Genomic DNA, 144179 nt, shown 5'->3' with positions numbered 1-144179 from the left:
ATCAGTAGTACTTAAGAAGTAAGAGGTAATTATAGGGATAAAATGATAATTTGACCCAGTTGCAACTACAAAAAATTCATGAAGGGTCGTGTTACTAATAATGGGTTATATCCATGGACTAGAAACATATCTACAATGTGAAGAGTGTAGATGTGGGTCTTTAGTGGAGTGATCTATAGTTAATGAATGTTGATTAACATAATTGAAGAGTTTAATTAGTTAATCTTAGATCATTAGAGCTTCTAATTTATAGGTCCATTAGGTCCCCTACTAGCTCACTTAGGATAAAACAAGAAACATTTGTTTTTTTTCAAGAATTTGAAATGTTCAAATTAAATAAGGGAATTAATTGTATAAATTGCAATAAATATAATATACATTAATACATTATAATATAAAGTTAACTTTGAATGAGATTCAAAATTAAACTTTATAATATGGAAAGATATCTATTTGAATAAGATTCAAATATTAATTATGTTGAATGAGATTTAAATATTATTTAATATGAATCAGATTCATATTAAAATTATAGGTTAAAGTTAATATGAATGAGATTTATGTTAAAACTATAGATTATGAGAGAAGACCATATTTGAATATGATTTAAATATAAATTTAATTAAATATGTAATAATTAATTAATTGTTGTTTATTTAATTATATATTAAATTGGATTTAATATTAAATTAAATAAACAATAAGATAGTTCCCCAAGGGAGTTATCTAACGTGTGAGGTCTTCCTCATGTTCAAATCCCTTCCACTCAAAAAAATGATGAGATGAATGGCAGAAGAAACATACGAATTTTGATATTGGAAAGTTCTCACAGAATTTCTCTCAAGAAATTTTTAGACAAAAAAAAAAAAAAAAGTTCTGTGTGAGAAATTTTGTTTTTCCTTCCCTTAATTCTTCTATAATTCTCGGATCCTACCATCCGTTCCTTGCCAGAGAATAGCAGGGAAGACACTAGTGGTAGTGTCTCTTTGGTGTCATGTTCATGAAAGAGTTCGTGCAAAGGAAAACATTGAAGAAGATCTTCAAGGGTAAGCCTTTCTCTATTCTTCTCTGTATTTGATGTATAACTCTAAAAGCATGTTGTCTACTACTTTCTCTACATCTTTTTTTTTGGGATATATGCCTTTAAACCTCGTAGTTAATAAGTTATTTGAAATAATAGTTGATTATTTTATCCATTAAGAAAAGATCCAAGGTTATTTTATGTAACTTATACAGTATGTGGTAGAGATATAGGTAGATCATATTCAAGTACCTAAATGGTCTATAATATATGGATAAGGTTGGGTGCCTTATCCTTATGACATAATGGATACGACCCACTTTGTAAATTTTACTAGAGTTGTAAGTGTTACAAACGATTGAATCCAAATCGTTTATATGCAAACATGCGAATGGGGGTATTCTATATAAAAAATTTGTATAATAATGGACTGCGAAATGATTAATCTATGTTTATAACATTGTTGATAGAAGAGATTAACATTTCATAGGATGACCATAGATAACTTAGCCTCAATCCTGAGTGAGTTATGAACTGTAGTCTATGAGGCCAGTCCTTTGATTTGTATGGGTGAAATTCGCTCGAGTCACCGACTCAATAAGCTTACCATTTTGGGGATTTTTCGGAGTAGGGAGTTGGGAACATAGTTACACAAGATAGAATTCAATCTTTTCCGTCTTTAGGGTAAGTAGATGAATTGCTCCCTTAAGTGATGACTCTGAGTCTTGAACAATGAGACCCCTCCCTCTCATTGGCCTGAGAGAGTTATGTTTATGGTAGGATCATAAACAGGTTGTTCATTAGAGGGTCAACAGGACTTAAGGAGTAAGAGGTAATTACAGGGATAAAATAGTAATTTGACTCAGCTGTAATTACGAGCAGTTCGTGAAGGGTTGACGTACTGATAATTAGTTATATCCATGGACACAGAAATATTCTACAATACAAAGAGTGTAGAAATAGTAAGAAACCATGACGTTTGGTGCCGTTCCCAAAAGACCACTAATCAAAGAAAATTTATAATACCGATTAAACACCTAATACAACAAAGACGTAGAAATAGTGATAAATCCATGTCGATCCATAGGGAGGCGCGATATTTGTTTCTTTAAGCTAATTTTATAGTTTACCAATAAATATGGGGGTTTTGGTGTGCATAAGAAATAAATGAGAATTTAAAAGCAAGAAAGTAAAGATCAAATGAGTAAATGTAATTATGGACAAGAAATTCTAGCCTTGGGAGTAAATTGAGTTTATATGCAATTTTCTATCATTGGATTATTTTGATTTAACTCATATATGATCATGCTTTTCACAACAACATACTTGACTCGACCTAATTAGACTTTACAATGGTGAACAATTAGCTAAGACCGAACCATGCAAGCAACCTGATTAATTATTGAAACCTCAAATGAAGCTCTAGTTAATATAAATGCAATCAGTCCTACAGAATCTGTTAAACTTAGGTTTCTATTGTGTGACTAATTAATTACAAAGCCCAAACTTAATTAACCAAATTTCTTTGAACCTAATCAAACCATGCATTCTAAGATTCAAGATTAGCCTGTGAACCCTAGCATACAAGATTCAATATTTGTTATTTCTTTTAACGATTTAAGCTTTTCATGCAAGAGTGTCATTGAATCTAATTTGATATGGCTACCCCCCCAAAGAATTCATTGGGCTTATGCATTATGACCCAAGTGGCCTAGTAGCTGAATGAGTAAATTTGACATCGTAAATATGTCATTAATATGATTGATGAATATTTATGAGTAAAAGTATCTTAGTCTAATGTAACGTAAGTCTTATTTTCTTTGAAATGTTCAAAAGAAATTAGACTAAAGTTTAAGTCATTTAGGAAAGTCTATTGAGACATTATGATAAGATCATAATGATTATTACAGAAAATTTATTGTAATATGCCTAATTAATAGAAATGAGATTATATCTCAACTTCAAGTATTAGGTACAATTTCGATGAAATTGTACTACAACAGGAGAAATGTGGTCTTGTTAAACTTAGTACGTGTTAAGTACTTTATTAAACATAATCATAATCTTTTGAAAATTACACTGATGCCAGACTCTACTAAGGACATGCAATAGAGATTGCATTTTTGAACATTATTTCCTCTAATAATATTTGAGAAAAAATTTTGGATTATGAAAGTGTTGTAAATCTGGTTTACGACATTTTAGTATTTGGGTAAGATGAGATACGTGTGTCAAAACGAATCCTTAACAAAAACACTTAGTGAAACAATTGTTTGAAAATACATCTAAATGTAGGTAGTCTTTGAGGAGTTATAAATGGCCTTTTGTATAGTCCAAAATAAAACAATGTATTTGTGTGACTAATACTTGTTTTATCAAGAATGTCAAATGAAAGGTCGTGAACCTGTAAAAAGGTTAAGTTGTGTTGAACTAGTTCCAAGTAAAACCACTTAATAGTTGACAAGTGTTGTTAACCATTTATTTTCATTTGAAAGTCAAATTCTAATTCTCAACCATATAAATCTTCATTATAGTGGAAAAATTATGAGATAACTCAACCTTTACAAGGATTTACTTGAAGTCTACATCGTCATATTAGATGACAAGATGAAAACTTATAAACCTCAAAAGTAATGGGAGAGTTATGAGATGAATCAACTTTTGCTATGACCTATTGGAAGTCAAAGTTGCCCTACTGGATGACAGAAATTGAAGAGAGTTGACAAAAGACATTTTGTCAAAGTCATAAAACTTGAGATAAAGTATGTGTACTTAATCTCAATTTGTTTTTGTAGATTTTCTTGATGGGGTTAACCCATAGGATATGAATGGATCTACAAAAGGAGACGTAAAAAGGTGTAGAATTTAAAGATGATCTTCAAAATGAAACTCTTGGCGAATAGTGAGAACCAACGCCGCAACTAGTAAGGAAATTAGGTTGTGAGTCAATTTTCTCATTTTTTACTTTAATAGTCTTTATGCATTATTTGATTCATTGTTGCATATGAGATATATAAAAATAAATTAATTCTTTTATGAAAAGAAGTTCAATGCATCTACACAAATCAAGAAAATTTTTCAAAGATTGAATTTCAAAAGGTTTGTAAAATTGTGATGTTCATTTGAGAAGTGAATTTCACAATTAAGGTCTTTGAGTATAAGGGTTTAATATAATATCATAACCCATGATTTTGAACGATGATAATGTTCTTGTATAGACAAAAAAAGTGGGTATTTATCTTCTTTATATTGATATTTATTCATTATGAATGAAGTAACAATCAGTATGAAAGTTTGTTTAACCAATTTCAAATTGTTGATTTAAAATGATTTTGTATATTAAATGTCCACATAGAGATGTTGAGGACATGATGTTAAGTTTGTCTCATGCATCTTACATTTACAAAGTTGTTGAATGTTTGATGTAATAGCTTCAGATGGAATGATAGTGTATCATTTTAAAGTAAAGTTGATATGTCTAAGAAAAACTTTTCTAAGACATCTCAAGTGTTGAGGGGATATAATTTTTGCATGAGACTTGGTTCTATTTTCATTCGTTTTTTGATGTATTGCAATGGATTCAACAAAACTCTTCTTATAAGGATAGTCTTTTTCTTGATATCTTTGATTAATTTGGTACTTATTCTTATGAACTAATGAAATACCTATGGTTTGCGACATACTGCCTAAACAAGAATTCTTGAACAGCGAACAACCAGAATTAACATTTAATATACAATTGGTTAGTTGTATCAACTAAGTCAATAGTATGACCATAGAGTTTAAAAATAAAAACTTATGAATAATGAGACATTGATGTATAAAGTTTAATATTTGATCTTTATGAGATATACTCTCTTGTAAAGGATTTAGAGCAATCTATGTTTTATCATAAGTGGAGTAAATTGGACTATAAAGGAATATTTTTGCTTGTGAAGTAATAATTTGCATAGTCATGGTATATCCTTAAATAATTGAAAGTTGTTTTAGATATGAAGTAGTCTATCAACTTTATGAGATAGTGTGGTGCAAGGACTAAGTATGAGGATATTTGTAAACACCAAGTTGTAGGAATAAAAACAGAATGAAAGAAACATCATGGTGGTGACCAAATGATATTTGTCGACATAACAGTTTGAATTATATGACAGGATTCTCTATGCTAAAGTGTAAGAGAATCTTCTAGAAGGTCTAAGACTATGAGACATGTCTCTAGTGTGCTAGGGCAAGTGGGAGGGCAGGTTGGGTATAGAGTATGCCCTAGGATACATGCCTTACCGACTTATTTCTTGCCCGTTTTAATGAAAATGGGGAATTTTTGGGATGTATGACCTAAAGCCTCGTAGTTAATTAAGTTATTTGAAATAATGGTTGATTATTTTATCCATTAAGGAAAGATCCAAGGTTATTTTATGTAGTTTGAACAGTATGTGGTAGACATACAGGTGGATCATATTCAAGTAATAGCCTAAATGGTCTCTAGTATATGGATAAGGTTGGGTGCTTTTTCCTAATGGCATTACGGATACAACCCACTTTGTAAATTTCACAAGAGTTTTAAGTGTTACCAATGATTTAATCCAAATCGTTCATGTAGATACATGCGAGTGTGGGTATTCTATACAAAGAGTTTTATAAGACCAAACTGTGAAATGATTAATCTCTCTTATAACACCATTGATTGAAGAGATTAATATACCATAGGTAACTCGACCTCAATCTTGAGCGAGTTATGAACTCATGTCTATGAGGATAGTCCTTTAATTTGTATGGGTGAGAGTGACCCTAGTCGCCAACTCAATAAGCCTATAATTTTGGAGATTTGTCAGAGTAGAAAGCTGAAACATAGCTACACAAGATGAAATTTACTCATTCCCATTTTTAGGGTAAGTAGATGAATTGCTCCTTTAAGTGCTAATTTTGGGTCTTGAACAATAGGTTCCTTCCCTCTCATTGGCCTGAAAGAGTTTTGTTTATGGTAGGACAATAAACAGGTTGTTCATTAGAGGATCAGTGAGACATAAAAAGTAAGAGGTAATTACATGGGTAAAGTAGTAATTTGACTCAACTATAATTATGAGCAGTTTGTAAAGGGTTGACTTATTGATAATTGGTTATATCCATGGACACAAAAATATTCTACAATTTAAAGAGTGAAGGAGTAGGTGAATACAAAACAATAATTAGAGGACGAAAACACAGGGTAAACAAAACCTATTAAGCATACTTTTATAGTGCAATTAGAGAGGAAGGGATGAAGCAATCACATCCAGTGTAGAGGTGTGGGTTTGCACTCAATTTTGGGAAGAGGGAAGGAGATGATTGAGAGAAAAATTCTGTCCCAAAAAACTCTTTTATAAAAACGCAAAGAGCAGAAAGAAACCATGAGAGAGAGAACACTTTCTCTCTCCAAACTTTTTTTTTCTTGTTACATGAGAGAATGAGAGATTAAAGGACGAGGGAGTAATAACTCCCTCTCCTTTATTTAATTAAATTTGAAAGAATTAAATTCAAATTCTAAATTTGAATTTAATATATATATATATATATTAACCACTTTAATATATATTTAAACTATATGTTATATCACGTATAACATATAACCTATAGTTAATATTATATCGCATATAACATAACTATAGTTTATTATCCTCTTAAATAACCTAAGGTATTAATATGAGTCAAATTCATATTAATTTTAACCTATAGTTTTAATATGAATCACATTCATATACATAATAATTGAATCATATTCAAGTTATAACACATCTCAATAAAATATATAAATTTTATATGAATCATATTCATATTATTTTTAACATAAAATTCCTATATGAATAATATTCATATAATTAATATTTGAATCACATTCAAATATTTATTTCTCTCATAAAACTATGTAAATTTAATATAAATCATATTCATATTAAATTTAACATATAGTTTTTATATGAATCAATTCATAGAATTAATATTTGAATCATATTCAAATATTAGTTTCTCTCATAAAATTATATATAATGTATCAACATACATTATATTATATAATGTATCAATATACATTATTTAACCGTATCTCATGCAATTAATTCTCTTTAATTAAATTGAACAATTCAAATTAAACCAAAATTAATTTGATTCCCATAAGTTCTCATTAAGCAAACGAGGGGACTTTATGGACCTATAGATTGAAGCTCTAATGATACGAGATTAATGGATCAAATTAATCAACATTCATTAATTGTCAGTCACTCCACTAAATATCGACAACTGAACTCTTCACACTATAAATATATTTCTATGTCTATTGGATATAACCAATCAACATTACGTTGACCCTTCACAAATTACTTGTAAGTACAGTTGGGTCAAATTATCATTTTACCCTTGTAGTTACATCTAACTCCTTAAGTACCATTGATCCCTCTAATGAACAATTAGTCATAGTCCAACTATGACTGAACCCTTCTCGGGCCGGGGGAGGGTGAGGCGCCTCATTGTTCAACCCTCGGAATCAGCCTTAAGGGAGCAATTTATCTTTTACCTTAACTATAGGGAAGGGGTGAATTCCTTCTTATGTAGCTGTGTTCCCAACTCCTCAATCAAAAAAATCCCCAAAATGGTAGGCTTATTGAGTCGGCGAGTCTGGCCACTCTCACCACACAAATCAAAGGATCACCCTCATAGGCAGGAGTTCACAACTCACTCAGGATTAAAATCAACTCACCCATGGTCATCCTGGTGAAATGTAAGTCTCTTCTAGCAACTGTGTTATAAAGAGAGACTAACATTTAGTGGTCCAGTTTTTATACGAACTCTTTTATATAAGATATCCTCGCTCACATATCTTGACAAGAATGACTAGGATCAGATCATTTGTAGTACTTTACAACAATTGTAATAACTGCAAAGCAGGCCGTATTAGTAGTGTTACCAAGATAAGGCACCTAACCTTATCCATATATTACAGATCATTTTGGTTATCACTTAAACATGATCCACATGTATGTCTCCACACAAATGTTTAAGTTACATCAGATAACTTTGGATCTTAGGTTAATGGATTATTGCACAAGTAATATAAATTTAATCAATCATTGATTCAACTAACATAAAACTACGAGGCTTTAGGGTATACACCCCAACAATCTCCACTTGCACTAAAGTTGGGGAAATATGAGCCGATGAGACATGTATCATAGGACATACACTATACCCTACATGCTCTCCCAGGCAAGCTAGAGACATGTCTCGTAGTCCTAGATAGTTTAGGAGATCCTCTCACACTTTAGCCTAAAGAATCCTTTTATATAATAAAAATAGTTATGTCTATAAGAACCATTTGTTCACCAACGAGATGTACCCATATTCCATATTATTCCTTCCACTAAGTGTTTACATATGGCCTCCAACCTAATCTTTGAATCACATTATCGCATAAAGTGAATAGATTAAGTTATATCTGAAATAGTTTTCAAATATCTCAAGACACACAGGAAAATTATTGCTTCACAAGTAAAATACCGCCTCTTAGTCCAGTAGACACCATCTAGGATAAAACATGAATTTCTTTAAATCCAATATGAAATAATGTAACCCATAAAAGATCAAATCTTAAACAATATACACTGATGTTTTATTATTTGTAAGTTTTAATTTTTAAAAACAATGGCATACCATCGACTTTACCAATTTAACTAACCAAATGTATAATAATTGTTAATGAAGTCTCATGTAAAATTTACATCCCCTCAACATTTGAAGTGTCTTAACCATTCCCTTAGACCTATCAACTTCATTGTAGGACACTACATTACCTATCAACTTCATTGTAGGACACTACTTTGTAAATGTAAGATGCATGAGACAAATTAAACATGTCCTAAACATCTGTATGTGGACTTTTAATATATAAAATCACTTCAAATCAACTACTTGAAATTGGTTAAACAATCAAACTTGTATATTGATTTTTACTTCATTCACAATGAACTACTATCAATATAAAACAGATAAATACTCACTTTTCATTTTCTTGTCTGTACAAGAACATTGTCATCGTTCAAAGTCAGTAGTTATGATACTATATCAAAACCTTTTTCTCAAAGATCCCAAATGTAAAAATTATCACAATTTTACGAACATTTTTGCAATTTAATCTTTGAAAATTCTTTTGACATTGTGTAGATGCATTGAACTTCTTTTCATAAAAGAAACTATTCATTTTTACATATCTCATATGCAATAGTGAATGCACAAAGACTCTGCTATAGAAACCAGGAAGAAAATTGACTCACGATCTATTTTCACCTAACAGTTCTAGTGTGGGTTTTCACCTGATGCCACAAGTCTTACTTTGAAGATTTATATCTCCAAATACTACACTTTCAAGCTTTCTTTTCGTAGACCCATGCATATCCTTTAAAGTTGCTCCCATCAATGAAAATCTACGAAAGGCTAATTAACATTAAGTACAATACTTCATCTCATAATTATGACTTTAATAATGTTTGTCAACTTCTTTCAATACTTGTCATCTATATGACAACTTCAATAGCTTAAGTAGAGTCATTGCATAACTCTCTCAGTACTAAAAGGTTTATAATTTTTCATCTTGTCATCTTATATAACAATGAAGACTTAAAGTAAGCCTTTGCAAAGGTTGAGTTATCTCATAACTCTCTTACTACGATGAAGACTTATCTATTTGAAAATTAGAAATTGATACTCAAATGAAAATGAATGGTGAACAACACTTGTTAACTATCATGTGGTTTTACTTGGAACTATTTCATCAACACAACTCAACCCTTTTACAGGTCCGTCACCTATAAATTTCCAAATCAATTAGTATTTGTCACGCAAACACCTCATTTTACTTTGGAATGTCCAAAAGACTACTTAGGCATCTTTTAAACATTTCTTTCAGTAAGGGTTTGTTTTGACATAAGTGTCTCAACTTACCCAAAACCTGAAATGTCATAAACAAGTTTTATAAATGTAATTTAAAAATAGACAATGTTATGCAAACATGTTGGCAGAAATAACGTTTAAAACAATGCAATCTATATCACATTGCCTTAATAGAATAAGATATTAGTGTAATTTAAAAATATTAGGACTCAGTTAACAAAGAACGTAAAATGTACTAAGTTGAACAAGACCATATTTCTCCTGCTACAGCATAATTTCCCAAAATGTACTGAATGCTCCAAGTTGAGAACTCATCTCATCTTTGTCAATTAGGCTTAGTACATCAAATATCTGATTCTAATTATGATTAGATCATAATGTCACAATACGTTTGCCTAAGTGATTTAAACTTTAATCTAATTTCTTTTGAACGTTTCAAAGAAAATAAGACCCGAGTTGCATTAAAACAAGATAGATTTATTCATAAATACTCGTCAATCATATTAATACATTATTTATGAAACCAGACTTATGCTTTCTAACATAGGATCACTTAGGTCAAAGACAGAAAGTCTTATATTGGTTAGATAACCTTATCTAATAAGGTTTAATAACTCACCTACATGAGAAGCAAGACTTTTGATAGGTAATAATAATTTAACTTTAACCCTTAGAGAATTATCCGAAATTGTTATTTCTAAAAACAAAGTCATGTATCCTTCAGGAGAATAGAATTTGTCTTTATTTCCGGATTCATTAATCCTTACACTCTCACAGTTGAGTAGTAAATGTGTTAAATTTTAACAAACAAAAATGTGTATATTTAATGTTGAACATATTTTCAAAAAAAATTTGAAAACATGTCTAATTACCAAAACTATTCGTATGTTATGAAATATTTTAGTAATTTTCCTTGGAGAAATTGAATGTCTCTCATGGTGATAAAAGCACCATACTCGACATAAATAAACATCATTACATTTTAATGCAGAAAAATACATTTAATTAAAGTTGAACATGTTTTCAAAAACAACTTTTGAAAAACATGTCTTATCACTAACTATCAAACACTATGAAATATTTAGTAATAAAGCTTGGAGAAATGGTATTTTCTCTTAAGGTGATAAAAACACCATATTCAATAAAATTAAAAACATTTTAATGTCTCCCACTACTTTAACTAAGATGAGCATCTTGTTGCCAATTAGTAGAACTATTCTACTTAAATAAGTATTCGCTAAGATTTACAATCTAACTGTAATGAAGAAAAATTCTGATAGTGAATCATTATTCAGTTATCAAGATGTGAATCTGTATTCTCCACCATTAACTTAGTAAATTAGATTTATTTGTTCTCATTTTTCTTCTTTTTGAGACATTTCCAAAATCCCTCGACAATTGACATCAAAACTAATTAGGAAACTTTTTTTTTTTCATTAGCTCTAGTCATTATAATTTTCTTGGAACTCCGATGATACTTAACTTCGTAGGTTATCTAGCTTCCCATGACTCCAACATATAATATGTTTTGTCATGTTTTTATCTAGACACATCATATGTTATGTAGACAATTAGAATAAGATATTGGTGCAAAGTTTATTCATAAACACATCATGAAATGACAACAATTCTTTTGAAAACATTTCCCAAATTAAAAGAAAAAATTACACTGCTATTATGTGTTGATGAAATTTTCAATATAATATATTAATCAAAACCTTTGACTTATATTGGTAATCAAAACTTTTAGAGAAAAAGACACAATTTTGAATTATGCAATATGTTAATAGACTATATGCAATCTATTATCCGTTCTAATTCAGCAAAGAATTTGAATATGAATCCCATTCATATAAATGTAAAATTTCTATTGCTATGATACTCCGGTGAGTCAAAATAAAACCTACCATTGGGCAATCAATCATTTTTTCACTAGATTAAGACATTTTCAACCAAATATTACACTAGAATAACTCTTTATTCCTATAACATCTAGTTATCATATTTTGGTCAAGAAACCATTGAATTACTTAACAATTTCTTGTAAGTGTAACCCTTCATTTTAGATTCTAGAGTTCCGCTAGCTAACCGTAAGGAAAAATTGATTGGAGCAAACACTAAAGCAAACCTATCCATTTCTGGAATTTGAGTAAATTTTCATGCAAACATCATCCCTAGGGAGACACAAGAAAAGGTGTCTCAAAGCCGGAAGAAAAACAAAAATTGCGTTTTCATTATGGTCTTACAGAACGACAATTACTTAAATACGTTCGTATCACCGGAAAAGCCAAAGGATCAACGGGTCAAGTTTTAATACAATTACTTGAAATGCGTTTGGATAACATCCTTTTTCGATTGGATATGGCTTCGACTATTCCTCAAGCCCGACAATTAGTTAATCATAGACATATTTTAGTTAATCGTTCTAGAGCATAAAAGTTTACTGCAAACCAATAAATGAGATCATGGGATGTGTTGATACACTTCCTTCGCCCACTTACTATAAACATTCTCTCCATTCACTTTGGTATTGACTTATGCAAACACCATCTGTAGGAGAACACAAGCAAAGGTGTCTTGAGGCTGAGCATAGATCTCACAGTGTGAACTATTTAGGGAGAAATGTGAAAAGAAAATTGAAATATCATATAAATCATTTTCCTCCCATTAAGTATTTTACAAATGAGAATTCATACCTTAGGTAAATTAGGCTAATAAATTTATCTAAGTGATTTGTTAACTTTGCCCAATGTAACAATTACTTTGGATAGTTTAACAACGTTGATTTATGTTCATTAAACATTTTAATAAACATTAATCACTCATTGCATGCTTTAAACAAATGTATCTAATTCGCCTTCCAGGTTAGTTCCGAGGTAGGGGTATTTCGTTTCCATCAGCTTAAATACTCTAGCCTAGACAAAAGTCCCTTATAGATATATTTGTTACAAATTTAATCTTTTATTTACTCCAATTTAATCCTATTAAAAGAGAATTAAAAGATTAATTCCATTTCTAATCATATTAGAAAAATATTAACATAGGTGTAGGTGATATTAATTTTAAAACATTTAAAATTATTTTTAACCTATGTTTGCATGCAGCTCTTGATTATAGATTTTAATTCTAATTTCATTTAACTTATAACTATAATAAAATTTAATGAAACAACTAAAACCTAACCCATGCATCTAATTACATACATAAAAAATATAACAATTATATTTCTAAGGTAATGTCATGCTTCATACATTTTCATTTTTATTATATAACATAACATTTATATTATCAAATAATGAAAATAAATAAGACACCCATCACATAATATAACATTTATATTATACATAATACAAAATATAACATTTATAATAAAGTATGATGCATGAACATGTTACTATGCATGCAATCATATAATACAACTCTTATATTAAATATGATACATGAACATGCTTAACTTGAAATCATGCAACTATATAATATAACTTTTATATTAAAATGATGCTTGATTTTTTTGTTTATCCTATGGTGGAATTTATATTATATGACATATAAATAGTTAAAATCATATATCATATGTATAATTAAATAAAACAGTAATATTGGTACGAAATTGGCATTATAAACATTAATTAAATTAATATATCACTTATATTAATTTAATTAATGAAAATACAATAAATAATTAAGAAGTACAAATTAACAATTAAAAAAATGGAAAAACTGCAAAGAAACCATTGGGGAGGCTCAAACCATTGGCGCGGACCATCCGAAGTGTCACAACACTTTGATGCTAACGTTGTGATGTTGGCTTTTATGTTGTCACAACGTTGGGCCACTCTGCATGCAGCGTGCAACGTTGCAACACTGTGGCTGAAGCGTTGTGACGTTGTAAGGCAGAAAGTCTGCCATGCTTCGCCCGTTCATCTAATTTGCTCCATTCTTACTCCAAAATTTCACCAAATTGAAGTCGACACTTTATAACAAATGATACAGACAATTATAGACTTGATTACATTAATTTAAATGCCCCAAAACACCTAAAAATTACAACTTTAAACACCTTTAAAGCAGTAAAATCTAGGTTAATTTCAAAACCATCCAATATGCAAAAACCCATACATTCAAAATGCATCATGCACCCACCAAAACTCTGAATTAAAGTTCCAAAAGTTAAAATTTGGGACTCAACCGGTGCTTCACATTTAATATTATATCACATATGAATATTATATCCAATATGTGAATATGATTCATATAGGAACTATATGTTAAAATTAATATGAATATGATTCATATCAAATATATGTTGGGATTGGTGCCTAATTCTCCCTGTGGTCTCGTAATTTGTAAACATTTTGTACATATTGTTATTAATAAAATAAATGTTATTTTATTTGCATTTACTCATATCCAATAAACTAAGATCCGTGGTTATTTCATGTAACTTAAGCATGTATGTGAGACATACAAGTGGATCATGCCTTAAGTAATAACTTAAATGGTCTGTAGTATAAGGATAAAGGAGGGATACCTTATCCTGGTGACACTACGGATACGGCCCACTTTATAGATGTTACAAGTGTTGTAAAGTGCTATAAATGGTCTCATCCTGACCATTAATGTGGAGACATGGGAGCGAAGGCGTCCTATATTTGTATAAGACCGGACCACGAGATGATTAGTCTCTTTATATAACGCCGTTGATTATTGAGCCTTACATTTCACTAAAATGACCATAGGTGACATGATCTTAATCTTGAGTGAGTTGGGAACTCCTACCTATGAGGGCGGTCCTTTGATTAGTATGGATGAGAGTGGCCAAATTGCCAACTCAACAAGCCTACCTTTTTGGGGATTCGTCTAATTGGGGAGCTAGGAACTTAGCTACACAAGACGAAATTCACTTCTTCCTTGAAGCAGGGGTAAGTAGATAAATTGCTCCCTTAAGGGCTGATTCTGGGTCTTGAACATAGTGGCCACACTCTCTCTTTGGAAAAGAGGACTCACTCATAGTAGGACTATGATTTATTGTTCATTGGAGGAATTTGTGGTACTTAAGGAGTTAGATGTAACTATAGGGACAAAATAGTAAATTGGCCCAACTATACTTACGAGCAATTTATGAAGGGTCATCGTACTGTTGATTGGTCAAAAAATATCTGTAGTGCGAAGAGTGCAGTTTTCGGTCTTTAGTGAAGTGACCAACAATTAACGGAGGGTGGATCTCGTGACTAAAGAGTTTAGTCAGTTATTCACGTACCGTTGAAGCTTCAAGCTACAGGTCCATGAGGTCCCCTTGGTAGATAAATGGGTTCAAGTTGAGAATAAGATTTTGGGTTAGTTTGAAGTGTTCAAATTAACAAGAAGAAATTCAATTATATGTGATATAATTGATGTGATGTATTAGATACAAATTGAACCCTATTTCTGAAACCCTATTTCTAAGTTGATGAACATGCTTGCTTGATTGCTAAAATTAATAGAATTAGAGTGCTTAAGATCCAAATTGATTTTGCTTGTTGATTTTCAACACCAACAATTCCCACAAACCTTTTAATTGCCAGAGAATAATAGGGAAGGCTTAGTGGTCGTGTCTTGTTCGAGACCCAAGAAAAGTTGCAGAGATCGTGATTACAGTGAAGATTTGGAAAAGATCGAAGAAGTTGTCCTTAAAGGTATTTACTTCTCTTTGAATTTCTTCATAGTAAAGCATGCTTAATTAAAATATGTTTAAAGTTCTCTATATTTCTCTATAAATTCGAAACACATATTAAAAGCACAAGCATCCATACGCTTCCCCACGAGATTCAATCCCTTTAGTTCTCCTTTATAAAAAGCATGCTTAAGTTTTATGTTTGCCTTCTTAATAACTTCAGCTTCCCAAATCGATTGCACAGTTTCATTCAGCTCAAATTGAGTTGGTTTTGTTGAGCTTCTTCATGCAATCTCATTGCGTAGCATAATGACAACATATAATCAAAGGATTGAGTGGAATTATTTGGTGTAATTGTGCAAAATTGGAAAAACCCACTAATGGGACTTCTTTAATTAAAAATTGAAATTCAATTTCCTTTTTATTTATAAAAATAATTTTATTTTTTTTTAGAAAAATATATTTATTCTAAAATTAATATCTATTAATCCTTATTAATAATATATATATATATAATTAATTCAATAATTATTTTCATATAAAATTATTTCTTAATAATTAATCAAACAATTTAATTAATTATATTAATTTAATATCAAATATTAAATTAATTAAATACCAATTTCTCAATCATGAATCCATATTCGTGTAACTAATATTTAAATGAACTTTAAATATTATCCAGTTCTCCAATTTCGTTTAATTCGATGATTAAACATGCAGTTATATCGTATATAATTACTAATTCTCTTAATTCGAATTTGAACGTTTCAAAGTAAACTCATCACTCAATTCTAAGGTTTAATATGTATGTGAGCTATTAGAGAGACCTAATGGACCTACAGATCATGGGCTCCACAGATTCGAGATTAATTGGATAAACTCCTTAAATCGAATTAAACAACATTCTTTAACTACCGGGTCACTCCACTAAAGCCCAGTAGTTGCACTCCCCTCACCGTAGATATATTTTAGTTCCTTTGATTTAATTATAGTCAATAAGTCAACCATTCACAGGTTGTTCGTAATAACGACTGGGTCAAATCCTGTTTTACCCCCAAGATTACATCTTGCTCCTTAAGTCCCACCGATTCTCTAATGAACAATTGGTTTATGATCCAATCACTAAATCGAGCCCCTCTTGAATCAATGAGAGGGTGAGACCCCAAGTTCAAGACCTAGAATTAGTTCTTAAGAGAACAACCTCTCTGTTATCCCTAAAAACGGGTAGGAGTAAATTTCGTCTTACACCCTATATTCCCAGCTTTCTACCTGGTCTTACCCCTGAAATTCTTGAATGATCTAGAAGTAGTTCTAGACATGTCAAGGCTGATCCCTCTTTGTTGTGATAATAGTGGTGTTACGGCTAATTCTTAAGAGCCCAAAAGCCATAAGCGTGGAAAACATATTGAGTGTAAGTATCACTTGATTCAAGATATTATGCATCGAGGGGACATGATCGTCATACAGATAGCTTCAGCGTACAACGTTGCTAATCCATTTACAAATGCTCTCACAGCTAAGGTGTTTGAGGGTCATCTGGAGAGTCTAGGTCTATGAGACATGCCTCATTTAGTTTAGTACAAGTCAGAGAGGGTGCATATTGTATGCCCTACTTTATTGTTTTTATATACACTATACTTATTTGTTCTTTCTTCTCTACACCCCATTAGCTTTAGAACAAGTAGACGATTGTTGGGGATGATGCCTTAAATCTCGTGGATCTCATAGTTTGTAATTATACTGTACAAATACTTTATTTATTTAATAAAATAAAGAGGTATTTTATTTAACGTTTAGTAGCAATAACCCATACAAACCAATAAACTAAGATTTAGGGTTATCTTCTGTAACTTAAACATATATGTAGAGACATATAGGTGAATCATGTTTAAATGGTAACCTAAACGGTCTGTAGTAAATGGATAAGGTTGGGTACCTTAACTTGGTGAAACTACTAATACAACCCGCTTTATAGTTGTTACAATTGTTATAAAGTGCTATAAATGATCTGATATTGATCACTCATGTGAAGACATGTGGGCGGGATATTTTATACAAAGAGTTTGTATAAGACCGGACCAAGAAATGAATAGTCTCTCTATATAACACCATTGTTAGAAGAGACTTACATTTCACTAGGATGACCATAGGTGACTTGACCTGAATCCTGAGTGAGTTGTGAACTCATGCCTACGAAGGTAGTCCTTTGATTTCGAAAGTGAGATCACCACTGGCTTGAAGAAGAGGGAAAGATCACTTCTGAATGCAGCCTTTCTCTTATATACGATACCAGCAGACGCACGCACCCCTGCCACCCTCGCTGTCAAAACTCTCATCTCCAGTGAGACCAACCACCTCCTTTCCTTCAACTAATTCAAGTGATTCCATCAGTAGGAAAGTTTTCTCACTGAATATTGGATTATATATACTGAAAAAAAAACAATGCTAAATCGAAAGTCTAATATAGATATACAACGAATATTCATCAATTTTGGTCTAGTTGTACTTCCGAGCAATTTGTGAAGGGTCAACACACCGTTGGTTGGTTATATCCAACGGACACAGAAATATATCTATAGTGCGAAGAGTGTAGCTGTCGGTCTTTAATGGAGTGACCGATTATTAATGAAAGTTGATTAATTTAATCAAAGAGTTTGATTAGTTAATCAAGTACTATTGGAGCTTCAATCTATAGGTCCATAAGGTCCCCTTGTTAGCTCAATTGGGATTTATGAGAATCGAATTAATTTGAATTGTTCAAACTAATAAAGGGAATTGATTAATATAATGTATATGATACATTATAATATAAAGTTTTATTTGAGAAAAAAATAATTATTTGAATATAATTCAAATATTAATTAAATTTGATTCATATTAATTAATATAAATTAAGTGAGAAAATATTAGACTATAGGTTATATTAAGATATAACATATAGTTTTAATGTATTATATGTATGTATGTATCTAAACATATATATATATATATATATATATATATTATTTTAATTAATTAAAATTAAGAAATTTGTTTTAATTATTATATAATTTAATTATTTGGGAGAAAGCCCCCCCCCCCCCCCCCCCCAAAAAAAAAAAAAAAAAAAATTCTAATATTAGTTTTATGGAATTGGAAGTGTAAGAAGTATGGAAGATGGATCATCTTCCTCTTACTTATATAAGGACACATTGTGTTGTTGTTGGCGTGAGTTCCTTTTGATGTTCTATTCTCTCAAATTATTTCCTCAAATCCTTTCTCCAAATTAACCTTGAAGTCCACAACTCTCATCAATTATCTACCCCAGGAATAACGAGGTTTTCGTGTAGTGGTGTTCAATTGATTGATGAGATTCTGTGATCAAAGTGTTTGTTGTGTTCGAGAATCGGATAGGAATTGTCAAGAGATTAGTCTTCAAGGGTATATAATCTCTCGATCTCTTGTTCCTCTTTAATTTCTTTATCATGCTTGTTGTTTATGTATATCTTGTTTCCGTCTTTTATATTTTCTGTATGTTCTATAAAAATTAGAATTTGGATATGATTACTTCTGTAATAGGTGTTGGGGTTGATGCCCTAAATCTCGTAGGGTCCTATAGTTTGTAAACTTTGTATGAACAAACTCTTATGTGATTAATAATATATGATATTCTTATTCACTTTGTCTATGAAATATGTGATATTTTAGTTGCATTAACCACAAACAAATAAACTAACATCCAAGGTTATCGTTTTAACTTAAACATGTATGTGGAGACATACAGGTGGATCATATTTAAGTTATAACCTAAATGGTTTGTAGTAGATGGATAAAGTTGGTACCTTATCCTGGTGACACTACAAGTACGATCCACTTTGTAGGTGTTACAATTGTTGTAAAGTGCTACAAATGATATGATCCTAATCATTCATGTATTAGATATGTGAGCAGAAATATTCTATACAAAGGAGTTTGTATAAGACCGGACCACGAAATGTTTAGTCTCATAATGTAACACCATTCATAATAGAGACTTTCATTTCATCAAGATGACCATAGGTAACATGACCTTAATCCTGAGTGAGTTGTGAACTCCTGCCTATGAGGATGGTCTTTTGATTTGTATGGGTGAGAGTGGCCAGATTGCCGACTCAACAAGCCTACCATTTTGGAGATTTTTCTTATTGGAGAGCTGGGAACACAGCTACACAAGATGAAATTCACTCCTTCCCCGAAGTAGAGGTAAGTAGATAGATTTCTCCCTTAAGGGCTGATTCTGGGTCTTGAACAATGTGGCACCACACTCTCTCCTAGCCCGAGAAGGGTTTAGGGAAGGAATCCTTATTTAAGAGAACCAGTGAGAGGAAACAAGACCTTTCCAAGCCCATTGTGAAAGAATAAATACATTAACAAACATAAAAGAACACTAATGTATCTTAAACAAACTTACAACATGCTTTGTTAAACAGATACAAAAAGAATTGAGAGACATACCTTTGAAGAACTCTTTTTATGGAAATCTCTCGTTCTCGTGATCAATCGACTAGCAATATCTCACTCTCATGAACAATCGAACAACAACCTCTCGTTGTTGTCACAATCGTCTAACAATCACGAACTGTCTGATCACGAACAACAACCCCTCGACACTACCATTTGGCAACTTTAGTATTCTCAGAGTGAGAATCTAGGAGGTGTGGGCTCTGTGTGAATTTAGTAGAAGGAAGGAGGAAGAATACGATCGAATTACACGATCAAGTAAGTGGGAGAAAGGTTTTGTCTATCACATAGACTGGGAGTACTTGATCGTTTAGTAAATCTCGCTCTCGTGAGAATCGTCTAGCCGATCATTTAGTCTCTCACTCAATCGTTTACACGATCGGCTAGTAAATCTCACTCGATCGTTTATATTTAGTCATAGTAGGACTATGATCTATTGTTCATTAAAGGGATCAGTGGTACTTAAGGAGTTAGAGGTAACTACAGGGGCAAACGGGTAATTTGGCCTAGTTTTACTTACGAAAAATTTGTGAAGGTTCATTGTACTATTGATTGGTTATATCCAATGGACACAAAAATATATCTGTAGTGCGAAGAGTGCAACTGTCGGTCTTTAGTGGAGCGCCCGATAGTTAACGGATGGTGGATGATGTAATTAAAGAGTTTAATTAATTATTCACGTACCATTGGAGCTTCAAACTACATGTCCATAAGGTCCCCTTGGTAGCTCAAAAAGATTTAGTTGAGAATCAATTTTTGGGTTAATTTGAATTGTTTAAATTAATCAGAGAAAATTTAATTATATATAATATAATTAAATCAATTCAATTATATATGATACAATTGTCATAATGTATTTGATACATTATTATTTAATTGGAGGAAATAAATATTTGAATGAGATTTAAATATATTTTCTATGAATGTGATTCATAGTTGTTAAATTTAACATAAATGTGATTTATATTAAATGCCATAAAATAGAGAAAAGAAACTATAGTTTATATTGTATATGATACAATATTAAAGCTATAAGTTATGTGTTCTATTTGATATAACATATAATTTAATATAAATAAGATATGATAAGTTAGTTATCATATTTATTTATATTAATTTTATTATTTTGTTAGTTATCATATTTATTTATATTAATTTTATTATTTTGGATAATAATTCCTAATTTCTCTTCAACCACTTTAGTAGGTGGTTAATTGGTTTTTTGTGGCATATGGGACGAACCCCTAGGTAGAACATTCAATAGGAGGTACTTGGGGTATAAGATGCTTCACTTAAACCTTTCACGTTTCTCCTAAATAGTCCACACCGTGAGATTTACCCTCGGGCTCAAGGCATCTTTGGCATGTCCCCCTAACGGATGGTGTTTGGGTAGGTCAATATCAAGGTGGATGGAGAGAGTGGTCATAGTAAGTGGGAGCGGGAAGTGTGACAGCATATTCCTCGGTCTCCCACGTTGGATTGAATAAAGTTACTGTGCATCGCCTCGAGCCACCCTGGGAGTGTCCCCCTAAAGGATGGAAGTTTTACGCATTTCTTTATTTGATCTCCTATAAAAGGATAAGGTAACTTAGTCTCTTGTTCTAATCTGTTTCTTCCCTATGGTGGGCTCATTAGGGTGGGACTCTGGCATCGAAAGCGAGGGGTCACACTTACACGGAATTGTTAATCTTTAACAGTTCTGGACCGAAAAATGGTGGTTGTTAGGTTTAGTTCCAAGAGTTGGTTCTGCCTAATGGTTAAGAATGTCTCATCCTAGCGAAGGGGCATCTGATCACCCCACCGGTGATGTTTGTCCTACCTCACTGGGGCATCATTGCAAAACTGAAGTCTTTCACTTAGGGTACTTGAAACTATTTTGCAAAAATAATTGGTTAAATGTGGTTTAGCAAAATCTAATAAAGTTTTGTTCGTATTTTCAGCAACAACCTTTTCAAAAATGGCAACAACCACGTTAGCTTTGCTAAGCGCTGAAAAATTAATTGGCGACTATTTTTCGACATGGAAACACATGATCACGACGATCCTAATCATTGAGGATCTCATGTTCGCCCTTACGGAGGTTTGTCCTCCTATTCCAGCTCCAAATCATGCTCAAAATGTTCGGGAGGCATACGAACGATAGACACAGGAGAATAAGATGGCCCGAGCCTACATCTTGGCAAGTCTTTCTAAAGTCTTGGCCAAGAAACATGAGCCTATGTTCTCAACGCGTGAGATCATGGAGTCCTTGCGGGGGATGTTTGGACAACCGTCTGAACAGCTTATGCATGAGGCTTTTAAATATATATTCAACTCCAAAATGGAAGAAGGCACATCTATTCGTGAATATGTGCTTAACATGATGGTCCACTTCAATGTGGCGGAGTTGAATGGGTCTACCATCGATAAAGGCAGCCAGGTTAGCATAATCCTGCATTCATTGCCGGAGAGCTTCCTGCACTTTGTTAGCATTGTGATTCTTAACAAAGTTAAATGTAACCTTACAAGTCTTCTCAACGAGTTGCATACCTACTAGTCTTTACTGAAAAGTAAGGAGAGGAAGAAGGGTGAGGCAAATGTTGCTTCATCCTCCAAGACGTTCCATAGAGGTTCGACCTCAGGAATGAAGTCTGCACATTCTACTTCTAACTCTACAAAGGGAAAGAAGAAGAAGGGTGGTAAGGGAAAAGGGAAGTCACTTGTTAACCCACCACCTGTCGCCCCAAGGAGGCGCCCACCAGTTGAAAAGGGAAAGTGTTTCCTGTAAGACCCTAACACTAAATCTAAAGTGGGAGGTTAAATAGAGAAGAAAAATCCTAAGTAAGGATATTGGAGCAAAGGGACAAAAACATCAAAATTATCCAAAAAAGGTGACCAAAAGTCTAAATGCCTATGAAGGGCTTAAAACATGTTGGACGCAAGAAGGCATGGAGGATGAAAGCAAGAAAACTTAAAAAATGGCTAAGGGTTGCATACAACCAACTTAAAGGCATACATGAGCCATATGGACACGGGCAGGAAGCATGCGTCGAGTGATCATGCTAGGAGAGCAGCCGTGCGTCGAGGACAAGCGCACAGGCCGTGCGTCAAGCGCACAGCCCATGCATCGATGGTGTATGTCGAGCGCCCTGCCTATGCGTCGAATGGGCAAGCCATCCTATGCGTCGAAGCGCTGTCGAGTCTGCTGAGCAGCCATGCGTCGATGCGCTATGCCAAGCGCACGCCCATGCAGTGAGGGACGCCCATGCGGCGAGACACGCCTATGCGGCCGAAGTGCCTATGCGGTCAAGCGCTCAAACGCCTAGGCAGCGCACCATGTGTCCATGCTTAATAGGCCGAGCAAGCACCACCTAGCAAGCCATCGTCGAGGGTGAGCGGCCATCCTATGCGTTGGTGATGGCCAACTCATGCGTTGGCTAAGTGGGACTTTGATGAAGGAAGGGTGAGTATCTATGCGTTAAGGATAAAGGGTAAGGCTAATTAATGAACTTCAAGGGAGGATGCCAATGGTATACGAGCATAAGTCTTAAACAACTTAAGTAGAGAAATATGTGAAGTATTTAAGTAATTTAGGTGGCAAAAGGAGGATCACATAAAATTCTAGTAGGAGGTGGCTAAAGGAGATTTCATGTAAAAAAGGAGATTTTAGCTGGCAAGCTGAAATGAGAACAACTCAAGGCTAGGCTTGGTAGGCTGAGTGTTGGCAGCTCCAAAGTGAGACAAATGGGAGTTTAGTTGTCACCATGGGGTGAGTTTGAAATGGCTATAAATAGAAGGGCAGGAGGAATTTATTCATACCATCACTTAAATTGATTGGAGATCAAAAGAAACAAAGGTTGCGTTGGTGAAACATTGAGTCAGCCGTTCGCGTACGCCTCGCTCGACGCATCCCGTGCACCAGCCCAGCACAACTGCCTCCCCTGTACGACGCATCACGACCAGCGCACGCCCAACGCAACGCATGCCCAGATGCGTCAGTCCCCTATGCGGCACAGCATGCCCACCCTGCCTATTGCCCAATGCCTAGCTGCCTACCACAGTCCAAATAACCTCTAAAGAGGCTAATTTTGGTATTTTGGCTAAATTGGAGTAGGGTAAGCTGATGTTTTCATTATATAATAGTATTTTGGCTAGTTTGACATTATTTATTGATATAACAAATATTAATTGAGGAATTCTCAGGAAGGTATTCTCAAGGTGATTTTAGTGGAAAAACATGCTAACGGTGAGTGTTTACTTAGTTTTATGCATTAATATATGGATAAATGCATATGTAAGTGCCAAATGCATGCTTATGATGATTATGCTGTTGCCATGATATTGTTTGTGAAATTGCTATGGAAATTGAGATTATACCTAGATTACATAAGTTAGCATGCTTAACAAAAGGTGCTTGGCAGAAAAATATAATCGGCTTCGGTCGGCGGGAAATAATAGTCGATGACGACCGGCGGAAAATATAGTTAAGTACCTAAGCATTACTAGCGGGAAAAGAATTGTCGATGTGCACATTGGCGGGAGAAGTGGGTTATAGAAAGTTTCCATAAAAAGTTGTATGTTATTGATAAATGTGTCCATGATATGAGCATGCCACGTATAGCATGGAACTGAAGGATGATAATTGAATGAATGTACACATGATCATGCATAGATTATATTGGAATTGTGATTATGTGATTGCTTTCCCAAAAATATGTTTTGCAAAGTGATTGTTATTCTAAAAGAACCACTCACTGAACTTAGTAGCTCACACTCTTCCAAATATTTTCTTATATCCCTCCCTCCCTCCCCCCCAGGTAGCAAAGCGGATCGTTTAGGAAGGAGTCTACTAACCACCAACACACCAGGACTTGGTAAATTCTCAGGGCACGGCTCAAATCATGTAATAAAGAATATAGGAAATTGAACTATGTGTATGAAAGTTATATAGAGTGTTGTAAACATGTTGAAGTCTTTAATAGATGGGGGGGGGGGGGGGGGGGGAATGTTGAATTTAAAGATTGTCTTAGAATACTACTAGTGTACCCTCACGCTCCCTTCCAGGTCTTGGGGATTTAAGGCTAGGGAGGGGATGTGACATTTTCACTGCTATCAAGATGGATACTAGAAGAGGAACTGTCCTCGCTATTTAAAAGAAAGGAAGGCAGCCAAGGCTAAGGCCAAGGCAGATAAAGGTAAATATGATTTACTAGTTCTTGAAACTTGTTTAGTGAAGAATGATGATTCTGCCTGGATAATTGATTCGGGCGCCACTAACCATGTTTGTTCTTCTTTTCAAGGGATTAGATCCTGACGACAACTAGAGGATGGTAAGATGACGATGCGAGTAGGCACCGGGCACATCGTCTCAGCTATGGCAGTGGGAGGGCTCCAGTTAGCTTTACATAATATGTTTCTAGTTTTGAATAATGTATATATTAGTCCCGAACTTTAGAGGAACCTCATTTCTGTAAAGTGTTTATTCAATATAAATACATTATTTCTTTTAATGTAGATAAAGCATTTATTCATAAATATGATGTTATTATTTGTACATCAAAACTGGAATTTAATTTATATGTGCTAAGGTCATTAGCCATTAATTCCCTCCATAACACAGAATTGTTTAAAATTGCTGTAACTCAAATAAAACGTCGGCACATTTCTCCAAAAGAAAATGCCCATCTTTGGCATCTACGTTTAGGGCACATCAATCTCAATAGGATTGAGAGATTAATGAAGAATGGACTTCTAAGTGAGTTAGTACATTCTGACCTTTGTGGTCCTATGAATATGCGAGCCCGAGATGGCTATGAGTATTTTATCAGTTTTATAATGATTACTCCAGGTACGGGTATGTTTATCTTATGCAATGGAAGTCTGAATCTTTTGAAAAGTTCAAAGAGTTCAAGGCTGAAGTTGAAAACGCATTGGATAGACAGATTAAAACACTTCGATCGGATCGAGGTGGAGAGTTTTTGGACTTGGCATTCCAGGACTATTTGATAAAACATGGAATAGTTTCCCAACTCTCAGCACTGGGTACACCTTTGCGAAATGGTGTAGCGGAGAGGGGAAATAGGACCTTGTTAGACATGGTTCGTTCGATGATGAGTTACACTTCCTTACGGACTCGTTTTGGGGTTTTGCAGTGGAGACTGCGGTACATATACTCAACTGTGTTCCCTCTAAGAGTGTTTTGAGAACACCTCTAGAGTTGTGGAACAGGCATAAAGCTAGTTTATGTCACTTCCGCATTTGGGGTTACCCTGCACACGTGCTTGAGGCAAATCCCAAGAAATTGGAACCACGGTTGAGGTTATGCCTCTTTGTAGGCTACCCCAAAGGTAAATGAGGGGGTTATTTTTATGATCCAATGGAAAATAGGGTGTTTGTTTCAATGAACGCTACTTTCCTGGAGAAGGATCATATAAGGGAGCACAGTCCACGAAGTAAAGTTGTGTTGCGTGAGCTTTCCAATGAAACTACTAAAACTTCAACAAGAGTTATTGAAGAGCCTGTTACATCAGCAAGAGTTGTTGATGGGAGTTCATCTAGTAGGTCAGTTCCACCTCAAGAGCTGAGGGAACCTCGACGTAGTGGGAGGGTTGCGAACCCGCCCGTTCGCTATCTGGGTTTCACGAAAATCCTTGCTATGGTAGTAGATGGTGACGTTGAGGATCCATATCAGAAGGCAATGGAGGATGTTGATTGGGATGAATGGGTCAAAGCCATGGATCTCGAGATGGATTCGATGTATTTTAACCCAGTCTGAGATCTTGTAGATCAGCCTGATGGGGTAAGACCTATAGGTTATAAATGGATCTATAAGCGCAAACGAGGTGCTGATAGGAAGCTACAGACCTTCAAGACTTGACTTGTGACAAAGGGTTATACCCAGGTAGAGGGAGTCGACTATGAGGAAACTTTCTCGCCTGTTACCATGTTAAAGTCGATCTGCATGTCATACCCCGTCCAAGATCACCTTCTTAGCCTAGAGAAGGGCGTGACTACAGCAGTTATCAACCCTTAGACTGACACTTACTGCCTAAAAACTCTTGCGGAATAACTCTGATACCTAATACAAATTATATGCAACGGGACGGCTGTAGGCCCACAATTTATTAACTTAATATGTTTAGAGTATTTACAACACTAGATTTACAAGTCCTAAAACCCACAAACCCTAGTCTCTATATGAACAATAGCAACATATGTACAATATTAACTGTAACCACCTAGCATACGGTTACAAGTCTTTTGGTCCTTTAGTGGCAAAGCAGATACTTAGCTTTCTTCAGAGGATTTGACCACTACCTGTGGGGGTGAGGGGGAGGGGAGAAACAAAAACATTTGAAAACGGGGTGAGCTTACGCCCAGTAAGTGACCGAGAAAACATAGTAAATTCTCATGCATAATTTCATAAAATAGTTTTATCTGAAATACAAACTTTTGCAGCATAAATATTCCCAAGCATAAATTATATAAAGTTGTTTTAAACATAAAATAGTAAAATCATTTCTCAAATCAAAGTACTGTATAACTGGTAAAATAATCCCAACACCAACTATTAGTCCAGAGAGAACCCTTTTGCTCAATCTCTGACTTTATTCACCTGTGGCCACATTAGTACTACTACTCAGATACCTTCTCCTTGTACTTCAGTATCGAGCTACTAGGATACCTTCTCCAACGTACTTCAGTAACCCGTTGGCTTGGAACCTTCTCAAACGTACTTTAGTACCAATAGATACCTTCTCCTTGTACTTCAGTATCTAGTTGGGTGGATGCCTTCTCCTTGTACTTCGACATCGCATTTTACCAAAACTATTTATAAACAACTTTTCTCTTTAAAGCATGTATAGTATAACACATATACAACATGGCTTTAAATATGGTAACGCATGCTGGATAAAATCAATACATATACATATGTAAATAGTTTTTCAACAATATGCATGCGTTCACAACACAATTCAGATCTTGCTTGGAAACCACTTTATAAAACTAGTAGGCATGAGAATTATTTTTCGCAAACATGCTTTCTGTAAAATATTTGTAATCAAAACAGTTTAAAAGCATTTTAATTCGAAAACATTTTAGCCACTCACCTCGAACTCTTAGAAACTTTTCACTCTAGTAGCTCCTCGGGTCCCTTTTTCACCCTTAGAATCCAGATTTAACTTACAACTTAGATTACTCATAGTTTCTAACCTTATTTGGAAATACTTCCTTCTACAAATGTATTCTAAAATGTCTTATAAATCTTACCCTAAACTTTCAGCTCAGAATTCCATGTGATTTGGCCGGAATATCAAAATCTTCAAGACTGGCTCAGACTGATCCGACAGTCTGGCCCTTCTGCCTTCTTCTCAACCTCCAGCCTAGTTCCTTTGAGCCTTTTCCTCCGGCAGCCCTACTCTGAAAACTAGACTTCCAGAGCTTTCAGATAGATTTTTAATCACTCCAAACCCCCTAGTAGATTGGAAGATCTCCTCATCAAAATTTGACACATTCCTTTGAACCCTCACTGCTCTCTACTTTCTCTACGAAATTTATGATTTTTGTGTGATTTGAAAATGAAATCCCAACTCCCTATTTATAGGAGTTTAAATTGCTCGTGGGATTGACAACACCTACTTGGCTGCATGGTCAAATGTTTAATCCTCCCTTTATCAACGTAAGCCAACTTCACCTTGGTTCAATGTGTTCTTCCCAAATGCATCCAACACAATTTCTTAGGGTTTAAGAATTTCGCTTTATCGGACACCTAAATTTTAATTGACGTTTGCCCTTACGTCTTCAAGCTTTGTTTGTATTAAAATTAGGTTTTTTAAATGCATAATCTACCCCAACGCGTCCAAATACATCGCCCAGAAACTTGCTCGACTGTTCAATGCATAGGCGAGGCGTGGGCATGACGTTCGAATCGGACAAAGCAACGCTAACGCATAGGTGTTCTCGCTCTTTTCACTCTCGGCATTATCGCTCTCTCCACTCTCGCTAGTGTCGCTCTCGCCCACTTTCTCGCTGGTCTCGCTCTCTCCACTCTTGCTCTCTCCCCCTTTCTCGCTGAATCTCGCTCTCTTCACTCTCACTCTCTCCAGCAATCTCGCTGGTCTTGCTCTCTCCAATCTCGCTCTTTCTCTCGCTCTCTCTAGCTTTCTCTTTTTCTCTCCACTCTTGCTCTCTCCAGCTTTCTCGCTAGTCTCGCTCTCTCCAACTTTCTTGCTGGTGTCGGTCTCGATGATCTTGCTCTCAACGATCTCGCTGATCTCACTCTCAACGATCTCGCTCTTAGCTACTGCAAACTTTGTTCGTTTCCGTGCAATTTCTACACGATTGTGCCACTAGTCACTTGCCTTCCAGTGCTCTGTGCACAACACGCATTTCACATAAATTTTCCATACTTAGCCAATTTTTCCCAAATTTCCCAAACTTCATTTCCATATTTTTCTTTTTCAAATCCCCATTCCTTCTTCACCATTCCACACTAACTTTCTCATCAACCTACTTATTATTTAAATTTCATTACAATTTTACCAATTAAAGCTCAACTTAAATTATTCAAGGAAAATCTACTTAACACTTAGAAATTTCCCTCCCCTTAACTTAGGATTTAACTTTCACTTAGTTAATTCCTTTTATCACTTGCTTAAGTAAGGAAAATAGAAATCCGGGTTTCACACTACATCCTCCTATTCATTGCAACTTATTATAATTATGAGATATGGTAAATGGAAGTCAAGACGACCTTTCTTAATAGCAATCTTGAGGAGATTATTTACATGGTACAACCCAAGGGATTCATAGTCCAAGGTCAAGAGCAAAAAGTTTGCAAGCTGAATTGGTCCATTTATGGGCTGAAACAGGCGTCTCAATCTTGGAACATACGGTTTGATACTGCGATCATGTAAACCCCGTACTCCATTTTTCCTACAGAAGTGAGTAACAAGTGTGTTAAGTCAAATTATGAAAGGAGGTAAAGAAAGTAGGCAGATGGAGGAAAAAAATTCTAAGTGTTAGAAATACTTAGTCAAAGGTGAGTTATTTAACAAGTGAAAATTTGGCTAAGTGTAAGGTCAAAAAGGACCCATGCATTAAGTGTTAGGAGACATTAACACATAAGATGAGAAGGCAACCATGCGTTTGTAAGGTTGGACGCATGATTGGCCGGAATATTGGCAAGAGGCATTGCTAAAAGTTGCTCATGTGTTGGGTATGTGTGAGCGAGATCATTGAGAGCGAGATTAGCAAGATCATTGAGAGCGAGATCGTTTACTAAACGATTAAGCTATACGATACGAAGGATCTCGCTAAACAATAGCGCTATACGTTGGACGATAGCATTAAGCGATGGTGCGTTGGCACTACAAGATCGACATCAGCGCTAGACGATGAGCTGCACAACAAGTGCTAGACGATAGACGTTGAATGCTAGACGATAGACATTGGGCACTAGACGATAGGCGCTGGGCGTTAGACGATGGAGTATGCGATGCACGCTAAATTTATATTATGAGGCGAAGGCCTAACATGAGTTATGAAGGAAGGGAAGGAAAAATAAATTAATTAATAAAACTCACTAATGGGAATTGGCCGGAAGCACTAAGTGCTGGATGAGGTGGCAGTTAAACCTTGAACAGGGGAGGCGGAAGGAAGTATAAAAGGGAGAGGAACTTTAGAAGCTTGGTTTTGGAAAATGACTTAAGCAAATTAAGTGAGATCGGTGCCTTCGAAAGCTGGGAGAATCTAGTTTTTGAGGTTGTTTTGCTAGAGAAAGATCTCACACGGAGAATAGCAAAAAGTGAAGAAATTACAGAAGGAGCAGATTCTCGGATTAATCAGGGCCCGAAGTGAAGATTGGAAGCTTCAAGCCAAATTACAAGGAATTTGGGGCTGATAAGGTAAGAAAGTTAACTTAATTCTAAAAAAGTTTGTAGAAGAAAGTTTCTTAAAAAGAGTTCTGGATTTTGAGTTATGAATTTTTGAAGTTGGAACAAAGAATCAGTGCATAAGCAGTCAGCTGCTTGGAAAGATTAAGCAGGCAGCTCACCATAGTGAGCAAGAATGAGTGAGAGATAAGAAAATGAGCGAGAGTGAGCGAGAGATAAGAAAATGAGCGAGAGTGATAGTGAGTAAAAGAAGAGGAGGATCTCGTTAAGGACACAAATCTCACTGGAAAGTTACAAATCTTGTTGAAAAGTTACTAATCTCGCTGGAAGTGGTAAGTCTCGCTGATGAGGATGATCTCGTTGATGATGATCATCTTACTAGTAATGCGGTTTTGTTGGTGAAAGTTTCATTAGTAAGCGAGATATCTGAAGCATTTTACTGAGAATTCTAAGGAATCTAACCGAGGATTATGTCCTTTCAGGTCAAGAAGAGCTAGGAGAGGCATATAAATCGTTTAAGGGCCCGGCTAGCTGTGAGTGACTAATGTTTCTAAATGATAAAGTTTATGCTTTGCAAAGTTATTCTCATGCTAAGTTTTATGTGACTGCAAGCAACTTATTTCTATGATTGAAAGCATGACCAACACATGATGTTTACTAATGTATAAGTTTTCCAAGTTTGTTTTCCATGTCTAACGCATGCCAATGGTTTTTACAAGCTAGTTCAACATGATTAAAGCCAATTTATTTTACAAAGCATGAAGCATGTGTTAGGATTATATCTAAGGTTGAATGAAGCTTGATGTGCTATGTTTTAAATACCTAAGGTTGTCAAAGTATATGCATTGGTATTCCTAAACACATGAAAAAGGATATTGAAGGTAGGGAAGGTATCCTAAAGAGATTTCTATGCTATATTTGAAAACTATTCTTTTTAATGCTCTTCGAGAACTTGATAGTTTAAGTGAGCCGGATACTGAAGGTAAGGAAGGTATCTGGGTAAATGTAACTAAAGTGTTGACGGTACTTAGAAAATTCCATGTGCACGTAGGTAGTTTTGAATGAGAGGCCGAAGTATGGGTCTTTTCGTCGATAACAGACGTTGGGAGCTAGAACGATGTATGCTCGTTCTCAACTAGGGAATAATGATGTTTAATGGTGTTTAAGAGTAGTTATCAATGTTTATGTTTAGAGGAAGTTGCTTGAGATGCCCATCGGTATATTTAAAGAGATCGGCGTAGGGGTCTCTCCTAGCCATAGTTCAGTATGAAGAGATCGAAGTAGAGGTCTCATCTGCCCGTGGCTTGGTATTGGGAATTAGAGCGATGGATGTTCATTCTCAACTAAGATTCAGGTTTCAGATACAATGGTTTTAAAAGTTTTATATACATGTTTGCTCGGCATATTTTAGTTCTAGTATTATATTTCTAAGCATTCAGTTTAAGCATGAGATTTATGTTTTTATTAAGTCACTCACTTGGCTTCTAGCTCATGTTTTCAAATGTTTTCCTTTCAGTTAGCGGTCAGTTTCCAAAAGACTTTTCTGCTGCTACTCTACCACTCAAAGAAATAGGTTGAAGGAAGCGTAATTGAAGACCTGTATTAGTTAGTACACATGTGTCTGTCTAGTGACTAGTATTCTAGATGAGGCTCACTAACTTGTAATATTCATGTGTGAACAATGTTGCGGAACCCTGTAATGTAAATGTGTTAAGTTCTGAGTTAATATGTTCGTATATTGATGATATGTACATATTCAGGGTTTGAGCAAAATTTAATAGGTCAGATAGGCAGTAAGTGCCAGCAAAAGGGTTGGTAACTACTATAGTCACCATTCCATCCAGGTTAAGAGGGTAATCTGGAGCAGGGTGTGACAGATCAAGTCGTATGACTTTGACCAAAACGTTGATGAACCTTGTGTCTACAAGAAGATCATCAACGCTTCAGTAGTGTTCTTAGTGTTGTACGTAGACGATATACTACTCATTGGGAATGATGTAGGTCTATTAACTGCAGCTAAGAATTGGCTAGTGACCCAATTCCAAATGAAAGATTTGGGAGAGGCTCAGTTTGTTCTAGGCATACAGATCTTTCGGGATCGTAAGAACAAAGTGCTAGCACTATCTTAGGCATCGTACATTGACAAGATGTTGCTCAAGTACTCGATGCAGGACTCCAAGAGGGGCCTACTACCATTCAGGCATGGAGTCACTTTGTCTAAGGACATGTGTTCTAAGATGCCTCAAGAGGTTGAGAAGATGAGATGGGTCCCATATGCGTCTGTTGTTGGCAGTTTGATGTATGCGATGCTCTGTACTCGTCCAGACATCTGCTATGCTGTGGGCATAAGGTATCAGTCTAACCCAGGCCAGGGTCACTGGACCGCAGTGAAGAACATCCTCAAGTATCTTCGGAGAACAAGGGACTACATGCTTGTGTATCGTTCTAGGGATTTGATCCTTACTGAATACACGGATTCTGACTTTTAGACTAATAAGGACTCTTACAAGTCCACATCAGGGTCAGTCTTTACTCTTAACGGAGGAGTTGTAGTGTGGCGAAGCACTAAGTAGGGGTGCATCGCCGACTCCACTATGGAGGTGGAGTACGTAGCAGCTTGCGAAGCTACTAAGAAGGTTGTTTGGCTCAGGAAGTTCTTGACAGAACTGGAAGTTGTTCCAGATATGTCAGGTTCATTACCCTCTATTGTGACAATAGTGGGGCAGTCAAGAACTCCAAGGAGCCGAGGAGTCACAAGCGCGGAAAACACATAGAGCAGAAGTATCATCTGATCCGTGAGATAGTGCATCGAGGGGACGTGATCGTCACGAAGATCGTTTTGGAGCACAATGTTGTTGGCCCGTTTACGAAGGCTCTCATGGCTACAATGTTTGAGGGTCACCTTCAGAGCATGGATCTACAGGATCGCCCATGGCTGGATTAAGGCAAGTGGGAGATTCTATTGTACTGGGCTTTTATGCCCTAGTTTATTGTTTTGTACTAGTTTTATGTACACCCCACTTTGCTTTAGGATAAGTGGGATATTGTTGGGGTTGATGCCCTAAAGTCTCGTATCTTGTAGTTTGTAAACAGTTTATACGAATGCTTGTGTTGTATAATATATGATATTTAATTCACATCTTGATTTTGCTCAGTTGTATGTTTTATTTGCTTTACCACAAAGCAATAAACATAAAATCCCTGGTTATCTGTATGTAACTTAAGCTTGTATGTTGTGACATACAAGTGGATCATGTCTTCAATGATAACCAAAATGGTCTGTAGTATATGGATATCGGAGGGAAACCTTATCCTGGTAATGCTACGGATGCGGCCCACTTTGTGGAATGGTCACAAGTGTTGTGACTTGTCACAGATGGTCTGATCCTGATCATTCATGTAGGGGACATGCGAGCGGGGGCGTCATATACAAAATGTTTGTATAAGACCTGACCATGAAGTGTTAATGTTTCGTTACATAACACTGTTCATGACAGAAACTTCACTTCACTAGGATGACCATAGGTAAATGACCTCAATCCTGAGTGAGTTGGGAACTCCTGTCATTGAGGGCGGTCCTTTGATTTGTATGGGTGTGCGTGGCCAGGTCATCGATTCAAACCTACCATTTTGGGGATTCGTCTGATTTGAGAGCTGGGAACTCAGCTACACAAGATGGAATTCACTCTTTCCCCGAAACAGGGGCAAGTAGATAGATAACTCCCTTAAAGGCTGATTCCAGAGCTTGAACGATGTGGCACCACACACCTTCTCTTGGCTCGAGAGGTGTTCACACATAGTTGGACTATGTTGTATTGTTCATTAAAGGATTCAGTGGTACTTAAGAAATGAGATGTAACTACAGGGGAAAACGGTAAATTGGCCCAACTGTACTTACGAGCATCTGTGAAGGGTTATCGTACTCATGATTGGTTATATCCAATGGACACAGAAATATATCTGTGGTAAGAAGAGTTCACCTGTTGGTCTTTAGTGGAATGCCTGACAGTTAACGGATGGTGGATCTCGTAGCTAAAGAGTTTAATCAGCTATTCACGTACCATTGGAGCTTCGAGCCACAGGTCCATTAGGTCCCCTGGGTAGCTTGGATAAAGTCAAGAATCAATGTTTCGGTCAGTTTGAAATGTTCAAATTGGCAAGAGGGAGTTAGATTATATATGATATAATTGGACTGGTTAATTATATATTATATAATTGACTAAATGTATGAGATACATTATTATGGAGGAAATTAGATAAAAATATGATTTATATCAAGTGGAGGAGAAATTACTATAGTAGATATATGATATCAAACTATAGGGTAAGAACATAATATGATTATATTAATTAATTATTAAATTGGTTAGTTATATGATAATTGGCCGAAAACCTCTCTTTAGTCGTGCGTTAGTGGGAGAATCCGAAGTCGGTTATTGTAACCAAAGAATAAAATGAAATTTGTTTCATTTTGCAAAAAGTTCAAAATTTCGCAATTGGTGTGAAAACGTAACGATCGCCTAGTTTGAGAGCCTATATGATAGTTTCTCATCGTCTAAACGATCGCACACCAGCGTCTAAACGATCGCATCACATGCCGCATTTTCTAAACGATTGTCTACCATTTATTAAACGATCGCTTAGTCCTACACGATCGTGTAGCTTCTTCTAAACGATAAGCACACAGCTATACGATGGCTCTTTCTCTCCCACTTGCTTATTGTCTACATGATTTATCTTTTCTCCAACCTCTACCAAATTCACCAAAGACCACACTTTGGATTTTCACTCCGAGAATACCAAGGGCTTCAACTGGTGGTGTTGTCCCCACTGTTCACTTGTTTGTGACTATTTTTGTTGCTGTCGTTCGTGTAGACAATTGTGTTGCTACAGCCGTCTGGTTTGTTGGGTGATAGAGTGCGAGTAGAGGTTCTTCCGCTACTTCTGAGTTCAATGTTTGAAGAGGGTCTTCAACTGGTATGAGAACTCTTTTCCTTGTATTTTAGTGTTCAAAGCATGCCATTAATTAGTGTTAATTTGCATAACTATATGTTGGAATGTATATGTTGTATTTCGATCACGATGAAATCAGAAAGATCCGAACGTGCTTATGGATGCTCTTCATTAAGAGATCCTTCACTAACATCCAAGATTATCATTGTAGCTTAAACATGTATGTGGAAACATACAGGTGATCATGTTTAAGTGATAACCTAAATGGTCTGTAGTAAATGGATAAGGTTGGGTACCTTATCCTGGTGATACTACGAGTATGGCTCGCTTTGTAGGTGTTACAATTATTGTAAAGTGCTACAAATGATCTGATCCTAATCATTCATGTATTAGACATGTGAGCGAGGATATTCTATACAAAAGAGTTTGTATAAGACCGAATCACGAAATATTTAGTCTCATTATAACACCGTTCATAATAGAGACTTTCATTTAATCAAGATGACCATAGGTAACATGACCTTAATCCTGAGTGAGTTGTGAACTCCTGCCTATGAGGGCGGTCCTTTAATTTGTATGGGTGAGAGTGGCCAGGTCACCGACTCAACAAGCCTATCATTTTGGGGATTTGTCTGATTGGGGAGCTGAGAACACAGTTACACAGGTTGGAATTCACTCCTTCCCCGAGGCAGGGGTAAATAGATAAATTGCTCCCTTAAGGGCTGATTATGGGTCTTGAACAATGTGACGCCACACCCTCTCCTAGCCCGAGGGGGGTCTAGTCATAGTAGGACTATGATCTATTGTTCATTAGAGGGATCGATGGTACGTAAAGAGTTAGAGGTAACTACAGGGGCAAATCGATAATTTGGCCTAGCTGTACTTACGAGCAATTTATGAAGGGCCACCATACTATTGATACAAAAACATATCTCTAGTGCGAAGAGTGTAGCTGTCGGTCTTTAATGGAGTGCCCGACAGTTAACGAATGGTGGATAATGTAATTAAAGAGTTTAATTAATTATTCACGTACCATTGGAGCTTCAAACTGCAGGTTCATAAGGCCCCCTTGGTAGCTCAAAAAGATTTAGTTGAGAAACAGTTTTTGGGTTAAATCGAATCGTTCAAATTAATAAGAGAGAATTCAATTATATATAATATAAATAAATTGATTCAATTATATATGATATAATTGTCATAATATATTTGATACATTATTGTTTAATTGGAGGAAATATATATTTGAATGAGATTCAAATATATTTTATATGAATGTGATTCATAGTTGTTAAATTTAATATAAATATGATATTAAATGCTATAAAATAGAGAAAATGAACTGTAGTTTATATTGTATATGATACAATATTAAGACTATATGTTATGTGTTCTATTTTATATAACATATAATTTAATATAAATAAGATATGATAAGTTAGTTATCATATTTATTTAAAATAATTTTATTATTTTAGATAATAATTCCTAATTTCTCTCCAACCACTTTAATGGATGGTTAATTTATTTTTTGTGGCAAATAGGATAAAAGAAAATAGTTTTCTTTTCTTCCTCAAAAGACAACACTACACGACTGGCACTTTTAATATACGACTGAAGAACAAAAGTGTTATGTGTTCTTAATCTTCTTCCTCCTCCAAACTCAAACAAACCCTCCAAACCAAAATAGTAAGAGCCCACCACTCCTAGACTCTCATCTTGCGAATATCGAAGGCTCCCTATAGTAGTGTCTGTTTTGGTTCATGAAGTTTTTGAAGAAAGTTTTCAAGGGTTGTTGTGTTCAATTTCGTGATCATTCAAGGGATGTACAAGGAGAAAGTTCTCGAAAGGTAGTATCTCTTGAACCCTATTTCTTTATAAAAAGCATGTTGTAATTTGTTTATGAATGTATATCTTGTGTGTTTACTGTAAATTTAGTTTTCAATAAAAATGAAATTTGCACAATCCGCTTCTGCTCAAGGATCTCTGTAAAATGAGTTCCTTCAATAGGTACTTGCGTATCCTTTCAAAATACTAAGTGACGTCTATCATTATTTGATAGACAATGATAGACTTTTATCAGTGTCTATCACTGATAGTTACATCATTGATTATTTTTCCTTGAATGAACTCCTATCACTTACACATGGAATTTATTCAAAATTCAATAATCCCAATTTCTTTTGTATAAATGTTGAATGAACTTCTATCAGGTCAATACAAGAACAAATACAAGTAAAAATATGCAATTATCATGATTACATCATTGATTATTTGGAGCAAGTTTATCCTAAAATTGTGATCTTTGCAATTCCAATGACTAGATTTTGATAAACTTTTAGCTTCACCTATAGATAGGATTCTTTGTTTTTTAGGTCTTTCTGCTTGACAATTAACAATAGGAGGCAATACTATAATGTTGTCATCTACAACCCTCCAATCTGAATGAACTCCAATAAGTCGAACAAAACTCTTATATAATAACTACTCAAATACATAATTATAATTATCCATATTAAGCATATGAAGAACAAGTGTATGAGAATATGGAATTTCATTGTAATTCCATACTCAACAACTGCAAGAACCCAAGTGTGCCTTCACCATGCATTATTCATCATCATGCATTACTTTGTATTCAAGGTTGCTGATAAGATCAACCTAATAAATAAAAATAGATAAAGTAATCACTATTAACAAATGTATTAAAGATAGATACTTATATAGTTGCCTATGACTGCCTATATCTGATAAATAGTAATAGACTACTATCAGAGTCTATAAGTAATAAACACTCTTATAGTAGTTTATCACTATGTATCAGAGATACACAATGATAGTGATCTATCAATGTCTATTTTATCACTATGTATCAGAGATACACAGTGATAGTGATCTATCAATGTCTATTTCTGATAGACAATGATAGACTACTATAAGGATTTATCAGTAATAGACACTTATATAAAAGTCTATTAGAGTTTATTAGTGATAGATATTGATAGACTTTTCTATTACTAAAAGACACTGATACTAGTCTATAGTCTCTATCATTCGTCTATCAATTGTGTACATTTAAAAACAAAAACAAAAAAAAGAACAAAGAACTCCTACCAAAAAATTTTTGATTCTTTTGGAGTAAATCTCTTATTGCATCAAACAAGCTTGCAACATGTAAGTTTCTTGTACCCTTTAAAACTGAATTTATGCTTTCTACAGTACTCGTTATCATTATTTCATACCTTTTTCTTCGCGAATATGCATGAGACCACCTCCTAAATCCTATGTTACTGAGATAACCTCGAATATTTGAATAAATTGATTCCATCGATCTCATATTTAACTCAAAGTCATCAAGAGTGTAAGAATTAGAATAACTATAGTAAAAACTTTTAAATCAAATGATTCTTAAATGATAACTTCAAATTTCTCATAACATGCCGAATGCACACACAATATTCAATATTCCCAAATAAACTTAAGATACATTTTGGAATGTTGAAATGCCTGTCAAATACAATTACAAAATCTTCTTGATCCTCTAAACTGTAGGGGTTTGTGCCCTAAATCTCGTGGTCTGTAATGTATAAACAAAATTCATTTATTTAGTAAAATAAGAAGTTATTTTATTTGACCATTAGACTTGTATAACTAAATCCAATGAACTAAGATCCAAAATTTGGATCTTAGTTCATTGGATTGAATTATACAAGTCTAATGGTCAAATAAAATAACATCTTATTTTATGTAGTAGACATATAGGTGCATCATTTTCAAGTAATAACCTAAATGGTATGTAGTATATGGATAAAGTTGGGTGTCTTATCTTGATGATTCTATGGATATAACCCACTTTGTAAATGTTTCAATAGTTGTAAGTGTTACAAATGATTTGAGCCAAATCGTTCATCTGGAGACATGCAAATGGAGGTATTCTACATAAAAAAATTGTATAAGACTGGACCGTAAAATGATTTGTCTCTCTTTATAATACGGTTGATTGAAGAGATTAAAATTTCATAGGATGATCGTAGGTAACTCGACCTCAATCATGAGTGAGTTATGAATTCTTGTCTATGAGGGAAATTCTTTGATTTGTATGGGTGAGAGTGACCCAAGTCACCAATTTAATAAGCCTACCATTTTTTGGATTTGTCCGAGTAGGGAGCTTGAAACATAACTACACCAAATGGAATCCACTCCTTCTCTTATTTAGGGAAGTAGATGAATTGATCCCTTAAGCGTTGACTTCGGGTCTTGAACAATGGGGCATCTCCCTTTCTTTAGCCCGAAAGGGATTTGTTTATGGTAGGACCAAAAACAAGTTATTCATTAGAGGATCAGTAGAACTTAAGGAGTAAGAGGTAATTACTAAAAACGATAATTTAACCTAGCTATAATTACAAGCAGCTTGTGAAGGGTTGACTTATTGGTAATAGTTATTTTCATTGATAAAGAAATATTCTATAGTGCGAAGAGTGCAGTTGTGGGTCTTTAGTGGAGTGATGCACAATTAATGAATGTTGATTAATTAAATTAAAGAGTTTAACTAATTAATCTTAAATTATTAAAGCTTCTAATCTGTAGGTTCATTAGTTCTCATTGCTAACTCACTAAGGATAAAACAAGAATTATTTAGTTTTGGAAGAATTTGAATTGTTTAAATTATAAGGAAATTTTTGTAATTATATATGATACAATTAATATAAATGTATATAGATATATTATATTACAAGTTAATTTTTAACGAAATTCGAAGCAAAACTATATAATATGAAAGAATAATGTATTTGAATAAGATTCAAATATTAAATAATATGATTTGTCAAAAAAATTAAACAATGTGATTTATCAAAATAAATATTAAATAATATGAATGAGATTCATAATAAAACTACATATTCAATTTAATATGAATGAGATCAATATTAAAATTTTATGTTAAATTTAATATGGATGAGATTTATATTAAAACTATAAATTTAATTTAATTTGAACGTGATTCATATTAAAACTTAGCTTATGTAGAATTTGTTCTGCTTTTTGACAGAACACAGAGAACACAATTTCTCATCACTCTCACAAAAGTTGCAGAGAAAAATTTTCTCTGTAAAAGTTCAAATACTCTTCCCTATCTTTCAAAAGAGATTCCCACAAACCTAGTTCTTGTCAGAGAATAGCGGGGAAGATCTTGGTGGTGGTGTCCTATTCATTATTGAAGAGATCTTAGATACAGTGAAGAATCAGAGAAGATTGAAGAGTAGTCTTCAAAGGTTACCTCTTTTCCCTTAAAGTTCTTCATAGTTAAAAGCATGCTTAGTTAGTTTATGTTTAATCTTCTCTATTTTTTTGTATATTTGAAACTCAAATTAAAAGCACAGGCATTCACCATGCTTCTGCATGGAATTTGATTGCTTCATAAACGACTTTATACATTTTTAAAAAACGATTTCTATGATGCAACATTTTCTGAATTTACAATAGTAAACACAAGGGGAAAATTTTGATTGTTACCATCTAGTGTTGACGTTGTCAATAGAGTAATAACAAACTTACACTTTAAATTGATGGACCAATTGTTGGGTTTTATGTCCTAAAAACTCGCAGTTTGTAAAATGAAAAACATTTTCTATAATCAATAAACTTATTATTGATTTTATAAATTGTATACATGAAAGTCTAAATCCAATAAATTAAGACCCATGACTATTATATGAGTACTTGAACTTTATGTGGAGACATAAGAGTGGATCGGTTCGAGTAAATAGTTAAAATGATCTATAATACATGTAAGGTTGGGTACCTTATTCTGGTAACACTATTGGATGCGACCTACTCTATAGTTGTTACAAAGATTTGTAAAGTGCTACATATGTTGTGATCCTAATTCGTACATGTTATGACATGAGGAGTGGGGGCATCCTATGCAATGAGTTTGCATAAGATTGGACCAAGAAATAAGTCACTCTTACTTTATAACGTTGTTTACTGCATAAGACTAACTATTTCACTTAGATAACCTAGGTAACTCGATCTTAATCCTGAGCTAGGTGAAGGTTGGCTCAACAGCACTGATTCAATAAGCCTCCCATTTTAAGGGTAAGACCTAATAGATAGCTGGGGACATAGGATGCAAGATGGAATTCACGCCTACCCGATTTAAGGGATAGGAGAAAGGTTGCACTCTCAAGTACTGAATCCAGATCTTGAACAAGAGGCCATACCCTCTCACTAGGCTGTGGGTGAATCCAGGTCTTGAACAAGGGGCCCCACCCTATCACTCTCAAGTACTTAAGTAAGGCCGTTACTAAATACATGCATGCATGAAACTCAAAACGACACTCGACTGTGGCAAAATAAATGCTAATTAAATAAGGTAAGTTCAAAAGACTTTCATTAAATTCAAATACTAAATCAATAGTACGGTACTCATAAATCATAAAGGATAATAAATAAGCCTGAAAAACGATTCTTAAAAGTAAGTTTTAAACATATAAACTAAAGATTAAGAGAAACATGAAAAGAACTTTAAATCTCAAGATGCGGAAGCGTAAAAACTAGTCCTAGTGGCTCGATCACGAATTTCGTTTGTCCATCATCGGTGCATCTCTACCTTTACCTGAAACAACAACATGAGAAAGAATGAATATAAAATACTCAGTAAGTAACCCCACTACTGAGGTCAAGCTGGGCATCTATGTCCTCTAGATACCCACCTCTTGTGAAACATGTAAACTGCTCTAGTCCTCATGGGACACATATACACATGAAACAAGAAGGAGACTGAGTCCTATCCTACTGTAGTTAAGTATGCCCACTACCTCTGGTGAATCCCGAAGGAGATACAAACTGGTGAATCCCGAAGGAAACACAAACTGGTGAATCCCGAAGGAAACACAAAATCTAATGGGCATCTAACTAATCAGTAAGGACATTTACACAGTCTCAACATCATAATCATTACTGTACGAATCTATGACATACATATAATCCTCAACGTCATGGCTCTACCACATACACATATACCTCAACATCATGGTTCTACAACATACATGTATACCTCAACATCATGGTTCTACAATATACATGTATACCTCAACATCATCAGATCAAATACAACTATATGGAAACACATACCATCTCATACTAGCATTCAAGTGTAGATGCATAATTAAATAATTCAGATCTCGTACCAGAACATACTTTGATCATATCATACTATCAGTCTATCATGCTAACATTCTGCCATAACATACATTTATCGTGCTAGCATACAACTAATCTCTGGCCCGTGGGCAGTTCCAGTAGTAAGATTACTTACCTTGATATTAGGTCGAACCAAAATGCAATTGAATCTTTATGAAATTCTTGAATCCTTAATCAAGCCTAAACATAAACCAAGCTTTAAAATTAATAGTAAAGGCCAAATTCCAAACACCCAAATATTACAAAATATTTCCAGATAACCTTAACTAAGGTGTGGTCCAATTCGAATTCACCTTCCAAACCTCCAATTTTAAGCTCAAATAATTAGCAAACCAAACTCTTCTTCATCTTGAATGAAATTCTTGAATCAACCCCCTAATCATAATTTGAAATTAGGCTTACATGATTAAGCTTGAATCAAATATATACTTCACTACCAATATCTCAAATAAATCCATATGTAGCTTCGTCAAAAAAATCACTTCCAAATGACTTTACCAAAATTTCTCAACAACCAAAACTAATCCACAAGAGAGTAATCAAAGCATAAAACTTACCAAAACTCGCTAAAACAAACTCCAACTTCACTAAACAATACCTCAATACCTTCACAAACTTGAATCCAAAGTTGAAACACAATGGGTATCAATCAATTGATGCCAAAAGTAAATAAGTATTCAAGAATCAACCGAAAACCACCCAAATGGTAGAAATTTTACCCAAATCGACAGATCTAGTGATGGCAAAAGCAAACGACGCTTGAGCAGTGGTGGACGGAGGTCATGAAGAAGAAACTGACGCGGCGGCTAGGGTCTCGGCTAGAGGAAAAATGAATTGAGGGGGGAAGGGGGTGTCATCGAATGCGTGAGGAAGAAAGGGGGAGTGGGGTTTGACTTTTTATAAAAAAGAAACAATAATAATAATAATAAAACAAAAAAAGGAAATAAATATAATTACATTTAATTCTTTCAGTTTTATACTATTAAATTCCTTTCCGTTTCAAAAGAAATTAATTCCTGCCATTAATTTTCATTTTGAATAATTTCACGTCAACAATTAAATTCCCGCACTTACACTTGAAGTCCAAAATTTCAAAAATTCCCTCCAACTAATAACAATTACTGAAATTCCAAATAATAAAGTTACTGAAATTACATTATTACTAAAAAAATGTGTGGGGTGTTATATTCTTCCCTCCTCAAAGAACTTTCATCCTCGAAAGTTCATTCTTGAAAAATTAAATAATTTCCAATTTCCAATTTGAATAATTTCACGCCAACAATTAAATTCCCGCACTTACACTTGAAGTCCAAAATTCCAAAAATGCCCTCCAAGTAATAACAATTACTGAAATTCCAAATAATAAAGTTACTGAAATTACATTATTACTAAAAAAATGTGCGAGGTGTTACATATTTGAAGTAATTAGAGTTGAAATTAAGTTGTAATTGAAGAAACAAGTGAAGGAGACCGAGCTACTGTTCCAGTTTTTCAGCTTTTGATCAAAATTGTTGTTGAGGTTTAGTTGCTAAGCGATCATCTAGTTCTAGGCGTTACACGATGTCAAGAAAAGCTAGACGATCGTATAGCAATGGACGTTAATCGTTGTGATGTTGAACGCTAAGCGATCGTGTACCTATAAGAGCTAGACGATGCGTTGATATGTTATGCGATAGCACTATGAGATTGTTTAGCTTTTTCCTGAGAACTAAACGATGCGTTGGAGGTGTTGTACGATAGCACTACACGATCGTGTAGCTGCGACGCGTGCTAAGCGATGCGATGAAGTGCTAAGCGATAACACTAAACGATCGTTTAGCTACAGCGCTAAGCGATACGATGAAGTGTTATGCGGTAGCGCTAAGCGATCGTCTAGCTTCGATGCTAAGTGATGCGTTCAAGTTCTATGCGATGGAACTAAACGATCGTGTAGCTACAACACTAAACGACGCGATGATGTTCTATGCGATGGAACTAAGCGATTATTTAGCTACGGCAGACACTAAACGATGACATGAAGCGCTAGGCGATGGTGTTAAGCGATCGTGTAGTTCTCCTCGAGAGCTAAGCGATTGCACTATGCGATAGACAGAAGACACTAAGCAATCGTGTACCTTTTCTCAACACAAGGCAATGGTGTTAGATGATTGCCTTTAGTACTACACGATCGCCCTTAGCGAGATTTTGAGTTTGGACCGAGAGCAGCCAGTTCGACCGGTTTTCTCAAGGTCCAATCCAGTTCAGCCTAAAAGGGTTTTGGCTGGTTCGGTTTAGACTCATCCAGTCCGGTTCAAGATGCTTGAGTTCGGTTTGGAGTGGTTCGAGCGGTTCAAAGACAGTTTTGAAAGCAATTTATAATAGTTAGACTTCTGTTTGCTTGTTTATTTCAAAACTAAAACCATATCCGTCTTGTTTAATTATTTATGCATTTGTTGTATGTTATAATTAAATAAATTTTGTATGTGCATATAGTATGCCATTTAGATTTAAAATCCCGCCATAGAAAGCATGTTACATGCATTGAAAGTATGTTATAATCTGTTATAATATATAGTATGCATGTTAGGGTTTCTTGTATTAAATATAAGTGTTATATTAAATATTGAATGCCTTTATGTATGTTATAGATGTTTAGCATGTCTAACGTTTTATAAGTTATTATAAAATTGGGTTAGACATTTAAAAGCCATAAAGAATAGCTACATGCTCACGTAGGTTGACCACCTATTTTAAATAGTTAAAACTTATAAAACTCAGGTTACAAACTCAACCGATATATAATCTTGTCTAAGGCTGGGGTTATTTAAGTTAACGGTTTACGAAACACCTCCTACCTGGGGATTATGGTCTAATTATTGAGCGTTGTAACCAGTTTTACATGAGTGATGTGAGGTAATAAAATGGTTTATCACCTAGACATCGTAGGTTAAAATCTAATTATAAGATTTATACTTAGATAAACCACATAGACTTAGGGTTGTTTTATTAGCCGAAAATAACCTAAGTATAAATCTACCCAATAGAACACTTCAGTGGCAGTTTAATAACTTATATATGATAAAGTTATTAGAACATTTCAGTGGGAGATTAATAACATATACGATACATACTTTTTAGCTCTCACGTCTCTAAGAGTTCATAGTCCGGATTTAAGCGGTACTTCGTGTCACCCTGGGAGTGACCTCCATACGGAAAGTATTTTTTAGCTCAAATCTAGATTGCGGTGAATAAGAGGAAGCCATTCAAATGTAAATAAATTTATTTGATATGAGATTCACATGACGCTTTGTATCACCCTAGGAGTGGCCTCCATATGAAAAGTGTTTTGTATGAGTCAATAACAAGGTAAACGGAGGAAGTAGTTCATAGTAGATGGGTGAAGGAAATGTGTCAACATTGTTATATGGTCTCCTCCATTAGTTTGAACCGTGAGATTCCTATGTTGCGCCTAGTTTGCTTTAGGCGACCTTTGCTAGTCGTTTAACGACCGCTATCCCCTCGGAGGGTCATAACATAGATTCGAAACAACCCAGGCTTCAGTAAAATGAATAGGGTCTTATAATTCCGTCTTGGATATTGTCTTCTATTTCAGAGGCATATTCATACCGTCCTATAAGATCTGAAAATGGTAAGTCACACTTACAAGAATTACTAATTGTTAGTAAAGATCTTGACCGAAAACGATAACTAAACGACTATAGGAATAAGAGTTATTCCGGAGATAGTGTTTGGTCAAAATTGTTTGCTTTAGTGAAGGAGTATCTAACTGCCCCTCGGTAGCACGTATTCTGACTCACTAAAGATCGTTGCAAATAAATTATGGTTATGGGTACATTATTACTTTTTGCTAAAACTTGATTTTGGATTTAGTCACAAGTTGCTAATTAGAATTTGTTTGAATTTTATCAGCATGTCAAATTCTTCTAGAATACTCACTTTCGAATTAAACAGTAAAATCAAATCAACAAACAAATTACTAGCAGTTGATTACACTGAAAGAGTTTTAACAGAGGATTTTCCTCTATCTCCCAATTCATCTAAAATTTTGAATTATATAAATGAAAATGCAAAATTTGAACAATAAGTTAAATATGATTTACTTGTTATCGAAGCATGTTTAGTAGAAAATGATAAAATCTGGATAACTGATCTAGGTGTCACTAATCATGTTTGTACTATCTCACAGGAAACAAATTCCTGGAGACAGTTGACAAAAGGTGAAACAATCTTTAAGGTAGGGACTGAGGAGGCTGTTTCAGCTAAAGCAGTGGGAGATATGAAGTTATTTATAGAAGATAAGTACATTTATTTGAAAAATGTATATTATATTCCTTCTATGAAAAGGAATCTAATATCTATCTCTTGTTTGCTAGAACAAAATTATAAAGTTTAATTCAAAAATGATGAATTGTTCATCAATACAAGAAGTAAACAGATTTGCTCTGTAAAATTAGAAAATAACTTGTATATGTTAAGACCAACTATGGTTAAAGTCGTATTGAACATAAAGATGTTTGAAATTGTTGGGACTCATAAGAAAAGGAAAATTTCTCCAAATATCTGTCTTTGGCACCTGAGACTGGGTTACATAAATCTCAACAGGATTGAGAGATTGGTTAAGGATGGTCATCTAAGTAAGTTAGATGACAGTTCATTACCACCTTGTGAGTCCTGTCTCGAGGGTAAAATGACAAAAAGATATTTTTCTGGAAAAGGTCTTAGAGCCAAGGAACCCCTGGAGCTGATTCACTCAGACATTTGTGGGCCTCTAAATGTTAGAGCGAGAGGAGGAAATCAATATTTCATCAGTTTTATAGATGATTATTATAGGTATGAGCATATTTACCTAATGCACCAAAAGTATGAAACTTTTGAAAAGTTCAAAGAGTATAAGACTGAGGTTGAAAACCAATTAGGTAAAAAAACTAAAATGCTTCGATTGGATCGATGTGGTAAGTATATGAACTTAGAATTCTAGAACCATTTGATAGAACATGGAATTCAATCTCAACTCATAGCCCCTGGCACACCTTAGTAAAACGGTGTGGTAGAGAGGAGAAGCAGAACCTTGTTGGATATGGTTCATTCTATGATGAGTTACGCTTAGTTACCCAATTCTTTCTGGGGACATGCACTTGAAACTGCAGTGTATATTTTGAACATAGTTCCATCGAAAAGAGTTTCTAGAATACCTTACGGACTTTGGAGAGGACGTAAAGGAAACTTATGTCACTTCAGGATTTGAGGTTGTCCAGCACATGTGTTGGCGTAAAATCCTAAAAAGTTGGATAGAAGAAGACTATGCAAAATCCTTCTGGGGACTATGTAAACCCAAAAGAAACAAAGGGTGGTTTCTTTTACGATCCTCGGGAAGATAAGGTATTTGTATCAATAAATGCAACCTTTCTAGAGGAAGACTATGTAAAGAATCATCAACCTCGAAGTAAGCTAGTAATAGTAGAAATGTCTAGAGAAACGACAAATGTATCAATAAAAGTTGTGATAGAGCATATTCTTCAATAAAAGTTGTTGATAAAGCAGGTCCATCAACAAGAGTTGTTGATGAAACTGGGACTTCACATCCTTCTCAAAGGTTAAGAATGCCTCGTCATAGTAGGAGGGTTGTGCAACAGCCTGACCGGTACATGGGTTTAACTGAAGTTCAAGTCATCATACCAGATGATGGTTTTAGAGGATCCATTGTCTTTTAACCAAGCAATGAATGATGTGGATAAAGACCAATGGATTAAAGCCATAGACCTTGAAATAGAATCTATGTATTTCAATTCTATCTGGGATCTTGTAGATCAAACTGAAGGGGTAAAACCCAACAGTTGGAAATGGATCTACAAGAGAAAACGAGACCAAGCTGGTAAGGTATAGACCTACAAAGCTAGACTTGTGGCAAAAGGGTTTACCCAGAGAGAGGGGGGTAGATTATGAAGAAACTTTCTCTCCAGTTTCCATGATAAAGTCAATTAGAATACTCTTGTCCATAGCTATATTTTATGATTATGAAATATGGAAAATTGATGTCAAGACAGCTTTTCTGAATGGATATCTTGAAGAGAGTATCTATATGTCTCAACGAGAAGGGTTTATACAACCGGATCAAGAGAAACAGGTTTTCAAACTTAATCGATCCATTTATAGATTGAAACAAACTTCTAGATCCTGGTATATGAGATTTGACACTGCGATCAAATCTTATGGCTTTGAACAAAATGTTGACGAACCCTGTATATACAAGAAAATCGTTAACAAAACTGTTGCTTTTCTAGTGTTGTATATTGATGATATTCTACTCATTGGGAATAAGGTAGAATATCTAGCTGACGTTAAGAGATGGCTGGCTTCGCAATTCCAAATGAAAGATTTGGGAGAAGCACAGTATGTTTTGGAATCCAGATATTTCGGAATCGTAAGAATAGAACATTAGCATTATCTCAAGCATCTTATATAGACAAGATGTTGTCTAGGTATAAAATGCAAAATTTCAAGAAAGAATTATTACCTTTCAAACATGGAATTCACATGTCTAAGGAACAGATTCCTATGACATCTCAAGGGGTTGAGGAGGTGAATCGAATTCCATATGCATCAGTAGTAGGGAGTTTAATGTATGTAATGTTATGTATTCATCCTGATATATGCCATGTCGTAGGAATAGTTAGCAGATTTCAGTCCAATCTTGGATATGATCATTGGACTACTGTTAAGAATATTCTCAAGTATCTTCGGAGAATGAGAGATTATATGCTCGTGTATGGTGCTAAGAATTTGATCCTTACTGGATACACTGATTCTGACTTTCAGACCGATATTTATTCGAGGAAATCAACTTCGGAGTCAGTATTCACTCTAAATGGAGGAGCAGTTGTGTGCAGAAGCATCAAACATATTTGTATTGTTGACTCTACTATGGAAGCTGAGTATGTAGCTGCAAGTGAAGCAGCAAAAGAAGTAGTATGGCTCAGAAAGTTCCTAATAAATCTGAAAGTAGCACCTGCTTGTCACTCTCTATTGTGACAACAGTGGAGCAGTTGCAAATTCAAAGGAATCACAAAGCCATAAAAGAGGAAATCATACCGAGTGAACATATCATCTCATTAAGGAGATTGTACACAAGGGAGACGTAATTGTCACCCAGATTGCTTCACAAGACAACTTAGTTGATCCATTTACAAAGGCTCTCTCGGCTAAAGTGTTCGAGGGTTACCTAGTAGGACTAGGTCCACGAGTTTTGTATCACTAGGGCAAGTGGGAGAATTTGTACATTTTATTCTCTCCATGTAAACTCAACATTGTATATATTTGTATATATTGATCCACTGGAGTTTTAGTCCAAGTGGGAGTATTGTTGGGTTTTATGTCCTAAAAACTTGCAGTTTGTAAAATGAAAAACATTTTCTATAATCAATCAAATTAGAATTAAGGGAATTAATAACTATATGAGATATAATTACTTGTTTAATTTGAAAATTAAATGGAATAAGAAAATTTGTATTTAAATATGATTTAATATATGAAGTTGGATATGTGTAAAAATTAATTTAATATTTGATTAGTTTTATTTAAAAATTAATTTATGAAATTAATTTTATAAAAATTAAATTTTTCAGTTTTAAAATCAAAATGGATTTTAAAAATCAAGTTTTGATTTTGAGATAAAATTGGAAAATTGGAAAGAAAAAAAAACATGCACAAATGGAATATTGTGATATTCCATTATCCATCTTCTTCATGCTTACACAATATCCATTTCCTCTTCTTCATTAACTCCAAGCATGAGTTGCAACTCATGCAGCTCTCTTCCTTGCATGATGATCTGCAATATATTGAAGAGATTTGAGTGAATTTAAGGCATGCAATCAAGAGAATTTTAGTTGAAAATTCGTGGTGAAGAAAGGGTTCTTCAACAAGATTGTTGCTGTGAGCAATTCTCCATAATCCCTTGATTCAAGCTTGTTTTGAATCTCACAACTCAATCTAAAGCACCAAGAGAATAGTGGGGAAGATCTTGAGGTGGTCTGTAACAAGATTCAGAGAAGATTGTAGCTGGAGATCGAGCTTTAAAGAAGTTCTACAAAGGTATGTCATGAAACTCACGTGTTTCTGCAAAACCATGCTTTATATTTTGTCAAAATTAATAAATTAGAGTGCTTAATGATCCTTGTTGCTTCCGTTATTGCTGATATAATCTTACACCAATAGTCATGGAAATTTTTGTTGAAATGTTCGTTTTTCATCCATTTCTAAAGCAGTGTGCGTACCTGCAACAATACACGAAAACACTTATATCATTGTCAATGGTAACAGATCTATCATTGTCTATCATTGGTAGGTAGATAGTTATAGATTTTTATCATTGTCTACTAGTGATAAACAGTAATAGACAACAATCATTGATAGACAGTGATAGATAGTGAAAAATAACTATCACTGATAATTGTTTATCTGCAATTATCACTGATAATTGTTTATCTGCAATTATCACTGATAATTGTTTATCTACAACAAATGGAGATAGAAATTTAATTTGCTAAGAAAAATACTTCATCGATAATACATGGATTCATTTCCTTCAACTTTTCAAAGAACTGTGGAATCAAGCTATATGACTCAGTTGCATCACCTTTTAATGACCTTGTTATACCAAGCTTTTTGATAACTAATATTAATCCCAAGCTTAGTACGAGCCTTATGCACAATATCTCTAGGAATAGATTGATCAATAGAGATAAATCTAAAATCATCTTTGAAACAATCGCCAATTAGGGATGAAGAAGCTTGCCATGATAACTTTGAGTTGTATTCATTGTCGGAAATGTATTTCCTAAGCATCCACAACTCACGCTCCTTGTACCCAGATACCCTAACATACTATTTACAGGCTTCTTGCAAACATTTGAACTCAAGAGACTTCGAATTTGATCTTGAAGTTCTAAATTGAAAATTCTTCTTCACTGCAACTATGTAAAAACACTTTAACAGTATTTTTTTTCCTTCTGAATACATTTTTTCCTTAAAACTATCACTAAAATTAATATCTCTTATAACTTAATCATTTGAAGATGAAGTAGAAAAAGCTAAACATAACAACCTATCACAACCTCCACTACTAATAGCACTGGAAGATCCTTCTAAAGAATGATGACTAATGTGAGCAACTAAAAGATGTCAAGTACTTGCATCTATAGCCAAAATAAAAAACCAACTTACATCCTTATCTTGTTTTAGTGGGAACACATTGTGAATATTGTTCTTACCAAAATTTAATAATATTAATGACTCTATCAAATCATCCAACTGAATTTATTCAAATACCAAACCAACTAAACTATTGAAGTCCATCATGTGATCCACCAAAACTCTAGCAACTTGATAATTCCCATAACAATTGTAATGGTTCCACTGTCTACCATAAAAAATAACTATAGAAAGATTAACCATGATATCAAATTACTTCAAAAGGCAAACAAATATTGTATAAGAAAACAATAGTAAAAATGTCTATTAGAGATAAACAGAGATAGGAAGTCCACTGTCAACCAGTGATAGACAGTGATAGACTTCTATCGATGTCTATCACTGATAGACAATGATAGAATTTTATCTTTGTCTATCGCTGATAGAAAATTGCAAACATATTTAATCAATCAAAGAAGAACAAGAACAAGCACATTATACAAATACAAACACAAACAAATCTAAAACAGGAAAAAATAAATTGATTGAAGGAAGAAAAAGAAGAAGCATATTATACAAATAAAAACGCAAACCGATACAAATAAAGATAGACATCAATCGAAGTCTTTCACTTTCTATCACAGTCTATCAGCGATAGCCAGTATCACAGTCTATCTGATTTGAATTCCAATTAGCATAAAGTTTAATTCAAATCACTTGAATTCGGATGTCTATCTGTTGAAATAGCAACATTGGAATGTCTACTAGTTGAATTTGAGCTGTTGAATTCGATTAAAGAAGAAGATAGAGAATATCAACTAAAAGAAGAAGAAAAAGGAGATGACGACAACTAAAGAACAAGAATGACTAAAGAGAAGAAGAAAAAGAAAAAGAGATGTTCAATGTTCACAAATGATTAAATTTTGATCCATTGAAGAAGAAAAAGAATAGTTTCCCATCAACAGAAGAAGAAGAAGAAGAAGAAGAAGAAGAAGAAGAAGAAGAAGATTTAGTTTTTTGCTGATCAACAAAGAAGGAATTGGCGAATTCTAAGGAAGAAATCGACCGATGAAAAACATGTATAACTTCAAATAAAACGGGGGTAGTTTGGGAATTCTAAAAAGTTAAAATCCCTTCCAATAATCTAGTTATTTTTTGCTATATTTGTAAATAGCTTTATATTTTTTCTATTTATAAAAATTTTCCAAAACATTAATCTTTCCTTATTGTACAATTTTAATATGAATCTCATTCATATTAAATTATAAAATATTTGAATCACATTCAAGTATATTTATTCTCTTATATTATATAGTTTTAATTTAAATCACATTCGTAATTAACTATATACTAATGTATCCACATACATTATTACTTATATTAATTGTATCTAATACAATAAATATATTTTTCCTTTAAATGACTTGAATACTTCAATTATTCTTTCAATACCTTGATCTTTGTTGATCCATAATGAACTAGCAAGGAGACCTCATGGACCTATAGGTTATAAGCTCTAATTATCCAAAATTAATTAAACAAATTCTTTAATGAGTTAATTTCTGTTGGGTTGTATGTTCTAAAACTCATAATTTGTAATGTTAAACATTTTCAATTATCAATAAAGATGTTATTAACATTTATTCAATTTAACTATTATTGAATAAGTAAATTGCACTTGTAAAGACTAAATCCAATAAACTAAAGATTCATGACTATTATTTGAATACTTGAACTTTATGTGGTGACATAAAGATGGATCAAGTTTGAGTAAATAGCCAAAACGGTCTATAATATATAAATAAGGTTGGGTGTCTTATTCTGGTAACACTATCAGGTGTGGCCCACTCTGTAGCACTCTGCAGTTACAATTTGTTGTAAAGTGCTACAAACGAAGTAATCCTGATTCGTTCATGTAGTGACATGAGGAACGGGGGCGTCCTATGCAATGAGTTTGTATAAGATCGGACCAAGAAATAAGTCACTCTTATTTTATAACGTTGTTTACTATTTAAGACTGACTGTTTCAGATTGATGACCTAGGTAACTTGACCTTAATCCTGAGTTAACTATGAACTCTTGTTTATTCGAGATTATCTTTAGATTTGCATAGGTGAGAGTTGGCTCAACAGCGTCGACTCAATAAGCCTCCAATTTTAAGGGTAAGACCGGGTAGATAGCCGAGGACATAGGGTGCAAGACAGAATTCACACCTACCCGATATAAGGATAGTAGAAAGGTTGTTCTCTTAAGTACTGAATCCAGGTCTTGAACAAGGGGTCTCACTCTCTCATTGGCTCAAGAGGGACTTGATCTAGTGATTGGATCGCAAACCAATTGTTCATTAGATGATCAATGGGACTTAAGGAGCAAGATGTAATTTCGAGGGTAAAACAACATTTGACTCAGCCGATATTACGAACAATTTGTGAAAGGTCGACTTACTAACTATGGTTAAATCAAGTGGACAGAAATATATATACAATAAAGATAGTGCAACTACTAAGCTATAGTGGTGTGTCTCGGTAGTTAACGAATATTGATTAATTCGGTTTAAAGAGTTTAGCCAATTAATCTCAAATCATTGGAACTCATGATCTGTAGGTTCATAAGGTCCCTCTACAAGCTCGTAAAATTACCCTTAGATTAGTAAATTGAATGGTTTTGAAATGATCAAAATCGAAATTAGGGTTTCAATTTGAAGTGATTAAATTTCAAATTAGGGTTTGGATAATTATATTGGATATAATTAAACATTTAATTTTATTGAAATTAAACGTAATTGGCGAGTTTAAAATATTTAAATGATGATTTAAATATTAATTACATGAATAGGATTCATGTATGAAATAGATGTTTTATTAATTTAATATTTTATATTAATTAATTAATTAATTAATTAAAATTGTTTAATTAATTTTTAAATATAAATCATATTTCAATTTATATAAATTCAATTTCATAATTGAATTTTGTGTTATTTAATTTGATTTCATGAAATTAAATTAAAAACATAAAAAATTGAAAATAGCCTAGTTTCTCCACTTTTGAACACCTATCCCACTCAATATTACTTGAAGTGTCAATCAACATTATGGATGAGTGCTTGCATGGATTAGATACATATATACTTCAATTTTGGAATTGAAGAGGATGATGTAGTTGGAATTTCTAAAATTCTGCTCTCTCAAACCCTTTTCTTCCCTTCACCTAATTGACCTTAATTAGAGTTTTCACCACTCAAATCCAAGTTGGAGAATAGTAAAGAATATCTCTTGGTGGCCCATTGTTGATTTGGAGGTCGAATTCTTGGAAGAAGCAAGGATTGAAGAGGTTCATCAAATGTATTGTGTTCTTGAAATCCTCCTCTGATTTTTTTTTTTTTTTTTTGTATGCTTTGAAACTCAAATTAAATGTAATTAGAGTGCTTATTAATTTTGATTGTTTCCGTTGTATGCATGTACATTCCATCAATTTCCATCCATTAACTATGGGTCAAACCACTATAGACCCATAGTTGCATTCTTATGCACTGTAGAACAAGTTATGTTCATTGATATAATCACTACATGTAAGTTGATCCTTCACGAGATGTTCATAATTACAACTAAGTTAAATATCCGTTTTACTCCTATAATTACCTCTATGTCCTTAAATATCACTCATTCTCAAATGAAAATTTTATTTATGGTCCAACCATAAAACTAGTCCCCTCGAGCTAGCGAGGAAGCGGGCACATTATTCAAGTTTCAAAGTCAATCTTAAATTAGAATATTGCAAATATAAGAACATAGACAACAAATATTGCAAAATTAGAACTGAAATTGGAATAAAATCGAAATATGAAATGAGACTTAAAACCAAATTCCTACTTGTTCTCTTTAATCTAACTTGCCTTCTCTTTTTTCATGGGATTTCAAATTGTAACCACCTCAACTTTTGAATGAAATTTGCAAAAGGGTGAGCAGAAAATTGGTGAAACACAATTTTAATTAAAATGACAAGAGTTGACATTGTGTAAGAAACAAGAACTTGGAACTGAGACTTATTTATTATGTCTACTTCTGTGAGATGGATATACAAAAATTAAGGTACAGTTTGATAACTATTTCGTCTTTTGTTTTTAGATTTTGAAAATTAAACCTATTTCTTTCTATTTTTACAATGATTTGCATCTTTCCTAAGTACAATAGTTGAATTCTTAACCAAATTTAAAAAATAAAGTTTTTAAGAACTACTTTTTTTTTTTATTATTTTAATTGTGGACTTATCTAAATTACCATCTTCTTCGAATGTTGATCAGGCAGCTGAATAGTTGAGCGTATTGAACAGTTTCACAAGGAAGTTCATGAAAAAACTAGAAAAAGGTTACGGAAAATACAAGAAAGTTGGTGACTTAGTTATGGTTTAACTGTCTTCTAGCTGGAACTCATGGGAAATTGCATCCTAAGAAGATAGACCTTTATCCTATTCTGGAAAAACATGGGAATAATGCTTATATTGTTGTTCTACCATCTTCATACAAGATTGCTCCCAATTTTAATGTTGTTTTAGGCTTAAAAACTTTTGATTTTACTCTGTTTTTTAGACTTCTCTACTGTCAAAGTTCTTATTTTTAAGTTACTTCAAAGGCTAGGTTGCATCCTTTAAATAGGTGCCCTAGATTGTAAGAGACATTTGTTCTTGTGATAAAATAAGAATTCTCCAAGCATTGAGTTCAAGATCTTGGTTTACATCAAAAAACAATTGCCTAAACTTTTTGTTCTATGTACCCACAATCGAAGCCATCACGATCAGGGCAGAATCGGTAGCCTCGGACGCGAAGAGCAGGCTGGCCGCAAAGAATAGATGACCTACGATCGGAACCGTCACAATCAGGGCAGAATCGGCAGCCTCAGACGCGAAGAACAGGCGTATCGGTCAGATCTGAGCAGGATTGGTACCAGTATGGAGCAAACCGGGCTGTTCCGGGTTGAACTAGGGCAGACCGGCGATGGGCAGACCCGATTTTGTGATTTCCGCTCTGACCCAATGGTATTTGCGCGGCCGATCTTTCCTTCACAGCCCGACCCGATGGTTCTTCCACAGCCCGAGGTTTTGCGCCGGCCAATTCTTCTTCCTTCATAGCCCGACCCGATTATCCTTCCACGTTCAACGGTCGAGGTCTTGAACAGCTCGGGCAACCAGCACCTGTTCCAACCACTTGTAGTTCAACCTGTTACCCAGACGATGTGAGACAATGGTTGGCTTACCTACAACAGTAGATTTCTGATTTGGATACGATGTTCAATATAAATCCTCAACCGGTTTATTCAGAAAATCCGGTAAACTCATTACCTATTGTGCTTAATGTTTCCTACTTATCTGGTTCAATGGGTATTCTGTAGGATTTATCGTAGGGAAAAATTAAATGGCCAAAACTATTTCTCTTGGTCTCAATCAATCCGGATAGCCTTGGAAAGGCGTCACAAGTTTGGATATTTGACAGGGAAAATTCCAAAGTCGGCCCTAGGTGATCCACAAGAACGAATTTGGAAAGGAGAAGATTCGTTGTTACGGTCTGTTTTGGTGAATAGTATGGAACCCCAGATAAGAAGACCACTACTATATGCTGCAACAGCCAAGGATATCTGGAAGGCAGCACAAGATCCATACTCTAAAAGACAGAATGTCTCTCGGCTATATGCACTCCACAAACAGGTCCATGAATGCAAACAAGGGTCCATGGATGTTACTTCTTATTTTAACAAACTATTAATGTTATGACAAGAGATGGACTTGTGTAGAGAGATTGTCTGGAATTGTCCACAGGATGGGGCCCAATATTTGAAGATTGAGGAAGCAGATCGTGTTTATGTGTTTTTGGCTGGATTAAACCTAAAATTTGATGGTGTCCGTAGTTGGATATTGGGCCAGCGCCTGACTCCTTCACTTAGAGAAGTCGGTTCTGAAATACGGCTGGAAGAGGATCAGTCATGTGCCATGAATAATACCATTCTTACTACTGATGCAGCCGCCTTCGTCGCCAAGGCATCCAATACTGATGGTGATAAAAAACCTCCACCTGTTTGTGAACATTGTAAGAATCCTTGGCATACAAAGGACCAATGTTGGAAATTACACGGGAAGTCCCCAAAAAGCAGGCGACGATAGTCTCATGACAAATCTAATACTAGTCGTGCCCTGGTAAGTGACTCGATAGATGAACAAACTCAGAAGCAATCTGCTGGTGACAGTAAACATAACTTGAGTACGGTTGGGGTGAGTGCAATTGCACAATCAGGTAATTTTCCTTCTTTTGGCCTATTAGTATAAATGGTAAAAAACCATGGATTGTGGATTCAGGGGCCAATGATTATCTTACGAGTTCCTCAGAGTTATTTATGTCATATAATCCAAGTGCTGGTAATGAGCATATTCGAATTGTAGATGGGTCTTTTTCCCCTGTTATAGGAAAGGGCAATATCTCTTCGTTTAATGGTTTAATCCTACGTGATACCTTACATGTGCCTAAAATATCTTATAATTTGTTATCTGTCAGTAAAATAACAAGAGATTTGAAATGTAAGACAAATTTCTCACCAAATTCCGTTTTGTTTCAGGATCTGAAATCGGGGATGACGATTGGCACTGCCCGGCACGACAGGGGATTATACTTCCTTTCTGACAAAGCTTTATCTAGGAATGATCACCAAACTGGGTTTATGTCTTTAAATTTCTCTATTTCTGAACGTGATGTTATGTTATGGCATTTTCGCTTAGGACATCCGAATTTTCAATATATGAAGTATTTATTTCCTTATTTATTTCGTAATGCTCGTACTTTTTCTTTTAATTTTGATGTGTGTATTTGTGCCAAGCAACACCGTGTCTCTTTTCGTTCTTAGCCTTACAAACCCTCGAGTCCGTTTCCTCTTGTTAATAATGATGTATGGGGTCACTCACTGGTTACTACTTCCACTGGAAAACGATGGTTTGTCACATTTATAGATGATCAGATTTTCCTTCTTACTGATAAATTTGAAGTGTCCTTTGTTTTCCAACAGTATTACACAACTGTCGAAACTCAATTTAAAACAAAGATTGGGATTTTAAGAAGTGATAATGGGTGAGAATTTTTTAATGCCTTCTTCAAAGAGTTTCTTGTTTCTAAAGGTGTTGTCCACCAGAGCTCATGTGCTTATACTTCGCAACAAAATGGAGTAGCTGAGTGTAAAAATCGGCATCTAGTTGAAGTAGCCCAGTCTCTTATGTTATCCGCCACTCTTCTGTCGTACCTCTGGGGAGATGCAGTTCTCACTGCTACTCACCTCATTAATCGAATGCCCTCTCGTATCCTTAATCTTCATACTCCTTTATAATTGTTTAAAGAGTCCTTTCCAAATACTCGATTGATTTCTGATGTTTCTCTTCGGTTTTTGGTTGTGTTGCTTTTGTTCACTCCTATGGTCCAAACCACACGAAATTTACTCCTTGTGCTCAGAAGTGTGTCTTTTTTGGATATCCACTCCATCAATGTGGATATAAGTGTTATCACCCGTCGTCTCGGAAATACTATGTCTCCAAGGATGTCACCTTTCTCGAGGATCAGTCATTTTTTCCTGTTAGTCATCTTCAGGGGGAGAACATAAATGAAGAGACTCACTGGTCATCTTATGTTATTCCTTTAGAGCCAGTGTCCATTCAAACCTTGTCTAACCCTAGCCTTGAACATGATAGTCTGGTCCTTCCTACCAATCAAGTTCCTTGGAAAACTTACTACAGGAAGAATCTCAGGAAGGAAGCAGCGTCATCTGTTGAACCAGAACTGCCGGCTCTAGTGCAGGAGTCAGACCCGCCATCAGGTCCAAGTACGTATATTCTTAATAATGTTAATATATGTATGGAGACTGATGAAGGCAGGCAAGATAAGGGGGAAGGTAGCAGTAATACTAAAAGAGTGATAGAAGAGGAAACTACAGAGGATGAAATGATTGAAGCTGCAGAGGATGAAATGATCTTTGCTAATGATGATGTGAAAGATACTACTGAAGTTTCTAATACACAGATAATCAATCATGGTGAGAAGCCTGGAGAGGTGAAAGAACGTGATGCATTACTTGATCTTCCTATAGCCTGAGGAAAGGTACTCGTTCATGTACTAAATACTAGTTACATGACATATAGTAATCTGGCATTCGAGTTCAAGGCATTTACTACTAGCTTGGACACTGAGGTGGTTCCAGATAACATAAGTGTTGCAATGAAAAAACCAGAATGGCGGTCTGCTATTATGGAAGAAATAAGAGCTCTGAAAAAGAATAGAACCTGGGAACCGGTGACTTTGCCTGAAAGGCACAAGACAGTTGGATATAAATGGGTGTTTACTATAAAGTACAGGTCAGATGGGACAATTGATCGGTACAAGGCTAAACTCGTTGCAAGAGACTTTACTCAAACCGATGGAGTAGATTATTCTGAAATTTTTTCACCTGTGGCTAAACTTAACATGATCCTAGTGCTTTTTTCAGTTACTGTGAATAAAGATTGGCCTCTACACCAACTTGATGTTAAAAATGCGTTTTTGAATGGAAAACTTGAGGAGGAAGTCTATATGAGTCCCCCTCTCGGGTTCGAGAGTCAATTCAGAAATAAGGTGTGTAGATTGAGGAAGTCACTATACGGATTGAAACAGTCTCCAAGGGCCTGGTTTGACAGGTTCACAACGTTTGTGAAAGCACAGGGGTATGTTCAAGGGTATTTCGACCACACTCTTTTTTATAAAAAGATCAACATCAGGGAAGATAGTTGTTCTTATTGTTTACGTTGATGACATTGTTTTATCTGGGGATGATGATGTAGAGGTCACGAGGCTAAAAACAGAGATGGCCAGAGAGTTTGAAATTAAAGACCTCGGGAAGCTAAGATATTTTCTGGGAATAGAAGTGGCTCGCTCAAAAGAGGGTATATCAGTTTCTCAACGAAAATATACTCTGGACTTGCTAAAAGAAATAGGTATGACTGGGTGTAAACCTGTTGACACACTAGTAGAATACAATGCGAAACTCGGTGATAAGAATAATAGAATTCCTGTTAATAAAGAAAGGTATCAACAGCTAGTTGGGAAGTTGATATATTTGTCTCACATAAGACCAGATATTTCTTATGCAGTAAGTGCTGTGAGTCAGTATATGCAAGCTCCTTGTGAAGATCATATGACAGCAGTTGAACGTATTCTTCGGTATCTGAAAGGAACTCCTGGTAAAGGCCTAATGTTCAAGAAAATCGATAAACGATTTGTTGAAGCTTATACTGATTCTGACTGGGCAGGGTCTATTGTTGATAGAAAATCGATGTCTGGATATTGTACGTTTTTCTGGGAAAATCTAGTCACCTAGAGAAGTAAGAAACAAGGAGTTATTGCTAGAAGTAGTGCTGAGGTTGAGTATCGGGCCATGAGTCTAGGGATTTGTGAAGAAATCTGGTTGAAGAAAGTATTATCAGATCTCCAGCAAGATAATGAGCTTCCAATGAAATTGTTTTGTGATAATAAAGCTGCCATCAGTATTGCAAACAACCCAGTTCAACATGACAGAACTAAACACGTAGAGATAGACCGACACTACATTAAGGAGAGGTTGGACAGTGGAAACATATGCATTCCTTATATTCCTTCAAACAAACAAGTTGCTGATGTACTTACAAAAGGGTTACTGAGACAAAATTTTAATTATTATGTAAGCAAGTTGGGCCTTGTCGATATCTATGCTCCAACTTGAGGGGGAGTGTTGAAAATAGGGTATTAATCTAAGGGCATTTATGTAATTGTGTAGACTCCTACGGTTTCCTACTGTCTATTTATACAGTGTGTCCCTGTGTATTCAGTGTATCAGATTTAAAAGAATAAGAAAAGTCTTTATATCGTGGTTTTTTTCCCTGTACTAGAGTTTCCACGTAATCTTGTTGTTCTTCTCTTCCCTATTCTTTATTTTTTTAACCGGGTTATCAACTTATTTGGGTTGGGTTGGGTTCAAATAAATGAAAATTTTATTGGTGGAGTTGGTTCATGGGTTCACCTAATATAACCTAAATCAATCGGAACTAACCCAAATTTATTATTAACTTAAAAATTTATATTTTTTGTTACTTATAACACAATTTTTTATACATATATTGATTTAAATTTTATTTAATTCTAATATTTTTGAATAATTTATTATTCAACAACTTTTAAAAGTAGTTTCTTTGTACTTTAGTAATAAAATTTCTGCTATATAAATTGAAATTGAATAGTTAATTTTAATTCAATATATGAAAATAATTAAACTATATTTTTACATATTTATGTTTTGTTTCTTTTTAGAACAAAATTTTAAATAAATGACCCGGTTAACCCGAACCAAACCAATCCAAATATTTCATGGTTGGGTTGGGTTGGATTGGGTTCATTTTTTAATAAGGGTTATTTGGGTTGAAATTTACAACCCGAACAATTGGGTTGGGTCTAAAAAGTCTTTCAACCCAATCCATGAACACCTCTATCTGAGCCCGTTAGGGCACCAAACGCGTTATGTTTTCAAAATCACTTCCTAGGTAGGAATTGAGGTTCCTACTCAAATGATTGCCATTTCAAGGAAGAAGTTTGCTAAATAAAAATTTCCTTCTGACCATCCCTTTTGCAACTCAAGCTCGTTAGGACACAAAATGTGTTTCTCAGGAGAGGATTTTTTACAGCTCAAATATCCTAATTAAGTCCAATAATTAGTTGCAAACACCTTCATTTAATTAAAAGTTAAACCAAGATATCTTCTTACGAAAATTTACAACTTAAAAAACGAGTTATTACACGAAAGTTTTTTGTTGGCCAAAATTTATAATTCAACACTATCTTCAACCATAGTTGTTTTCTCCGGAAAACAATTCAACCTGCAGTTTTAACAATTATACAACCACATTCACTCTCTAAAAATACATTACATATACGTACAACACAATTACTCTTATAAACTGTGCTTTATTGATACACGAAAGTTAAAAATACAAAATAATAATAAAGTAATAAATCCAATGATCATAAATTGACACACTATGCACTTCAATTGTAAAGGCCACAAGAACCAATGTATAACTTAGACTAGAATATACTTAATAGATAATCTTAAATTATCGATTGACCCTTTAATTGATGGGTGAACGCAAATTAAGAGTTTGTTTACATTGACTAGAGAAAAAAATACTTAAAAAAGTAACCATTTAAAAAACACTTTAAAAAATGTTTCAAAAGCTATTTTAAGTGGTTGTCAAACACTTCAATTTTTTTTCCGAAATGAGTTATTTTCAAAATTAAACACTTAAAAATTAAATCAAACACATCCTTAATATTATATAGTCTAACAAAAGCCAACAAGTGGAAATCAATATTAATTTGAGAATAAATAACACTATAGGGGTTTGAACACATGACCTCCTAAACCACCTACCCTAATACTATCTTAAATCTCTAATCAACTCAAAAACTTGAACGAATGGATGAAGGAAAATTTAATATTATATTATCTAACAGACAATTTTTAGCAAATCATCTAATACAGATACGATATTAAAATAATTGACATGAAACTAAAAGAAGATACTATGGCATCGAAGTATAAGAAAAAACTAGCATGTTATTGGTACATATATGACTGGAAAATTGAGCTCTACTGTGCATTAAATACAGCATTCGGAACCCACAAGACGGGTAGATACAACAGTTCTCTCTCTCTCTCTCCTTTTTCATTCTAACTTAATTTAAGTTGGTAACAAACAAAACGTCAATCTAAGGAGCTGAGAATGGGGCAGTACATGATTTGTTTGAACTACTCTTACAATGAATATGCAACTTGATTGTAATACACGGCTATACAATCTGTCTTGTACAATTATAAGAAACTTGTTCCCAGTGAGAGGTCATTTAAGTTTGAGAGAATCTGCGAACGAGTTGTCCCGATTTGGTGAGCAATATCAAGCTGCTCCTCCAGTGGTAGCATCTCATAGCTGTCACAAATGGGAATATAATTGAGCCATTCATTAACCACAGAATACAAGCAGGCAGCAACAAAATCAAGTTCAAATTTTCCTCTTCTAGTTCCAAGGTCTTTTGAGTGTCAATTTATTTATTATTAACTATATTGGCATTAGATTACTATTTATCACGTTTATTTCATTCAGATTTCCCATAAATTTTCTACAACTTTAGTGACAATTTATTCATCATTAACTGCATCAACACACCAAATGTCAGGCTTCTCAAACCAAGTCAGGAGTGTGTTTGGGGGAAGTGGAACAGTGAGTTCCAAGGATTTAGGGAAGTGGAATAGTGAGTTCCAATGTAAATTCATGTGGCATGAAAGGTGTCTGTTCGTGATTGAGAAGTCCATATAGGGTTGATCTAAACAAGGTTATCGATAAACAAAAATAAATAAAAATCATGGAAAACATGGTTATTAATCTAAACATAGATGACTACATTTACAACTAACATTACAGAAGAAATAAAAAGTAAAATTCTTCCAATCAAATCCTAGTCCTGTTAGTCTAATGTCTAAAATACTGAGTCAATTGAAAAGGTTTGGGACAAAACTTACTGGCATAGTAATTCACAATCAACAATGCTGTCTGGCCCACGTCGATGAACTTTTCCATTTGATTGGAACTGGCGAAAAGACCTCGGATTTAGACCACCAACATGTGGTACGGCATCACCAAGCTTCTTTTGTAATGACTGCAGTCTACGAAACGTGAGTTCATCAAGAGGTGCAATACAACCAATACTTCCATCAAGGGTGCCAAATAACAAAGCGAAGCGATTGGTCTTGTCAGAAACTGTACTGCTTGCTTTGTCTGAAGTGGTAGACAACATCTGAAGCCGTAGAAACTTCGTCACATGAGCACCCACATGAAATTCTGCTCTTGATAGAAGCTTCTGCCCTTTCCAACTTTCAGTCGACTTTGGTGCATAATAAAATATCTGGTTGCGGCATATATATATTATATAAAACATTCGAATAAACAAACAATTTGACAGACACACACATATATATATCTCATGGATGCCACCATGATAATATTTACTCCAAAATATTATGAGAAATATGTGACTTTATTGGAAAGTTCAGTTTACACAGGAAATAAAGGGAGTGCAAGATTCAAATAAGATACCTGAATATTCTTCTGATCATCAGAAACAGTAAGACTAAGAGTGCTTCCATCAATCAGAAATTCTGTTGCATAGCAGTCTAGAGAACCAAAATCCTTGGCCAACAAGCTAAGTTGAGCCCCCTGTTCTTTCCAACTCAGAAAGTAAATGCTCTTGTGTATATCACCAAGAAGTATGAAATTCTTGACCTGCAGCAGTTCCCGCATTCACACATTAAAAGAGGCTTGAGGTCTAGGAAATGTAAGACTGGGATTTCATCCACGTGGATAGTAAACATTCTCATATTTCTAAATTTATTTCTTCCTCTTTTGCATATCCATCAATTATTTGAGAGAGACAGACTACCAAGAAATACTTCCAATGAGTAAATTCTTGCATGATAGATTAAATTTTCTTGAAAGAGGCAGTATCTGTGAAGACGAGATCCAAAGCTCAGGTCTGTCCATCATAAATTTCTTCCCCATTCAAAAACATACATGGGCCAAAAACAATGCTTGCATAGGTAGAAATAAATTTGACCATCAATAGCAACATTCAAGACCAGTGTTTTTAAAGCTCTCTCAGGTGCACGCCTAGGCTCAAGGGCAGGTCTGGTGCCTCGCCTTTCCAAGGCGAGGCTCACAAAATAAGGCGCACCTTTTGTGAAGCCTCAAGGCTCAAAAGAGTAATAATTAAGGATTTTTCTTCTTTATTAACTAAAAGAATCAAGTTTACTAAGCTTAAATGCAAAATTTCTTGTTTGGGGTTTTTTCTTCCATATTTCCACTTCAACTATGCTTTCTCTTCTTAATATTTTTATATATAGTGTGCCTCACAAAAGAAAGTCCATGCCTTTTTGTGCACCTTGCACCTTAGTACGCCTTGGACATTTAAAAACACTGCTCAAGACATCTGCCTGGATTTAAGATGTAAATATCATATATATAAGTAAGAGATAAATTGCAGCGAAAAAGTAGAACATACAATGTTCAAGCTCACAACATATAAGGGTGGAACGTCATAAAATGCAATGCCATTCAACTCTGCACCAGTCCACTTGTGTAAGATTATTTTCGGACCAGAAGCTATCAATAGATGACCTTGCAGAGAGGCTAAAGCAGATATAGCACCCTTCAATTCTTTTGAATAAACCTCTGAAACCTGGAACAAGACGAGGACCAAAGGTTGAATATCAATGAGCAAACACTGAATATATTTTGAAGTTAGAACTTGCAAGTTTTTATATTAGCAACCTTCAAATTTCTTTTCCTAGATTAACCAACAGAGAACTTAGATTAATAATTATTAGTAAGACATAGGCAAATAATATGATAGAAAGTTTAGAAATAATATACCAAGGTCTGTGAATTATCAGCATCTTTTCCAACAGAAAATAAAAGCACTCTTCCTCTTGCAGCAACATCCTCCCCTTGCACATATGCAGTTCCAACTGCTAAAAGCGTTTCATTCTCTTTTGTGGTTGTGTTCTACAAAAAAAAAAAAAAAAAAAAAAAAAAAAAAAAAAAAAAGTGTACGATGTCATTTTCTTTCTTTATTTTTTTTTAATAAAACCAAAAGACAGATATAGGAGGTTATAGAAACCAACTTATTGATTAAAGCTAAAGGTACTTTACTAATGGAGATTTCATAGCTCCCTACCTCTCCCCTATCTCTCACCCAAATTAATCTTCCCTATATCTCCCGAAAGAATTCACATGTCAACCTTTGTAATTGATCAAGATTCTTGGGCCCAACACAATGGCAAATTAAGTAAACCTCCTGACATTCCTTAGCGTTGGTACAGTTTCATAATTGGAGATCTATTAGAAAGCTACCTCAAGAAGCAAAGAATTGGTGCTTCTTACTTATTATTTTATTGGAATAAGAAACCAAGCTCTCATTGAGAAAAATGAAAGGAATCACAAGGAAACACCAAAAAAACAGCTGAACAAGAGAAACCTAAACCTACAAAAAAGGGTTCCAATCCAAAAAAGTAGTACCAATTGATTACTACAAAAAATCCTCAAAACAAAAAAGGGTGTTAAATCTAATGATATTTTCAAATTTGAGAGGATATAAAGTATATTGGTCTATATTAATCTTTCATATATGCAACTTAGTCCTTATATAAAAGAGAGACCTATTACAATTAAGAAAAGAAAATAACAATACAAAAGGAAAATATTGACAATTAACATATACACATAAGTGTTGCTGAATAATAGGAATTCCAATACTCTATTACAAGACCATTGGTCTTGGTAAAATTATTAGTTTTAACTTGAATTTTCCATTTCACCAACTTGACATGACCATATGCTGGTGATCTTTTTCTGGGTAAGAAATAATTGCATTGATTACTTGAAATATCCAACGAGATACAAAAAGGACCTATTTTTAGGATATTACAAAAGATTTCTCCAATTTGTAACAAGAAAATTCAAACTATGACTTTGTAGGGGCTGTAAGTTTTTACACCAAAGAAAAAAAAAAAAGCATTGTAAATGGCCGCTTCAAGGACTTCGCCAACGGTTTTTTCTTTATTATGGCAAATTCTAGTGTCTCTCATCTCAAATATTCCATCATATTGTCCTGATTAAGCTAGACTACAGATAAGTTTTGTTTGGCTTTGAAAGGATGATCAATAAACAGCATCCCCATCCAAGCAAAGGAGTCTCAAGGGGGGAAAACAAGGCAAACAAATGCAGAGAAACATTCAGCCTAAAATCTCAGTAGCAAAATGGCAATGGAAAAAAATGTGATGCTGCCTCAATGTCTGATTTGCAAAGACAGCACCATGATGGAGATAAATAGAGCAAATGACATTTTTTGGAGTTGATCCATTTCCATTGTGTCAAGATATGAATGCAGAATTTCCCAAATGAGGAACCTCAACCATTTCGGGCAAGTACATTTCCATATCTGTTTGTAAGATGGCCTGATGTGGAACGCTCAATCATAGATTTAACTGTATAATTGCCACTGTTGTCAAGTTTCTATTAGGAAAAGGTGGTATGGACTACCTTTGTCCCACATCGGTTAGAATGGGATGACCAACGTGATACTTAAGTGGCTTAGCTCTCTCACCTCAATAGCTGGCTTTTGGAGAGTAGTTCTCCAAGAAGCTTAAGTACCTAACAATTGTACTACCTTGGTTCCTAACGATACACCAATCCCAGAAAGTTAATGTCCTGACAGCTAGCCCGGCGATCAAAACCCTCTGTCGGTGCTCCTCTCTGAAATGTCGACAATCGACTCTGATATCATTGTTAGTTACTCAAGCACCTTGGAGAACTACACCCCAAAAGTCAGCTATTGAGGTGAGAGAGCCAAGCCACTTGAGTATCACATTGGTCATCCCATTCTAATCAATGTGGGACAAAGGTAGCCCTTACTACCTTGGTTCCTAATAGTTTCCAAGGCCACTGATATGTTTGGTTGGTATATTGTATGCTAGGAATGGTTTGTATGAATGATGCCCATTCATTGATCTCTTCATCTTTAAGATTACTTCTAAAATTCTATCTTCTTTATTCTGTCTCAATAAAAGGCATCACGAGATTTTGTGTTGTGTTCTTCCTAACGATGGTCAAATTTAAACCGGAGGAGGACCCACCTTTGTTTACCAAGAGTCAGCAACAGGGAAAGTGGTCAGATGTTGGTCTTTCGAGCTCTTTACTGGAGCACCCACCGGGGTATAGAGAATAGTGAGAGGGAATGCACATTGTGTAGTGGATGTAGTAGTGAAAGAAGCTGCATTCAATAGAATTAAGATACCTCCTGACGACCGAAAAGCATTCAAAGCATCCCCCTCAATACCTCTAGAGGTCGAAATGGATTTGATGGAAGGTTGTTCAAAGCTGCTGTATTTGGTCTCTTGAAGGATGACAATAGATGGATTGATTTTGGTGATAAGGTTTATTATGGTAGACATTTTTTTCCAAGAGCTCAAGCCACGTACACTCCGTGACATAATGATCATTAAGGGGGTGTTTGGCTCACCAACATGAGTTGAGTTGAGTTGGTATAATATACCAACTCATTGTTTGTCACACCAACTGTAAATGTTGGTGGAGTTGAGTTCATATATTTTACCAACTCACCCCAACTCACTCCAACTCTCCCTTCCTATGTTTTCAATGACTTTACCCATTGGCCACTGTCACACTCTGAGAACTAACTCCAGGCTCCGACAACCACCTTCGATGACAATTCCAACGACCAACTTCGGGCTCCGACAACCACTTCTGATGAAAATTCTGGCGACGAAATCCGGACTCTAACAACCACCTCCGATGACAGCTCCAGCGACCAACTTCGAGCTCTGACAACCTTCGTGCAACCACCTTCGGTGACCAACTCTGATGACCAATTGGCTCCAACAACAAACTCTTATGACCAACTCCAACAACCACCTTCGTAGGATCTAATAACCACCTTTGACTACAAACTCCAATGAAAATCACTTTCGATGATCACCTTTGAGCAAGCAACTTCGACGACCAACTAGGGGCTTCGACAACCACCTTCGACAACAAACTCCGACAACCAACTCTAATACCACCTACATACGACTAACTTCGGGCTCCGACAGTCACCTCCAACTACAATCTCCAGCGAAAATCATCTTTTATGTTCAACTTCGACAACCACTTTCGCCTAACCAACTTTGGGATTCGAAAACCACCTCCGATGACAAACTTCGACAACCAACTCCAATACACTTTCATGCAACCAACTTTAGGCTTCGACAACCAACTTCAATACACCTTCATGCAACCAACTTTAGGCTTTGACAACCACCTTTGACTAAAAACTCCAGCAAAAATCATCTTCGATAATCAACTTTGACAACCACTTCCAACTATTATAAGACTGATGACTGTTAAAGTATGTTGTAGGGTTGTTGATTATATAAAAAATATTATTTTGTCTACATTAAGTGCAATATTTGTACATAAAAATTTATAATTTTTTTTTTATTTAATTGAATTCACTTATCAAATGAGTGTTAAGAATTTTTAGACGAAAAGTATGTAACATATAACAAAAAAACTATACAATGAAAAAAATTTCCTAAAACATTTTCCAGCAAGAATTAATGAAAAAGAGAGGTTTGTTCTCTAATGATCCTCCAAATTTAGAGGAAATTAAAGTGAAATTGTTGAAGAAATGTGGTGATATTTCATTGGTTGTTACGATGATGGGGGAAATTTAATTAAAAAACTCATGATATAGTAAAAATATAGAGTAACAATAGGAAGAAGAAAAAGAAGAAGATAATGAAATTCATGGAGAAAAATTAGCTAGAATCAAAAGTTTTGATTTCTCTTTGGTTTCTCATTTTATTTAAACATATTTCTACAAGAAATGTAATGGGTTAATTGTTTTTCATTGCCCAAAAAGAAAGAAAGAAAGAAAAAAAAAAATTAAAATTAAAAGAAAAAAATTGCAATCCATATTTTATTCAAACAGAGATGGGTAGAATTATTGAATAAAAAAGTATCAAAACAAAAATAGTAATAATAAAAGCATATTATTTAGAGTTCAAAAAACTGCATCAGATACCCAGATATAGGAACTCAACTCTGCATCCAAATACAGACATATGAACTCAAACCAAACAACTCTGCACCCAAAACACAGACATATAAACTCCACAGATATATGAACTCCATAGACATATGAACTCCACACATCCTATCTCAACTCTACGTCCCAAACAACCCCTAAGATGATTGAGACCCCTTCCTAAGCAAGGCCACAGCCTTTTTGTCATAGGAGATTGAGCAAGACAAATTCCTCGTCACAAGCAATCTTCTATCTTGTCGTGAGCTTGTCTGTATTTTTCCGAGCTGGATATTGTCAAGTCACAATACAAACTACAAAGACAGTCTTCAGACCATGGGGCCAAAGCCACTAAATGAGGCATTGGGTTGAAGGAGCATCTGCCCAAAGAGGCTGGAGAGATAAAATCACACCAAAGTGCATGAGTGGGTTCCAACAACATGGATTGAGAGGGAGAGATGTGGGCGCTTTGATTGGGGCTATACAAGAAGTAATCGGTATCAACTTTTGATGGTAAGGGTCGGTGGATGTAAAGTGCTTATTGCCAGAGATGAAAAGGGTTGGTAACTTGGTTTGTGGTTTCAAGTTATCTTTTCTGATGATAACTTAGGGGTGGATGAAGGTGATGGGATGTCTAATGGAGGCAAAGGAAGGTTTACTATTTCATCGATAGGTGGGGCAGATGGTTGTATAGGTTCCAAAAGGACGAAAGGTTTTGTGATGGAGGATGGTGAGGTACATGGGGATGAAATAGGGGAAACCCCATAAGCCAATAGACGATTACAAGAACCATTTCCAATTGGAGACTAAATAAGATAAACTGAAACGATAAAAAGGGTGTGTTTATCCTTACATCAATAAAAAGTTGTAGATAAAATCAGATCCATAAATCTATCAAAATGGGAGTAAGAATCCTTAAAAATACGACCGTTGTGCTCACACCAAAGGGTCCAAAAGAAAGTACGCGTAAGAACCAACCACAACAAACATTGGTACCATAAAAAAGATGACCCACCATAAAGGATGCCAATATATAAAAAATATGGTTAGAGCTTGTCAAGGACCAACCAAAAGCCTCCAAGATAATGTGCCAAAACAAAAGAGTTATCCACAAATAAGCAGAAGATTCCTCATGACACCGACACATAATACACTAACAAGGTGAAAGAGACATATAAGGCATCTTGTGCTGTATCCGATCAGCTGTATTGACTGCACCAAGACTAAGCTCCCAAAAGAAAATGTTTATCCTTTTACGATTAAAAATCTTTCCAAATAATATAATAGAGGTCTTTAGCAAGAGGCGTAGCCACACCAACCATAACATCTAAAAGGGGTTTAAAAGAGAAAGACGATGAGGAATCCAAAGCCCAAGACCAAGAATCGGATATGGGACCCAACCTAATCGATAATAAGATATGTGATAGAGAAGCCCATTCAACAATCTCCAAACCATTGAGATTTTGGCGAAAGTGCAAGTCCCAAGCTTCAATATCAGCCACCCAAGCAATAGCCACAATAAAATCAAGATGAAGTGCAAGACCAAATAATCGAGGAAAAACATTGCAGAGAATACCACAATCTAGCCAAGGAACCTTCCAAAAAGAAGTAGAAGTGACATTACCAACTCGAATCCATGCATGAGAGGCAATGAAATCAATGGTCTAAGAAATAAAACGCAATGGTGATTTAGAAGAGCCACCTCGGATGAAAGTACACACAGGGCCATTATTGAGGATAAGGTGCGCTGCATGGCCATTGACTACTTTATTTCTCAAAAGCTGCTTTTCATGGTACGGTTTCTCAACTTTGCTAAAAGCTCCATTATTTATGCAAAGTGCCTCAATAGACATGTTTTTCTTCGACATTGGCTTTGCCATTTTACCATAAACTCCGACAAGAATACATATGTGGTGATTTCAATCCTCAATGAAGTTTTCTTGCCTACCTCTATTAGACTTCTGCAAGCTTCACCAATGAAGTTGAAGGGTTCCAAACTCCATATATTAAAAGGTAGACCACGTACCTCGATCCATCAACCATAAGAAGGCACAACTTGGTCACTAAAGTACTCACCATGGCTCCACGGTGAGTATTGTAGTTGATAAGAGCCCGCTCTTTGCCAACCTTTGTAAGAACCCGATTTTGGCTTGTTCTTGGTCCTCGCATCTCATAATGGCCTTATTAGGTTGGAATGGTGCAATGGAGCAATCAGATGTTACATTTTATTGCATCGCTTGAAGGATGCCAGTTGTCACGGTCATGCTTGTCCAGGGCATGTTGCCCATGGCCGCATGCCCGATCCAACCCCCTTCTAGCATACTTTCATATCATGTGTTGTAATAGCTTAGTTAGCTTGCTTTCTTTACATTTTCATTGTAAGTGACCACTCGCCCTTTTGCATATGCAAGGGTGCCAGTTGGCTTTTTATTCAGAATGCACTATATGGGGATAAGACTAATCATCACTTCCCCATACTCGGAGTAGTACTCTATAAAGCTGTTGTTGTTGCTTATTGCTTTCTAGCCTACTACAATCTTTCTTTCTTTATTCACACTCACAAAAACTTCTTACGAAAACCTTTTCTCCAAACCCATTTTCTAAAACCGTTTTCCCTAAAACGGGGGTGGAGGTTGCGAGAGGCACTCGGTGTGCCACCGGCAGTCCGTATTCGAGTTGGCTAACTTGTTCGTGAGCAGGAACAAGTGCCGCACAATCGCTAAGGGAAGCTTCCGAAAGAGCGATTGTGACACCAGTCACCATGAAAATTCTTCCTTTCCAAAACAGTAATATTAGTCAAAGGCCTTGAGAGGTTGGACAATACTGAGGTGGCTGGAAACCTGGAACAACATTAAAGGAGGATGGCAGCCTATTAAAAGATCTTTGTTGACTATTTGTTTTTACATCAACCTTTTCCTTGTTGGCTTGTTTTTTTTTTTTTTTTTTTTTGTGAAGAAAAGTTTCCTTGTACGTGGGTTTGTGTCCTCCATAATGCGGATGCCCATAGCTTCAAACTTATAAAAAGCAGTAAGTCCCATTAAGTCTTTCCATCCTTTTCTTTGCTCTCTAGATGGTATCAGAATACAATTTTTTCCCATTATAATAAGCTTGGCAATCTCCACAGAGTAGTCATTTTTTCTTGATATCTTTTCAAGCCACACAAGCTGGTCATCTAGTCTCAACCCTTTGAAGAACCTCTTGTTCAAAGGCATGGTCAGTAGGGGTTTGATACTACCGGTGATCCATCTCAAAGTGCTCCAATGAACTGAAATAAAGAAGGTTTGTCCTTTGTAGATTCAGTGATACACGCTCCAGAACCTCGAGAGTTTGGGTCTATCTTAATCGAAAAGCTTTTCTTCAATGATTACTATTCTAGAAGTATTCATGGTGAGAGATGGCTGGATTTTCAGAGGCCATTTTCAGGATAGGAAGCTCTGGTAAGAAGGCTGGTTGGGAAGGTTGGGATGGGGGAGGGGAACGTGAGAGGAGATTAGGAGAGCCATATGCTGGTGATCTTGAAGAAGAGCTATTAAGTTTATGAGACATGCGTCAACTCTCCAAATGATGATTATCATCCTTGGGTGGGTGATCCATCTTACAGCCACGAGTGATGTTCCAAATTTCCAACCATAGTTACTCTTGCAAGAGAGCAAACATGGGTGTAACTCAGCAGTAATTAACATGCATTCCTTCCCTTGAGGTCAAAATTTCAAATTCTCATAGCATCACATTAGTACTAAAACAAAAGTTATTCTTGCCAGAGTAAACTAAATAGCCTTGGTAGGAATTCTAGCAAAACTTAGATGACATGTGAACTAATAGATCATTTGGAAGAAGAATCATCGTCATTTCATATTCTGAAGCATCCATACATGCATACATGGAACCCTAAATACATTAAAGGACAACATATCAATAAACTTGTGAATGCAAGACACTTACATCCATTCACAATATAATATACACATTATAATAATAATTAAAAAACAGTAGCTGTCCATATTTATGAAAATAATTATGCTAGCTTTTTTACCCATTTATTCCTTATTTATAAATAATAAATAAATAAGGAATGATCAAAGAACCTTATACCTTCAATATATTATATTTAAATAAGAAATATGACTCTTTCTTTTGTCTTCAACTATTAACTCACCATACCCTATCCCTGTTAAAGAGAACTCCAAAAGAAAGAGCTAGAAATTTGTGGAATATAGGATCACCAAGAATGACTAACAAAGAAAAGGAAAGAAAAGCAAAAGAACTGACCAACAGTGTAACAACACGAATGGTAAGGGCATTTTCAGAACTGTGCATAGCAATTGTAGCCCTAGTTTGCCAAGGGCCACCAGATTTTTCTGGTTCCAAAATCCGAATCTCAAACTCTTCCACAGAGTAAGTTTGCTGCAGCTCATCAGCACTCAAGTTATGATTCTCAACGTGACCAACATCTTGATCAACCATTGATGATAGCACTTGATTCAATGGCTTCTGAACCTGCAGAATATATGCCGCATCACTGTTACAGCATAAGTTTGCACTCCAATAGGGAAGAAAAGCATAGATGAATTAAATTAATTCCCACAGATGGCAAGTCATTAACGATCAACGTATTGCGTGGTAAGAGTCAACATTAATAGTAATCAAAAGGAAATTTCTCTACTTTCCCAAATGAAGAGTATATTATTCACTAATAGGAAGAAATCCCCCATAACTGAAAATGAAAAAAAATATATTTATTTATTATTATAATTATTGTTATTGTTTGGAAAGGAACAACATTCCACCTTACAGCGACCATTGTTCATAATTCATGGCTAATAGAAACAGGAATAGGAGAAGGAAGAACATACAAAATAATTTAAGACATAAGCAATCCAAGAATTACTATTTGTATACAATGGCAATGTAATTTGCTTGCTTTTTCATCACTCCGCTCAAGCAGATTTGTACTGTTAGGCATCCTTGCCATTCTCGTCACCTTAATTGTTGGCATGTAGAAAATGGTGGGGATACGAAGTATCTTCACCTATATTTTTTACATTATTTTCTTTTTATAAATTAAAAAAAAAAATTAATCTATAGCATGTTTATACTGAATTCTGTGTAAAAGCAAATACTCATAATAGCTATATCGTCACAATCTAGACTCTTCAGAACTTTCAAATCCCCAGAATTTCAAGAATCTCCAATTATCACAAATTCCTTGTCTCTTTACTCTAAGTAGCATGTTTCATGTAAACAATCGATCTTGGTCGAATATGTACACTAAGACCCCTTACAGCCATAAGTTCCTCAAAGCAAATGTCTCAACCAATTGTTCTTCTTGAGTTTTGTAACACTAATGAACAATCTCATGTCTACTTCCTCATGGATTTAACCTAAAACTGGTCAAAAATTTTTGCCTTGGATGTTTCCTCAAGGATTTAACCAAAAACTCAATAGCTAGAAAAAAATTTTAATCCTTCAAACTACTCTTGATCATCTCTATTTTCTAGCAGTAACAACACCCTTCATATGATTTGCTCTTGGTGTACCTGTGCAAACCAATTATTATTCTCTACGACATGTTTCTTCAAACTTTAATATGAACTAGTTGCAAGAAAAGGGCAAGGACTGGTGGTTGGGAGACGTCTGTGGCAGCCAAAGACAAGGCAGAGGGGAAAGGTCAGAGACGAAATAAAGGACGGAAGTTGATGGGGCGTGGAGGTCGAAGCTGAAAACGAGGAGCAGCAGGGAAGAACAGAAATAGGGTATGGACAGAGAGAGCAATTGCAATGTAGAGAAAACGAAGATTGACGGCTGAGGGATGCAGGAAGATGAACATTTTTTTAAAATTAATGGATGGTTTGCCAGTTCAAAGTCATGAATATGAACAAAAATCAGTTTAATTCTCAGCCGTTGTAAAGAAGAAAGAGAAACGAACCAATAACTATTTTAATGCTAGCACGGGTTCCACTTCCAAAGGCCCAATTGATGTCTCGGCCAACAAGATATTATTTTTTACCATTTAGCTTCAGGAAGAGTATACGCTCACTTTTGTTCTGATAAGGTTTCATCCCATCTTATTTTTGACTTCTAATTGGAGGTCTTGTTCCCATTCAGTCAGACAAGGAACCCAAATTTGTTTCGGCTTTGAATGACGTGGTTCAGCTTCCCATAGGAAGTGTTAATTGCCTTTGGAAGTATTAGCACTCTACAGTCTATTGATTTAAAGAGCGGTAAAGAGGATGTGGGCATTGAAAGATCTTTGCAAGTTTATCCTCTTTTTTACCGGTGAAAAAAGAAGCAATTATCTGCAAAGAAACATTTAAAGTTCAATTCAGATGATCTTGAGAGGTCTTATACATGTCCCCTAATAGTAGAATCACAATCGGAAGACAATCTACATCTTTTGCCTCATGGTACGAATTTTAGCCAATCAGTCACTAATATCCTAGGATCAAATATTTCTTTTGTTAAAGGAGTTTATAAACTAGTCATCCCCCATCTATTGGACAGTCTTTCTAATTTCAACTCTAATGGAGATTTAGCTATTAGTGTAAGTGGTGAGGATATTATGGACTCTCAGGCACAAAAAGATCTTGTTGAGGAGACTTCAGAGGTTTACTTTACAAACAATTTTGATACCTTGTTTGAAAATGGTGAAAATGTTCAAGCAAAAAACTCACCCATAATCCCTGCCAAATTCTCTACTTTGAATGAAAAATGTGGTTTGCAATTGAAATCAATGCCACCTCGTTCTCTTTCAAACTTCAATTAAAGAAGAGCTAGGTGGTTTGTTCCAAAACTAGAATTATTACTTTGGAGTTCTTGTGTTTTTGTGACTAAGCCTGACTATTTAGCCCTTAAGAAGTTGCGTTATTTTTCATAATACTTGCAAGCTTGGAAGCGACAGTTTAAAAGTTGGTTTGCTTTGTGGTTTGGTCCTCAAGAGCTTCTTTCCTTGTCTTCTTGATGGTCTTCAATTGGCTTTGGCTTTAAAGTTTATGCATTCTCTAGCTTTGGGTTTCTTTTCTAGAGTTGGTTTGTTAGGTTTTAAGAGTTTGCTTTTTGGTGTTTTCTTTTCATTGCATCGCAACAGTATTATCTTCTTTTGATTTTCTCAATTTCTCTCGTCTCTTGAAGGTTGATGTATTTTTCAGCATTAGTCTCTTTTCTGTTCTCCATGAAAAGTTGTTTTCTTTTCTGAAAAAAAAAATAATAAATAAATTGGAGGTCTTATATATTAGAGCATTTAGTTTCTTTTCATTATATCAGTGAAACTTTTGTTTCCTTTTCAAGAAACTAAATGGGAAGATATTTCCATGGATTTTGTTTTAGAGGATTTGATTCTATTTTTGTAGTTGTTGATAGATTTAGTACAATGATCCACTTTATTCCTTGCAAAAAGACTTCAAAACTTTACATGATTCTCACCTCCCCTCTCCAGAAATTGTTCGTTTACATGGTATTCCTAAATCTATTGTTTAAGATAGAGATGTGAAATTCATTAGTTACTTTTGAAAGTCATTAGGGAAAAAGTTTGACGCTAGTTTACTTTTCAACACCACTTGTCATTCTCAAACTGATGGCAAAATTAAGTTGATCGATTGTACTTTGCAGAACTTGGTTCGATATTTAAGTGGCAACAACCCTAAGCAATGGGATCGTTGCCTTCCTCAAGGTGAATTTGCTTTCAATCATATGGCCAATCAATCCACAAGGAAGTCATCATTTGAAATCGTCCTACTGAGCTTAAGCAAATCTTATGACTTTCATTATTCAGGAGTTGCATGATGAAGTCCAAGCATCTTGAGGAGGCCAATGCATTCTACCAACGTCGAGATGATGCTCATCGACGAGATGTTTACTAATGAAGTTCTGGTCATGGTCCATTTGTGAATTGCTTGTCTTCCAACTGGACCCTTTTCTTTCTTATCCAATATCAGTCTGAATGCTTACAATAATGATCTTGCTCCTTCTATGTGCAGCAATTCTATCTTCATCATCTCGAATCTTTCTCCTTTTCATGCTCCAGATGAGTTTTCCTTGGCTGTTTAAACTTGAGGACAAGGTTCCTTTTCAATGGAGGGGTTTAATGTAGGAACATCCTCATGTTCTTGGCCTTTCTCGGGTGTTATTTGCCTTGTCTTTTCTTGCATTATCTTTTAGTCTTGGCAGTATAGTTCTTGGGTTAGATCTAGTATTCGGGTGCATGTAGTCTTTCTTGATCCGTTTGCCTTTTTTTAGTTTGCTTTTCTTTAGCAAAGTTTAGCCTACTTTTACCCTTGTAACAGCCAGTTAACTGACTTGTACTTTAGCTACTGCCTTCATACCTATAAATATGAAGGTAGTTTCCCATGTGGTGGCTAATAAAATTTTGAGGTATTTTTCAAATCCTTTTGTGCATCAGGATGAATGGGAGAGGACGAAGTACGAATTTATCAAGTATTAATAATGTAAGAAGAATAGGGATAATTGAGTAATTGGGTAAAAGTCTAGGTTAATTTCCATTTTACCCCACTTGTATTAAAAACTCTATAAATAGGAGTCTTTCCTCTCATGTATCAATGACAAATGATAAGATTTTCCTTCAAGAATTCTCCAAGATTCGTAGTCTACATCAATTTGGTGTTAGAGCACACTCGTGAAGGGACCTAATGGCAGGTAAAGGCTCCGGTAAGCTCTTCGACCCTCAACCTCAAGATGCGGAAGCATCTCTCTCTACTTCTCCTCAAACCTTGAATCAACGAATTGGAAATTTAGAAACTTCTGTGAGTGGTTTATTGGATAAGATGATTGCAATGCAAACTCCAATGGTTGTTATGCACCAATCAGTTGAGAAACTAACTTTGAAAGTAGGAAAGATAGCCAATAATTAACCAAGAATCCAAGATAATCTTATCTTCAATCAAGAAAACCTTAGAAACAGAGGCAAGAAGATGTTCAACGAGTTCTTCCAAGAAACCAAGAACCAGCAAGATTACTTCAAAAAGTGCAAAACAGAGATGTCTCGAAGCCTAAACACATTCCATGCCATCTTCAAGTTCCCAATTGTCCACAAGTAAGGCCTATTCCACATGTAGTTGGTTTGATTTTGAAACATCAGAGGACGAAGAAGTTGGTTGGCAAGGTTTTTCTCGGTTTCCTATGAAAATCATGATCAACAACACCGATCCAAGAAAGTCAAGGAATGGGTTCAAGAACCGTTTCTAGATCAAATGGGCAATCAACATCATGTCCAAGAACGTGCTGCCAAGATTCAAGAACATGATGCCAAGATTTAAGAACATCAAGAACAAAGGAGACAGCATCACAACAAAGACATCCACAATTTAACTTGGCTGGTAATCAAGAAATTGTCAAAATCTTCCAAGAGGGGTGTAGCAAGAAATCCCCAGGGGCTTTCACCAAGAAGTACAGCCAGGAAATTATGTTCAAATTCAACCTCCAGCCCCTCACATATTCCAACAGAGACCTTTTCTTCACAAACACTTGGGTTTCAATTCAGATTCTTCAAATGATGAAATCATAGGCAACCCATTTCAAGATTATCAAATTCAGTATCTCCATTTTCAAGAAACCTATCCAACTTATCATAATGGTCGCATCACCTACAATTTAGACTTGATGACGACCAAGAACCTTTCCAAGATTACCAAGTTTAACATCACCAAAAAGTGAATCATCAACTTTGGCACCAAGATTTGGATTATAGAATGAAAATTGACCACCTTGCTATTACCCCCACTTGTATTAAAAATTCTATAAATAGGAGTCTTCCCTCTCATGTATATGTCAATAACAAATTAATAAGATTTTCCTTTAAGAATTCTCCAATATTTGTAGTCTACATCAATTAAAGGCTTCATCACCAGAATAAGTCATTAGTTCATATGGAACCAAAATTAAAGACAATCAAAGAAAAATCTATTTTGAACTCCAGGCCACGAACTCTGTACATGATGTCATCCACAGTCAGCAAGTCATCAGCTGAAGTAAGCATATGGAAAGAAAGAAAATATAGAAGTACTCACAGGCGCTGAAATTATAACCGGGTACAGATTCTTTTCATGGAAGTAGGTGACCTGGTGTGGAGTTCCTTTCAGTGGAACCTGAGCAGAAGTTCAATATTGTGCACCAGCTAAAGTTAATGAAAGACAAACAGATTCAAATAAAAATAAAATTAGAAAAGGAAGGGCAAAACATACTTTCTGTACCGGCCAGTAATTATCGTAATTCGATGTAGATGGAAGTTGACAAATCTTCAAAACACCCTAGGACATGCAAATACCAGTAAATGCTAAGAATCATACACAACAATCGTTGGTTAAAGGCTCAATGAATCACAGCAGAACACTATAAGAATATCTGACCTGTGATGTGACATATATAAGTCCATGGTTACAGTTTACATTATGTAGCACTGTAAAGGCAACAATGGGTCCATCACATAGCTGGGAAAGACAAGGCAGTTCTCAGTAACACATTCTTTTTCAATTGTCATAAAGTAAATCCAGGTTAAAAGAAAGATGGAAAAAAGAAATAAAAAGATTGAGAGTTAAGGAATATACCACATATATTCCTAAAATTTATTTTTAACTATCAAATTCTTTCATTTTGAACTCTTGAATCAAACATTTTCATTTTTTTTACAAGGTACAAACGTTTTACTAATTAATGACAAGGAACAAAAATGTTAAAAAGAGATAAACTCCAAAAGAGTGAAAAAAGAAAAAATAGAAAAAGAAACCAAAAGCTTAATAAAAACTACTTAAGGAAAACGAAAGAATCCTAATGAATAAAAATATCATTAAAAGAATAATTCACAAATAAAATAGAGAGAGAACAACATTGGGAAGCTTTAGTCTTAGCCAAATCAAAACACTCAAACTAACATCATGACTGAATCAAACATATTCTTGGTTGATCATTTCCTCATAGAATATTTCAAAGAATTAGACTATCCAAATGTGATATTCTTTTTCTCGACAAAGGTAATTGTACAAGTCAACGGTGAACTACGGTGGTTGTAACTTTTTATTATTATTAAGGCTTCCATTGAGAGAGACCAAGGAAAGAATACACCAGAGAACAACAAGAAATGACCACAAAAAGTGGAAACCAACTACTGATATCCAATCATATACATTAAGACCTAACAAATAATTACAAAAAAGCTTTTCCACCAACACCCACAATGAAACATTAAATCTAATAACAGACCAAAAAGCACTCAGAGAACAGTCAGTCTCTCTAAAAACTCCATTGTTCCTCTAACCCAAAAGGCACCACAAAATAGCACATAACCCCACCTATCACAAAAAATGGCCCATTTCATGGAAGGGAGGATGGAAAAGGAACTCATCAATCATCTCTCTATAACCCCCATGCCTAGCAAAAACGAGGCCAAACCCCTCAAAAAAACCTACCACAAATAGTATAAACAAGATCACAACTCCAAAGAATACGGTCAAGATCTGCCACCTACCTTCTACAAAAAATGTAACATCACGACCTAAATAGATTGGGCACCTTCCTTATGAATGTTGTACTATGTTGGTAGTTTTCCTTGTAGGCTTGTCCACGTATATACATCTGAACACTTTGGAACCAACAAACGAAGTTGTTCCCATAAATTGGATCGTAGTAATTTGGACATTTGGAGTATTGTGATTGTTTGAAACTTTGGCCATCTGTAACTTGTTGTTTGACATGGTAGCTTACTGTTATTTTTTCCCTTTTTGAAGAAGAAGAAACTAGACAGATGGAAACTCCATATGAAAGAAAACCAATCAGGTCAGGGAACCTCTGTCATGTGGAAGCATCTAGCTGCTCCCCCAAATGATTTAAATGAAAGGTTGTCTGACAATTTGGACGTTCGGAGTATTGAGATTGTCTAAAGCATTGGCCATAATGACTTGTCATTTGACATGGTAGCTTACTGTCAATTTAAAAAATAAGGATACAAACAAAATGATTTGAAGAAACCTACACAAAACCCCCAAAAAAAAAAAAAAAAAAAAAAAAAAAAACAGATGGAGACTCCACAAGAAAGAAAACAAAACAGGTTAGGGAACCTCTATCGTGTGGCAACATCTGGCCACATGTTGAGATGACTCGCCATTGTACAATGATGTTGAACGACGACGACGATTGAAGTTGAAGCAACGGAGGCTAGGGTTAGTGTTTTCTAGGGTTTATTTCATTTACTGGTAAAATTGGAATCTTATTTTAATAATTCCTCTCTTTCACATTTTTTTTAAATGGAAACAGAGTTTTTCATTGATATAATGAAAAGCGAGTACAAGTTACAATATAGAAGATCAGGAGGTGCACATGGACATCTTAACTAGATTGACACCCCCTAACCACCTGCATCATGTCCAAAAAATTGTTACCAAAAGAAAGGGAACAAATATCGAAGTGCAATGAATCCAAGTACAAGAATTACAAAAACTGATACAGCCAAAAATACCCAGCCACAAAACCGGACGAAAACCTAACTCCTAATTTGTACATCAAATGATAAGAAAGTACAAATATAATTGCTAATGATCTTGCTTAAGAAAGGAACTCTAGTTTAAGCTTATGTCTTGCACGGAATAGTCTTCAAATTGCTTAAAAAGGGAACACCATGAGGAAGATCCTTGCTGACTCAAACCAAACCTGCCAGTGGGCTGCTTTGTTGTGAAATACGCATTGGTTTCTTTCAAACCACAACTCTGTTAACAATGCTTTAATCACATTATTCCACAGTAACTTGGGAACCGAATTCAATGAGGGACCCTCCAAAACCTGCAAAATCTTATCATGAAAGCAGTTTCCGAAAACCCAGCTTGTGTCCAGAATTTTTAGTAAACTCTTCCAGCAAGATAAAGCATGAAAACATTCAAAGAATAAATGCTGCTGGGTTTCATTTGCTGCCATACATAGGGGACAAAATGGAAGGAGTCAATCAGTGGTTTGGGAGTTTCCTTTGTAATACCTCCGAGCAGTTTAAATAAAGCTAAATCATTACCCATACCGTTATGTTAACTCGGCACGGGCTCTTGGATTTCCAAAGTGCCTTTTCCAATCTTCTTTTTAATGGGGAAGAATGTTGGAGATGTTTGACCAGTGATTTAACCAAGAAAATACCATCAGGTTCTAACGATCAAGAGCGTTTATCGGGTCTGTTTAACACTCCCTTCTGGTTGGCCTTACCGGATGCGTGCCAATTAAACAAGTCTTTTCCATGTATACTTTTGATGACTTGGTGCCAAAGGGAGCTTTCTTCGTGAAAATATCTCCATCCCCATTTAGCTAATAATGCCAAGTTTTTCACCTTCAAACCTCCGAGACCCAAACTCCATCCTTTTGATATCGAGATATCACCTCCCAATTGATCAAGTGATTTATTTTGCCTCTTTTGTGTCCCTCCCAAAAGAAATTTCTCATCAAACATTCTATTGAGTTTACTACTTTTTCCAGCATTAGGAAAGAGGACACAAAATAGGTGGGAAGGTTAGATAAGACCAACTTACGAAGCGTTGCCTTCTCCCTCTTGATAGATTGTACCTTCTCTCCACTTGTGTAGCTTCAATCGGATTTTATCTATTACCGATTGCCGAAAGGAAGCCTTCTTTGGATATCCCTCCAAGGTAAACCAAGATACCTGAAAGGTAGGCTGCCAACTTTGCAATTTAATCTGGCAGCTGCTGTAATGATGTCCTGATTTTCCACATTAACTCAGATTAGAGCTAATTTCTCCCAATTCACCTTTTGGCCTAAACACCACTCAAAGAGTTCTATGATTTTCTTTAAATTTGCTAACATTTCCTCCTCATATTTGCAGAATATCAATGTGTCGTCCGCAGAATATCAAAGTGTCGTCCGCGAATTGATTTTCCACATTCCTCTCTTTCACATTTTACAATCATACAAATGGTTTGTCTTAAATAGAAGCAAGACCAAAAACATAAAATAAAAAATCCTACCAAACAATCACATTATAATTACAGAAAATATTGATCAACAATTAGGGCATAAATCAACCGTTTCCATTGTGGGGCTTTGGGAGAGAGGTAGCCCTCTCAAAAGGCTATTGGCATATTGCAACTTCTCTTAATATTGCAATATATTACTATCTTTACGTTCTTTTTGTTTCTTTGAGTTTTCTGGTTAGGTGGTCTCATAACCTAAGAAGCACGGACACCGTCACGCGACACGGCGACACCGACACGGCGACATGCCAATTTTCAAAAAAGTAGGACACGACACGTCGGGGACACGTTATTTTTTTTTATTAAAAAATTAAATATATGTCGTGAAATAAACATATTGGGAAATATTCCATTTAAAAACACCATTAATAACCATACAAGATACAACCACAACCATAGATAAGATGACTAACGGTCCAATATGGAGGTGTGGCCGGCGTGGAGTTTTGGGCGTGGAGGTGTGGCCGGCCGTCGATCGAGTGGGCGTGGAGGTGTGGCCAGCCGTCGATCGAGTGGGCGTGGAGGTGTGGCGTTTTGGGCGTGGGGACTCGGGGAGTTTTGATATTTTGAAGAAAAGAAAAGTGGAAAGGAATAATATATTTTGAGAAATTAAAATAAAAAACACAAAAACCTAAAAGTTTTGGGCTTGGGCAGATGCTTTTGGGCTGCTAACTTTAGTTTTATAAGCTTTCATTGTTTTTTCTTTTTAATTTTGCAATGCAGTGTCCCAGAAGTGTCCCAACCGTGTCCCACCCGTGTCCCTGCCGTATCGGAAATTTAAAAAAATAATAAAATATTCGACACGCTAGCTGGCGTGTCGGACACATGTCGGAGGCGTGTCGAGACGTGTCGGTGTCGGACACGTGTCCGACACTGACACTTGGCCATCTTAGGAGTGTCGGTGCTTTATAGCTCATAACAATAACCAACCCAAGTACAAAATGAAATTTTTGACTTGTCACTGACCCGCAAATAAAAAACATTAAAGTAGTTGATAGATTTTCCCAAGGAATCCAAGTTGGGTGGTACAGCAACTTGCCGACATCAAACAAAAATGATTGATCCAGTGGTATTCCTTCGCATGAGCAAGACTAAATGAAGCACAACTAATTAACTGATATTTCAGAACAATATTACAACAAAAAGAATGCCAACACCTCATGCTTTCTAGATCTTATGCAATATTAGAAATAGATTAGACAAATACCTGAGGGTGAACTCGAAGCCGTTCTCTAAACACCATAAACCAAGCAGGTCTTGACCCACAGAGAAATAGCCCCTGATAACCAGAAATATTCTTGAAAATAGATAATCTACGAGACAAGGTTCCATTTGGCATATCATCCCTTCCTTGTATGTCCAAGGGGACACGAACAAATCTCAAATTTCTTAACCTAGAAGAACTCATATTGCTTGAGCTAACAGAATTTTCCATGGAAACCGAATCATCAATTTTAGAGGCACTGTCTGTACTTTCAAATAAATAAGCATGGTAACAAAGGATTGTCCCATCTGTCAATATTCCAAAAAGAAATGGGCGGCTATGCTGCCCTGACCACCTCTGCATGGCTACCTCAACAACCTTCATATTTTGTGAACTTTCGTTCCTACCATGGCTAATCAATTCCTGAGAATTTTGATCAACCTTCTCAGAATTTTTCTGCATGTCTGACACTTGAAAATCAACTAAATGTGATTTTCCAGAAACAAATTTATCCACATAGAAAACGCTAATGAAATTAGGTACGTCAAATATTTCAAGGTCTCCACTATCATAACAAGCAACACAATATATGTCCCCCTGATCTTGGACTGAGCCATCGGTACCATCAATTGTCTCACCAATTCCGGTAGAAAGCCATGCATCTGTACTTGTCTTCCGAAGCCATGGCTCAATGCCCTTATCGTGATAAAGAGTACAACAAGATACACATTTTCTTGAACTACCAAAGGCAGCTGGTGCAGATACAGAAACTGAGCAAGAAGATGGATCTGTGACAAAAGGAAACCACATGAAATGTTGACACGAAACAGAACATTTCAAACATAAATGAGAACCATAATATTCCCTTATCCTTATATAAAAGATAAACAACATCAAAGATCTTATACAATAAACAAGTTTTAACCCAAGAAACATAGACAAGGACATGTGACATAATTGTTAACTTCTGAAATGGAACGCGTATTGAAATCCCTGTATTGCTATGTATTGTGTATATTAAGATTCAATTCGATAAATACCATTTAAATATAAATATAAATTGCAAAGCTTAAAACAGAGAAATAAATACTCAAACAATAAATAACTCCAAAATAAATTTAAAACATAAACTAACTTCAAAGTTACAAATATCCAAGAAAAGAAAACATCAACCAACTTCAAAATAAGCATGGAAAAACATCAACTAACATCAGTCATTGACTTCAAGATCATTTGGCAGGGGAAAAAAACAAAAATGTAATTAAAAAATAAATAAAATTTATCAAGTTGCCAAGATTGAAGAAAATGAAAGGTTTCATCAGCTTTGATAAATGGCATGTGTTTGAGAGAGAGAATGGAAGATGTATGCTTTAAATGATATTTTGAATATTTTTTGTTATAATAAAATATTTTGTCCCGACTATCAAGTATCGCAAATCAAACAGTCATTTCATTTTCCTCATTTGTTTTTTCTTGTGCATTCGCTTTCTTCTTCAACGAGAAACCCTATCCTCCTCTTTTATCTTATTCAACATTCTTCAATTCATCTTTCATTTTCAATTTTTCATCTAATCACCAGCGAGCCAAGAATTCATGTTCTGGGATTTTTTGTCCATGCTACATTGTCACTAACTGCTTCACGAGGCCTTCTTCTTCGGCTCAAACAACACTACAACCCAAAAATAATATTTTGCCTGTGTTTTCTTAGATTTACTGATTCATGAATTGAAACAATCCAATTCAAGAACACGTCATATAATACAGTATCTTGAATCATACAATACAAACAATTTTTTATTCAAAACCACAATTTGAATCATTTTTCTTTCAGTTCGATTCGAGCAGTGTCGGAAATAAAGGATGAACTCCTTGTTAACATTTGTCTTTTTCTTTAAAACAGAAACAAAGCTTTTCCTTGAATTAATGAAATAAGTCTAAGGCTCAAAGTACAAAATAGGAAACAAAACATAAAACTCAAACTCGCCAGTACAAAAAGAGTAATACAAGACTAAACAAAGATTTAAATATTTGAAGAGATAGAAGCCAGTTTAGAAAAATATCTTGAATTTAGTAATCTGCAAAATATTTGGAGAGAGCACCATGTAGAAGCTTTAACTTGAGCAATCTCATAATGATCAAACCAAGGAAGTGGTTTATCATGAAAAATGCATTTGATTCTTCTCAAACCAGATTTCAGAAAGAACAGCTTTGACCACATTAGCTCACAAAGTCCAAGATTGAGCTTTTAAGGAAGGGCCCACTAAAAGCCAGATGACATTGGACTTGAAGTTATCACTCAAAACCCATAGAAAGTTGAACATAAGAAAAGTAAGTTTCCTCCAATGTTCTATGGAATAACAACATTCAAAGAAAAGATGTAGAGAGTCTTCATTATCCACCTAACAAAGAGGACTAACTAAGGGCAAAATCGAAGGACTTGGAAGCTTCCTTTGAAGAGTCTTTGAACAACTAAGCACCCCAAAAATCACAACCCAAATAATGATGATAACTCTCCTTGGATAGCTTGATTTCCACAAAGCTTTATACAACATATTATCTATGGGAGGCGACATCACCAAATGTTCAAAAAGAGAATTAACAGAAAAGGAACCTAAAGAATCCAATTTCCAGCTCTTAGTATCTTGTCTATCAATCACCCTTTGGCCCTCTCTAAAGATGCCAATAACCGTTAAAACTCCAGCACTTCATCTTCCTTCAAAAATCTTCCAAACGTGATTGACCATGACTGAGTAACTGGATCCCAATGATTTAGGATGGAGCCTTTGGGATGAGAAGCAATTCCAAGTAAACTTGGGAAAAGAGAACTCAAAGAAGTATTCATCCAAGTATCTTGCCAAAAAAAAAATCCTACTGCCATTGCCAAGTTTAAAAGAAGCAAGATAGTCTACTCGTAACCAAACTCCAGAAATGTTGATCCAAGAACTTCAAAGACCTCTTCCAAATTTACCCGAAGTATACCAATTATATCCGCTTCCATGAATACTCTCTTGCGCCATAATACTCTCTACAAATTATAACATAATTTTCTAAAGTCACTAGAAAATCAAGAAAGCATGTTATTCCTGCATTTAGAAAATTTCAGGAAGCCAAGTAGTCAATAACATAAGCCACTAAATTGGTTCTTTGATGGATTGAAAACATTCTCAAGTATTTTCTATTCGTAGGAAAAAGTTATTTGATTCTGGGCGTATGTTTGCTTCCTTCCATTTTCTTTTTCTTTATGAAATTCGAGGATGAGTATAATTGATGTAGGGAGAATTAGGGGTGATAATGGTCTGAGTCTGATTTATATGGAAGAGATGGGACGTAACCAGCAAGTTCCTTTTTCAGCTCCTCTTCTTTGTTGGTTCGAAGTTGCTATGGTTCAAGAGAAATTTAAAGATGACTTCACGGCTATTCACTTGTCCAAATTTAGATCATCTTCTGGCTGGCGATTGTGCAAGTTCTGACTCACTTCGATAAAAAAGGTTGGATGGGTTTTCGGGAAATGGAAAAGGATTTCCTCCCATCTCTGGAGAACAAGTTGCAATTAAAGTTTGATTCTCTTAATCCCTTGAAAGTAGTAGAAAATTTTCAGGATAAGGTTTCTTCTTTTTGGCTGAGAAAAGACAGTGATGATGATCTGAATTTTCAGTCACTTTGTGTGGTTTCCAGATCGTTGGCTCACTATTTTCATTTTTCTTCTGAAAACAGAAACAATGAAATAAGACCTTTAATTGATTGTTAGCTCACGGTTCTTTAAAGAATATTCAATTTTTTTATTAAAAAAAAAAGGAAACAATACTTTTCATTGATGAAATGAAAAGAGACTAATGCTCAAATTACAAAGATACAACAAAATAACAAGAACTAGAACTAGAACTAGAACTAGAATTAAGGATTAGCAGGTACACCTGGCTATCTCAACTAGATCGACATACCCATAGTACCCTCATCACATCCCAAAACAAAATATGATAATGACAATAGAATACTTTATGTCATAAAGATATAATTACATAGATTAAACGAAAGCATTCCAATTAAAACAAACATCTTGAACTGAATAATCGGAGAATTTCTTGGAAATGGACCACCAAGAAGAAGATTTGACTCTAGCAATCTCAAATTGATCAAACCAATAAAGCAACTTGTCTTGAAAGATATGCTAATTTCTCTCCAACCAAATTTCTGATAAAATTGCTTTGACTCTGTTTTCAATTCAAGATTTTTCTCAATCCATTCATGGATGATGAAGCAATATTAAAATAGGCAATGACTTTTTAGATTTGAATTTTGGATGGTAAGTGGAGACAAGTTGGGAATTTTCATCTGAAAATTGGTCACAAGAGGAGCATTCTCATCCAAAGCTAATTGAAGGTTATGGCGATTGGTGCTTTGAAGAATCTTCCTTCGCCTTATTGGAAAAGATTGCTTTGAAGCTATTGGCCAGCATTTTGGAGGCTTGGTTTGCATTTCTTCCAATACACTCAATTTCATTAACTGTTATACTGCTAAAATTGAAGTTAAGAAGAATCTTTGTGGGCTTATTCCAGCTAAGGTTGAGATTTTTTATGCAAAATTTGAAAAATTTTCACTTCATTTCGGTGATATATATTTAATAGATCTTCTAGATATTATTCATGGGGATTTATCTGCTGTACATTTTTCAAATCCTGTGGATTTACAAAGGGATAAAACAAGCTCTCAGTTGCTATGGTCATTGAGGTTTTTTTCAATATTTTTTTTCCCAAGTCAGTGTCTGTTCCTCGGTTTAATTGGTTTGAGCTTGCTCGGATTAAGGTCTATTCTTGGTGCTCTCCTTCCAAGTCTTTTGCAAGATTCTCTATTGAAGATTTATGTTTTTGGAATGTTATTGTTTTCTGATTAGTTCTTATACTCATTGATCAAAAGCTTTCTATTTTATTACTGTCTTTGTACTTTGAGCATTAGTATCATTTCATTATTTTAATGAAAAGCTTTGTTTCCTTTTCAGGAGGGAAAAAAAAGCGTCAACACGGATTCAATTTGCTTTTTGAGAAGCTTTATAAGGGTGATGTATGTTTATCTCCTATTTTAGAAATTCAGCACAATGATCGATTGTTAAATCCATAAGATTTGAATTTTTTACAGCCTGCTGATTTGAACCATATCCTCCTTTTTTGTTCACAGAAGGCAATTCCCTCTCTAGTTCACAAAACTCAGATTTTAACGCATATATTTTGGAAGAATCTTCTGTAAGATTGATGGCATCGTCAAATCATGAGATTTTGCCTCAAGAAAATGTGTCGTATCGACAAGCATCTTGCTCCTCTGAGTCATTCAGTCAGTCAATTATTTCTTCTTCTGGAGATAATGTTAACCTAATTAAAGGGGTTATTTGCTTTTTTCTCCTATGGAACCTGTCCTTTCTACACTTATTCATGCATTTGATTTCGATGGAGATTCCAAAGTTGGTTTGAGTAGTGTGGAGCATTTTTAGAAGAAAGAGTGTTAAAAAGATCCTGATCTTGTGGACTCATTTGCTGATGTTTTTGAGACGCTATTTAAGGATGATGTCCAAGAAGAGCCAGTTATAATTCCTTCCTCAGTTCCTTCAAAGATTTCATTTTTAATTAAGGCGTGTGGTTTACACCTCAAAAAAGTCACTATATTTCCCCTCTCGTAAAGTTTTAAGGAGTTGTAACTTGTTTGTCAATCATAATTGGATTTCTGCTTCGATTATTAGAGATTGTGTACCCTTTCTGGGGTTGCTTTATAAAGGGTGGTTAGCTTCTTGTTCACTACTTTTGGAAGTTTTACATGGTGGAGGGTTAATATTACTTGTTAGGCTCTATTTCGTTCTTCGATTGGAAGATCTTAGAGTGTTAGGAGAAGGTTTTCTTTTCAAGTTTCTTGGTGATGGTTCATCAAAAGCTTCTTTCATCAAAGTTTTAGTTCAGACATTGTTAAAGAGTTTTCAGTTTTCTCTGTATTGGTCTATTGTTTTCATTGGTTGGTGGTTGCTTTTCGGGTTTCTTTGATAGTTTTGTTGTATCTTTTGTTCTTTCAAAACTTGGAGGACTTGCAAGTCGAAGTTGTTTGAAAGTTCATCTCTATTTGGTTGTATTTGTCAATCGCATCTTTTTTTCTCTCTCGTTGGAAGAGTTTGTATCTTCTAAACTTTTAATCCTTTTCATTTCAATGGGAAGTTCTTTCTTGTTTCTTAAAAAAAAAAAAAAAATACAAGGTTTTCTTACATAGAATATAGACCAACTACCAAGAACAAAAAATTCTTACCAATATATATGATAAATATACAAATCTAATATTACAAAGTTATAAAGGAAATCTAACAAAATCAATCAATGGAGATCTCCTAAGTGAGAGATGCCTTCTCGTTGGTTAGGTTACCAAAAGCCTCAAGATTCCAAGCTTTAGGCATCAATTTTACTCCTTTGTGCTCCATCATTAAACCATGCTTGGTCCATAGACACGGGGTTGTTCTTCCACCGATAACTAGGAGTGTTCAAAAAATCCGATGACCTGAAAAAACCGATCAACCCAATCCAACCTGTGCAGTTTGGGTTGGGTTGTGCTTAAATAAATGAAAATTTTATGGGTTGGGTTGGGTTGGTTTATGGGTTCACCTAATTTAACTCAAACCAATCATCCGAACCAATCCGAATTTATTATTAACTTTTAAATATATTTTTTTATTACTTATAACACAATTGTTTATACATATGTTGATTTTAATTTTATTTAATTCCAATATTTTTTTAATAATTTATTCTTCAATAACTCTTAAAAGTAGTTTCTTTGCACTTTAGAAAGAAAATTTTCACCATATAAATTGAAATTGAGTTGTTAATCTTAATTCAATATATGAAAATAATTAAATTAGATTTTTACATATTTACGTTTTGCTTCTTTTTAGAACAAAATTTTAAATAAATGACCCGATTAACCCGAACCAACCCAACCCAAATATTTTATGGTTGGGTTGGGTTGGGTTCATTTTTTAATAAGGGTTATTTGGGTTGAAAAAATTTACAACCCGAACAATTGGGTTGAGTCTAAAAATCTTCAACCCAACCCAACCCAACCCATGAACACCCCTACTACCGATAACTATGAAGCACCACTCTTGTTAACAAAGAAAAAAATTTAGTTGAGCAAACACGACTCTTAGCAAGAAGCACCTAACGAGACAATATAAAATCAATATACAATCTTGTTAAATCATCGATTGACCAAAAAACTTGAGTTAATGGCTTGTGGTAAATTAAACTATATCAACACACGTAAACAAATCTAATGTGATATATATTGTCTCCATTTCACAATTTAAAGATCCTTCAACATACCTCCAACAAGTAATCGAATACTCCCATCCGTCATAGTCAGCAAGACATATGGATCACTAATAGATGCAGATAACACAGTACAACAACCTTCAGAACCATTTCCAGATTCATTGCTAGTGACTACCAAGTTCAAATCTTGAGTCATAAAAGACCCATCCAAAATCCGTGCACCACTTTCATAGACCTGGATAACTCGACGCCTAAAGAGGCAAACAAGAGATCAAAACATTGAAAAAAAGAACCTTACTGTTCTTCAAAAGAAACATTACCCAACAACGATAATGAAATAAAGAAACAGATTATAGACAAACCAAAAAATAAATAAAAATAAAAATAAAAATCATTATTATTTATCATAAAATAATGGGCAGAAAATCACGCTAACTCATTCAGCTGTAATTTGAGAATTAATTCAGTTTCATTCCTTGTATATTGTGTAATTTTATTCTTTACATATAGGTTTAGATTGATAGCATAACTCCAGCACATATGAGAATATATATCGAGTCTCTCATCATGTTGGAATAAGAAAAATCATTCTCGATACCTAGCTTTAAAATATAACCTGCTATATAAACATTCAAGATAAAGTAAGCTTTTATTTATTAATTTGTTAGATTTCAAGGATGACTTTTGATTGGAGGATTTTATTTGCTTCATTTGATTTCCTTTCTAGCATAGGAAACTATTTTTGGAAATTTTATCTTAGTTTTAGAATTTCCTTTAATTTTCAAAATCCTTGGTATAGAGTCTAGAAGTTCCTTACCTTTTGAAGAATAAAATTTTAGTGTTCTACTTAAACCTTTGCCTAGTGCATGTTGATAGCGCTATTTTCAGAACATCATAAAAGTTGACATCCTAGAATATCATGTAGCACATATTAGCTATTTTACATAACTGAAATACGGTTGCACTCACCTTCCAAACAAGTTGCCTGCAGCAACTGTTCTCCCTTGTACAAAGTAGTCAACACTCTCAGTGACTTCAGTCAGGAGATCTCCAGTTTCAAGCACCTGCCAATACAATGGTTATAACATTGAGAACGAACATTCATACAAATATATTGGTCACTGCTAGTGTACATTGTGCATTGATGTAGATAGTCTACTATTTGTCTTGTTATTTAACAACCCTTAGTTAAATGCTCATCTATGTATTATGAAAAATAGACAATTATTAAATCACCGATCGATCAAAAACTTAAACTTATGGGTGAAGGTAAATTTAATATAATACCACCTACCCCTTCCACTTGTGGGCTTGAATTATGTAGAAGACCCAACAAATGAAAAGAGACTAACACAAAGAAACCACTAAAGACAACCAAGAAAGAACAAAATACAAATTACAGAAAATAACTTCCACAACAAAAGACACCAAACGAACTGAACAAAAGAAACTAGCAAAGGGAGAGCCTAAAAGACTAAACTTAACACAAAAGACAGCACTCTGAAAACCAAACCATAGACAACACCTGAGAAAAACTCTAAGATCTGAGCCCCAGTTATAAAGAACAAATACCAAGAGAAAAGCAGAACTAGGCCTCAAAACATCAAGCAGAAACCACTGAACCCAAATAAAAAAATACAATAGAGTAATCAAACTGAGAAAACTCAAGAACAAAGAACATTAAAAGATAGAAATACATCCCAATATCCAAAAAAAAAAAATAAAATAAAATAATGTAGCCTTTCGAGAGGGCTACACTCTCCCAAAATTCCCACATTTGAAATCCTACTAAAATGGTCCACACCTTGCTCCCAACCCTCACCCTCTATTTATAACTAAAAGCACTAACAAACTTACTAACTATTCACTAATATCCCCCTTCTAATAACCATACTAATTATCCTAGTTTATCTCTAACTAGCGATGTTGCACAAACATGAATAACGAATGCCTTGGAAATGGAGGGGAAGAATTTTATACAACTCAAGACCACAAGGTTCAATAAGAGAAGCATATTTGCTAGGCACTGATGAAGGAATGAGAAATCTCTCCGTCACTTTCTTGAAATAATGAGACTAAATCATCACCAAAAAATCTTTTGCACCAATATCATCAATAATAGTTTCCATGAACTCAAAAGTAGATTCAACACTACTCAAAATGAATTTGCTAGGCACTCATCTATATATATATACACAGACGAGTGCCTAGAAAATGTATTTTGAGTAGTGTTGTATGGATGTATATATAGCTTATTGGTCTTTTTGTCCTTTTGATAGGGCCTTGGGCCCTTCGCCTCAATTTTATTTATCAACAGCAATGGAGAAGGATTCAAGAGCTCCCCAACCTCTCCCAATTCTCATAAGAGAACCCAATCTCGGTTTACAGCCAAAAAGATGCCCCCTACAGACAGAAAAACAGTATATATGTAAACGTATAACTCTCAAGGCCTACTAACAATATTTCTAGGGCCCACATGATGTAAGGAAGAATGTGGCTAATTGAGTAATTGGGTAAAACTTAAAAGTCTGGATTAATTCCCTTTTTACCCCCACTTGTATTAAAAACTATATAAATAGGAGTCTTCCTCCTCATGTATGGGCAACTAATGAATAATATTTTTCCTTCAGGAATTCTTCTTACATCACCACATAACCAACGACCTCTCTCGTGTAATCCCTCCCTTCTTATACATACATGTATACACCATCACAATCAGGGATATCTAATGTGGTTGTCTAACTTCATTATTTTGATTAGATTTTGTGTTTATATAATCATCCTTGACCTACGACAGAATTAAAGTTGTAAGGAAATCTAATGTGGTTCAATTGAGGACTCCATCCATCTTGGGTTCATCAAAGAAGCTATTTGTTAATTCTCTAGATGAGTTTGATAAATTTCAACAGAACCAGAAATCATCAAAAGCATATTCTTCATCATCCGCGCATACATCTATCAAGTCATTGTTGGTTTAGGTAACATGAATTGTTGTCTTTTTTTTCGTCCTCTACCACATAGGTCTTAGACTCTACTTATCATATGATAGGTAATCAATTTATATTCTACCCTTTTGTCATCTACATCCCTTGCGAATGTTACATTAGCAAATGCATCAAAATCTTCTATTCTTGGATCTGGCACAGCAAACCTCATCCATCTCTTTCTTAGTCATTTGTTCTATTGTTTTACATTTACCTCAATTTTCTTTTAACTATATTAGTAAATTCATTTGTGACTTTAATTGTTATGTATCATTTTATATTAGTTATTACTTGTTTAGGACCTTGTGACAAGGAAGATTATTGGAAGAGGACATGAATTTCAAGATATGAGTGTTGAGCTTGTACTCAGCTAAAATATTCTCATAGGACAATCATTTCACCTTCCAACATTCAATTACTAAGGTGGATATTAAATCCAAGGTAGGTAACCACCACGACTTGAACCTATTCTCTCCAAGTCCCAAGTCTTTTACTTATTTACCTCCATCCTCAGTGACCACTAGACCAACCCATGATAGTTCTCCATCATCGTCAATTGAAAGTAGCCCCCAAGAAAAACAAAGCTTTTGAATTTTAAGATACATGAAAAAACAAACTAGGAGAAACAATGGCGTGGGCACAAATTTGGATAGCAAAAATGTACCCATATTTTTTTTTAAAACAAGAAACAAATTCTTCATTAGATACTTGCACAAAAGATACAAACTCTGAAAAGGAGTGAACAAAACATAAAGAGACATAAAAACTTCAAGAACAAAAGTTAAGCATGAGAGATAAAGTTATAAGGTAAATGTCTTAGACCTCCATCCAGGTCTGATTTTGAAACAAGACTCCATATCGCCAAATGAAAATATGCAGCACACCAATAAACACTAGTAATCCAGCATTCCTTTTGCTGTTGAAAGGAGACTTTGACTGATATAGAACAACTATCTTGCAAAAAAATCCAGAGCTTGCAATTTACTTGCAAAAGATGTACCCATTTGTACTCAACTATCTTGCAAAAAATCCTCTCACCCTCGCCCTTACAGACTTTGACATTTCTACTTAGCATCCTTAAAGAATGCCATAGGAAAGCAAATCAATTGCAAAAGAAACTCAATGGGAACTATTTGTGAAAAGGTTATTCTCTTCAGATTTCTTTTTTTTTTTTTTTTTTTTTTTTTACCTATTCATTGTGTTTTGTTGTCTAGAGGAGTGCAAGTGGAGTTCACTATAACTTTTAGAATCATGAGAAAATAAATTCACCACCAAACCCTATAAACACCTGAAAGCTAAACTCAAATCAAAAAAGAGAAAGATAAAGTTTGCACTTTGCTCCAGTTGTAGAGGAGAGGTGCATTACTTGTGTTTTAGTTCCAGCCTCCAGGTCCTTATTTCTAGTCCCAACTTGTGCAGTTTTTACCTTAAAATTAAGAGAAAAAGAAAAATTACCATTGTACGAGCCTCAAGGCTTATGATCAAATATGCATGATATTCATCATCATCTGGAACCATTCTAGAAGAATCAGCACCACTACCACGAGTATTTTTGTGGTACACAGTCCAAATGCCTTTACAACCTGGCAGCTCAACCTGAAAATCCCATAAATGCACGTATAAAAATGTTTCATATGGCAATTAGAATCACAGTATGTCAAGTCAGCTTGTCACCAAACCGAGAAAACATTTGGTGATAGCCAGCACTTTCTTTTTAAGGATTTATTCAATTGATTACACCAATAGTTTTATTGTTCTTAACAACCAACCAATAACAATGGTTCAGTCATAGGACTGGCATCATTTGCAAACTATTGAAACAGAAATCAAAGTTCATGACAGGAATTTAAATCTAAAATACAAATTCAAATAAAATTGAAGACCAAAGGACTGAACAAGTTGCACAATGAAAATGTAGTCATAAAAATTCTGCTTACTCTGTTTTTTCTTCTTTTAAAGGAAACAGATTTTTAATTGAATTAATGAAGGGCAAATGTTTTTAAATGATAAAACTGCTAGAAATATTTCAAATATAGCAAATTATCACTGTTTATCAGTGATAGACAATGATAGACATTTATCAGTATCAATATCTATCACTGATAGACAATGATATTTTACTATATTTGTAAATAAGTTGACTCATTTTCCTATATTTGAAAATAGTCCATTAATGAAAGAGGCTAATACTCGAGATACAATGAAACCAAAACCGATACAAAAGGGGAGCAAAAAATAAAAAGGATGCAACAATTCTAAGCTGGAAAGATAAAAGCATTTCAATTTGAACACGTCTTGAATAGAAAATCGAATGAAGAGCTTGGAAATAAAGCACCATAATCAAGCTTTAACCTGAGCATAATCATAACAAGCAGACCATTGGAGAGGCTTATTCTGAAAAATTCTCTTATTTCCTTCAAACCAAATCTCAAAGAGGATAGCTTTGACCAAGTTTGACCATAATAATTCAGATTTAGATTTCAAAGACGAGCCAACCAAAAACTGAACTGTGTTTTCCTTCGATAAATTAACCAGCTGAATATGGAATATTGAGAATCCACTTACTCTTCAAGAGAAAAGAGAATAAGAATAACTTTTAAGACCTTTAACCTATAGTTTTTTTTTAACCAAGAAACGGAACCTTTCATTAAAATAATGTAAAGTACCACATGTTCAAAGATACAAAAAAAAAGGTGAAAATAAACCAAGTTGAAAATATGAAAACAACCCAATTTTAAAATATATATATATATATATATATATCCCGAATAGAAAAACCAACAAATAACTTAGATGAAGAAAATCATTGTGAAGCATTTAATATAGCAAATTCAAATCAGTGAACCCAAAAATGATGCTTCTTTTCAACTATTTGATGATTGCATTCCAACAAAATCTCTAAATGATAGCTTCTACTCAATAAACCCATAATAAATGAGATGTTGAAAGCAATGGTGAACATGAAATGACCAAAAGATGGGGATTGCTCCTTGAGTTAATTGGAAATACACAATGTAATCAAAAAATCTGAAACAATTTGTGCCAACAAGCCAGAGCAAATGAACATCTAAAAAAAGAACAATTTTAATCTTCCAAATCCACACAGATAATAATTGATGGCATAAGCTTGGAATGAGGAAGCTTCTATTGCAGCATCTTCTGATGTATTGAGGCTGTTGTTTATAATAATCCATATAAGAATATTTCACCATATAGTTTTATTTACATTCATACATAATGGAACGCATATGGATTCATCTTATTATAAGTTTCTCATAAACTATGCATGTTTTATTTGCTTCAAGAATTAAGATTTAATGTATGCATAATTTTTATTTTTATATTTTTATTGATAAAATGAAAAGAAACTAATGCTCAAAAATAGAAGAAAAAATGAGAAACAAGAACAATAAAGCAATAGCCAAATATTCTTTCTTTCTTTCTTTTTTTCTTTTTTTTTTTGAAAGGAATGAAACATTTTTCATTGATAAAATGAAAATAGACTAATTCTCAAAAATACAAGAACTCCAAAAGGAGAAACGAGAATAATAAAGAAACAGCCAAATATTCAAAATATCTTAACCTACGTGAATTACAAGGGAAACATAAAAGCATTCCAAATAATGCAAATATTTTGAATAGAGTATCCCGCGAAATGTTTAGAAAGAGAACACTAAGAAGAGGCCTTTGGATGAGTTGAATCAAATCAATCATCCCTAGGGAGAGTGTTATGGAAACTTCTTTGATTGTGTTAAAACCATAATTCAAAGAATAAATTTTTCACTGCAATAGACCACAAAACTTTGGACTTTGGCACCACAGCTGGACCAATCAATATTTGAAAGATATTCTCCTTAAATGAACTAAGAGAACCCACTGGATGTTGAAGGGTGAGAAGAGATTCCACCATCGCCTCTTAACAAATAGGAGAAGGTGTTGCCAAGTGTTTTCATAAAGATTTCACAGAAAAACTTGCCCGATTCATCAAGAGACCAACGACAAGAGCCTGAGTTATCAATCACTTTCTATCCTAGTAACCATCCAAGGAGCTGCTGAAAATCCGAAATATCATCATTTTTAAGCAATCTTCAAAAGCTAATGTTCCATGAACAAGAAGAAACGTCCCAATGATAAAAAATGTCAGGCCACAAATGTTTGTGCTCCTTTCATCCCACATTACCAATGATGCAACAAGTGCCCATCCAATCTCTATTGAACCCCATATAGATTTAATGAAAACAAGATTGATATTCACTCTTTTTGTTCCCTGTATTAGCACAAGATCTTGATGAAGATTCTGTATAAATTTCTTTAAGGAAGTCATGAATATTCCATGAAATTATCTACATAATAAAAAAAATAAAAATAAACCCCCGCAATTACCAGCACTAAGAAGCTTTGACTGGAACTTTTAGAGGTTGAGAAAGAATTTGCCACAACTATAAATCACAATTAGGAACAATATTAGCAAATTTGGATAGAATGAGAGATGGGGATAACATTGAATCAATTAAATTTTCGTCCCGATCAGCTTGAACAGCTTGATTTACATCCATGAGTTGAAATAAAGTATCAATTGCCTGAATAGGGAGCTCATCTAAACATTGCTCAGTTTCAACAGTTGATATAACAAAATCCATTTCTTCACTACTAGCACTTAGGATCGAGTCCTCGTTAGTGTCAATGAGATCAGTATTTGGGTTGTTTTGAGAGCAAGATGGGTTAGACATTCCTTGAATAAAATGAGTATTGGAACCTGGAAGAGAAATATCTGATTGAGAAAATTTCTTAGGATTTTGCCTTTGATCTGAAAATCAGTCTGAGAAGTGTTCAACCGTGGAGAATGGAACAATATTTCGGCATAATCCTCTTCCAATTGATCAACAATTACTTCAGAATGTTCGGATATTATAGAGAGATGTTTCTTCCAAGCATAGTAGAAAGGAAATACCCTTTGGACTCACCAACTTGCGTTAATAGAATTTCATATTCCACAAATGGTAGTTAATCATTGACTCATTAATTCGAGGGAAAAGTTGCTGACTGATTGGGTGAGATACTCCATCGTTTGAAGGAGATGAATCATCATAATTGAGAGCTGCTTCTTGAAGGCACTGCATTAGTAGCAAGAGGATGAGAGAGAATTGAGTTTAATGCACCTTTGGAACTGATAGGATTAAAAACCTCCTGCCCATTTAAATTCGAAGCATTAAAATCAATAAAACCCTTCACATTCTTTTCTTGATTACAATCAGAAGGAAGGCTCGGATTGCACACTGAAATGTCAGAACAAGCATTTAAATCATTATCTTTCCCTATTGGTAATTTTCCTTTCTTATTTAAAACCACACCATTATTTTTCCCATCTTTATTCAAAGTAATATATGAGAAATCATCATCATCTTGATCTTGGATTCATGGCCCTATCATCCATGAATGGATTAAGGATAATACGGGACTGAAAATAATCCTCAAAAGAAAATTTAACCTCATCCCAATAATGATTAGCTAACAATTTGGTGACCACGATAATAACTTCAAAATGCAAGTCCAATACCTCTTTCTCTTTTCTAACCCAAATAGTTGATTTCTTAGGGAGAGAGACTCTAGAGACTAGAGCAGAATGAGCATGAATCTGACTAACCACATATGCAACTTTGTTTTAGTGAAATTAGAACCTCCATAAAAGACTAAACTTCGAGAAAAGAATTGGCAAGCCAACCTTTCTTTACCATAGCTCCATCAAGAAAATCTTTAACCATTTCCCAAAAAACTAGTCATCCTTTCTTCTCAAAACCAACAGCTAACACGAAGATTCTGCCTTCCTCCAGTAGCCTGTCAAACAGCACATTCAAAGAACCAACCATGAGAAGCATCAAACTTAGACGACCAAACAGTCCCAAAAATCATCTTGAACTTTCTTGAGGATGCAGAAATTCCACGAAAACTGCTTCAAACCATCGTCAAAGAGGTAAAGAAAGAAAGATTCTATTCTTATTGGTCATATCTTCAAGGAAGAAACCGTTCTTTTCTTAATGAATACACTAGTATTCCAAACACAACAGCTCTTAACTTCCACGATATCACTGAGAGAGCACCAAACTAAGACGAAAATAAGAGAAAATCCTGAAGAAACAACCAATGCAGAAAAAAGACGAATATGAAGGAATCAAATGAAGCTGGAGTCTGAAAGCATCGGAATGCGAAAGGAGAGAGAAAAGAGCATCCTTGACGAATAAAGTTACTGATGGTACACCATCCTTTATTAGTAAAAGAGCATCCTTAATGTTTTTTCGAATAAACCAATACTGTCAGTTGAGCTATACAGATTAATATGTGCATAAGTTAATTATTACTTTTTTTTATAAGAATAAATTTATTATTAGTTAAGAACCATTGTACAATTCAACCTGTATATCACAATAATATACCTCAGTAATCATTTCGGGGCGAATTGACTGGCGAAGAATGCATAATGCCCCATTTTTACCATGACCCGAACAACAAACCTACAAATTATCACAGAAGAGGAATTACGTATCTACTTTAACTAAATACTAAAACTCACATGGTTATTAGGTTACTAACAAGTTCATAATTGCTTTGTTTGGCAATTCCAGTTGCATTAGGATCTGCATTAATTCTTAAACCGTAGGAGAAATCCTTCAGAGGCCCAATATTGATCAATGAATCTCTAACAGCAAAAGAAAAACTTTTCTGCGTGCATGAAAAGGACCTCATGTCAGAAAGCCAAGCAGCAAGAATTCAAACAAGACTACAGTATTCTGAGCAAAGCAGCAAGTATTCAAATAAGGTTACAATATTCTGAGCAAAATAATGTCCATTTATTTTCTTGTTAATGATTCACTAGAGAAACTAGCACATATTTTGAACAACATAAAAACTTATCATTGAATTAAAACAGTGAAAAGATACAAAAATGTTCAAAGAAAACAAACTTTGAGAAATTACATGGATAAAAAAATCCGAATTTATAGGTACAATCTCAAGCATGACATTATCTAGTTACTACACGTGTTTTGTCTCTCTTGTAAGAGATGCCACGCAAATAATTTAAGACTAAGAAAACAAGTTACCCAGAACATGGAGTGGAAACGTCCTTGAGAGAGGCCTATGACAGCTTGGATGGGAGATATTTTCTAGCTGTTTTGGAAATAATTGGTTCTTGCAAAGATGGATTAATCAGACAAATGGATGCGTTCATACTAAGTTCTCAATTTTTCTCAATAGTAATCCAAGATGAAGAATAAAAACATTCATAAGTAAAGGTAATGCCACAATGGTGATCCCACCTTGCTTTTTACTATTTTCCTGATTGATGTTTAAAGTAGCTTGTTAGAGAAAGGAACTTCTGCAGGTTCTTTTATTTTTAAAAACACATACAAAAAAAGAAAAAAGAAAAAAGAAAAAAGTGGTCTAACCAACACAGTAACAACAAAATTCTAGAACAGAGCACCAGTTGTTGGTAATCACTCACAAAATAATAATTATACGAAAGAACTAACGAATTGACCCAAAAAGGGATGTCAAAACACTCAAAACATGCTAGACCCCAACCTCCTTCCATTTATCACATATGCATTTGCTCGTTTTGAATCCTCTGTCCAATTTTTAATACTATTAAGGCTCACCAACCATACATTCCCTCCTAATTTTCATTTAGGGTGGTTATTCATCCTCGTAGTTCCTCTAATAGGAGGTGGCCAATTGGAACTCAAGTACTACTGATGAAACCTGTTCTAGAATAACACCTCAAAGCTTAGGCAGAAACTCAAGAATACCCTATATCAACAACTATGTTTTTTAATGAAAAAACCATACTTTCATTAAGAGAAAAAAAAATGCATAGGCCAAGAACAAAAAGAAGCCCACAAAACGTCTCCACTCTTGTATGGATAATGGTCTTTGGTCTACTAAACGTCTCCTCGGTTATGCAACGTAAGTTGTGTTTAAGTTGCTTGTCTCCTTCCATGTGCTTTCTTTGTAAACAGAACGGAGAGGATCTACAATATCTCTTCTTCAATTGCCCTTATTCAGTTAAGTGCTGGTGGAAATTATTCAACATCTTCAATACCTCATGGGTATTTAGCAATGATTTTAGAGACAATGTCCAGTAGATGTTAATTGGTCCTCATTTAAAGAAAAAGCCTCGTTTGATTTGGATCGATGCGGTCAAGGCTTTGTTGGCTGAATTGTGGTTTGAGAGAAAGCAAAGGGTTTTTCATGATAAATTCCTTGGCTGGTCAGATCGCTTTGAAGCTGCCTGCTGAAATGCTTCTTTGTGGTGCATTCAATCCAAGCAATTCGAGGCTTATTCCATTCAAGATTTTTGCTTAAGCTGGCGAGCATTTATCTTTACTGCATAGTTTGGTCTTTCTTCAGTCTGTTCTTTTTTTTTTTTTTTTTTTGTTCTGTTGTAGTTTTTGTTGGAAGGAAACTATCTTTCTTGGTATCTTTATTCAACCGTTGTAAGAGAAGTGCTTTTGCCTTGAATATTTTTATATTGAGATTAGCTTGTATGAAATGATGAGAGCGCTAAGGGGGTGTCAACCTAGTTGAGATGCCTAATCCATAGGTCTTATACTTTATGCTCTTTGTATAACTCTCTTGTACTTTGAGCATTAGTCTCATTTAATTTTATTAATGAAGAGACTTGTTTCCTTTTCAAAAAAAAAAAAAAGCCCACAAAAGGGAATGGGACTATACCAAAGGGCTCCAGTGAAGTAAAAGAAGACTCATGGTATATATACAAAAAGGCCTGGTCACAAAAAGCCAAAAAGAAACTTAGAATCTAAAAAAGGATCAAACATCACTCGAAGAAAGCCTCTCTCAATTTGTAAAGATTCTATCATCTCTCTCACCACAAGACCCCACAAAATAGCATATACCCTCGCTTGTCACAAAAAAGCCCCTTCCCTAGAAAGGGGAGTGGAGAAGGAGATCCTTGACCGTCCTGTTCTAATCCTAAAATTCGGTAAAACCAAATATGAACACCTCAAATAACAACTGCAAACAGCACCAAAAAAATCAAATCCCAAAGAAGATGATTCAAGTCCTCTTCTGCTCTCCTGCAAAGAATACAACAGGACAACCTAATCACCATGGACCCTCGAGCCAAGATCTAGTTCAAGATACTAACCCTTTCATGCAAAATCTTAAACTTTCACGATGAGGGAAAAAGGGAAACGGTCGATGGGAGGAACGGACCAAATACTGAAACAAAAATTACAAGAGAAACTTTTGGATGGACTGGGGCTCCAAGAGTGAATATCCCACTGATTAGGGTTAAGGTGAACGTCCCTCCATAAGATAACAAATCCAAAACATCTGTTGTTTCTCTCTTGGTCAATAGATAGTGGAAACCCAAAGAAGGCGGGCTCTCATACTAGGAAAGGGTCAAAACACCAGCGTGATACTTTGACAAAAGCAACTAATATAACTTGGAAACAAGGAACTAAGGGGTCTATCCTCCAAGCACTTACCCACCCAAAACTTAAATTCCATGCATTTCATATGCATAGGCATAGAGATAAAACTATTAAAATTTTAATAATTCTAGATGTATTTTACAAATCCATTTGATACCAAGCGGTAGTCTCCTTGATTGCTTCTCTCTCTTTCACTTTTTGGCTTTGATTGGAGTCTTTAGTTTCTTTTCTATTTATCCATATAGGTAACCCTTTTTAAAAAAAAAAACCTTTTCATTGAAATGATGAAAAGAGACTAATGCATATAGGTAAAAAATAATTGAAATAAGAGAAAAGTTAAGAGAGATTGAAAGATTGTTCACATAGTCCAATCTATAAAACCTGAGCAGATTCCGTATTATTTGGAGCTGAACCATACAATGATAGCTCATCTCCTCCAACCATATCTTGTAGAGCATCGGAAGATGACCTACGCATTCGCTTGGCTATATGAGCATCAACTTCAATATCTCCAACCTATAAAGTGTACAAAATATTAATATGCATGGCACTGAAGACAACTATGCATTGGTAAGGATAAGCTAATCTCAACATGTAACGTTCACGGAAAATAAAAATAACATCCTAATGGCAATCCCTATTCAAATAAATAATAAATGAACTTATTCAACTCCAAAATTTATCAGTAAATGAACTTCCATGTTCACAATGAAAGGAAAATCAAATAAAACTTCATTATCTCCAATCAATTCAACTTATGCAGTTAATTTTAAGTTGTTGGAGGGAATAAAAATAACATCCTAATGGCAATCTCTATTGTAATTCCTTTTTGCTTGGGGTTTTCCCCTTTTTCATATCAATGAAATTTTTTCTTTTACCCAAAAAAAATTAACATCCTAATGGGATGATTTCCTTAACCAGCTTCGACAGTACAGTCCACAATTTAGCAGAAGAATCATAACATAAATTCGTGGAATATAAATTTTATATGTAATAAATGAACTTAATTAACTGCATGCTTTATCAATAAATGAACTTCCTTCTTCTCAATGAAAGGTCATATGCTGATATTTATTAATAATAGAAGGAATCTTCTCCGATCAAAAAGTACACACTAACAGCAAACAAACAGAACCTTTGTTATTAAAAATAATAATGAAAAGAGTGCATAAAGTCAAATGGCATACAAGTAATTGAGTTGGAAAGCAGGGAGGGTAAGAATCGTTAAATCACCCATTCACCCAAAAGCTTAAGTTGATGGGTTATTGTAAATTTTTTTTATAAGAAACAATTTCATTGATATATGAAATTACAAAAAAGGGGAGGGGGGGAAGCCCCAAGCCAAAGGAGTTAAAAGACATCTCCAAGTGGACAAAACAAAAGAGAATTAAAACTATGTGAATGGAAGTATCTACACAATTTACACCCAGAGATAATGAAGAAGATCACATGCTCTAAAAAAGGTCGAAACGTTGAGCTTCATCATTGACAATACAGCTATTTGTTCGATCCACACCCACCACAAAAAAGATATGATAAGATGCATCCATAAGAGGTTCTTTCTTCCTTCGAAAGGGTGTCCCTCAATCATGAGAGATAGAAAACTGATGAAATCAGATGGAAAGACCACAGACCAATTGAAAGCATAGAGGATGTGGTTCCAAAATCTGTTGGAGAATGGGCAGAAGAGGAAAAGGTGGCTTGGAGTCTCATTGTTCTGCTTGTAAAGAGTACACCAACTGGGGGAAACGGCCAAAGAAGGCAAACAGTGTTGAAGCTTGACATGAGTAAGAACAGCCTTGTGTGACAGCTCCCACAAAAAGAATTTAAACTTTTTAGGCAAGTGATCGGACCATATAGATTTGGAAGAACCAACCTAGAGTTGAACTTGAGCTTGAAAGCAATAAGACATTAGGAGAAGATCCCAGATGGTTCTGGAAGATTTACCATTTGTTTGAAGTGGCTGGTAGTTTGTTAGCACATGAGATAATCAGCCCATTCACAAATTTCCAACTCGTTGAGGTTCCTATAGAGATTGAGGTTCCAACACCCCTCAGCCTCCTTCCATGAATCGAAGATTGTAGCCTCCTTAGTAAGGGAGAGAGCAAGTAAGTTAGGGAAGGTCATGTGCAAGGGGTTAGAGTTCACCCAAGAATCATGCCAAAAAGAAACAGAACGTCCGTTGACTAATTTCCACAGCAACATGTTGATTCACCAATGGTAGGAGGATGGATATGGCCTTCCATGGACATTTGGCAGTAGTCAGCGAGTGTGTACCATATTTATTATTACATTTGGAGGAGCCAAATTTGGCCGCAATGAGCCTTCCCCACAATGCAAGTTTTATCCCAACCAACACCGCGAATTGGAGCCATCCTCTTTCCCTTCCCAAAGGAAATCTCTATAAAGCTTTTCAATCATATGTGCCACTTTACTGGGCAATTTAAGGCAGGAGAGATAGTAAGTAGGGAGATTACCCGTCGTGGCTTGAATGAGAGTCAATATACCTCCTTTGGATATGTAGGATGAGGCCCAAGCTTTGATTCTCTACTCGATCTTCTCAACAATTGGAGCCCAAAATGAAAAGGTTCTCGGTTTACCATTCAAAGGGAGGCCAAGGAAGGAGTTAGGCCAAGAACTAACCTTGCATCCATATAAATCCACGATGCTCTGTGTTTCCCCAGATCGAGATTAATGCCCATAATTTCATATTTTTTTATGATTGATGGAAACATCCGAACAGGATTCAAAAACTAATGATGTCAAATGAATTATTATGTACTCAGGGTTGTATGTGTAGAAAAGGATAGTGTCATCTGCAAATTGTAGGTGGCTAATGGATAAACCAACTTTCCCCACGTCAAAGCCCTGTATTTTCCTTTCCGATGCAGCTTGGGTCATAAGTCTGCTAAGGGTATTGATAATAATGTTGAAGAGGAAAGGGGACAGTGGGTTGCCTAGCCTAATACTTCTAGTAGCTTGAATTTTACCACGAGGGCACCCGTTAATAATGATCAAAAAAATTGTTGTAAATCAACAACCCATGATCCATTTTCTCCAAAGATTTCCAAAGCCTCTATCCTTCAGAATTGAATTAAGGAAGCCCCAATCAACAGTAAGCCTTTTCTATGTCCAGTTTGATCACAATGCCTTTTTTGTTCTTCCTCTTCCAATCATCAATGAAGCTCGTTTGCAATCAAAGATGCATCAAGGATTTATAACCCCTCCACAAAGGCCAATTGGTGTTCAGAAATGATGGATGGAAGAACCCCTTTGAGTCTATCAAATAGAACTCTAGCAAGAATTTTGTAGACTTTAGTTGTGAGGCTAATCGGTCTAAGATGTCCAACTCTACGGGCATCTGATCTCTTGAGAATAGGACAGATAAAAGTCTCATTTAAATTAGCATTAACAATGCCTTTCTTGAAAAAAAATCTTGGTATGCCCTCAATATGACATTTTTAAGGATGTGCCAAGACACCTTATAAAATTCAATTGTGAAACCACCCACGCCAAGAGACTTGTTTGTACCAAAAGCTACCAAAGCCAAGAGACTTGTTTGCACAATATTTCTTTCTGTAGATTCGAGTAAAAAAAATGTAGGAACTCCTTCAATACCAGATTCAGTGAGTATACTTGACCCATCGGCATAGATAATTTCAAGAATAGTGTTTTGTCTTCGTTTAGTAGCCACCACTCTATGAAAAGAGCGAGTATCCAAATCACCTTGATTGAGCCATATAGACTTACATTTCTGCATCCAAAGGGTTTCCTCCTCGGCAACAACAGAGAGAAGCTGAGCTTAAAGGCTACCCCGCTATACCGTATGTATAGGAAGACAGTTATTAGATTCTTCTAGGTTGTCTAGCAGGGCAATTTTAGCGATAAGTTGGTTCTATTGTGAGGTGATGCAGCCAAAGCTAGATTCCATATTTGAGGACCTCTTTCAAACCCTTGAGTTTTAAAATTAATCCATGACCGGCCAACCTCGAAGAGGAGTGTTCTTCCACCAATAATCAACAGTGTGGACGAAATCAAGTGAGAGAGAAAATGAATCATTCCATGTGATTCCACCTAAAGTACAGAAGGCCTCTAAAGCAGATCAACTAATGTGTCTTGAACTCCACAAAGATGTAATGGTGGCTTTATCCAACTCTTCTTTCTTGAAGTATAACCATTGTAGGATTGTGCTTTAGGATGAGACTTTTCACGAATGCCTTTTTGTCCCAAGCTTTAATACCTTGAACATTCCAAAAGAGAATAATCATTCAGACGAGAATGACCCACCTTGCTCTAATCTATGAGTGGACATTTCATAGTTGAGGGAGAAAAGAAGCCCTTTTAATTCGTTTATGCCTATCGATTGTTTTTGGGTGGGCTTACTTTTCTTGGAGGTAGAGGCAGAGGGGATAGCCATAATACACAATTTGTTCTATAAGCCAAGGGACCACAATTCAAAGGTGATATGTAGGATCGATGGAAGCTTCAGCCTCAATGTCTTCTTCAGGGTCTAAATCACTATAAGCCAATAAAGCCATCCGACCATAGTGATTTGAATTGTAAGTCTAGAGAGGGCGAAGGGGGATTGGAGAGAGGTGTGGGTGGGGTTGTGGAGAAGGGAAGGTGGGTGATAGGAAGGTCTTCATGAACGGAAAAATTCGGGCAAGAGGAAGACTGAAGAGGTAAAGCTGGTCCCCCAGGGATGAGATAAGACATTTTATTGTGGATGGAGATAGAAAGCTTGTGTGGAGAGAGGTTAAGTTTTGATGGGTCGGGTAAAGGAGAGGAGGGTCTCAAGTTAGATATTGGCGATTCAGCCGAGGCAAGGAGCAAAGGATCAGATATGGCTAAAATGGGGGGTGCCATGTGGGCCAATTGAAAGATTAAGCCCAAAATTGTTGGGCTTGAGAGGTTTGGTAACTAGATGTGTTAAACAGATAAGGATAATAGGGGTGAGATCAATGGTGGATAGGAAAGGAGGAAGAAGATGGGTCAGAAGATAACCCAAGGGTAGGTACATGTGTTTCAGGCCTACATACGGGTGCAAGAAAAAAACCGAAAAACTGCCTAAACCGACTGAAACCAGTCGTCGGTTCGGGTTGAAACCCGTCCGGTTGGCGGTTTCATGTTGGAAATATATAAAACCGAAATTTTTGGTTCGGGTTAGGCAGAAAGAGAGGATTGAAAACCGAGTCAACCATTTAATCATATGTAATAAACGGAAATAATAAACAACAAAAAGAACTCTAGTTAGGATGGTTGGTAAGCACCCTCGAGTACATGAGGTCATGTGTTCGACATTGGGAGAGTGCAAGATTTTATTTTAATTTCGAATATTTCCTAAAAGATACTCCCTTCTCGCCAAAATCCTGTGTGTGCGCTCTATTTAATGTAGCCTAAAGGAGATAAAAGGAGAATTCTCTCCAAGAATCAAATCAAGAGTCTTTTTATTAATGAAAATGTGACATAACACAAGGAGGCTCTCTCTATTTATAGAGAATTACAAGAGTCCCAAAAGGATAACTAAAAAGAGATTAAAACTAAATTGGTAATTAAAATATAATTAATCAAAGATTAACCAAGATTAACTTGATTTTACCAAAAAAATCCCTACCTTATTACATCATTATCGTTTCATCAACCAAGAACCGAACCGCACGGCCCTAAACTATCGGTCTGAGCGGTTCGAACGGTGCGGCTTATTAGTAACCCCAGTTCCGTTCTAGGTTCTCTATGTCTTTAACCAATGAAGCTATTTGATTTCGGTTTTCTTCAAAAACCGAGTCGAACCAAACCATTTACAACCCTAGGCCTACATTTGGCTAATGGGTACGACCCGAGGAGGCCTTTCTACAACTCATCAGAAACATTGGGAGAAGCGTCAAACAAAAAATGTACCGTCGGCCAAAGGATGGACACCATGAACTCGGGCAATGAACTAAGATAATGATCGCTGCAAAAAGAAGGGACAATTTGAACCACAATCGGAAAGGATGAAGGGGACGGAACCTCAACTTGGACAAGAATGACAGCAGTTGTGTTTTTCTTGACTTTGATCGTCACCTTTAAAAGATCTAAGTGGGATAATGTCTTCTTAGCCACTTTAATGAGACCCCCCATGGGCGTCTTCGATTAGCTTAAAGGTGTTATCATCCCAATGTTCCAAATGAAGATTCCTGATTCTGATCCAGCATTGTAGTAAGGTACAACAGGACTTTCTTTTGTTGCATTGAAGCTCCATGAGGAGAACTTTAGGGAAAAAGGATCCACTTTGTTCCAATCCTTTATTGCTCCAAGGGTGAATGCTTGTTCTTCACTTTCACAACAAAGGAGGGTGTGATCGGCTTGGAGAGGTTTAACGACACAGTGGTCGCAAGCATGTACCTAAAGCGCTCTCATAATGTTGTACCAATTGTTGTGGAACATTGTCTCTTCACAATAATGGTTGTATTAAAGTGGATGGTGGCAAGCGTGTAATTAATGGCTGGTTTATATGTCTGCAACCACTCCAGGCGAATGTAATAAAGGAGCTTTGGCTTTAAGCGCCTCTTTGTAGGATGGAGGGGCCACATTGATGGGGTTGGTAGAGGATGTATTAATGGTTGTGGGCTGCGAGTAACCCTTTTGTTTGGTGGGGAAGGATTATAGTAAGGTATAAAAAGCTTTCCATCCCTTCCTCACCCATAGGGACAAGGATCTTGTTGACTCCATCATTATTGTCAAGCTTGGCAAGCTCTCAGACGAATGTGAGAGGCTCTACAACTAACATTAGCTTCAATGGAGAACACTTTATGGTTGATGGTCACACAATACCGATGGGATGGAGACATTGTGATAAAGGGCAGATCAAACGATGGAGCTGGTTGTATCATGGTCACCAAATATGGATGGGAAGGAGCTAGAGGGAATCTGAGAGGAGAGAGAACGAAGATGTCCATTTTTTGCCTTTTGTTTACTCTTTTGTAAATTTAATTATATCAACACTGTAATACATCTCCTCACTTGTGGGCTTGAAAATTTGAAGAAAATCCAATAAGTAGAAATAAGTATTAATTGGGAAGGAAATGAAATTACAAAGATTTGAACCCAAAACCTCCTACTCTAATACCATGTTAAATCATTGATTGACCCAAAAGCTTAAGTTGATGGGTTAGGATAAATTTAATTACATCAATGCTTTATTTATCTCCTACTATTTGTCGTCTTTGTTTGGCTAATAATGAGGACTTGCAACACTTTTTTTTTCTAGGGCACTTAATCTAGACGATCCTAATGACGTTCTTTCTCCTACTATAACATCCGGTGGGTCTTTGGATTTTCTTTCAAGGAACATATCTTACAGCTTCTAGTTAGGCCATCTTTGGTGGATCCCAGCTTTTATGGTCTAAATTCTAATGCTATCAAAGCTATTCTATCTTAAATTTGATCTGAAAGGAATCAATGTACATTTAAAGATAAATCACTTCCTTGTATGGATAGATTGAGTTTACTTGCCTCGAAGCGTCATCCTATTCCTGGTGCTCTCTTTCCTAGTTCTTCGCAGATTATAAGATATTTGTATAAATTGGAATGCTTTTATTTTTACTTCTTAATCTTATTGCATCTTGTTTTTTTTTTTTTCTTTTAGTTTCTTGTACTTTGAACAGTAGCCTCTTTTCATTATTTCAATGAAGGGTATTACTTCCATTTAAATATATATATATATATATATATATCAACACTTTAACAAAGACTCACCAAAATACAACGAAACAACATTAACTAGAAGTGTCCAAAGTAAGCAACGAAAGCAAGTCCAAAGTAATTAGCAAAAGTAAGTTTATGGAGCCCAACAAACCTCGTCCTTTAAACTGGATGCCAATCCTGAGGATCCCACTCCACAACTAAACTGCACAAGTAAACTATCTCCCAATCGACTGCCCAGAAAAAATAATGAATTTCCAATTGACGCAATGCCCTACGTATCATTCCAACAAGATATAAATATATAAACATCAAGTTCAATATTCTTTCATGTTCCCTATCAATAATAAAACAGAATTGAAATACTTTTTTAATAAAACAGAATTGATATACTTTTTTTTTATAGGAACAGAATTGATATACTTATACATAAACCTCGATTTTGAATCAAACTAGCAACTAAAATGGTAGGACAAAGTACCACCAAAGTTTCCAGGCTGAAAATTACGACAAATATAACTAACCGATGTAAGTACTGAAGCTTTAGACTTTGAAAGATCAAGTCTCTGCACAACCCTGCAAATCAAGAGTACTATTCCATCCTAAAAATGTTCGAACGAGAGAAGCTGAAAATTATGATGGGCACCAAGAAAAATGGAAGCACTCACCGTCCATCATAGACAAGTGCCAGCAATAATAGCTCCCCAGTCTTGGTTGACAGCAAGGCCACATCATTTACCAACCATGTAGCGTTGGCAGCGTCCAATTCCACATTGAAATTTGATCTAGGCATGTCTTGACTGAATTATAATGTTGAAACCATAAGTTTACGACAAAAAAATCAAGAGATGAAAAGACCATATCAAAAAAGAAAAAGAAAGAAAAGAAAAAAGATGAAATGGCCCACAAAAAGGCATTATATTGCAAACCACTGCAAACCTCCTTATACTCCTGAAAACTATTTCTTTCTAACCAAATATCCCAGAAAACAGCCTGAAATTCCAAGAACAAAAGAACCCTGCTTCTATCAATAAAGGTAAGATTGGAGAAAAACCACAACAAACAGATCCCTACAGTAAATGTTGGGAGCGAAAGAGAACCCAAAGTGCTAACCTAGCCCAACTGTTCGGGAGAACAAAAATAGTGTTGATAAGGTGGCCAAAATTATGAAGAACCCAAACAACAGGGAAGACGGTTTACCAGAATGACCATTGAAAAACATCAATGTTGTTGATGTTCCTGCAAGGCACAAGACATGCCAAACATCCCACCTTGGGCATCTTCACTCTCGCAGGCTTCTCCAAAAAAAAAAAAATAGAATTTCTCGAGATAGGGAAGAGGGTAAACTGGGTAAAAGACAAGGTGAAGGGAAAAAAATTGAAAGAAAAAAGGAAAGAGCAAGAGAAGAAATCCCAAGGATGAAAGAACCACAACATTTTTTCTGACTAGGAAGATGTAAGAATACTCCTCAATATGCTTGATATTTAGATTAAGCATAGCGAAATACAAGCCGAAATATAGTCCAACACCAACAGAGAACAAAAGATAACTAAGATAGTCCCCAGCTAACTCAAGAGGGTTGGTTCCTCTCCCCTAAACAACCTGCAAGTTCTTACTCACTATTCAAGATAACAACCTCTACACCAAAACAAACCATATAACAACATTCCTCTCCCATCTGTACTCAGAGTGTGTTTCAATTTGTCCCATGATTTCAATATCTATACTTTTAACCTTGATTTTTTACTAAATAATCACTTCAAGATTTAGCGTTAGTAGCTATTAATAATTTTGAATTTTCACTTCATAATTATTTTAATTTATTAATAAACATAATACTAAAGACTGAAAGTGAGTATTCAATGAAAAATCAAGGTCAAAAGTATAGATCTTGAAACCTAGAGACAAAATTGAAACAAAACTCAAATCTCAATGGTAAAATTTAACATTTTGAAACCTAGGGACTAAAATTAAATCAAACTCAAAACTTACGAACTACATATGTGACATTTTGAAACTTAGGAACCAAATGGAAGCTAGACGACCAAAAAACGTTTTTTTCACTTTTTTTATTTTTGATAAGATGTTAATTAACTTCGTTATTTAAGCCTATCTTCTGGTTTCCCCTATATACATAGGCCTTCGGAGGCATTAACTCATTAATAAAGTCAGTATCTTAAACAAAATAATAGAAGAAGAAGAACAACAACAACAACAACAAGAATCCTCCGTAGAATGAATGTGAATGTCATTCCTAACACAAAAATCAACAAAATGGAGGAAATGGGGTCCACGTTGGGATAAGAATTTCCATGGACCACGACCAAAAGGGTACAGAAATTATCCAGCATTACTGAACTGAATGCTCAGTTCAACGGATGCATTATCCAGCATTTCTGAACTGAATGCCAAACTTGATTTACATTCTAGTTATTATCTTATATAGGCATGTGATTCACATATTATTTTTTTTACATGATGTCCCGGCATGAATGCCAAACTAAAAACTGACAAATGATATTAGACATATAACATGTTTCTTTCCAATTTCAAGGAGAAGAGGTTGGAAATGGTCACGTAAATATAAATGAAAAAAGCAGATAAATAAACAAAAAATGAAGATGAGAGAGAAACACAACCTGCTATCAGCAGAAACAGCATAATTATTCAAAGCCAACATGCATGAAGCTGACTGAAATAGAGAACCAGCACATTAGATTCAAGTATGACAAAACTCCAAAGTAACCAAAATGTAAAGCGGGGAAAGCCATATAGGACGAGACCACTCATACCAAACATTACTTCAGCTCTTTTTTTTTTCTTTTCTTCTTTTTTAGCAGAAGACAAATACTTTGTTCAATTAAAGTACATGAACAGAAAATGATTGCTACCTGACTGTGATAATGAATACTATTTGCACTAACGACAAGTACACCACCAATTGGTGATGGCACCGCAAGTAGCTTGTAAGCATCATGAGGGAGGTTCTACAGCGTAGAAAAGAAAAAGGAAAAAACAACCGAAAGAAAATTATTGTCAATTGAAAGAGTTCTACAAAAAGAAAGATTAATAGTAACATGTAAGTAATTAAGACCCCTTCACCCACCAATACCGTGGAAGTAGGAAGTTGTCAAGTTGCAATTGAAAATTGACAATAATGATCAAACATTAATCATTTTACGAAACTATTTGCACAACTACCACCATTTCCACTTATTCTAAACAATTACAGGCCACAAGAATAACCCTGCTTTAGCTCACTTCAAATAGACAGAATTTATTGGCAACTCAAAAAATGGTGAATGGAACAGATGGACAATATTGTCAATAAGAGATAGACCATAGCAATATGTTAAGAGATCAAAGGAGCTCTAGAGGCTTTTCCCCCGATACAATGCAGCACACATCTCACTGCAGCATAACATGTAATTCTCAATTTAAATAATAATATCATTTTTTTTTTTTTTTGTGAAAACAACTACTTTCATGGAGAAAAATGAAAGAATACAAGGGCATACAAAAAAACAGCCCACAAAAGAAGGGAGCTTCCTCCATAAAAAGGGACCCAACCACGCAAAATAACACCTATAGAATAGTTACAAAAAGTCTTCGAAATCACAACTCCATGAAGAAACATGAAAACAAATGAAGGACCAAATCTCACAAGGGTCCTACTCCACACCTCTAAAATCCCTACTATTTCATTTGCCCCACAAAACCCCAAAAAATAGCGCACACCCCTGCAAGCCATAGAAAGAGACCCTTCTCCCCACGAAACAAGTTGAGGAATGAACTCCTCAATCACTGCACAAAGCACAAACATGTCTGTGACGAGCAACCGCGATGCTAAACATCTAAGAGAAAGAATCCCACACACTAGACTGGCAAACTCACAACGTCAAATAATATAGTCCAAGTCTTCCTCCACATTTCGACAGAATATAGAAAGGACCAACAAGCAAGGAAAACTTCCTCTTAAGTCGATCCATTGTTTTAGCACGGCCATGCAAAACTTCCAAGTAAAGAACCTCACTTTCCTAGGAATCTTAATCCTCCAAAACACCAAAAAAAACCGATAAACCTAAGGGAGAAGGATAAACTAAATTATGAAAGAAAGACTTCCACGATAACCCCTCCAAAGGATTGAGGCTCCAGATCCTCACTCTCTGCTCCCATGCCTAAAAGGGTGACCCTCACATAAAGAAAGAAGAGCGACCACCTCTATCGCTTCCCTATTGGAAAGAGCGGGATAAAACCTGGAAGAAAAGAAATAAGAGCTCCCAGACCACACAAGAAAGTCGACAACCAAATGATATTTGGGAGTAGACAAATCAACATACGAGGGAGCAATGAACAATGAGGTCTCTCCCCCACCAACCGAAAGAATGAAGAAAAGAAGAAGATGTAAACCTGGAAGAAGGAAGAAAAGAAAAAGTTGAGAACATGGATCGATGGCCAAGGATGGCGACGGTAGGTGATGAAAGGCGCCTGCAATTGACAGCAGTGATCAGAGGATGGACTGAGATGCGGCGGTGGTCGAAGGATAGAAGGAAGGCAGCTAGATTTTTCAAGTGGCTAGGGTTTTTTCGAGGAGAGGTTTTTTTTTTTTAGAGAATTTTTCAATAGTTTCAGGGGTGGATAACACTCAAGTTTCAATTCTTCAATTTTTGGATGAAACTTTATTATATTAAAAATATGAGGATTTGATGTTAGAGATTTTAATCAAAACAATGAAAGTTTTTTAGCAGTTTTCTAGGCTCTAGATTAATGGCCAAAAGTCTTCAATTTGTTGTACTGATGTTAGGGATGCAAAGCGACAGCAAATTTCTTCTCGTTTTAAGAAATCCACTATTATTTCTTATGTGATTTAACCTATCATTTGATAAAAATGCCATATTTGTAATTTCAACACCCAATAAAACCAAGGGTAATTTCAACAAATATGTTGGTTAATCAAAATGTTTAAATGCAATAGATTATTTGATAAAAATGATATATCTGTACTGTTTAAGTTGGTGAAGTTTTTGAGCTTCCTAGTAGGACTTATCTAACTTTATACTTACGTTGGCAGACCATATTAAAGGATGTTGCTTCAAGGTTGTGCTAATACTTAGCGCAGAAATCATACATGTGTGATGCTTCCAAGAAACACGGCCGGCCCAAGTAAGTTCCTGCTCATGAAGGATCACCATCACAGGTTCAATATAACCTAAAAGGAGAGAAAACAAAACATTTCATTAAACAAGTGACAAGTTACAGTGTGAGAATGTATGAAAACCACCATCCTCAACTCTAACCAAAAAACAGAACCCCACACTTGAAAATTTAAATACAAACTCTACACCAAAACCTCATGGAATACAAGAGATTCGGGAGATTCTAGTATGAGATTTTTGGTCAAAAAGCTCTTAAATCAAGCTTGTTCTCTTGTTTAAGCTCTTGTTTAAAGAAGCAAGGGGAATATGAAAAGAAGTCAAATTTTAATTTGCCAGCAAACACATCAATCAGATTTCTATTGCTATCTAAGCATTATGATAATGGAGAGAATATAACGTTCCCTTTGGATCATGGGTTTTGTTTGATGGGTATGGATATTCGATGTAGGGGTTTTGGGCTTTCTATTTAATTATGTTAATAGTTTTATTCAACCGGTTTTCTTTGGTTGTTAGCTTGAAGTTCTTTTGTATTTTTTGCTTTAATGTTTTAAAGTTTACCCATGGTAATCCTTATTTACCCTGTGTTTAAAAGGTTGGTTTGTTGGGTGTTGTATTAAGGATTGATCTCCTTTATCTTTCATGTTGTTCTTGTTTGCTCCATTTTCTTTGTTGTATTTTCTCTTTTCATTGTTTGTTTCATTGTACTTTGAGCATTAGACTCATTTCATTAATTCAATGAAAAAGTCTTGTTTTCGTTTTAAAAAATAAAATAAAAGATTGGTTTGTAGCCTTTAAATAGGGTTCCCTATGATAAAGGAAACTATCTCAATTACGATTGAGAACTCACCTTATTCAAGGTGAACTCCCACAATAATAAGAATAATCCCCAATAACAAATTGATTCACAACAGCAAGAAAGTTCACCAAATTTGGCTTGGAAAGATGATCAAAGATCAAGAAGATAGGAGAACTTGTTCCTATTTACAAGATCTCGAACTCTCCCAAATCTATAATTGATCAAATTAGACTGAAAGTTCTAAGCATGCATTCTAAACACTAGAATACAAAGAAAGCATAATAGCTTGAGAGAGATTTAACTCTATGATAAATTCATTCAAATTCTACTTCTACTTCAAATATGAAAAATACAACACTATTTATACTAAATGAAAGGTCACCACGAAAGGTTACAACCTTTCATCTATATTGTCTAGATTTAACCTCAACCCTTCAAGTTCATACTCATCATCAATAAGTGCAAATACATGAAATCAAGAAGTACATAATGTATTAAAGATGAGAATGAATCTGAATTTTCAGATTCATCATGTTTTTTTTGGGTGAAAATGTGCCTTGTGAAACTTGAAAGGTTGCAAGTTTTCACCATGTGTAAGAACCTTCAGCTCTAACTCTGATCATTGCCACTTATTTCCTTATCACCCTAGGTTGTCATGAGAACTCCACCGGGAGATTTGTAATATTGAGCACAAAAGATACAAATATATATGATTCCACCCGTTCATAATTAACACAAAAGATAACAAATAAAGGGCAAGGACTATAAATACAAAATACAATCGACTACAGTTAATTTCCACGATAACCCCTCCTAACATAAGACTGTACTATAGGGGGCTTCATAATAACCTAACAGTTATAATGAGGTAGCATTCATTCCAATAAAATTGTGATTCAAATCAAGAAGTCTCCAAGAATTGGTTTTCATCAATACTGAATGTTTGAAAGTTGAAGATATAGAAGTTTGTAAAGCAATAAAGCTTAACAATAAAATTATGATTCATTCGTTTCGCAGTAAAGCTTTTATCGAAGATGTGGAAGTTTGTTAAATTGATCTTGGTGCAAACTTGTTGGAAGATGACTTTTTCTTTTGGATTTATGTTTCGCAGGCACGTTCTTGGTATTTTGGTTTGAAAGGCCTTGGTCTTGATTTTTTAGGTGTCTTCTCATGAATTTACTTGTTTTGCTCGACTAATTCGACTCGTCTTTTTTTTTCCTTATATTCATGAATGTCCAACCAGCTTACGTGCACCTCAACTAATTTTACAAGACAACCTGCCTGACCCTACAACATTTGGGTGTCAAACAAACTCGTAGGATTTTAAATCCTAGGTAGGTGACTGTCATGGAGTGAACCCATGACCTCTTAGCCCTTTATCAAAGGGTTATTCCCATATTTACCACTAGGTCATCCCATGATGGTTCTAATTTGACTAGTCTCTCATCTTGTACACCTTCTTCCATCTGTTCGTCGGCTACTTTGTTCACTTCTTTATATTTTTTAGATGCTTATTTTCCTCTATCAATGTTCTCTCAGTGTTCTTTTTCTTACCATCCTTCGAGATTTCTGTACTTTGAGCATTAGACTCTTTTCATTTCATCAATGAAGAGTTTTGTTTCCTTTTAAAAAAATGTTTGAAAGTTGAACGTCTAAGATACTAAATATTTGTGTCCAAGGTAATAAATATATATGTTTGGATATGGAAGAGATTGACCATTTGGTTAGAGACTTTTTCATGGATGGTGGTGATTTTAAAAGATGTATTCATCATGTTAATTGGGTGTGGACTTCCCTCCCTAATTTATAGCAGGATTTGGGAATACGATCCTTCAAACAATGGAATAATGTTCTTTTGTAGACATGGCTTTGGAGATTCATGAATGAAGAAGGTCCTTTATGGAAAAAGGTAATAACTATAGTGTATGGAGGGGAGGAAAATGGGTGGTTCACTCTTGCCCTTGAAGGGAGTACTCAAGAAAGTATCTTGCTCAGGACTACATGAGCATTCTCCATTAAAATCAACATCTCTCCTACTTTTGATGATCTTTTGATCACTTCTTCTAATCATTTGATCTCCAATACTTCGTGTTTTAATGAGACAACTCTTGTAGGGTGTGAAAGTAATTCTAAGATCCCCTTATTAATTAGAAAAGGTAGGCCATGAGCATAATGCAAAATTAGGGCCTCTTGACACACCATTTATCCCAAATAAAATATACGTGCTTTCAAAGAAAAACTTTATGAACAATGCATACCAATGAAGAATGATCAACGTCGTCAAAATTCTTAAAATTCTTAAAACTCTCCTAATGGTCCCCATAATTAAAATGCTATAGGACACAAAGAATCAAGACAATATAATAATAGATAAAATTAAATAAAACATGAAGGGTAAGATTAAAGCAGGATAAATATGATAGAAAATCAAGGAATTTCCGATACACACTCACCATGTACAAATACAAAATCCTTTACATGCTTCACATCCAAATCCCTTAGGTTAATTAGGTATGATGATTCAACTCGAGCAGAAATTGCACCTGTGTTACCAAAAGCTTCATCGTCGACAACCAAACCAGAACCAGCCTAACAAACAAATCATGAGAAACCAAACTTTCATTTAGATAAATGAAAGATACATACAGTCAAGGCAAAAAAGAAAAAGACCATTGCAAGGAGCCTAAGAAAACAAACATGTTGCAAATCTTAATCCGACATAAGAAGGAATGACTGAAAATTTTTCATTAATGGTTGATCTCACCTTTCAAACTTATGAATAAAGTTACTGATGGTACGCCATCCTTTATTAGTTAGAACATAGGAGTATCGTTTTGTCAGGTACTTGCCTTCCATGTCAATAAGGCTTTATCAAGATGGAACAGACTCAGCATCCACCTTTTCTCTACCAACTCTTATAAAGTTAGATTGATTAAGAACAGATTTCATTTGCTGATGATTCCTTTTCCTTAATGGTTGATGGTCTTTCTTCTAAACAAGAGGACTTTGTATTTGTTTTAGATATGTGAGAAAAATACAATAATATTATTTTCCTTCCCAAAAATCAACTGAAAATATGATGTGGCAATCAACAATGTCCATAAAGGTTTACAGAGAGGAAAAAAAAAAAAAAAAAACAAAGCAAAAGCATAGTCAAACAAGTCCTCTACACATTTTCTTCATATTTGTCACCTCCATTAGTTTGAGTTTGACTACCATCAACACTAAACATTACTACTTCCAGTACTAGTGCATTACTAAACATGCTAGTCATATCTCATCTCACACAACGAGCAAACATTGGGAATGACAAGTCAATTTTAGCATAGTTATTGTACTAACAAAGCATGGCATTAAATTGTCATGCACAACCAAATAAAAAAGTTTGAAAGGCAAAAGACACCTGAGAAGCCTTAAGTATTATCATTTGCAAACCATAAACAAGAACTCCTCCACACCTGCCTTGAGGATCAACCTTTACCACTGGACCTCTTGCAAATGATTCTCGACCTCTTTTCAAATGAAGCCATTGAGGGCCCTCAAAGCAATGCATTGAGCTACAAACGAAAATTTCCACTCAATAGTAATTGTCAACTGCCAAATAAATTTAGGCAACTAAAATAATAAATAACCAGAGTATCATCTTGCACAAGTTCTTTCCAAGCATAGTACCTTTGTAGATCTATCTGGTGGAGGAAGGAAACAATTAGGAAATTATTTGGAGAGACAGGATAATTACATGCATAACAAACAAGTATTTGTCTTGATATTTAAGTCACATAGTAAAATTAGAGCCCAAGAAAAATTATTGGTCAAATAGAGATAGTAGACAGCGTAAGTCCACAAAAATCGAGAAAGTGGAGAAAGACTAGGACCATGTGCACTTGGAATGATTTACACTCTGAGTTCTTATATTTTAAATATATAATAGGATTTTAGTAACTTCCTGGAGCCTTGTTTATGTTCCATGAATTCTATATACATATATATATATAACTTCAATAGAAGATGGTCTAGTTCACTGATAATGTTGAACCATTTTACATAGTCATGGCTTTTCCTTTCACATTGCAAATTGGGAATCTTTTTTGTATACCCTCGGAGAATAGGGACTCTTTATTCCATTGATATCTTTGGGTATTTCACTAAATCAATGAAATCGTTTCTTATCCAAAAAAGTAATGTTGAACCATTTTGCAAAAATAAACAACTACGAAGTTTAAAACCAAAAAGATGATAAGAGAATAACATCTGTATCACATGGCATATCAGATTAGAAAACCATATTCCATACTAAATGTAAGTTCTCATAGATTCTAATAGGAATCTTGATAAAACAAAAAGGCTCCACTGATGTACATTCAACGCCAACAAGTAGTTGTATTGCCTTCGTATCGATCTTTCAAAAAATAAGAAATAAAACTAGCCACTGATATCAAATCTGGAATGAATGTTTTCTACTTGCACCAATAATGTTTTTCTCTCAAAAAAAGTAACAGAAAAAAATAACAAGAATTGTGACAAATATGAATTCAACAATTAGGGACTTAGTCCCCAATTATGTTAATCAAAGATCGAACAATAAGAAAAAGTTTTAGTAGATACACATGACAGATATAGCTGAAAGGAAATACCAAAAGCTTTTTTTTTTTAAAACAAAAAAAAAAAAACACTTGTAAATCTAGTTATTTCTGATTATGCACATTTTCTTTGTTTGAAAGCTCAAAAACCTGCACATGTGAACTAAATGATTGTAGAGAACAAACGAAAAGGTAAACAAATATATCGTTCCTTTAGCACCTCCACCCACCTTGTACGGAGACTATGGGTAGAATCATCAAACTCTAGCACTGAAATTTTTGCTTCTTGAAAGACTAATATGATCGAATCTCTCTTCTTGGAACCATCACCTCCTCTACTAGATAAAATTGCCATGGACTCAACATTACCATGCAACCTGCAATGCAAAACGCAAGAATAGCAAACTATCACTAAACAAAAATGGCAACTGTTTACCAAATATAAATCACATTTGATGAGAAGTAGAAAATGAGACGCAACACAAAGGCCCAAAATTGAGGAGCTCGCAAAAAGCTGCTCCATGGTGTATGTATGTTCTGACAAACAAGTAATAAAATTGAGCACGGTAACATGAAAATCGTTGAGTACATTCACAAAACATGAAGCATACCTGTAGTGGCAAACAAGCTCGAGTGAGGCCCCAGAGACTCCATCCATAATGCCACCGCGTCTGACTTCTCCTGAGCTTTTTGATTCCCTTCCACCTTCTTCTTGGACCCTAACAACATATACCTCGAGGACATTGCCGGCGGTGACAACGAGATTGGGAACTGGACCAATTTCTCGGCGGGGCTGCCAGTCGGAGTCAAGGTCGTCGGCGTGAGATGCGACACCGGGGACGAAGTCGGCGGGAGAATGGGTGATGAAGCCTGAATCACAGTTCTCGATGCCGGTAGGCCAGTGCATCATTCTATAAGCGGCAAAACTCATCCTCGGAGAGTGCGAAGTGAATGTTCAAAAAGGAAATGAGTGACAATGGGGAGCTTGGTAGAAAGTGAAGTCGAGAGTTCGAGGGCTTTATCGACGGATTATCCGGATTCTGGAGGAGCAGATGCTACAGAAGAAGAGACCACCAGACTAGGGCTTTGGGGAGGTTTGGTTTGGCGGGAGGGGAGGGATTCTAATTTGCTTTTTTTTATTTTTTTTGGAAAAATAGTTTTTTATTTAGATCCTAAAATTAAAGATGTTTGGAATCATCACAATCATATTTATTTCGTATGCATACATATTTGAGAATATTCAGATAATTTTGTTTGTTACTTAGGAGTTTTACCGAAATGTCTTCAATTTATAGGCTCTTTAAAAATATTTAAAAATTTTCCAAAAATATTATTTTTAGGATTTTTCTATTTATAATAATTTTCTCAAATTTATATAATGTTCTAAAAATTAATATAATTTTATTTGTTTTTTAACAATATAATATATATATATATTTTTAATATTTTTTATAAAATAAATATTAATTTGAATTTGAATTTGAATATTTTTCTTAGAATGAAAATAAAACAACTACAATATAAACAAAGAAAGTGAAATACATAGTTTGATGGTATTTATTTAATTAAAATAAAATAGAGAAGGGTTAAAAAGAAAAGTAAGAAATTGGATGCCCTCACCATGAGAATCTAGAAAGCCCACGTTTCAGGAGGGCATCCAAAGTCCTCGATGTGCACTCCATAAGGGCATCTAAGGATGCCAAAGAATCTCCAAATGCTTGGGTATCTTACATTACCACAAAACAAACAGTAATCTAGATGTCCACTCCATGGAAATATTGAATTCCCACAAAATAAACGACTCATATAGGGCGTTTGGGACATTGAGTTGGTTACTATAGTTAGTGATTAGGGTGCAAACTATTTTTGTTTTGATAGAAAATGGTAAACATGGTAGTGAAGAATAAGAGAGAGGGTGAGTGAGAAAGAGCAAATACTCTAGCAAATAGGGTTTTAAAATAGGAGTTATTATATTTAATTGCAGCTATAAATAATCGTAACCACTACTATTGTCCTTGGTGCCCAAACATGGGTTCGGCTATTTATAATAACCCACCCTACTAACTTCAAGTTAGTGTCCCAAATGCCTCACAAATTTTATATCTAGTTTTTATTGATCGGGATCGTTTGGGCCTCCAATTATTAAAAGTGCACATTACTATAGGAAACACTATTTTATAATCCTCAATTAGCTACAGTCAATACTATTTCAAAACCTCATTTGCCACAGTATATATTATTTGCTATAGTTTTTACTATTTTACATTCATCATTTTTTTTTTTATTTCTTGTAGTGTTTACTATTTCCTCCTCAAACTAAAATAGTTTGCACTCCAAACACATACTACTATAATCCAAACTAAAATAATCTACATCTTAAACACAAACTATTATAACCCAACTAGAATGACCACTGACTATAATAACTCAGTGCCCCAAACACTCGTTTAGGGGTTGTCACAAACTACGATAGTTGGTGGTTCCAACTATTATAACTTATAATTAATTAAAGAATTAGATTATTATTTCAAATCCTCTTTGTTCAACGTTTACTATTTTCAACCCATAATAAAATAATCTCTACTCCAGACACATATTATTATAACTTAGACTAAAATAGTCTGCACTCCAAACACAGACCATTATAACCTACAAACTATTTTAACCCATATAGTATAATAACCAACTTAGTGCCCCAAACGTCCCTTAAGTTTCAATGTGTTAGTCAAAGTGAGGATAGCTCAACTAGCATACAAGAGTGTTATTGATTATAAGGTATGTAGTTCAAATCCTTCTACTCCTACTATACTAAAAAAAAATAATTAAAATGTTACACTTTTATCGTTAAATTTTGCATTTGATTTCTAATTGATCCTAATGCTTCAAAATATTACATTTTTACCCTGAAGTTTTGAATTTTGTTCCTATATGGTCCCTAGTAAAACTATGTGTGTTGCACTTGATCTTTTATCATTGAAAATAATTATCTTTTAGATTTTTTTTGACAATCATTAAAAATAGTTATTGGTGGTGAAACTTAAATATTATTTCGTCAACCAATATGAACATAGTTCAATTGGTATAAAGCTTGTATTATTATCCTCATGGTTTGAGATTCGTTTCCTCCATCCACATATTATCAAACAAAAAATTGTTTTACTATACTATTTTAGAAATAAAAACTAACGTGATTTCGAGTTTTTTTTTAAAAAAAAATTGATTTTGTGTTTTTTAGTACATGATTAGTTTTCATATTCTCATAGACATTAATGCATTTGGTTATCGAGCATTTCCATTTCAGATTATATATACACATAATGTTTAGAGAAAAAAAAAATCCATATACACCCCAAACATAGAGAATTGTATCAATTAAATCACATACTAATAAATATTTCTATTTAAATCTTGAAATTTTGTAAGTGTATTAATTTGCACCCGTCATTATGTTTTGTTTGGTTCCTTTATGTTCATTCACTTTCTTTATTTATTTATATTTACCATATAAATACAGGAAAAATTGCCATGGGTAGTAAACTAATAGAGTTTTTTTTTTCATGGATGACCCAATCTTGAATATGGTATAGTGAAATAATCCAACCCTAGAAATTAATGAAAATTATTATTTTGCTTATGTCATAGAGCATTGAAGAGCCTCAAACTTCTTTGTGTCAAAAACTTGTGAGCGTACAAGTCAAACTGTAGTAAAGTATAAAACGATCTAATATCAAGTATCGTCCTCAGGGAATCATACAATTGAATTTCATAGCTATTAAGAAAGTGTTTTCGATTTTATCTAAGGGTCCTTTAGTTAATATTTATAATTTAAACTAAAACAATCAAGAAAAGCGCGTACAACTTTGGAAAAATGCATTCAGGGAGCGACATCGTAAGGTATCAATTTAACTAATAAATTGTTGAATTTCACCTATTAAGGACCAAGAGATCAGGAGAACTACTTTTGGATTACCTTTTGATCGAGGACCAAGAGATAAAGAGGACTACTACCCCGCTCAAGGTTTGAATACTCCAAAAAGCAAGTTGATCAAACTTTTCTAGATATCCAAGCATGCAATCCTAGATCAAGAATTGCAAAAAGAATGACATTAAATCCCCTTCATTATTAATGTTAGGGATTTACTGTCGCCTAAAACCTCTACCAATAAAAAAAAATTATAATACCGAACTATACAACTACTACTATGATGGGGTAATAACAGCGGCAAGTCTAGATCGATCTGCAAGAAAGCACTAGTATGAGTTCTTGTAAAGCTAATCGACTAATTAGAGTGGTAAACGGAGGATTTGTTGTGGATAGTGTGACAGTGCAAGAAAATAAAAGCAATGGGTAAATATACCTAAGATTGAATTTATCTAGTTTTGAGAGCAAAAGGGATTCCTATGTAATTTTGATGATTGATTTTCCTTAATTAAACTTTGCCTAGCCCAACTCATCGACACTACAAATAGCCAAATCATTTGATTAAACCGAGCAAGCATCCCAAACAAGAATTAAAGCCTAAGCTCTAACTAATTAAATGCTTTAATCCTACTGGGCTTAAAGCAACCATATAGAATTAACAACATTCGCATTAAGCCTTAGGATTTCATCGTGTGATTAACTAATGGGAAAGCCCTAACGTAATTAATCAATTTATCTTTGAACTAGGTTTAACATGCATTCGAGGTATATGGAAAGCCTATATTCCTAGTATACATGATTCAGTTGTTACTACTATAGTGATTTTAAGTATAGACAAACAACTAAGAAAATGTGCAAGCCAAAATTGATTAGCTAAGACATACGTTCATGATAGGGACGTCGATCCATTCATAAATATACATCTAATTAAGAACAAGATTCAAAAAAACATAAAACGATATGCAAAATTCATTCAACAAGAAATCTTAAGAAAACAACATAGGTCTTACTCCCAAAAACTAGATAAAACTACATACCTCCATAATCCATAGACAATATGTAAAGGAAGAAACTCCAATCCATGATTACAACCCAAAACAAAATTAAAATCCTAAGCTAAAATAATAGAAATATGAAGAGAAATGAGAAAATGTAAAGAACTCCTCAGTCTCCATGCTTCCCACCATTCAAAACCTTAAAAATTAAGAGGAGTATCTACAAAAATTGAAGCAGTGTGGGCGTGCTTGTCAAAGCGCAAAGGAGGGGAGAAGGTTGGGTAGCACTGCGGCGCCCACCCCCTACACGAACGTCTCCCTTGCCTTGATCTGCGGACGTCACGGTGTTGCTCAACTTTTTTGCCTATTGAAAAAGGTGTCGTGCATGGCGTCAAAATGGTAATTTCACGTTCTTGAAGCTCTAGGTGCTTGATATTCCAAAAAGCTCCAAATCAACCTCAAATAGTCTGTAACACTCTGATATATAGGAATTGCTCGAGAACCTACAAAAATAAATATTTAAACAATTTAAACCAACAAGTAAGCAAGATTAGAGACATAAAAATAGTTCTTTTCAAGAGCTATCATCAATATAGAGAAAAAACATCATCCCCAAAATTCAAAATCCAAAATCTAATTATATAATCTAATGGTCAGGTTTTAGATAGCCTCCAAAACCCTTGTGTGTGCCACATCATAGATCTTAGTACAATGCAAAAAGAAAAAAAAAACCTTATTTAATAATTTTTAGAAAGGCTAAATTAGAAACAATAAAACTACATTGAAATTATTAAAGAAAATATAAATAATAGTTTTGAGCCCTCGACAGTTTATATCAAATCCAAAAGCTCAATCGACCCTGAGAACTAAAGTGTTTTAGCCACTCATGAACTCATAATACATAACCAACATCAAATTCATGAATTTTATAATTTTAAAGATAACAGGAAAAGTGAAGAAGACTGGCTAGTGATCCAATCCTGCCATTATAATTGAATCATGTTTTGTGCTCCCAATCCTTGCACTCAAACTCTCAAGAACACTTCCTCATGGTACCGTGCCTCCAACTCTCTAAAAATTTATGTTCTCCACACTTTCGCCCTCCAAAAATTCAAGTTGAATGGCTCTCTCGAAACCTAAACGAAACGGGCAACACAGACTTTTAGGCTAGCATTGTGGCACTGGCCAGTGGTGTAGTGCTGATGAACTAGAAACCTCTGTAGCCCTGCAGTGGTATCCAAAACGTTACTCTCGGGTTTCTAAGCCTACCTAGCATTGAGGGGAGCATTGCAACATTCATTCTTCATGATCTTTGGACCATTTTTCTCTCTTATTTGTGGAAATAGATCTAAGTAGGACACAAACGAACCATTTTTTAAATCGTTGAACTTGAAATCTCGCTCTTTTACTCAACTCCTAAAAGTCACTAGCAGACATCCTTAAATCTAATTATACGGAGTGAAAATAACTCTAAATTAAGAGAAATCAGAGCACTTTTCAAGTTCTTTTCAGGTCGCATCTAATCATCCATCGTGAAATATGTGATTCCATAACGTGATTTGAATTTGCATTACATTTTTTTTAAATCCCCCTGGCCATTTGCAGATGTGGGTGCCCAACCATCGCAAAATTATTTGAGAGCATGATTGTGATTTCTAAAAGTTTCATTCTTTACATATCCTTGAACAACATAAACACATGCAATTTTAAATAAGCACATTAAGTATAGATAAACCCAAGTAATTTTATTAAGAGATAACTTTTGGAGCATGTTACAGTAAGGCATTATAAACCTGAAAGGCTATCATGTTTATTACCTCTAACTTCGTTGCTCATTAATTCTAGTATTGATAAAGGTTTGTTACATGTGGCTATGTTATGTCCCAGATTGTCGCACCTTGGGGATTTATGATGTTCTTCCGTAGATGGAATCCTGTTGACCCATGGCCTACCAACACTAGTAACACTTTTTGTTGGAAGGATTATCCTTTCCACATAGCTGGGTGGTTTCTTCCATTTTTATACATGTCAGATCGAAAATATAGGTTCAGCATATGAAAGCACGAGAGTTCGACATTATAGGATCAATTACATGGTTGCGTCTATAGCATGTGAGCATGAAATTTCCAAAGAGTTGGAACTCTTTACACGTGCACTCACGCGTGAGTATATTAACGATACAACCCAAGTGACCATCTTTGTTGATGAATGTGTGGCAATGAATTGGATTGACTTAATACCACCCATTCTTATCAAACGTGGCAGCCATTCACTTTTTCACATAGTTCGAATATGAAAAAGCATATGAGGACCAGCGATTTTGGAGTTCAAAAAACCATTCTTGGAGTCATTCTCTTACGAATTTTATCAAAGGTATTATAGGTAACAGTTTCACTTCTACTGCAAGAGAATTGGAACAATCTATATTATTGTTTGTCATATTGTCATGTCATTTTTTAAACTGATGGAACCCTACCCATCATTTTAAATCAACATTCTCAAAGTAACATGTGATGAAAAGTACCTAAAAAGTGCTTTAGTTGCCTTTTATTTAGAGTTGTTTACGCCTGATATTGTTAGATTTGATGTCATTTGATTTGAGCAAGAGAATGAGATTTCGAGATTAAAAGAGTGAATACCAACCAACTTTGCCCAATAAAGTTAAGAATGGGCTAAATCTCCAAAATAAGGAGAAAAAGAAGGTCAATTTGCCTAAAAAAGGGTCGTTGCGACACTCCACAATGTTGTGCTGGTGCCCTAACCCGGGAGCATCAGATTCGACGGCATTGTGGAGTGGCACCATGGCACCTTGACGAAAGATCTTCACATGTTGTGCAAAACCACTACGGTACCACAATGCTAGTGCTCATTTTAGGAAAACTTTCTATTTTTTGAAAGCTTTTTCTCTATTAATTCTAGGGTTTTGCATCAGACTCTATCCCAATATTTTTCATCAATGGGAATCATGGTAGTAGTAGTGTTTTCCTATTCTCCTTACGTTTTATTCTTTGTATGGGTTTCAGAATGTATGAAAGTATATTTGTAACAACGGGTGTTGGTGAACTTATTTATGAATTTAAGTTAATTATTATTGTTTTATGGATATTTTGCTATTGATTATTTTTCAATGTGGTAACAGAGATTTACCGTCACCTGAAAATCTCTAAAAATCAAATAAAATTTATAAATACCCATCTACACTACTACTACCACAAGGTGTAGTAATAGTGGCAAGACCAGGTCGATCCGCAGGGAAGCACGAATTTAGTTTCAAACTAATTAGATTTCGAGCTAAAGCGGTAATGGGGGGCTTTTTGAGAAGTTTGAGTGTCGATGCAAGGACATTTAAATGCAAGAAAATAAAAAGCCTAGCTCAAGACTTAGGATCCACCCAATACTCGATTTGTAACACCCCAAATTTTGTAATTTCAGTAATTTCTTTTAATTGTGGGCGTTTTTTGAATTTTTGACTTTAAGTGTAATTGCGGGAATTTAATTACTAACGTTAGAAATTATTTATGCTAAAAATGAATGGCAGGAGTTAATTCCTTTTGAAAGAAAGGGAATTTAAAGAACTTATGTGGATTGATAAAATAATAAAATAAAATAAAACATATTTTATTTTTATTTTTATTCTTTCATTTTCTTTTTCTTCCTCCCTTCCCTTCTTCTTCCTCGCGCAGACACCCCCCTCGTGAAAACCCTCGCCGCTGCACCCCTCGCGTTGCCGCCTCAACTGCTCAGCGTCGTCGCGTGCCTAGCCAGACCATTCGCTTGCGTCGGATCTTGCCAGCCGTGAAGTTGATCTTCTTCGCACGCCCTCCGCTCATCCCTGACCCGTGCACTGAAATTGAACGCCACGTGGATCAGACCCCAAATGTCCACCGTGCGAGCCGCTGGTCCAACTTTTCTCCACGCTGCACCTTCTACTCGTCCACCCGCCCTACCGCTGTCGAGTGAAGGAAATCGAACTCGAGATTCCCATGAGCAACGAATTAAGAACATTCCAAATTACAATCATGAATGAACATTACATTTATAGTCGTACAGAAACATGCAGTATACAATTAATATAGAAATTACAGCATGAAAACTCAAATGAACAAAGAGAAAACTCTACAAACATTTGAAGATAGGTCTCCACGCTCCTTTGCGTATGACCGCTCGAACAACAGCAACCTCGAATGCTCGATCTACATGACCACAACACAGCACGAACGTTTCGCGCTCGTCCTTAACGATCACTTCGGTCACGAACTCCGCAGCAACACGAACGGCCTCCACAGAACCTCGACGGTGTCGAGTTGAGTTTGACACCACCATGCTACCTTGATATTCTCAGTATGAGAGTCCAGAGGGTGGGCTCTATTCAGACTTGGAATGAGGCAGACGAAGGAGGAACAACGATCGTGTACACGACTGGGTAAGTGGGAGATGGCAGAGACCTATTGTATAGGTCGATGCCCAATCGTTTAGCTAAATCAATACGATTGTCTAGCAAAAACTGAATGATCGTTTAGCTCATCGTTTAGCTCGGTGTCTATTGCCTACAAACACTAAACGATAGTTTACTTTGGGCAAGCGATCATCTAGCAAAAGCTATACGATCATTTAGGAAATACTGCACGATCATTTAGCTCGCCACTGCACGATCGTTTAGCTCGCCCAAGCTGTCGTTTAGTAAATCTGTATCTACTTGACAACTCTGTGAGATCCTTTTTGCCGAGAGAGAAATCTAAAAAAACTTTTATGAAAAAATTTTCAACAGTTACTAAAATTAGGAAAACCATTTTCCTTTTATCTCACGGTTACCATGAAAATCCAATAACCACCCACTCAATTGGTTATTAAATAAAAATAATTAATTATCCAATAATTAATACTGTTATAAATATAAATGATAAACAACTTACCATACTATATTTATAACCTATAGTTTTAATATTTCATTTCATGAAACATATAAACCATAGTTCTTTTTCTATTCCATGGCACTTAATGTAAATCTCATTTACATCAATCCTCCACAAGATGTATCTCATACATCATACCGATTATATCATATATAATCAAAATACCTCTTGTTAATTTGAACATTTCAAATCAACACCAAGAACTGATTCTCAATTGAATCCATTGAGCTACCAAGGGGACCTTATGGACCTGTAGCTTGAAGCTCCAATGGTACGTGAATACCTGAATAAAATCTTTAGTCACGGGATCCACCATCCATTAACTATCAGGCACTCCACTAAAGACCGACAGCTGAACTCTCCTTACCACAAATATACTATGTGTCCATCTTAACCAATCAGCAGGTCGACAACCCTTCACAGATCGCTCGTAAGTACAACTAGGCCAATAACCGTTGTGCCCCTGTAGTTACATTTGTCTCCTTAAGTACCACTGACCCCTCTAATGAACATAAGTCATAGTCCTACTATGACTGAGTCTTCTCTTCCAAAGAGAAGCTGTGGCCACTATGTTCAAGCCCCGAAATTAGCCCTTAAGGGAGCAATCTCTCTACTTATCCCTGCTTTGGGAAAGAAGTGAATTCCATCTTGTGGATTGAGTTTCCAGATCCCAGATCAGACAAGTCCCCAAAAAGGTAGGCATGTTGAGTTGGCAATCTAACCACTCTCACCCATACTAATCAAAGGACCGCCCTCAAAGACAGGAGTACCCAAAACACTAAGGATTGAGGTCATGTCACCTATGGTCGTTTAGGTGAGATGCAAGTCTCTAGTAGCAACGACGTTATATACAGAGTCTAGTCATCTCATGGTCCAGGTCTTATACAAACTCTTTATATAGGACACCCCCGCTCACACGTCTCCACATGAATGGTCAGGATCTACCATCTGTAGTAGTTTATAACACTTGCAAACCTCTACAAAGCGAGCCGTATCTGTAGTGTCACCAAGATCAGGTATCCCACCTTAATGTAAACCCCGTACTCCATTTTTCCTACATAAGTGAGTAACAAGTGTGTTAAGTAAAATTATGAAAGGAGGTAAAGACTGTAGGAAGATGGAGGAAGAAAATTCTAAGTGTTAGAAATACTTAGTCAAGGGTGAGTTTTAGATAATATAACAAGTGAAAATTGGTTAAGTATGGAAGCAAAGTGTAGGCATGCGTTGATGGAGAAGTGTGGATGCATGGGGTTGCGTTTGTAGCAACCAAGCCTTGTAGAGGCTAAATGTTGAAGGCCAGGATAAACTATGCATTGGTATTAAGGATGAACGCATGAGTTGAAAAGCATGATGCGTTGATAAGGCTTGTGAGGGTATTTGGGCATTGGAGATGCGCGCGCTGGACAATTGTGTAGTAAAAAAGTGGGCTACACGAGGAGGTATGCGATCGTCTAGCAAATGACCAGCACTACGCGATGAGGTAGGCGAACATGTAGCAAATGCGCGGAGTTAAGTGATGCGATAGGCGATCGTGCGGTAGAGTGTCGCACTAGACGATACGAAGGGTCGCGCTATGCATTGGACGATAGCGTTAAGCGACGAGGCGTTGGCATTGCACGATCGACATCAGCACTAGATGATGAGCTGCATGACAAGCGCTAGACGATAGGCGCTGGGCACTAGACGATGGAGTATGCGATGTGTACAAGGTGTTGAAACTCGATGCATGCTAAAGTTATGCTATGAAACGAGGAAGGCTTAACGCTTGGTTGATATGATAAGACTAAGCTATGCGTGGGCTAGGACATGCGTTTGCTTAGGAGTATGAGATCAAAGGAGGGACGCAATGGCCTCTAAGTGTGTTATACGTTAGCCAGATTGGGCGATGCATTGTGAAGGAGGCATACGACCATGTGATTGCAAGCGTTGGCTTAGGAGTTGACCCTTGTGTTGATAACTAACAGGGAAGGATCATCTTAGTGATTGATTAGCTAAGCCAGCTGTCATACTTAGGTTTGATATTATCCTTTAAGGATGAAGTGGCAGCTTGATGTTAAAAGGAGAACATACAGCTGCTAGTTTAAAAAGGAAGCTCGATTTGAAAGAAAGGGTTGGGGAAGTTCGCTCGTGCAAATGGAGTAATTACATAGCCATTCAAACCTTGAGTATGTCTAGTTGCTGAGGTTGAAATGTTGGAAGGAGTTTCTAGCGGAATCAAGATGGAGAATGAAGAATCCAATTGAAGGTCGAATTTTTGGGTAAGTTGAGCCAGTCTTAATGATATGAGGATTCCGGCTCAACCACGAAGAACTCTGAGCTAAAATTTTAATTTGAGCTTGCTAAGACATTTTAAAGAATGTTTGTAGAAGGAAATTTCTTGAGAAAAGGCCTGAAAAAATTGGTTATTAAAATTGCAAGTTATATCTAGAATCTTGAACAAGTAGGCAGCTGCTTGGGTTGAACAAGCAAGCAGCTTTAAGGGCTTGACGATGATGTTGAGCACATGCGTTGGAGGTTGTGGCGTAAGGACGCGCTAAGAAGCATTAGTTCACGTAACGCATATTGAAGCCGTAAGCGCAAGTGCTGTGTGGGTGTTGGATCCTGCAGGCAGGCGCACAAGGTATTATGGCAAGGTTGCATTGGAGTTTATGGGCGCAACCAGATGAACGCATGGTTTATGCGTTGATGTGCCACAAGACGGGCGTATGAGCTGAACGATGGGCACAAAGGTTGCTATGCAATTGTCCATGAGCGCGACCAGAAGAACGCATGGGGCATGTGTTGATGTGCCACAAGACGGGCGCATGAGCTAAACGATGGGCGCAAAGGTTACTGTGCGATGGGCAATAGGCGTTGGCTGAAAGCTTGGTTGCATAAGAGGCTTGAATACCTAAAGTAAGGCATGGACGCAAGCCACGAACGCATGGTAATGAAGTTGCTACCTAGTTAAGTTAAGGCCTAAGAATTTGGCTAAAGTTCAACGCACAGTGAGCATATACATGAAAAGGATTGCCAAAGACTGTGAGTGACTCTAAACGCTTTAAATGTTTTAAGTAAATTGCTAATGCTTATGTATGTTTAGCAATGCGTGTTTATTGAAAGTTGTTTATGGCAACTATTCTCAAATAGTTACCAAGCAACGCATCTCACATTAATGTTTTGTTTATGCTATGCTTTTCAATGACCATGAGGATGCATTAGTATAGAATGTTTTTGGGCAACTAGGTCATTAAGAGATAAGAATATGCAAGTTCAGTATGAGTATCTCAGTACTCAAGAACTAGATGAGAAGGTAATTAAGCTCAGTCTTAGATTTGAATAGCTCAATACTGAAGAACTAAATGAGAAGGTACTGAAGCTTAGTTTTACAATTGAATAGCTCGATACTGAAGGACACGAAGAAGGTATCCAAGCAGCTCGATACTGAAGGACATGGAGAAGGTATCTGAGCAGTAGTACCTAAGGTATGACGGTATTTAAACTAGAATCACACGAATGTAAGAAAAGTTGTTATTAGTAGTGTTGAGATCACTCCACATTAACTATGAATTGACGTTGAGAAATTGAGTAAAGGTTCTTTCTCAACTAAGATTGCAAATTATGTTTTAAGGAAGTGAACAAAAGGGTTCCTTCCCAGTTAAGTAGTAATGTAGTAAAGAATGATAAAGAGTGAACAAAAGGGCCACTCTAGACTAATAGACTCAGGCATAGTCTAGCAAAGCATGAAAAGTGCTATGTGATGTTAATGATGACATGATTAATAGTTACCAAGTTTAACTTTTCAGTTAAAGCTTTCAGTTTTAATGTCAAATTTATGTATGAAAGTTATGCTTTAAATGTTAGTCACTCACTGGGCTTCTAGCTCATGTTTTCAAATGTTTTCCTTTCAGGTAGTGGTTAGTTCCCAAAAGACTTCTCTGCTACTGCTCTGCCAGTCAAAGAGTTAGGTAGAAGGAAGCTTAATTAAAGACCTGTATTAGTTAGTATACATGTGTCTGTCAGATAGGGACTAGTATTATAGATGGGGCTCACTAAGTTGTAATATTCATGTACGAGCAATGCTATGAAACTCTGTAATGTAAATGTGTTAAGTTCTGAGTTAATTTGTTCAATTTATTGATGAAATGTACATATTCAGGGTTTGAGCAAATTTAACAGGTTAGATAGGCAATAAATACTAGCAAAATGGTTGATAACTGCTGCAGTCACCATTCCATCCAGGTTAAGAGCGTTATCTGGAGCGGGGCGTGACACTTAATCCTTATACTACAGACCTATTTAGGTTATCACTTTAGGCATAATCCACTTGTATATCACATATACATGCTTAAGTTCACATAAGATAACCAAGGAGCTTTGTTTATTGGATATGAGTAAATGCCAGAATTAAATAACATTTATTTTATTCGTTAAACAATGTGTATCTTTACAAAACAACGAGACTCTGGGAGAATTAGGACACCAATCCCAACAATCTCCCATTTATCCTAATGACTTGGGAGACTAATGTACAATATACAACTAAACCCCTTAGTGAACAATAGATCATAGTCTAACTATGACTAAACCCCCCTCGGGCTAGGAGAGAGTGTGACACCACATTCTTCAAGCCCCAGAATCAGCCCTTAAAAGAGCAATTTATCTATTTACCCCAACCTCGAGGAAGGAGTGAATTCCTTCTTGTGTAGCTGTGTTTCCAACTGATAACAGGTAGAAATGCACGTTATTACAACGCAGAGTTATAAAACAATGAAGGTTTGCGATGGTAAAAATATACATTATTGCATCCAAAAGTATTAAGTTCAAAACATTGCGATCACATGCATCCATAACATTAAAACAACTAACTTATGTATTTTATGCAGAAAATGCGTTGGCGCAAGGCGGAAATGCGATCCAAAGAAATTAATGTCCGAGCGCATTAAGAGATTGAGACCGCAAGGCTATGCGATTGTTTGCGTTCGTGAAAATCTGCTCAAGAAGGTGGCTGTGTAAAGCCGGCGCATCAAGGTGAAAGCATAATAAATCACGATGGGATAGAAAGCTGATGACGGTTGACTCTGAATTAAGTTGACAAGCCATTAACGACACTGTAGTAAGTACACTCAACTTTTTGGTGACAATTATTCGACGCATCAGATAGAGAATTAATGTCATCCCATCAGTGCAATCATAAGAGAGAAAAAGCTTTTCACCTTGAAGCTCTATAAATACCGAAGGCCACCTTCATTGAAGGAGTTCGCTCAATTTAGAGAGTTCACCATATAGACGATAGTTAGCCTTGTTCTTACTTTTCTTATACTTAGAAGGTGGAAGCGAGAAACGGGAGAAGACGCCGGAAGATCGTCCTGGTCAGCTCGAGAGAGTGCTAGGGAGCATGGAAAACAAAGAGAGGGCCGACTCTTGCGAGAGCAAGAATATCTTTTGAGCAGGGTAGAGAAGAATAGTGTAAAAGCCTTGGAAAGCAAGAAATTTCTGCCAGGCTCTTTATCTTTATTTCACATTGTCGTTCTGTACTTCGATTTCATATATATATAATGGAACTTGTATTTCTACATCTGTTCACTTTCTGTATAATACGCATGAGTAACTAAACTGTTGAATGGGTTGAGAAGAACTTGGCTAACATGACCTAGGATCTTCATTGCATGTGATCATCTTGTCTTATGTTGCGCCCATCACCCTTTAGAGCTACTCGAGAGAGAGTCTAAAGAAATAACCTAAGACTTGAGAGAGCTAGGTTAGAATCTAGACTCGAGAGAGCAAGATTAGATCTGCATAAGCAAAAAATAGAGACTTAGAGATAAGCTCTGTTTGCCTCATGCATCACATGCACCCTAGAGATAGGTTATGGTAGTATGCGGTCACCTTGTGTATGTGTATGTCATTCTTCATCGCATAGATAAGAATAGAGGTTCAGATGTAAGTCCTATAGACATCATCGCATACATAGCATGCATTCTAAAACTAGAAGCCGTGGCATTTGCATTGAGAGATGACTTGCTATTGTATGTATGTAGCATGATCGCATAACATGAACGGAATCCTAGGAAGTGTTAGCTAAACCCCTTCTCAATCCGTTCCTTCGCATACTCATCACATCTTTCATATTATTAACTCTTTTCTCAACTCTGCCGCATACACTTTATACTGTAAACAACAAACCAACCAACCCTTTGATTTCTTTGTTATCGCAAAATGATCTAAAATTACCATCGCATACTATTTTCCTTAGTTCCTGTGTTCGACCCTGGGCTTACCAAGAAACTTAGTAGGATTTATACTTGGATCTTACTAAGAAAACTTGTATGCACAACGCATTTTCCACCATCGCATTCTTTACCATTATTTCATCGCATAACAACATGCATCAAGTTTTTGGCATCGTTTTCGGGGACTTCAGCAATACATTGTGCTAACGGTAATTTTTTTTATTCTCTTTGCAGCTTTCAATCTCTGGCAAATTACGACCCAGAGATTGAAAGAACGTTCTGACGAAGATTGAGAAACAACCGCCAACAATAACAAGACAGAAGTCCAAGCATAGCGGAACAACCGGAAGAGAGGGCCGCAAACGCAAATAATATAATGGCCAACCCCATCCTCCTGGCAAATGACCGCAATAGACCCATTTGGGACTTTGCGTCGCTCAACCTATATGATTTCTCCCTAGGAATCATGGGGTCAGCTCTAGACGGATCGAGGTTTGAAATAAAACCGGTTATGTTGCAGATGATTCAAATGGCCGGACAGTTTGGTGGAAGGCATGGCGACGATCCCACGCCCATCTCCAGAGTTTCATTAAAATCTGCAACACTTTTGTGTTCCCAAATATCTCTGCTGAGGAGGTTAGACTAACGTTGCTCCCATTTTCCTTATGCGATCAAGCAAGGAAATGGGCTTATTCTCTCAAACCAGGGGAGATAACATCATGGGAAGAAGTAGTGGAAAAGTTCATGAAGAAATACTTCCCTCCAACAGAGAATGCAAGAAGGAGGAAGTTAATTACGAATTTTGAACAGGAAATTGATGAATCGCTCGGTGATGCCTGGGCGAGATTTAAGAGACTAGTGCGAGATTATTCGCACAATGGCTTACCTGACTGTCTTCAAATGGAAATCTTTTATCATAGTTTGAACCTTGCATCGTAGACGGCTGCCAATGCGGCGGCAACTGGTGGTGTGCTTGATAGTCTATATGACGAGGCAAAAAATATACTTGATTGCATTTCAAAAAATCACGAGGACTGGAGAGAAAACGATCAACAATTGAGAATTAAAGATAGTGACATGAACACTAGGGCTATCGCATCCCTACAGACCCAAATGAACTCTATGATGAACCTAATACAAGGCATCACAATTAATAGCACGGGAACGAAAAAAGGGTAGGTCAACGCAATTGCTCAAACGACCACGAGTTGTGTCATTTGTGGAGAAGCACATCCGATTGAAGAATGCCTAAGGAATCCGCAGTAAATGTGCTTCATAAAGAATAACCCTTTCTCTGATACGTATAACCCCAAGTGGAGAAACCACCCTAACTTCGCGTGGAAAAACCAACACCACAATTTTTAACTAGTGGCGCAAAAGGAAGGGCCACAAGGATTTTTCCCGCGAACAAACAATCAAACACATAACCAAGCCAACAGCTTGCAAGCACTGCAATCTTCATCTTTAGAGAGCTTGTTGAAGCAGTATATTGAGAATGAATCAGTGCTTCAGAATCAAGCAACGTCTATCCGAAATCCTAAAATTCAGCTAGGACAGATCGCGGGCGAACTTAAAAATAGACCTCAAAGAGCGTTGCTGAGCTCAACTGAGCTCCCTCACAACTCTGGGGGTACAGGAAAGGAACAATGCCTGGCAGTCTCTTTGCTAAGCGAAACAATGACAACGAAAGTAGGGGAAGAACCCATCATGACCAACTCGAATGTGGTGACAATCGAGGACCCGTTGACATATGATTTAGAAGAGCCCAAGAAGATGAACCCAGAAGTTGCGCCCACCTTCAAGCCTCTAGAACACGAAACATAAGTCTAGTTACCACCATTCCTGCAAAGATTGAAAAAGAAACAGAATGATGAAGATAAGATCCCTACAGAGGCAGTAACGCAAAATACGGAAGAACCCATCATGACCAACTCGAATGCGGTGACAACCGAGGACCCGTTGACATATGATTTAGAAGAGCCCAAGAAGATGAACCCAGAAGTTGCGCCCACCTTCAAGCCTCTAGAACACGAAACAGAAGTCTAGTTACCACCATTCCTGCAAAGATTGAAAAAGAAACAGAATGATGAAGATAAGATCGCTACAGAGGCAGTAACGCAAAATACTAAGATCCCACAAAAAATGTTCGACCCAGGAAGCTTCGCGATACCATGCTCAATTGGAGGGGTCTACATTGGTCAAGCACTATGCGATCTTGGGGAGAGTATAAACTTAATGCCGCTATCAAACTTCAAACGATTGAATATGGGCAAACTAATGCCTACGACGAAGACTCTTCTGCTTGCGGACAGATCCCGAATACATCCTGAGGGAGAGTTGAAAGATGTCGCAATCTCAATTGACAAATTCATCTTACCGGCAGACTTCATCATTTTGGATTATAAAGCAGACGAAGATGCGCCCATCATATTGGGATGACCATTCCTCTTGACTGGTCGCGCTCAAATTGATGTGCACAAGGGGAAGATCATAATGAACGTCAATGGGGAAAAGCTCTGGATTAAGGTAGTCAAGATCCTAGAAGACCGAGAAAAGTAGAGAAAGCCGCCTTGGACGTAAGAAGCCCAAAGTGAAATAAACAGTCCCTACGTTACTATGCAACTCAAACTCATCAGGGACACAATTCTTTTGGAATATCCTTTTTCCTATCAATGATTCATGAACTTTCGTCACCTTTCTTTTAGCTGTTATCATAGATTTGTCTTTTTGCATCTTTAAAAAAAAATGCGATCGTGGTGAACGATCATAGTAAATGACTTTGTTAACTTTGTTGTTATTTGACCCTCTCAATATTTTCTTTGCAACGATTGAGGTTAAAGATTGCGGAGGCACTACACGAAAGACGCAATTACTTTATTATGTCACCGCAATAAAAAAGAGCAGTTCCCTGCAAGGAAGTATGCGTTCACAAATAATGCGGGCGACTGAGCAAATTTGGGGGTTGTATCTTTCCTTGACTTTGTCTATTTTAAATTTTGCACTATTGCAGCGCATTTTAACTTTGGAAATTTTATCATCGCATCCTCTTTAGTCGGCACAATCATTTAACATGAATTAATTTAGTATGTCACCGCATTGTTTCTCTTTGCCAATTATGATTTCAATGATGAAACACATGCTTCTATTTTTTCGTATATACTAGAGTCAACTTAATTTTAGGACAGTCAACTCATAAAATATTTCTAGAAGTTAGTGATCTGCCAACTTTCTTTCAAACTGACTTTTTACGAAACTTTCTAATAGCATCGCATGACTGCTTTCAATCTTTCAGCAATGAGGCCATTGCTGCGTTTAAATTTGGGGGTGCGGTATTCATTTTCAACCTTGCTATTTTTAGGCTACAAAAAAAAAATCATAACATTGCGATCGAATCCTAACCGTAGTTGGATGTCCGTATGACACACATGGGGGCAAGCCAAAACGAAGGTAGGAATCGTGATCAATGCATAAATAAAACGAATCCTACTCGTAGTTGGATGTCCGCATGACACACGTGGAGGCAAGCCAAAACGAAGGTAGGAATCGTGATCAATGCATAGATAAAATGATCGCAACTCTACTGCCAAATGGGCATGAGTTTAGACTGAGAAAGAGCGCCTTGCTCGTAGTTGGATGTCCACATGACACACGTAGGGCAAGCCAAAACGAAGGCTAGGCACTTGGATCAGCGCAATGTCATAAAAAAAATATATGTCTAAAATACGCAAGGATGAAAATCATTTGAAAATACCCCAGTTGGAAAAGTTTTTTTTTATGAAATAAGTCATGTGATGCCCTGGAATCTAGTAAAGTCTTTTTGAAGGTTAAACTTGCGGTCCTTAAATTTTAGAAATGTTTTAAGAAGAGACCTGGATAAGAATTATGGAGATTTTGGTGTATAGGATTTGAATAAGGCAACCTTGAGAAATCTAGGAAAGAAGAAGGCGGTCGACTTTCTAGAGAAAATGTTTAGCTTATGCTTGAGGATAAGCATTGTTTTAAATTTGA

General features: G+C 35.5%; 1 protein-coding gene across 3 annotated transcripts; it reads right to left on the bottom strand.

Annotated features, from left to right (window-relative positions):
- Nucleotides 1-63915: 63915 nt before the first annotated feature.
- CPSF160 (cleavage and polyadenylation specificity factor 160) lies at nt 63916-125313 on the bottom strand. 3 transcript variants are annotated; one of them, XM_039031794.2, is made up of 26 exons: nt 124741-125313; nt 124360-124506; nt 122953-123106; nt 122003-122138; nt 118661-118806; nt 116489-116584; nt 116237-116289; nt 114266-114397; nt 114122-114173; nt 113752-113871; nt 106296-106430; nt 103054-103182; nt 102897-102974; nt 97921-98061; nt 94451-94545; nt 93533-93732; nt 86187-86971; nt 81371-81451; nt 81206-81271; nt 81032-81109; nt 75282-75509; nt 66800-66931; nt 66429-66605; nt 65468-65653; nt 64894-65276; nt 63916-64303 (listed from the first exon to the last, which is right to left on the bottom strand). In XM_039031794.2, exons 1-26 carry the CDS (start codon nt 125058-125060, stop codon nt 64189-64191), a joined length of 4365 nt encoding a protein of 1454 aa, XP_038887722.1. In that variant the 5' UTR covers nt 125061-125313; the 3' UTR covers nt 63916-64188. The 3 variants fall into 3 exon arrangements, with proteins under 3 accessions (XP_038887722.1, XP_038887724.1, XP_038887723.1); XM_039031796.2 differs by having other exon boundaries at nt 118726-118806; nt 123008-123106; nt 124741-125280; XM_039031795.2 differs by having other exon boundaries at nt 123008-123106; nt 124741-125235.
- Between the last annotated feature and the right edge of the window lie 18866 nt (nt 125314-144179).

This window comes from Benincasa hispida, chromosome 5, assembly GCF_027475165.1.
Source record: "Benincasa hispida cultivar pf3 chromosome 5, pf3_genome.v1.1, whole genome shotgun sequence".
Taxonomy (NCBI): Eukaryota; Viridiplantae; Streptophyta; class Magnoliopsida; order Cucurbitales; family Cucurbitaceae; genus Benincasa; species Benincasa hispida.
Note: the sequence above shows the minus strand (reverse complement) of the source record. Positions and strands in the feature narration are given on the sequence as shown.

Excerpts from the sequence above, each read along its gene's own strand:
- CPSF160 (XM_039031794.2), bottom strand. The coding sequence starts at position 125,060 with ATGAGTTTTGCCGCTTATAGAATGATGCACTGGCCTACCGGCATCGAG. Across the intron at positions 116,290-116,488 it reads GTATTCATTATCACAGTCAG|TCAGCTTCATGCATGTTGGC; the intron begins GTAGCAATCATT and ends TCTCTATTTCAG. Across the intron at positions 98,062-102,896 it reads GCCCCGAAATGATTACTGAG|GTTGAGCTGCCAGGTTGTAA; the intron begins GTATATTATTGT and ends TGGGATTTTCAG.